The sequence below is a fragment of the Aspergillus foveolatus genome, assembly GCF_047715535.1.
Source record: "Aspergillus foveolatus strain CBS 279.81 unplaced genomic scaffold BDW70scaffold_34, whole genome shotgun sequence".
Classification (NCBI taxonomy): Eukaryota; Fungi; Ascomycota; class Eurotiomycetes; order Eurotiales; family Aspergillaceae; genus Aspergillus; species Aspergillus foveolatus.
Window position 1 is genome coordinate 60,481 of NW_027396098.1, and position 121,326 is coordinate 181,806.

The window sequence follows — 121,326 nt, forward strand, 5'->3', positions numbered from 1 at the left end:
TTATCTTTTATCAATCGCTCTGCTTTTCCATGTACAACGCCTTCCAGGAGCCGATGCCCCGTCCATGATTTTCTTGAAAGGACTCTCAAACTCTCACAAGGCACAAGGCTCGATGCATGCGTCACATCCGGTTACACGCCCATCAGAGTGGCACTAACACCGGCACCCCTGGCGTTAAGATCGCAAGGGGAAGATTGGTGACACACTGCGCGGTCAGCACCCGATATCTGAAGCCCGTCTGCACACTGTAGTCACAAATGTGTTTTGCCGTCGGTTGCTTCCATATCTGGCATCTGCTGAGCCGAGCCGAGCCAACATATTTTACGTGTCTAGCCTCTTAGAATCACCCCTGGAGGATAACAGCCGATTTAGCATTTTGTCCACCAATGACTAATGAGCACCTTCAAATTTTTTTAAATCAGTTCTGTTCACCTGCCTGTGTTCTAACCGGCTTCTCTGCGTACGAAACCCGATAGAATTCAACCACTCCGTAACATCGTCAATTACCGGGCGAGCGCTCTTGCAAGCCGTAGGGACCATGACGTCATATATGTGAGCACACGAATGAGCGGGAGCAGGGGCCATTTTCCATTTAGTGAACCATGGACTGCGGACGGGCCTCATTTAACACCCAAACTCGCCACAGCTGGGCACTCGGCACACACTGGTTGCGGCCGGTGTGGTCCTGAGATTCAAGCTTGGCTTCCTGTCTGCGTCAAAGCCACCACAACGGAGTACGGGATCAGGCACATGAGGAGTAACTGAGATAGCGCAGATGCCTGCTGTACTACGTACGAACTCGGTGACTAGGTGTTCAAGCCCTATTCCGTTCCCCATATGTTCTCTTAGCGATATGGATGGAGACTCAATAGTTCATGGTCTCATCAAGTGGGCTAAGGTTGACTGTCATTTGCTGGCGATTCCTGTGTCCACAGCGTGTTTCTAAGCACCGCTGCACCGGGCAGTCATCAGTTCGATCCAAATTACCATAAGATAATCGAGTGCATTACTTGTTTATCGGAACATCAAACTACGTGGTAACCAATTACTAGGTAGGTCGATAGATTAGTGGGGAATAAATAGGTATATAATTGCTATTCCACCTATGTTCAGGTCACTTACCTGGAAGCAGCAACGTCCGCAATGAAATGGTGCACTGATAGGCCTGTTTTATCTTGAGGTTGCAGTAACCATCCCAGTACGTTGCTTGAACCGACGTGCCTTGATAATAAACGTGTTTTACATTGTCCATCTATGATGCGTAACTAAAGAGGAAAGTTTTCTGCAAGTGCTCCCATGCGTCCCGGGTAAGACCCCATTGACCAACCAAGAGTCATCAAAAGGGATAATAAGAATAACAAATAAACGGGTCGTCGGTCATAGATGAAGCCATAAACAATAACACGAAAAGAGACAATCAGGAGAAAGAAGAGGGATCTATACAAAATTGGTACCGTGGCGCCAAACGATTGCCTTCAATGACCAACAACCCGTTATTAAACTGCATGAACAGGGAATACACCATTTTCCAAAGATGCACATGGACGGAGGAATAGCTACTAAAACAAAGGGACGAAGAGGGAGGAGCTCCATGGTAGATCAGAAGAGCAAAGGTTCCTTCCACCTAGAACTCAGACGGACTCAAACTACTTCCGGCGAGAATGGTGGAATGGGCGAATCGATCAGAAGGGAGGGGTGACCATTGTCGAGGGGTCAGCCTTCTCTGTCTGTTCCATGACTTCCTCGCCAGCGATCTCAAGAGAGACAGCGAGACCGACCTTAGCGGATTGCTATAAGTTGATCATCAGTTAGTGGCTGATCACGAAGCAAAAGGTGGGGATGATGCCAGCATTGGCTTCCCCAGAGAGAATGGATAAAGAAATGCAACATACCTTGGCCTGGTCGATTTCACCAGCGAATGTGAGCGCAATGGGCATAGCTATCCGCTTCTCAAGAAGACAGCTGACCTTACCGGCACTGTCGACCTGCGCCCTGAATGTTGAGGCCCGGAAGTCGTACTTGGCGCCGATGGCTGTGGTGCCGTCCTTACTAGGCCCGCCCATCATCATCGCAGCCGCGTTGGGGGCGAACTGGAGGTTCATGTCAACGCCAGCCTCAACACGCTCAGAAATCTTCTTCCAGTAAGAGGCAGTGAAAACGCCCTGAGCCTGTAGCTGGGCACTGGCAATCCAATCATCGCTCTTGTACCGGGCAGAGTAGGAAACAGCAGATTCCGGGCGAGTGTTCAAGCCTTGCCGTTGCCAGATGGCTTCAAATCCGAGAGCCAACTTGGGAGTAACGGACTGGAGATAGCTTCCAACAAAGATACCGGTGAGGCCACCGTCCAAGTACGAAGGGTTGAATGCCTTGAGAGAAAGGGAGAAGTCGTCGCCTGTGTAGTCATTATCAAGTTGGATAAGACCTTGCTCGGCTCCGGGCATGATTTGGACATTGGTCTTGGTGACCAACTTCGGAGTCCACCGATAGTTGTAGAGGGCAGCAAGGCCACCATCGCTGCCGAAGTTACCCTGCATGAAGACCTGTCCACGAATTTCATTACTCAGCATTCTTTGAAACTAGCGCAACGCGGAATTGTTATTGCTTACACTGGAGGTTCCGTACATAGCGGAGAACGCGTACGGAGCCATGTTTCCTGAGCCGCCCATGGAGAAGGCATGCGACACGCGGAACAGGGGAGCCATACTGAACATCTTCGTCAGGTCCGCACGGAGACCTGAGAACATGAAGTTGGACAGCAGGACATCCTTCTGCACCTCCCTACCAACATTTTCCACTGTTCCGGGATTGGGCAGGCCAAGGGCTGCCCTACGCTCGGAGAAAGAAGTGTAGGTATCCAGGAGGGCGGTAACGACGGAGTTGTCCGTTAAAAAGGAAGGAAGTGCTAAATGGTCGGCCATTGTAGCTGATCTAATGTGAGACGAGATGGTGGAAGCAATATTAAGTTAAAAGAGCCGGAGCTGATTGTTTGGTGGTCGTTGAACGCGGCCGGTGTCGGTGGTAGACAGGGAATGAAAGAATTTCAGATCAGCTCCGGAATTGAGCTTGAGAGGTAGCAACTAGGCTCAACGACCTAAAGATACAGGACGGATTTCGCCAAATATTTGTGGAAGGTGAGATGGCGTAAAAAAGAGACACCACAGCAGCGAAGCGATGACTGATGATGTTGGTGACTCCAGGAAACAGCTTCAGGATCGCAGTTCAGCCTTGAAAAAAAGTCATTTGGCTGGCTCTGCTTGGGGTTGCGTCTTGGGTCGCTCTGCGCGGCCGCCGCCGCCTCGGGCTATGTCGGGACGGGACTTCTATTTGGCCGAAAATGATATAATGCAGTGGGATAGCGGTATCTATGATTCGTCTTATTTACCTGCTACCTTTTCTACGGCGTTCAGTTCTCTTGTTTGTTCTGTTAAACCTCAAAGGGCTGTGGCTGTCTGGTCTGTGACTTAACCGGGGGCCGCCTTTCCCGCCAGTCCTCTTCGTTAGAGCCTATCGGCAGGAAGAGTACCTATACCTACGCTGTCTACGAGCTGGGCTATCAGCACTTTCAAGGCTCGGTTGGACCAACGTGCTGTTCTTTTCTTTTCCCACGTTTCGCAACCTCAAATAGGACTTTTTTTTATCTCTCATATTAGAATCCTCGATTGTACTATCCGTACCGCATTTTGCAGGAGTTATTGTCATCAATACTTTCCACGATCTTTACAGCGTTTTGTATAGCTCTGGTGTCGGGCACTCTCCAGCACCATGGATACTCTATTGTAAGCACTGATTCTATGCTCACATGGATATATCGCAAATCACGATGCCCGTTCTTGCGTTCACAAATAAACTTTGAAGCTGCGCGAACTAACTTCAACTAGGACGGCGGACATTGTCGTCAACTCCCCACGGTTCCGGCGAAAGTCGTCAACATTTGTCGATGCCATCCATGACTTGCCGGAGAAGGCAGACCTTGCGCCGGCTCAGTTGTACAGCACTGAGTCAGGTAGGCTCTTCCACTCTGGACGGATTGTCATCATCACCGTAGGCCTCCCTGCAAGGGGCAAGACGTGCGTTGAACCATGTAAGTTTCAAATGTGCATTTCTTCGAAACTGACGGCTAGTTAGTCATATGTCTGTGGCAATGGCACGTTATCTTCGATGGTAGGTTGGTTTGTACAGCTTTCAAGGTTTAGCAGTCACCTGATTTGCGTTGTAGGCTAGGAGTCAAAACCAGGATCTTCCACCTGGGAGACTACCGACGAGCTACTATTCCTCACGGGCAGGACATACCGGATGATTACTTTTTTGTCAACGGTACGTACCAGCTAAGGCGAGTTGTGTGTAATATCTGGGATGGATGTATGGGGACGTCGTCACCATTATCTGTCTGAAGCCTCAGCTACATGCCGAAAACCCAGGCTCGATGATAATGCTTGACCTTCTCTTCATACTTGAATCCACGTACTACATGCAACTGCCATCCTCCTTGTTCCATTTACTTCTCTAGCTAACCACGCATCTAGCATCTGCCTCTTCTGTTCTGCTCAGACAGAAAATCGTGAAACGATGTCGTGAGGATATATATCAGTTCCTGAATGAGGAGAACGGCCAAATTGCCATTTACGATGCTGTGAACCCATCAGCAGCTGGACGGCGGTCCCTAGCAAATGAATTTGCGAAACATGATATCGAGGTCTGTCGAGTATCCCAGACATGAGACAGAATGCTTACCAGAATATCAGACGTTGTTCATTGAGTCATGGTGCGATGACTACCGGATCATTGAGGAAAACGTCCGTAGGGTTAAGATTTCATCGCCGGATGTTAGTGTATCCTGTGGATTTGCATTCGGTTCAATCGACACTAACTGCCGTCAGTATGTGGGTTGGTCATCCGAGGATGCCGTCAAACATTATCTAGCTCGAATATCCGCACGAATCCCTCAGTTCCATACAATGGAAGAGAAAGACCTCAACTATATAAAAGTGTGGACCTTGTAATTGTGATGTATCTGTCAGATACTAACATGAAGCAGATGATAAATGCGGGAGAAAGGCTGATTGTTAACAACAAAAGTTTCGGTTATCTGTCGAACCGGATAGTGTTCTATCTCCTTAACCTTCATATAAAGACCAGACGCACGTATTTTGCTCGGGTGGGTGACCTCTCTATCGAAGCAGACGAAGAGTTGCTGACAGATTGAATCGCCAGGCGGGCGTCTCAGTGGAACCGAATTCCTACAAGGCGGATGGTCCTCTATCCGAACAAGGTCAAGATTACGCCAAGAAGATGACTGAAACTTTGTTGAAGGACAGGGAGTCCGAAAAGCAGGCGATGATCGACCGAGGAGAGACTGATTACGAGCTCAAGCCTTTGACGGTATGGACTTCAACGAGACGTCGTACAGTCGAGACTGCAAAGTATTTGCATGAAAAGGGGTACAAAGTCCGGCAGAGATCACAACTGAGCCAGCTAAACCCTGGTGTCTGCGAACTGAAGTCAGAGAGAAGAATTAGAGAGGAGTATCCAGACGAAGTGGCTAAACATGAGCTTGACCCTTATCATCACAGATACCCCCGGGCCGAAGTGGGTCGATCTCCCTCTCCCCTTCGGACTGAAACTAACTACTGTAGTCATACCACGATCTTGCAGTGCGACTTGAGCCTATAATTTTGGAGCTGGAACGGGAGCAAAATGATCTGCTAATCATCGCCCATGAAAGCGTGCTTAGGGTTTTGTATGGCTATCTCATGGCGTGCAACGCTGCAGATATCCCGTTCCTGGAATTCCCACGTGATGAAATAATAGAGGTAAACCTTAGTCCGACATGTTGAGCTAAATTGATTGACTGCTGTTTAGATAATACCCGAGAGTTACCAGAATGAGGCGCGCAGAATCCAGATTCCTGACCTCCCAGAAGAAATCATTCCCGGTTCGCCCGAAGACATAAAGATTCCGGTACCCTCGAGTGGACTCAACACCCCGTCAGTCCAAGGCATAGGATCGCCGAATGACGGCGTACTAACGCCGCAGGGCGGTATACGGACTCCCCGCGAGCCCGAGAGGATTTCACAGCAGCATGTGGAAGACGTCGTTTAAATTCAGGAGTGGAACCTCCAACATGCAGAGTTTTGTGTCCAACAGCAGAGCGGTTACTGGTTTGAGTGTGAATTGGATTATCCCCCATGCAGCGTAGAGACGAATACTATATTATCCCCTTGCTGAATCTCGTATTTCTCCTCACCCTCTAGTTCCCAGTCTGCATCGTTGATAAGTACCAGGATCCCCGGTCGTCTGCAATGACAGTCAGTTATACCCATTGCTATAATTTTTGCATAGCACATACACATTATCCTCAAGCACAAAAAGTTCCTTTCTCCGATCTTTCATCACATTCTCGACCAGGTACTGGAGCAGATAGGAGATATTCGGCCTAGTGCCATTTTCTAATTGAGCGGGTAAGGCCACTTTATGCTTTCGCTCATTGGCAAAGAGGATTTCGAGCCCTCCGCTATATACCATGCATGTCAACACCCACCGATTCGACGTGACACGGACTGAAGAGGGGAATAGTACATACGTAAACTCGACAGTGAATGTTATAGAGTCTGTGTCATGTTGTGCCATCTCTGATGAATATTTCTTAGCTCTTCTGGGCGTAGCGATGATCCACTAAAGAGTAAGGACGTAGTGTGGAGGCGAAGCAAATCAAACTAGGAGCTGCTTGGGACAATGTTGCTTGTTTACGAGGGTAAAATATAAAAAGCGGAGGTAGGTAACGGAGGAGGGGTTATTGCTGTCTGGCTGGGCCCGGACCTACCTATCTACCGTATCGATAAGCACAAAAAAGTCGGCCGGTTCGGCGAACTCCTCTCCTCGGCAGTCACCCATCAATTACTGGAAGCCTGCTCGCCAGCTTTCATTCACGCTCCCCGGAAGCTTGATTCAGTCGTCTGCCTACCCATGGTCTCATTCACCTCCGAATACATCAGTGTCGGTGGAAACAGGCACCCCGCCGCCGCGGACTGGGATGTTCAGTCCGGCATCCTCGCCTACGGTGCAGATAATAATGTAGCCTTGTGGGATCCTCTCGTACGTGGCTCTGAAGTCTACTACACAAGCATTCTCCCCGCCTAACTTGGTATTCTATGTATGCAGGCAGAATCACATCGGGGAGTTTATTCGGTTCTAGTTGGCCATACCGACAAGGTCAGCGTTGTCAAATTTTATACCTGTCCCACAACGGGGACGAGGTTACTCCTTACTGGATCTGTCGATTGCACCGTACGATTATGGCGTGTCGATCCAATTGACCAAAGGCGATTCGCCCATGCACTTACCTTGACGGATCACGCCGGTTCAGTCAATGCAATAGCTACAAATTCCGGGGTTGATATTATTGCAACTGGCGGGGCAGATGCAACCGTCAAGATATGGAGGATAGTTATTCAAGATTCTGTCAAAGGAGAGCTACTGGAAAGCATACCAATGAAACCGCGCTACTTCCCACTTGCACTGGCACTGGCGCCGCTTCCGACAGACACGCAGGACAGACCTGTTGCATTAGCAGTTGCTGGCACCACTAATATAGTGCAGATATACGCTGCTGAGAATACTGCTGAAACACCGCGGTTTAAGGTATCTGCTACCCTTTCCGGGCATGAGGCATGGGTGCGCTCGCTTGCCTTCACTGTGGACATGCACAGCAAGACAGGGGACCTCTTGCTTGCTTCCGCTAGCCAGGACAAGTACGTTCGGTTGTGGCGCCTGAACCGTGGAGAGGCTGCATCGTCTGGGCCAGTGGGATCAGAGGAAGATACTGTTCTGGGTGGATTCGAGCCAACATTGTCCAACAAAGCCCACCAATTCGAGGCAGCAAGATCCAAATATTCTATGACGTTTGAAGCTCTTTTGTTCGGTAATGAAGATTGGATATACACTGCTGCCTGGAACCCTAACCCAGACCGGCAGCAACTTCTCACTGCTTCCGCAGACAATACTCTGACCATCTGGGAACAGGATCCGTTATCCGGGGTGTGGCTTTCCGTGGAACGGATGGGGGAGCTGAGTGTACAGAAAGGCTCTACTACAGCCACCGGTAGTACTGGTGGATTTTGGATTGGCCTTTGGTCGCCAAATGGCTGCCAAGTAGTCTGCCTCGGACGTACAGGTAGCTGGAGGGCGTGGAGATACCAAGTTGAGTCTGATACCTGGGATCAAACCTTGGGAATTACTGGACATGTGCGATCCGTCAACGGAATCCAATGGGAGCCTTCTGGTGGATATCTTCTATCAACAAGTGCTGATCAAACAACCCGCCTCCATGCACAGTGGCTTCGCGAAGGGCAAAAGTCGTGGCACGAATTCTCGCGACCGCAGATTCATGGTTACGATTTGAACTGCGTTGACACTCTTGGCCCGGACCGCTTCGTATCAGGTGCTGAAGAGAAGCTGTTACGGGTGTTCAAAGAACCTAAACCAATTGCCCAACTGCTGAAGAACCTTTCCGGACTCGCACAGAATACAGAGGGAGAGCTTCCTGACACAGCGCAGATTCCAGTTCTGGGATTGTCCAATCAAGCTGTGGGTGAAGAAGCTCCTATGGAAACAGACACGGCCGAGGCCGAGAGTGCTGGACAAGCGCAGGCATATCAATCAATACTATCTAATTCAACTCAGCCTCCTCTCGAGGACCAACTAGCTCGATATACCCTGTGGCCTGAACACGAAAAACTTTACGGCCATGGGTACGAAATATCCGCCGTGGCCGTGAGTCACGACCGCACACTCATCGCCACTGCATGCAAGGCCAGCTCGATAGATCATGCAGTGGTGCGTTTGTACGACACGTCCGATTGGCACGAGATTCGACCATCACTTGCAGCTCATACCTTGACCATCACCAGTCTCTCCTTTTCAGCTGATGACAAATATCTGCTCAGTGTTGGACGGGATCGGCAGTGGGCAGTTTATCGTCGGAGTGAAACAGACCCATCAACCTTTACACTCATTACGTCCAACCCCAAGGGCCACTCGCGCATGATTCTCGATGCGGATTGGGCCCCTGCCTCAGAGTCTCAGATCCCCATTTTTGCGACAGCGGGTCGAGACAAGTCGATCAAGTTGTGGCAGCTATCAGGGGACCTGGCTGAGTGCAAGGCTACCATTCCCACGAGGAGCTCTGTCACTGCCCTGTCCTTCCTTCCGCATATCTACAGAGGGATGCTATACCTTGCAACGGGAGAGGATGATGGGAAGCTCTCTGTTCATCAGATCAAAGTAGACAGCATCGAACCTAGTCCCTTGGCAAGCCTTGATAGAGACCAGTCACCGTCAAAAGCCATCACAGAGCTATCATGGCGTCCTCTCACAGAACAAAGCGAGGCAAGTGCCGATAAACAAGATTTCGAGCTTGCTGTTGCGAGCGACGACAACTCGATACGTATATATAGCATATCTGACATGGTATCGGAACCATGAGTACTATCTAGATACAGAAACTCATTGAAAAATAATGCACGCATAATATGGCCATTTATGTTGAAGAAACCTACAACCATGTTGACGATCCGCTAGGAATGATGTATCCGGAAAATGAAAACATGCCAGCCCTGACTCACGATTGTTAAAAGTTGAGTAAGGATGGAGGACCTTGAAATGTTGAAACCCCAGGATGCTGATACCGTAACCCCATATATCACAGAAGACTAAGTAAAGTTTTGTTGAATGGTCATGAGATGGCGAGAAACTGATGTGACCTGAACACTAGGCCAAGAGGAGAGAAGAGGCTAGGCCTTTTTCTCATACCCATACCCTCCAATTCCCCCAGCCTCATAAGTCTTTGCCTGGTTGCCACGTGCATTCCGCGGTCCTCTAGCCTGCAAGTCCTCCTTTAACCACTTGAGAACTATCTCTCCGAGTTGGCTGTTTTCCGACGTTTCAGGTGCCTCCTCCTTGAATTTCTCAATAGCGCCCCACTGCCTCACATTGCCGAGATGCATATGCACCAAATGCGTCGGCCAATGCGCCAGATTATCCAAAATATGCGTCGCGTACACAATCGTGCAGGGCCTCGTCTCTGTCTCCCTCTTCAAGAACGAAAGGAAGTTGCTCCGCGACAGCAGGTCCAAGTCGACGGTGATTTCGTCCAGAAGAAGCACCTGCCACGGCCGGAGAAGACCCATGGCTAGCTGGACACGACGGCGCTCTCCGTCCGAGACTGCATGCATGCGCCATCGCAGGTCAATGTCAAGAATTTCAACGAGCTCGTCACGGCGTTCGGGGTAGGCGTTGCCGCCAACGGAGGCGAGAAGGGTGGGGACGTCGATGTCTGTCCGGACGATGCTGTTGAGCACCCATTCTACGCCGAGATAGGTGACGCCCTCGAGACCTTCCTTGAAAGGATCCTTATTTGCAATGGATATTGTGTTGCTGGGCGCTAGCCGTTTTCCCGAGAGAAGGCGCAAGAGGGTGGTCTTACCGGCTCCATTGGCTGAACAGACGGTATTAGTATGATCAACAATCAAGGTATATGGGCTGCGAATGACGTGCCTCCAATCAGTAAAGTTCGGCTCCCTGCTGGCAATTCCAAAGTGACGTCTGTTAAGCCGGATGAGCCGTCTGGAAACTTGTAGGAGAGGTTCTGCACTTGGATGTCTGGCGAGTCGGACATGGTGGCTTTGGATACTGATGAACTCAGATTAATTAGGGACAGCCCAAGTCATGAATAAATCAGTAGAATGTGACTCACATTATTTCTATCTAAATGCACGCGATGTAACTATCAACTGTCCAGATTGAGGTGATTCATAAGGTGGGGTTAGCCAAGGGAAAATATTGAGGGAATCACTTTTTATTTTCCGACTATTTTCCATTCCTACATCATTCACACCTGAGATCAGAAATAAGATTCCTCGAGAATGGGACCGTAGGGGACGCTCTTCCTTGCAGCTTTCTCATGCTCAGAAATCTCTCTTCGCTTTCCCTGCCTAGACGCCCTTCCGCAATGCGTTCCCTCGTAGCCGTTGTCGGCGCCACGGGCACGGGAAAATCAAAGGTAAATGACCCCTTGATTGCCCTTGGCTTTTTGACACAAGCGAGAAACAGACGCTGACAGACACAGATAGCTTGCAGTCGATATTGCTTCTCGGTTTAATGGCGAAGTCATTAATGGCGACGCGATGCAGATGTATCGCGGCCTCCCAATCATAACGAATCAGATCCCCGTCGAAGAACGCCACGGCGTACCGCATCATTTGATAAGCTGTATAGACTTGGAGGAGAATCCATGGCGAATATCGATGTTTCGAAGGGAATGTTTACGCCTGATCAATGATATCCATGCACGAGGGAAACTACCGGTCTTGGTTGGCGGCACCCACTACTATACACAATCAGTGTTGTTTCAACATCAACTAGTGTCGAAAGAGCCGGAATCATCAGACGAAGAGTCCGATTCATGTCCGGCAGAAGATGTTGACTCAGCGGTCAAGTGGCCTATCCTCAATGCAGAGCCGGAGTTGATATTACAGAAATTACGTGAGGTGGACCCAATAATGGCAGACCATTGGCATCCGAAGGACACGCGCAAGATCCGTCGCTCATTGGAAATATATTTTCAGACGGGAAAACCGGCGTCGCAGGTGTATGCTGAGCAGCGGCAGTCGAAACAAGCCAACGCAAACAATGATAATGGATCAGATTGGGGGCAATTGCGCTTTGACACTGCGATATTCTGGGTGCACTCTGAAAAGGCTATTCTGGAAGAGAGGTTGTTCAAGCGTGTGGATGTTATGGTTGAACAAGGATTGTTGTCCGAAGCAAGCCGCATGTCAGACTATCTTCAAGAGCAAAAGGCCCAAGGTATAACTGTTGATCAGACCCGAGGTGTATGGATCTCGATTGGGTTCAAAGAGTTAGCGCCGTATTTCAACGCGCTTAGGGAAGACTCTAGGACCGAGAAAGAGCTAGAAACACTCAAGCAGTCATGCATTGGGTCAGTCAAAATTGCAACTCGTCAGTATGCCATGTCCCAGCTTAAGTGGATTCGCAACAAGCTTTGGACTGGTCTTGCAAAAGGGGGTATGACCGATCGCTTGTATATTCTGGATAGTACGAAAGTCGAAGACTGGACGAAGAACATCACAGAGCCATCCGAGCGCATTGTTGAAGCCCACATTGGGAAAAAGCTGTTACCGGATCCTAAATCTATCTCTGAGCTTGCGAAGACAACTTTTGAAGCTCTGGAGGCCAAATCGTTATCTACCGACCACAGTCCAACACAATGTATTACCTGTGATATCTGTCGGAAGACATTGACAAACAAGGAGCAGTGGCAAATACACATTAACGGAAGCGTCCATAAAAGAGTTCTGAAGAGTCTTGCAAAGAAGCGAGAGCGGGATGCATATCTACGGAAGCGGCAAGAGAATTTAGGGGACACCCTAGAGAAGGTGTCGGAAAGTACCGAAGAGCTGGACTCGGGAGCACGATTCAAGGAAAGTGTTGACAGTGAGAATCTATAGAGGTTTGGTCTTTCAGACTTAGAGTGATTTCGCCGTTGCGTTGCTATTTAGCGGTCAAAGTAGCGGAGGCCACAAGTTGCCTCTGTGTTGTCCAAGCTGATCAGCTAGGGTAGTAGATAGACTATCTCTAAAATGACGCATAGAATTCTAGCCGAGAGAGAGAACATAGCTTGCTCTTGCTTGACGATCTCGTTTCACCAATCGCCAAGACGGTTTCGCCAGCAGTGGAGTCTGAAAAGCAGCACTTAGGGTTCTCGACGTAGGATGTAGGGGGTACTGAAAAGGTTGATATATAAACTCATATTCAGAGAGGTGTTAAGTAAGGTCATGTTGTTGAGCGCCAGGTCAAGAAAGCTTGCGAAAGGATATCGCCAGTGCCGCTTTCTTCGACTTGGTATACCTCAATTACAGAAGACTTCTCTACTTTTCGAAGCCTCCATGTTCCTCCCTCTTTGATTACCGATTTAAGCCCTAATGTATAAGATGAATCAGTATATACTCCAGACAAAATGTGCGGAGACGGAACAACATACACTCCAGAAAAGTAGCGGCGAAGTTGATGCAGATATTCCCGTCCCATGTTCCACGACCTGATTTCCTCACTCTGTTTGGGATGTTGGCTGTCTCGAGTTCTTCCAAGCGTCGTAGAATCCCACCCTGGTCACGGAATCCCACGACTATTTTGGGGACACCGAGGAGGAAGGACTGCGCCCAGAATTTCAGGAGTTTCCGCTCGAATTTGACCATGTCCCAATCCTTTCTGATTTCGGCAGAGGTCTTGAGCTCCACCCAGTTAATTGAGTCTTCCTTGCGCTCCGGTTTACTGTCCCAAACTGCCGGATTGCGGTCAAAGACGTTCTCTCTTTAGCCATTTGAGAAATGGGGAGATAACTTACTGGCATCGACTTCTCCCCCGAGGACGAGTTTCGTCCGTCCGATACCAGTGCGCACAACTGAGCAGTATTGCGCATTATTATTCACAACAAGGTTCTCCCGGCCTTCAATCTCTTCCCTGGTTGCTTCATCCCATGTCTTGTCGAGAACAGATATGGTTTCGAACTTGTAGCCTATGAGGTGTTATGGAACGCGGCACTGTTGTTGAGAACGAACATGGCAACAAACCCCAATAAGCCATCAGGTCTTGAGAGGCCATCCCGGGTGGCATTCTTTGTTGCCGCTGGAGCTGTTTCTGCTTGTTCTTGTAGGCATTATTTTCCTCAATGAATCTAAGCAAGGAATACGAGTCAGATTATGATTTGCTGGCTCTGTGAAGTATGAGAACATACGCACATAGTTCCCTAAGAGAACAGTCAGTTTTGGGTTAAGTTTTGGGCACTAGGCTGAGCTTACCTGGAAGCAAGTTGCGTTCATCTCAAACCTATACGCATAACATTAGCGAGGAGCAGTATTCAGAACTACCATACACACCCATTCATATCGTCAAACGGCGCAGTGAGAATCTGTTTGCCACATTATCAGCTTGAAATTGCCATTTAGTAATAAAGAAGCTGCAGCATATAGCAGCGTATATCGACCTTGGTCATCATCCCCCGCCAGGTGATGATATCGGCTTCGCATCGCTTTCCAGTCTCTTTTTCCATAGCGGCAATGGTATCTAGCAACGCATCTATATGTTCATCCGCTGTATCGTCCAGCTTCTGAAAGGTGTCGAAGCCGCGATTCAGATCCGCCGGCAGCTGCGGCGGGTAGTAGTATCGCAGGGATGTGTCTCCAAGATGAAATTTGTGTTGATCATCATAGGAGAAACACGCAATTTCCTGTGCTTAGGCCGTCAGGAACTTCCAAATCATGGGTCGGAATTTACTTATAGAACCTACCCTTGGCCGCCGAATGGCAGTATTAGATCCATAGAAGCGGCCGATGGGCTGAATGTCGAAAGTCTCCCGATTCATCATTCCTTGTACTGATATTTCTTTTGGTGATTTGGATTGGGTAGTAATATGTCAGCCCATGTAGTTCTTTGTTACGCACATGTTTTTGGTGGTTGAACGGGATGATGTCGAAGTGTTTGTATTAATCTTAGCGGCCCTTCTGGAAGGCCCGAATCAATCGTCGCTCTCGCAGTGTCCCCACCAAAAGCTGTCCAGCGCAACACCTTCACTTCTCCAGGAACCCGGCCATTTCCGTTGCTCTCCCACTGAACATAAACTAATCACATAGTCAGGGCCACTTTTCATTTGTCGCTACCTATTTCCAACCTCCGTTATATGCGGACTTATAACCAGACGCAATGACCTCACGGATTGACAAGACAATTGCTCGACAGCGAGAGAAGTGAGTTGAGGCTGCCTCCGAGGGTCCTGAAACGTTAGGAAAAACGTACATCTAACGCGCGCTCGTATTTCTTCAGGATCGCATCCGGAGCTTATTACGAAGCTCACCAACAACTACGGGTCATTGCCGCACGGTACATTAAACAGAACAATTATGATGCTGCGGCGGAGATATTGGCTGGCGGCGCTACTGCCCTCCTTAGGGCTGGATCGCAACAAGGAGCTTCAGCCAGCGGAGGTGATCTAGCTATTATGTTGGTGACTGAAGTATATGTCAAAGCAGGCTGGGAAATTGTAGGGAGTGATGATGATGCGGAGGGGCGTGCTCGTAAAAGTGAGTTCGAAGCTGTTTCACACAGTAGATTAGTCTCCGTTACGTTCCAGAATGTACAATGCTAACGGCGTGCGATCCGCAGAGCGTTTGATTGAACTTCTACGTGAATTTCCGTCAGAGGAGCCTACACGAAAGAGGTTTATCCAGGAAGCGATTGGGTGGAGTGGAAGGTTCGGGTCAGTGGAGCGAGGAGACCCCGAGTTACACCATGCTGTTGGATCTGTATACGCGGAAGGTATGGCGGGCATCGCGCCTTGAAAGATGGGAAATGGAATTCTCTAATAATGAATCCAGACCAAGAGCCCTATGAAGCTGAAAAACATCTTGTGCTGGGCACCTCCGAGTCAGCTGAGACGTTGGCGAAACTTGAGTACGAGTGGTATACGAGCGACGAGCCGCATACAGCAGGCATTTATGCAGCACGCGCAGTAATCCCTTTTCTACTGATTGGCAACCTGCGCAGTGCCAACAAGGCGTTCTTGATCTTCACGTCCCGCCTCAGCTCCGCAAACCCGAGCCTTGGAGTGCAAGATGTCAGCAGTGCTACCTCTGACGTTCGAGTTTTCCCTGCGCTTCCATTATTGAACTTTCTCAACATGCTGCTGCTCGCCATTCAGCGAGGAACAGCGGATCTGTTCAAGCAATTAACCGCGCACTATGCTACGCAGATCAAAGAGGCCGGGATCCTCGATGATGCACTTCTCCAAATCGGCGAGCAGTACTTCGGTATCAATATCCCTAGGCAGGGAAACCCGCTGTTGGATATGATGGGCAGCATGTTGTTTGGAGGTGGACAGGATGGCGGTAGAAGGTCGGCTTCAGGAAGGGGTCAGTCAAGAAAAGTCGAGGCACCGCCATCAAACATGGAACTTGACTAGGTAGCCCCTTGCACGGTGAATACAGTTAGGGCATGAGCAGTATCCATGTGGTAAATGGGTTGTCATGTGCCGTTGACACATATTGTCGCTATACACGCGTATCGGCTTCGGGCTCGTACATCCAGTTGTCTTCATCCAGTGCAGCGACTTTATTTCTAAGACTCTGGTAAATGAGATTCAGAATTTCTGTCAATGTCAGCACCATGGCATCGGGCCTCTCGCAAAACGTGCAGAGAAAGCTCACCGTGTGGTTCACTACTCGTTTGTCTGTTCCGGTTCCTGTACATGATTTCCATAAGACCCGCTTCAAACTCTATATTCCAAGAATTAGATTTGCCGGTCTGTCCCGTAAACAAACACCTTGACATACTCTCTTTCTGTCTTCCGCTCATCCTGCCCTGTCCCGTAGGTTCAGCTCCGGTAGCAGCCGTAGAGTCCCCGCCAGTGCCTTCAGTTTCAATGCCTTCCATCTCGTCCTCGTCTTCGCCCACAATGGGCGGCAAGACGGGTATATCCAGCGAAAAGCTGCCATTTTTGTCTTTCACAACAATCTCACCGTCATCCATGAGACCGACAGAGCTGGACGAGTTTGACTCGGGCACATTGGACTGCAATAATTGAGAGGAAAGCCCTGACGTCCGGGTATTCGGTGCAGGGTTCGAAATTGGGCGACTGCTAAGGTGGTTCTGGAAAAGGTTCCGGCGAACCGACGTTGTTCCCATTGTGATGGACAATATGTTCAAGGAACGAATAGTACTGCGAAGGATGTAACCATTTGTGGGTAAAGATAAGGCGCAAGTTAGGTGACTTTTTCTAGTTGGTCGCCGATATCATAGTTGAAAGGGTATTGTCGCGTCCAGACAATACATGAATGTGGTAAAGCGAGGGCAAGGTCTTAGCCTTCTAAAAATGCGGCTTAACGCTGCCTTTATATAACGGTGGTTGAGGTATGCAGAGCACAGGTGCTGTAGGAAAGCCAGTATAGATGCAAACGAAGCAAACATGGTGGCCAAAAGCGGTAAAATAGCTACGCGTCTGCGGGCTGAACTCGCGTCTTCCACATTGTGAGCTCTGTTCTACTTGTCCTGACCGTACATATAAGAATAGCATTGGCTTAGCGAATTGCAACCATGACTCAGGCCGAATCTTCAGCTAGTGCTGCTCGCAATGCCCTGAAGACTAATACTGCTGGGGCTCCCCCAGACTATGAGCTGCCTTGGTACGCTGCACTATGGAAGCACCAGAGCTTCGAGAGTTGACAACCTACTTTAGGGTCGAAAAATACCGTCCAGTATTTCTTGACGACGTTGTCGGCAACACGGAAACGGTAGAGCGCTTAAAGATCATCGCCAAAGATGGAAATATGCCTCATGTGATTATTTCAGGCATGCCTGGTATAGGAAAGACAACCTCAATTCTCTGCCTGGCACGGCAGTTGCTAGGTGACTCTTATAAAGAGGCTGTTTTGGAATTGAACGCTAGTGATGAGAGAGGTATATTCGCCCCTGAGTTTAGCAATAATAGTGTTTTGACTCGTCGGTTTATCAAGGTATCGACGTGGTGCGGAATCGTATCAAAGGGTTTGCTCAGAAGAAAGTAACGCTGCCTCCTGGTCGTCACAAGATTGTTATACTTGATGAAGCTGATAGGTACGTGTACGCACATGTGTTCTAGACTTACCACTTACGGGGTTTCTAGTATGACATCAGGTGCTCAGCAGGCGTTGCGGCGGACGATGGAAATCTACTCCTCTACGACACGATTCGCATTTGCGTGCAACCAATCAAACAAGATCATTGAACCGCTACAATCCCGATGTGCTATCCTTCGATACGCCAGATTAACTGATGCACAGATCGTAAAACGATTGAAGCAGGTTTGCGACGCAGAACAGGTCAAATACACAGAGGATGGACTTGCAGCACTTGTTTTCAGCGCTGAGGGAGATATGCGCCAGGCTCTCAACAATTTACAGAGTACCTGGTCTGGTTTCGGTTTGGTCAGCGGGGATAACGTCTTCCGTGTGGTTGATAGCCCTCATCCAATCAAAGTTCAGGCGATGATCAAAGCGTGCTGGGAGGGAAAGGTGGATTCTGCTCTGGAAACACTAAATGAGCTATGGTATAAGAGCCTTTCCAGCGGTCACTCTAAAATAGCTAATCCTCTTCTCAGGGACCTTGGGTACTCCGCTCATGACATTATTAGCACTATGTTCAAGGTGACGAAGACGATTCCAACGCTTTCCGAACATTCGAAACTGGAGTTTATCCGCGAGATTGGCTTCACGCATATGAGGATCCTCGACGGTGTGCAAAGTCTACTGCAATTGAGTGGACTAATAGCGAAAATCAGTAAAGTGAATATGAAGCCACAACTATTCGAGCCCCCACAGTCATGAAGCGATGATTGTTTGGCACAGTGTTGCGGGAGTCAATGGCGGCTAATGAAGTGATTTGATAATAGAAGCTATCTTCGTGAGATACTATATACATTTTCTGAAAAAATAGCCTCGCGCTGAGGAGCCATCACCTAAAGCCACCAATCTCGGACTAGAAGCCTTGATATCATAGATTCTTCATTGAGTATTTGCAAACATCCAAATCACTTTCCGGGCAATCACACTGCGTAATCCCCTGAGTCGTGGCCTTCTCACTATATTCTTCCGTACCGGAGTTGTCAACAAAAGAAGACTATCGGAAGTTTCGTATGATGGTTGCTTAATGCTGACTATTTCAGCACTGACGAAGGAGAAGCGGGCATTCTAGCACCAGCAGGAGGTTTGTTCTTGCTCTTAAAGTCATCGCACATCTGCTCCATAGTCACCCACTCCACGCCCTCGTGTTTATTGATGTGTTCGATGATCCTAACCCTGTTAGTGTACCAGAACCTCTTAGTGAATATCTTTAAGCAATGACCAACCTCTCATGCATAAGAAGAACATGCGGACGACCGGAAACATCCGGATGAATGGTCATAGGAAAGACAAACTCATCATACTCACGATAGAAGTAATCGAAATGATCCTAAGAGGCGAAAGGTCAACATCAAATCCTCAAAGAGCAGGGGAAAAGAAAACAGAGATGAACAAACCTTCCAAATATCCTCCACATCTCTCGGATTTACCCAACCATGACTATTCGGCGCCTTCTTGATAAACATCATCGGTGGCAAGTCATCAAGGTACCAATTTCCCGGTATCTCCACTAGCCCTGTCTCCTTACCCCTCTCCAAAGGCTTCATCCAAGTCTCCGGCTTCTGGCTATAATTGATCTTCGTCCAGCTATCGCCCGTACGGAGCCAGTACATCTGACAATCATGATGCAGCATGGAATGGTCATACTCGATCCCATAGTCGAGCAGCAACTCCGTCATCTCCTGGGATGTCTCCCACCACGGGGCAACGGTGCCGCGCGGTGGTTTCCCGCAGAAGTCCGTAATCATGCGGTAGGTCTTGTCGAGGATGATTTTTTGCTGCTCAATTGTCATGTCTGTTGGGTTCTCGTGGCTGTACCCGTGCAAGCCGATTTCGTGGCCCGCGTCGCGGACCATGGCGCATTCTTCGGGGAAGGTTTCGAGTGAGTGACCAGGGATGAACCAGGTGGCTTTGATGCCGTATTTCTCAAAAAGCTTAAGAAGACGCGGGGTTCCCACGTGGCCGGCGAAGAGGCCTGCGATTGTGAGATAAATGGAATAGGATTATTGCATTACGTGCATTCATACCTCGACTGATATCACTGGCGCTGTCTTCGCCGCCATATGAGCCTAGCCAGCCGGAGACGGCATCGATATCGACACCGTAGGATACGAGAACTCGCTTCTTTCCCATATTGTCACTTGCTTCGTTTAGGTGGTGGTGTAGGTAATAAGACTTTATGTCTTCATCCTGACGCTGTCCTTCTGAGCTTCTTAACTGACCAAGGGTGGGGTTTGCTTCAAAAGCCGATAAAAGGTTGCAGGTACTGTAGGAATCAGTTACGCAATGATAAGCCGGGCAGCCGCGGGGTAAACTCGAGTTGGAGCAACTTCTGTGCCTGCAATTTGACCAATGCGCCGTTGGACTGAAAATCGGCAGTTTGGGATACCATGGAGGACTCCTTGAAAGTTATCGGTGGAGTGTTCCCCGCTGGCTTATCGCGGCGTGAGGGGTTGGCTTCCTTATCGTTATCTTGCAGTACAATGAACCAAGGGCTGGTCATAGACTCGAGTTTTGTATCATATATCATAATTGTGGCCCTAATTTTTATACACAATGCCTGAATTTCAGCCACTGCAGCAGTATGACTATACTGGACCACAGAATATATGGGATGTTCGGTGCGTAAAGAGCTTACCGCTCACGACCCATACAGCAACAGGAAGGGCCTCAGAAGTGGGGATATATGGGCCTAGAGATGGGGTAGGGGACCAGAGAGGTTCATTTCTCTTCCGATCAGAAAGTGACTAACTCCGCCAAATCCGCTCAATCACTGTAGCAGCCCCCAGTAAGCTCTCCTCCTCTAGCCGTTTCCCAATTACCTGCAGGTTAACGGGTTGACCCTCCATACCCTCGGCGTCATAAAGACTCCAATTCCATGCATCAAGGTCATTTCTCGGCCGATAGTCTGGCAGAAGTACATCCTTATCTGCCCTAACTTCATCCACAGGGAAAGTGATGGCTGGGTAATCAAGGAGATTCCAGATCTTGGTATACCCAACCCAGCGCACGCTCCGGTGAGGCACGGCAACATGTGGCATTGTCGGGCTAAGTAGGACATCAACAGGTTTCTCAGTCGGCGAGCGAGCTGCATTCCACTCGTCCAGGTATTTCTTTTGCAGATTATTCCTCTCCGTATTCATCTGCCAGTACTCGTAGACTGAAATGGGTTCTCCGCGATTCACCAATGCTTCGACGTGGGGGATGAAGGGCTCTCCGGCCACAGCGACATCGCGGCGCACATCCTCTCCTCCATCAACGGTATAGTATCGATCCATCAGACTTATGCATCTGAGGTGGTCGGATGTATTCCAGGTGACAAGTTCGTGGCCGTTTGCTTCGAGCTTGGCTGCAAGTTCTCGCATCGCACGTTCGATGGGAGGATGTATCTTTACCACCCCATCGTCGAGGATCAAACCTATTACCAGTGGCCGGGACTGTATGTCCTGGAAGACGCTTTCATTCCATGGCAGGTTTGCGCATCTTGGATCTAGATCCCAGGGGCGAGAACTGGTTAGAAGCCGGGTTATATAGCATATCGAGTTGATATCGCGGGCCATTGGGCCAACGGACGAGGGAACGTGCTCCTGACCCTCCGTGGAGACAGGGACGCCGCGATAGGGCAGCCTGCCGCTCTACTCTATTGTTAGTTGCAGTTACAATTGGCGTGCTTCCGCGAAACGGTAGACGTACGCTAGGTTTGAATCCATACAATCCCAGAATGCTTTGCGGGATTCGAATACTACCGCCGATGTCTGTGCCAAACCCTAAGATAGAGCCATGCAATGCAAGCAGCGCAGCCTCGCCGCCAGTAGAGCCACCAGGTGTGAGCGCAGGATCACGAGGATTGGTTGTCAAACCCCATAGTGGATTTTCTGTTTCCGCCCACTGGTTGCCGTCAGACTTGTGAGACAGTATATCGCCAACTGAAGAGACAAACCATGATGCTTTGCGGTAGGTTCGTTTTGGCCAGGATAATGGCCCCCATTTTCTTGAGCATCTGAACCAAAATTGCGTCCTCGGATGCGGGAGAGAATGACCGGCCAACATAGCCGATAGTCGAGTCATAGCCCTTGACGTTGAACTGATCCTTGACTGTAACTGGAACACCGTGGAGGGGTCCTATCAGCCTTCCTGTTGCTTTGAACACCCTGTCCAGTTCTCGAGCTTGGGCCAAGGCGTCATTGAATATGACTTCCGTGATGCAATTTGTCTGAAATCATCGAGTCAGCTGAGACCAGATAAACTCCGGCATCCTGGTCTTGACTTACAAGTTGGTGAGCTACAGTAGCCCTGGAACCGATCAGCACCGATAGAATCGACAATGACCGTCTAACAAACTTACCTTCTGATATACGCGAAAGTGACTTGCTCAGCAGTAAAGCGGCCTTTCTGGAGCTGCTCTACCAGGGCCGGAATATTGTCAATGTTTGTTATCTCCTGAACCAGCGGGTCATCTTCAAGACAAGAGCGATCCGAAACAGAGCGGACCCGAGGCGGCCGGTTGTCAATGTCAGAGACAAAATACGGATTGAGTGCCTGGTCGCGCAGAGCACGTTTCTTTGCGACTGTCTGCTCCCATGGTTGAAGGCTGCCCATCCTCGTATTGGAGTTAGATAATGAAGAGTAAGTTGGAGCACTTCAACCTAGAAGCCTTTCATTTCTTGTCGTTCTTATGTATCTAAGGAAGTTTGTCCATCTGCGAATCATGTCTCGAGCGATTTTGCGCGTTCTAGGGCGACCATATTGGAGTCATCCTGGTGCGTCCCCGACTAATGTCGGGGGTGGAGCTGGGTTGGAGTTGGAGTCATTTGGGTCGTTCTCCATGATAAGTACCTGATTAGTTGACTAATGGCGCTACTGCAGGTTGTGCTGCAAAAGTGGCGGTCATATCAGATCCCGATATTTGAGGGCTGTATAGTATTATGATTAAGATGTAGTAAAGACATTTCTTTCATAGGCGTAAATAACCTCACGTCTTGTTTCCGCCTCTATTAGTTTTAACTGCCGCGGGCACATTCATAGAATCATGACTCCTGCTCACCTCAACCCCGGCCAACTCTATAATACAAATGTCTCGTGCCGGAGGAGACAGACGAGAACCCCATCCAAACTCCAACATGCGGTGAGTCGTTGATATTCGTTGATCGGGTACTAAGGCAAGGGCGACCTGTGATCAAAATGGATGTAAGAAGTATGATTATAACCGATAATCCGTAGCGTAACCTGAACGGTCGACCAAAGCGAATAAAGAAAGGGCTAAATTGTTCATGATCATCGTGAATGCCAAAGGCTCCATCCTTGAAACGCCTTCTTACCGTCCCGCTTGTAGATGCGCCAGAAATAAACCGGGACCCCAGCGACAATGAATGCTACTACAATGAGAGTTTGTAGTGGTTCGGAGATGACGGCACGACTGAGCAAGAAAAGACTGACACAGCAGAATATAATCGGCGTCGAAATCCAGGTCTTATAGGGCCGCTCTAGCTGCGGTTCCCGAACGCGAAGCACGATGAGACCCAGCACGGTGAGAAAATAGAACGTGTATCCTGCAACGCCGTAGAAGGTGACAAGGGTGCTGAACTCGCCAACGATGACATAAAGCAAAGTAAGGATGCCATTCAGCGCCATCGCGTTAATGGGTGTGTAGCCAATCCATGTCCCATTGCCGAAGACCCGACGGACTAACTTGCTCATCCACGACTGGCGTTGAAGCCGGTTCATGCTGCTGGACGAGCCTTGCGTCCAGAGGTTGCCGAACAGTGACGGAAGATAACCTTCCTTACCAGCTGCGTAGACTAGGCGTCCGCTCGTGAAAATAGTCGCATTCAAAGCACCGAAACAGCTTGCAGAAACTATAAGCGCAAAGATCAGGGCACCTATACTACCAAATACCTTGTCACCGAACTGGACGGCAATGGTGTTGGTAGCTTCAATGGTGGAATGAGGCAGGACGAAGAAGTAGGAGACATTGGCCAAGAGATAAGAAACAATCACCAGGGGCATTGCAGTATGAATCACGCGCGGGAGGTCTCGATTTGGGTTTTTGAATTCACCCGTCACGTAGTTTGTCTGCACTGTGTCAGTGGGCCGATCTGAAAGTTGTATTGGCGATACCCACATTGTCCCAGCCATCGAATGCCCACAGACCTGCATACAATGCCATAGCCCAACCTGAAATATCCATGTTCGTGCCCTCAAACCAGCTGATTTTCCATTCCTGATTGGCCTGCCCCTTCGCTGACAGGCCGGTGGCGGCAACAATAATCCCAATAATTGCGACACCGATCAACGCGACAAATTTGAATATCATGAATAAATCTCCAATCCGTGCAGCTAACCGAGTAGAGAGACAGTTGAGGCAAATAACTACAAGAAGTCCACCAAAGGCAACTCCTTTGTTGATCCAAGGGCTGATCTGTTCGACTTCGGCACCTAATATCGCTCGAACCACATATTCTCCGAAGATGATCGAGATAATGGCTGCACTGCCAGGCTTGAGCACTAAGACAGCGCACCACGTAAAGAGGAATCCCGCCAACTCTCCGAATATTTTGGACAGATAAGCCTGGGCACCTCCATTTAGAGGGATAGCGCCTCCCAGCTCAGCATAACTTGCCGCTCCGGTCCAAGCCAATAATCCGGCAACGAGCCAGGCAATCAGTGCACCACCAGGTGATCCCGCATTGGCGTTGACTTGGCTGGGTGATGAGAAGATTCCCGAGCCGATCACTAGTCCCACGACCAGGGATAATCCATTGATATAGGTCAACGTCTTATTCCGCTCTAACGAACCATCAAGACCACCACCATCTCTATCGATTTGAGTTGGAGCCCCCAACGGAGAGTAGCCATCGGCAGTCTGGGACAGAGGAAACAGATTCCTCCCAAAATCGAATGCGGAAGAGATCGAGTATGACCGATCAGGTCGCGGTCGTGACGACAAATGGGTCATATGTGGATTGGAGTTCGAGAGGGGTTCCTCATCTTCTAGCGATAACTTGCGCGAGGACGAAATGCCTGAAGGGGAAGATGAGCGAGAGAGGTCGAGGGCGGATTCGGGAGAGGACGAGGCCAAAGAAGCGAGTTCTAGCGAGTCCCTAGCGCCATTTTCAGATCTCAATTCGTGAGCAGTAAAGGTTATACGGGACATGGCGTCGTGTAGATATGTTGGTTGTCGAAAGGAGGTGTTGGTTGGTGGTGGTGGTTGATCGGAGCAGTGACTGTCGCAAGGCTGCCATGCCCTTTGGTAGACAACAGAGAGGAAGATCGTCTCCAGTGTCAGTCAGAACAAAGGGCTGATCCCAGAGCGTTGGATAGCATAAATGAGGGGAGTCCGAAATCCAAAGTAAAAGGGCGACAGGTTAATCTTGCCCTCTGGCTGGCACAAGTAAACGGAGCTCGAGCGCTTGAGGATCGTCGTTCGTGCCCAATTCGGACTAGTGCTTCACCCTTGCAAAAAAGACCAGGGGCGGCTATGTGCGGAGTTTCAGAGACCGCGATATCTTCTACTGTGGAATTTTAGACCGTCCCATGAAGCCCAAAATCCGATTACGGTGCTTCCTCCTTCAAGATGCGTTTTCAGCGCGGTCGTTAGCTCGGACACAGCGACGACATGCCACGGGTTCCTCGTCCTCTCCTCAACCTCTCCAACCGTCCCCGGTTTCCCGTCGGTGGCTGCGGCTGACGTTGGTAACGGTCACAGCCGCGGGAATTGGTGCATACATAAAATGGATGCAGGACGTGAAAACATCCTCTACGACCTTGAACCCAGGTCGGTTCACGCCATACCAATTAGTATCTCGCGAACCTGTCTCATCCACTGGCAGCTTGTTTACGATCAAGCCTCCAAAATCAGATGGAAGCGACCTCGAAGTATATGAAGATGCATGGAATACTGGGGTATGGAGTGTTATGTTCAAGCAACCACAGCTGCAAATCGGCCGTGACTATACTCCTCTGCCGCCAACGTCAGCTAATGAGGACGATGAGTGCTTGCGATTCTTCATTCGCAAAGACCCCTTTGGAGAAGTTTCCCGGTACCTGCACAGCCTGAAGATAGGTGCACATATTGAAGTACGTGGACCTCGAATTGAGTGCGAGATTCCTCCAGATACAGACAGAATTCTGTTTATTGCTGGTGGGACTGGAATTGCACCTGCTCTGCAAGCGGGACATACCCTTCTTCGACGTACGGACCACATCAGAAAACCCACAATACACATTCTTTGGGCAAATCGGCAGCGGCAAGATTGCGCTGGTGGGTATAATGAGACTACGGACACAACTGCTGAAGCGCGAATGTCATGGCTTTCCGGGCTCTTTGGATCTTCAAATTCAGCTACAAGGCCGGCTCCTGCTGAGGGAGCGGATACTGTGGAGCCGTCTCTTATCGTTCGAGAGATCGAGGCTCTCAAAGCGCAGTATCCTGAGCAAGTTACCGTGCAGTATTTCGTTGATGAGGAAAGCAGTTTCATTAGGGAAAAGACCATATTGGACTGCACCAAAACCGCCGTGCCGTCCTACCCCGACAAGAGCAAACGCAATTTGATCTTTGTTTCGGGACCGGAGGGCTTCATCAGCTACATGGCTGGACCTAAGCTCTGGGCGCAAGGCATGGAGCTGCAGGGTCCTCTAAAAGGCATCATAAAGGAGCTTGATCTTCAGGATTGGGCCGTTTGGAAGCTTTGACAGTCGTAGGCCTAATTCAATCCAATTGACCACCCCTCTGTAGTACAGATGTAATGCATTATCAGTTTTAACGATAGAGGGTATCTGCCACCAGATTCAGTGTATTAAACCGATAATGCCGATAACGGAGGCGGCGGCGCCCTTTTTGCCGAGCCATCCTCGAACTTGAGTCTTGAAGACCGGGTTGACCAATGATAATCCGCGCCACCTGATTCGCCAGGAACAAAGGTAGAAGACCGAAACCCGCAAAATAATTCGGACACCCTCAACCATCTTCTCCGCACTCCGCAAGAAGAACAATGACGGTAAGTTGCCCTACGATACTGTCAATCGTGCTGTATGTACTGTACTTCCGGTTTACTGACTCCATGCAGTCACGTTTAGTGTCACAAGGCGGCCTCGGTCGCCGCTGGGCAGTGCTGCGATGCGCGCTGTCAAAGACCTACCAACGACGAACACTCACTTCCACCAGACGCCAATTCCAAGACGTTTTCCAGTCGCAACTTGAAGATCCCACCTCCGCTGCTCTCTTTTCTGCTTTGAACTCTTCAAAAGCCGTACCCCAGACGCTTACCGAAAAGATCGTACAGAAGTACTCTGTGGGATTGCCACAGGGCAAGTTCGTCAAGTCTGGCGACTATGTTACTATCCAACCCCACCGTTGCATGAGTACGTTCAATATCCAGGAGCTAGCTCCAAACTAATGTTGGCCGGAGTTGTGACTAATAAGATGAATTCTAGCACATGACAACAGTTGGCCATGCGCATTGAAGTTTATGTCCATTGGTGCTTCTCGTTTGCATAACCCGGATCAGATTGTGATGACTCTCGACCATGATGTGCAGAATAAGTCTGACAAGAACTTGAAAAAATACCGGCAAATCGAGGAATTCGCCACTCAGCACGGCGTGGAGTTTTACCCCGCTGGTAGAGGTATTGGCCATCAGATCATGATCGAAGAGGGGTTTGCCTGGCCTGGTACTCTTGCAGTCGCGAGTGACTCCCACAGTAACATGTACGGTGGTGTTGGGTGCCTGGGCACTCCCATCGTGAGAACTGACGCGGCTAGTGTTTGGGCGACGGGTAAAACCTGGTGGCAGATTCCCCCTGTGGCGAAGGTGACGTTCAAGGGCGTCTTACCACCAGGTGTGACCGGTAAAGATGTTATTGTCGCCCTTTGTGGTCTGTTCAACAAGGACGATGTTTTAAACCATGCGATTGAATTCACCGGATCTGAGGAGACAATGCGAAGCCTCTCAGTGGATACTCGGTTGACCATCGCCAACATGACAACTGAGTGGGGCGCTTTGTCTGGACTCTTTCCCATTGACAGCGTACTGAAGGGGTGGCTGAGGGGCAAGGCCACGACGGCAGCCATGGGGCTTGCGGACGGCCCTTTCAAGACCCGGGCTGCTGAGCGATTCACGCACCCGCTCCTAGAGCAGCTGTTCGAGAATCCGTTGACTGCTGATAAAGGCGCCAAATACGCCAAGGAGCTGTTTCTGGACCTTTCAAGCCTTTCTCCTTACGTCTCTGGACCCAACTCAGTCAAGGTGGCTACTCCTCTTAAAGAACTTGAGGCCCAGAACATCAAAGTGGACAAAGCATACCTTGTCTCTTGCACAAACTCTAGAGCCTCAGATATTGCTGCCGCTGCGAGGGTTTTCAAGGAGGCTGCCGAAAAGAACGGCGGCAAGATCCCCAAAATCGCCGACGGCGTCAAGTTTTACATTGCGGCTGCGTCAATTCCGGAGCAGTTAGCAGCTGAGGGAAGTGGAGATTGGCAGACATTGCTTGAAGCTGGAGCAACGCAGCTGCCCGCTGGGTGTGGACCCTGCATCGGTATGGGCCAGGGTCTGCTGGAACCTGGCGAAGTCGGTATTAGTGCTTCGAACCGTAACTTCAAGGGTCGTATGGGCAGTACTGAGGCGAAGGCGTATCTGGGAAGCCCGGAGGTCGTCGCTGCCAGCGCGCTGAGCGGAAAACTCAGTGGGCCCGGCTGGTACGAAACCCCTGAAGGCTGGACAGAAGTGATTTGCGGTGAAGGAGACGGCATTCGCGAAGAGGATCGAATGCTCACGAACGAAGAAGCTCTGGAGAAGATAATAGGTCAGCTGGATGACCTTGTGGCTGACGGTGAGAAGCGTTTCGCTTCGGAGACCCCGGCAGTTGAGAAATCCGAACAAGGCCTGACAGAAATTTACCCCGGATTCCCCGAACGTGTCTCTGGAGAACTTGTCTTCTGCGACGCCGATAATGTCAACACAGACGGGATCTACCCTGGAAAGTACACCTATCAAGATGACGTGCCCCCTGAGACTATGGCCCGCGTCTGCATGGAGAACTACGATCCAGAATTCTCGACCATTGCTAAGGAAGGAGATATCCTGGTAAGTGGTTTCAACTTCGGCTGTGGCAGCTCTCGAGAGCAAGCTGCCACTGCTATCCTGGCGAAGAAGATTCCTTTGGTTGTATCAGGCAGCTTTGGAAACATTTTCTCCCGTAACAGTATTAACAATGCTCTGATGGGCCTCGAAGTCCCACGGCTGGTCAATCGCCTCCGTGAGACATTTGGCGACAAGGTTCTCACTCGCCGTACTGGTTGGACTCTGACCTGGGACGTGCGGAAGAGCCAGATCGAGGTTCAGGAAGGCCAGGGTGGGCCCAAGTGGACGCACAAGGTTGGAGAACTACCACCGAACGTCCAGGAGATCATTGCCAAGGGCGGTTTGGAGAAATGGGTTAAGAACGCCATTGGTGCATGATCAATGAGCCTGTTACTGAACGAGGATGGATTTTTTGTATTCTATTATACCCAGCGTCTCCCTTATATGCCCAGGGAAATTCAACTGCATTGACATAACCCGGCGTTAAGTCAAGCTGTTATGCGTTCAGGTGCTTGTGTCTGGCATCTGCTGTTGTTCCGATCTTAGAGCCTTGGCGATGGATATGTATGTACCTATATAAAAGCGACCTTATTGCTCAATTAGACAGATTCTATTGTTCCCATAATTGGGCGGTTTGTCCTCGCGAAACTCCAGCTGAACACAATAGAACTTGGACATTGCACTTGATGGATGCTGCATGGTGGAAGCCCTCTCAGGAAAGGTTCTGGTTCTTCCACAAGGCACATATCGGCTCTCGCAGTCGTATGAGGGTGCTCTGTAAGGGAGGTGTCATAAGGAGACATCAGGGAAGGCTTCATTTACCGATATATTCAACAGACAGATCGTCTCTATACGAAAATACTCCTGAAATGAGTCTGTGCCTAGGCTTCTGGTCTCTTGCATCTACAATTAGTCCTTTGCAAAGAACTGTGCAATCTTATCAAATCCCACGGACTCCTTGATCCAATGCCCGTCATTTTCTGCCGCGCTGAACTCGAGCCACTCAACAGACATGCCCATCGTCTCCTCCACAACCCTCTTTGTCTGTCTTCCCAATTTCACCGGCACGCGAACATCATCAGTCCCGTGCATCAAAAGCACGGGCGTTGATAGAACAGCTGTATCCACTCCATTTAGTCCGGAGCCACCAAAGATTCGCTTGGAGAGAAACTCCAGCACGAGCTTGTCACCATCTTGCCCATCTTCTAGCTCTCTTCCCAAAGCCGCAATCTCCCCAGAAAAGGGCAGCCAACCACACATTCCCAGAAACCCACCCAGCCTACCTCCCAAAGACGCAGGAAGACAAAACAAGGCACATAACCCCGTCGCCATACCTTGGCTAATCCCTCCAAGCAACACTAGCCCCTTCTTACCCTCGAGCAATCCAACCTCTTTCTCCAGAAGCCGTACAATAAACTCAACTGACTTCCTTAGCCCTTCCGTCTTCATTATCCGCTCCTTCTTCTCAGAGCCAAAATCAGCTTCAGGCTCGTTATTCTCAGCATTTAACGGCCCCGCCTCGAACCAAGTACACATCTTCTCCTGGAACATATTACTTTAATACACGCGAGACGTGAGGAACACCCAGCGCCAGGTTGGGAAAGCTGTGACTAGATCAATTCCATGTGAGAGGTACGAAGAGAACATGTCTTCTGGGAACTGAGGGCCGGAGCTTGCGCGGCCGTGGAGGAGGATCGCAGTGTGGGTGTGTGGGTGACCAGGTTGGGGGTGTTTTATGTGAGGTTCTGGAAATGGGGAAGACATTTTATGGTTGAGACCGCGAGCAGAATAAGGCTTTCGATTGGTGAGTCAGGTACTCGATTGATGATGACGATTTGTTTAGATAGATGGAGAGGGTGCCCAAGGAGTGCGGGTTGGCGTTAAGATGACGGCCATCTGAACAACTTCTAGCGAGGCCCTGACAGCGCAGAAGACGGTTTACGCAGGTAACCTACGTTAAAGCCAATAAGCGGGCGAGGACAACATGTCAAGGCGTGGAAGTCCAGGCCATTGTCACGCTATTCCTGTTTGCTTGGATATCGTCGACAAACAAGCATACTCACATCAATTAAAAGCACTAATCATGAGAGGGCCGATACGAGCAGATATGGTCACCCTCATGAGCGGACTGACTTATGCTTTGCCGAAGTAACTAGATCTTATTATGTAACCTTCCCGGCCAATATTGAGGAGGGTTGCAGAAGGATTAAACCCGCAGGGCAACAAGTGTCCATTGTCTCTCTCCCAAGCCTACCCTTGGCCTGCTTGGAGCGCACACAGCTGACAACGGCGCTTTTGTTGATGCTTCCATGCATCCTACTTCCGACCAAGCGCCTCAAAAGACTAGCAAACAGGACGCTGCCCTTGCTGGCCCTCCCATTTCACTCAGGTATGATGGCTCTGCCAGACTTAGATTGGATGGCAGTGACAAAAGCCCTTATCGCCCCGGAAGTTGCGAATACCATAGCCGATCAAGTATCTTAGTCGTGATTGGTGTCACTCAGCACGGTATATGCCTACTTCCCAACGCAGAACTTCTCGAAGACCACGCCCAACACGTCTTCGACATCGCCGCTTTCACCCTTGCCCGTAATTGAGGCAAGGGCATCTGCAGCATAACGCAGGTGCTCAGCGGCCACTACAATATCCACCTCTGATTCAACCGAGTCCGGTCCCGGAGACCCTGAATATGGGCCATCAAGGATATCGCGAGATGAGGTGGGACTAGCTTGAGCTAGGAATTCTTCCAAGCTTTGAAGGCACAACTGCAGGTTAGAGCTTTGACGATGACTAACCCCGAGTGAGTCTTCCCAGTACGATCGATCGTACTGCCCGTTGGCGTCTCCTTCTACTCCGGCTGGGGTGGCCATTTCCTCGAATGTGGAGATTAGGCCCTGCAGGAAGGACGGCCAGGAATTCGTCACTGGCTTTTCGAGTCCATCCGAAGATTCAAGACATGAGATGCCGAAGACGCGCTTCTTCGGTACCTCTGGGAAGATCTGGTTCACTTTCTGGGCTATTTCGTGTGGCACTTGACCGGCCTCGCTCTGATCCAGTGGTGGCAACCGGTCGCATTTATTGATGGCCACAATTATTTGCTTGCCGGCACGCACGCACTCGTTGGCTGCATCTACAACGTCCGGCTCCACGGCAAGTCGGAATGGTGCCCCTTCATCCGATCCTTCCTCCACCGAGATCACCACAACAACGACGTCGGAGGCCAAAGCTCGCGCGCGAGCCCGCCGAATCCCCTCCTTCTCGACACTGCCAATCACCAGAGAGGCACCGCCGGGAGAGTTAGAGCTAGGCTCCGATCGAATACCCGCCATGTCACCCAACTTACAATACCAACCGCCCAGGTCTATTCCCACATCTACAATATCCCTGGTTGTACCTTCCTCTGTACTCACGATAGCAGCCTCTCGACCAACAATCCGGTTCAAGAGCGAGCTCTTACCCGCATTTGGCGCTCCCAGCAGGGCAACCTTTATCCCACTACGCATCAGCTCGCCCTTTGATGCGTTCTGAATGTGCAGCGCGATCTGCTGGCTGAGAGCCCGCACCTGCGTCGAGACGGATAGAATCAGATCGGCCGATGACTCATCAAAATACTGATCCTCGGAGAAATCAATCAATGCTTCAAGCTCCCCGCGTGCGTAAAGTAATTGTTGACGCCATTGCTCGTATCGCTTTGATAACGCGTCACTTGCGCCACGTACAGCCAGGCGCCGCTGCTGTTCTGTATCTGCCGCGAGAGTGTCACCCAGTGCTTCAATTTGCGGGAGATCAAGCCTGTCGTTCATAAATGCCCGCCGGGTGAACTCTCCTGGCTCTGCGTAACGAACCGAATGCTCCTTTCCGCTAGTTTTCGATATGGCTGACAGGACTGATTTTACGATTGCCGGTCCTCCATGAAGATGAAACTCCAGTACATCCTCGCCAGTAACTGTCTTAGGGCCAGGCATATATAGTACTAGCGCTCCAGCATCTAGAATATCTGCTTGGCCACAAGGTTCGTCTGAGGCCGGGTCGTAGACGGTGCGAACGGCTGCTACCCGAGGACGCGGAAGTGGTGCTTTGGGACATAATGCTTGGTAAATCTAGAGCAATATGGCAGATATTAAGATATACTCCTTTTGATTCTTCCGTAGGGAAATGCAGTTCGCCTACCGAGACACAGGCCGGCCCCGAAACCCGGACCACGGCAATGGCAGCGCGACCAGGAGCCGTTGATAGCGCGTAGATAGTGGAATCAACCCCGTAAAGCAATCGAGAGGGCACTGTCGCTGCGAAACATCGACGTTGTGATGTCGATGAAACACTGGTATTCAGGGCATGGCACAATGGATGCGCTCTAGCCCAGGGTTGGTTCCGTGGCAAGCGAACGGGAGTAGCAACCCATCGCAAGTGCCAGAACGGAGATGCCCGCATGCGCGGAGATATATAAAGACAAATGCGAAGAAAGAGAGATTGAATGGATGACCGGAGACTGGGATCATTGATCTTAATGCTGCTTCACCCAAGTGGACAAAATGAACCCAGATCACGTGAGTCCCTTACGGTCGAACTGGAGTCGAGCTCAGCAGGGCCTACTACCCTAATTCAAAACTAGGTCAAGGGCATTACTATACAACTAGAGTTATGACAGATTTATTTTGAACAAACAGTCCACCCATATCGTCACGCCTGCGTGCCGAATAGGAAACTCGTGCTCAATATTGACCAATATAGTCGATAGGCCAGACATCAGAACTGTAAGGAGAAGAAAAGAATATGTACAGGGACGTCATAATTAAGAAATTGAATGCTCGCGGTGGATGCGGTGGAAGATGTACTCTTGAAGAGAAAGGGTAAAACGCAAGTATACGGGAAGATGCAAGATATGTTAATGAGAGACGGCAGGAGGAAAAGGTGATCATGACATCAAACCTGCTCCCGTCACGCTGGATAGCACAAACAACAAAAAGGAGAACGGCGAATGAAGGGTAAGGGGTTGGAGGTAGACGGGTCGAAGATTATAATAACATAATGATGGGTCTCCGAGACGACGTCATGTAGTCTATTCAAACATTATATTAGGGAAACGAAATGGGTAATAGGTGGTGGGTGCGTCGCTTTTTCCTCTGTTTGAGAACAGCTAGCTTGTCGAGGGACGACGTTCATCATCAGGTGTGTCAGAAGCATCAGATGATAAGACAATAGTCGGAGGGTTCAGGGTCGGGTCTTCTCCATTTGGAGGGCTAGAAAGTGACAAATTTTCCGGTTCCGCTGACGCGCCCTGGGTCGAAGTTGGTTCTGTCACAGGGGACAAAGGCGTGGTATCATTGCTGTCCTTGCTTCCACTTGTGGCTCCGTTGCGTCTCCTTAACCGGCGCTTCCTTCGTTCCTCTTCTGCACTTTCTCTACGCCTTCGCGTGCGTTCCGGGTCAGGGCTGTCTCTCAACATATCTTGTAGCATGCTAGCTGCTCGGTCCGCAACATCTTCACTTTGCGAGGCAATTGGTGAGCTGCCACCCTCAGGTTCCTGGATAGTGGGACTCAATAGGCTAGAGTCGGTAGCATTTGTGTCGGTGGCACCGCTGTTCTGTCCGCCATTACCCGGGGCCTCGGCGCCTTCGAGATCTGGGATCTTCTGCCCCGAGGCGACTCGAACTTGGTGCCGCTCCTTTAATCTCGCACGGCGACGACGGTCACGCTGATCTTTGGCTTGAGGGGCAGCAGCACGTAATTTCTCCAGCAGCGAATCCATGGCTCCGCTTGTGGCTGGGGAAACTGGGGCATCTCCTGCCCCGTCTGCGCCATTCGCAAGACCGACATTGATGCGCTTGCGAGCCAAAGATGCTTCAGTGCGCCTTCTAGCTTCCTCCAAGGCGATGTTCTTCTCTTTCGATTTCTATTATCACGATTAGCATTAAAAAAGCAAGAAAACTGGCTTAGCAACATACCTTCCACTCCTGTAAGAACGCGGCCAACTTCGCAAAGAAATCCCGCCGAGCACCATCATCGGTATTGTCTTCGCCATAGAAAACCATAATATCGTCATAGGTCTTGACCATCTCTTCAAGGTAAAGCTGCATCTGCTCCGCTTTTCGCCTAGCATCTTTCATACTGCGTTGAGTAATCTGGCTGACACGGTCTTGTGGATGGAACTTTTTCGGGTCGCTGAGATTGCCCGCATCCAAGCTCGCCTGCACATTCTTGATGTTATCGATATACTTCTTTGCATCAGTCCGCAGCTGGTCGACATTGAGTTTCTGGAGGCCAATAACTCCGCTGATCTGTTCGGTAAAGTCTTCCCATTCAGGGTATTGGTTCCGAACGATACGTTCAACAAGATCTGCAAACGTCGTCTCATTCTTGTCGTCCTTGACCATTCCGAGACGAGCCAAAGAGCTCAGCTTGAAACCCTGCGCTTGCTTATTGGCGTCGTTCATGAAGTTGCCAATGTCTAGGATTAAACCAAGCACGTTCATCAGAGAAACAGAATCTCTCAGAGATTCGCTCACCCGCACTACCTCCCTGAGCTTAGCAGAGATATGCTCGTAATCTGGCTCAAAAGACCGAGTCAAAGCAAGCGCACGCATTCTTGCCTTCCAGTAGTGATTCAACTCAAAGGCAGTATAGAGGTAAATCTGATCTTCACGAGTAAGCTCACTGGGGTCTTGTTCTCGTTCGGTATTGGCAGCATCAGGTCCAGTCCAATCTTTGCTGTATGGCGCCATGAGTTTTGATACGTTTTCCGGTATTGTGCACATTTCATCTCGCTGCAAAAATTCCATGACAACCATGTTGTCCAGAATCTCGGCGTCGCAATGTATAATCCTTCGGACAACCTCTTCAGCCGGAAACTGAGAAAATTTGGACAAGGCAATCTGAAAGTTCTTGGATAAGTCGTTGGAGATGATTTGTTTCTTGTCCTTTCGTTGCTTTGCTGCCACACCACCTCCGAAGATTTTGGTCTCCTTGGCCATGAATAGCCGTTCCACTTCATCCAAAACTCCCCTCTTGGCCAGCTCAACGTACTTCTCCTCCTTCTCCTGAGGAGTTGTGCCGTGAGTTGCCCATACTGTAACTTGCGGAGTGTCGACCTTGTCCCAATGAAGGGCCTTGAGTTTCTTTTTAGGTCTGATAGAGGACATCACAGGTATAGCGTGAGATGGGGCACCTTGGGAAGCCAAGTAGTTTGCTCTCCATCCACCAATAACCGTGCCAGGTGGAGGGGGTGGAGGTGGCACGCCAAATGCACCGCCAGGAGGCGGCGGCGGTGGAGGCGGACCGCCAAAACCACCAGGTGGAGGGGGAGGCGGCGGGGGTCCACCAAACCCACCCGAGGGAGGAGGAGGAGGAGGGGGAGGGGGAGGGGGGCCGCCAAGGCCACCAGGAGGAGGTGGTGGTGGTGGCGGCGGAGGTGGTTGTGCTGCTCCTGCACCTGGGGGTGCTGGAGGCGGGGGCGGTGGGGGAGGCGGAGCTGCTCCGGAGTATCCTGGATGTACGGGAGGAGGGGGAGGAGGAGGCGGCGGCGGAGGAGCCGCAGCGGCTTCGTCCACAGCGTCGGTTTCGTCCGCTCCTTGTTCATCGGCTTTGGTGGCTGCACCTTCTGCTGGCTGTTCAGATTCAGTTGGTTTGCCCTCATCCTTCGCATCATCCGCATCGATCTTTGGAACCTTGGCAGCAATCTCACCGAGAAGGCCAGTTGCTTGTTCTGGGTCCATACGCGGCCGATGAAGATCCACAAGTCGGGCCTTAGCGTAGACAACTTCATCATCAGTTTGGCCTTGCTCCTCGGTGGCAGTATCCTCCATGCCCTGGATGTAGGTTTTCTTGCGGTAAACCGATCCTACTGGGTTCAGGCTGAGATTCAGGCGGGCTTGCTCTTCGAAGACTTCTCTGGGCCCAGCATCGCCATCCATTTGCTCACGGAGCTCACGCAGTCGGTCCGATGGGTCATGCTGGCCCCAAACTTTACCTTCCAACTTGAATTGAGTCTTTGTCCTTTCAAGCTGCTTCTCTAGCCGTGTCAACAGCTTCTCTCTGTCCAGGATGCCTCGCATATGAGCGGGATCTGTCTCGGCCTCTTCGATGTTGGACTTCTTCGCATTTGATGCCGCAATATCTTGAGCGTCGCGAAGCATAAGGTAGAGTTCCCGCGTCTCCAGCTCATTCCGCTGCAACTCTTGAGCACGTAGCCTCTGAACATCAGCAAGCTCAGCCTTGAGCATCTCATTTTGCCTGCTCTGCAGCTCAATTATACCGGTCTGCTCCTCAATCTGCTTCTGCAACTTTTTCACCAGGCCATCCGCGCCCAACTCAACCTGCGCCTTCATCTCATCTCGTTCAGCAAGTGCGGCTTCTGCGATTTGGCGCGCTTCCAGAGATTCGTCGTACGCTCGTCTCGCTTCTGCATCCGTATGTAGTCGATCTAACAAGCTCTGAACAGTGAATGTCAATCCCTGCCGCAGGTCAAGATCCGGTAGCCTCCTATCCATAGCCACATAGCTTAGCATAGCATCCACAAGCTGGTACATTCTGAGACCATCCTCCCCAGAATTCTCCCGGATGAGAAGCAGATGCTGCAGAGCTGAAAGGAAGTAATCGTGGGCTCTCGTTCCATTGATGCGACTCGCGATGGCGTCAGTGATCTGAAGAGGGTCGGTCATGTCCTTAACCTCCCCCTCAATACTATCCTTCGTACTGCTACTCTCGCGTTGCAGTAAATCTTCGTAATCAATGGCCTCATTCTCCCGAAAATGCTCAATCTGTTTATCAATAACTTCATATTGAAAGCCTTCCATCTTCGACAAAAGTCGTTTGATGCCACAAGATATGAACTGTGCTCGGATATGACATCGTAACTGCAGGTCATTCTCGGGTGCATCCACCAACATGTTGATGAGGATCATGGTAGAAACCGCATACTCCATAAGAAGATTCTCCATGCCAATTCCACCACTACGGTACTCCTCGCTCGCACCGACCAAGCTGCCCATCTTGCCACGACCATCAATCGTTACCTCAACAATGCGCATCCAAGCATCGAAACGTCCAGTTTCGCCCTGATGATTTTTGACATGATCCATAGCCTGCAGAACCCTCTCGTGGCCTTGCCCTTCAGCCCAGTGGCAGAGAAATGTAAGGACTTCGCTGACGAGCTTTCTGGTATTCAACCGGGGAGAGAGCAATGAGCTGATGAGGGCCACAATGATCTGTTGATGAGCGAGAGCATCGTCGGCACCATATTTGTTGTTCATCAAAGCTTTCAAACATTTGACTATATCGTATTCACGGTCCAAATCCTTGTCGCCGGATGGAGGTGCAGGGACCGGGCCAGTAACCTTCTTGCGGTTGATCTTTACGAGTACGTTGGTCAAGGCGATTTGACCTTGCGCCTCGACGAAGGCTTTCACCCAGCTGATCGGTTGCGTTCGTAGACTGACACTCAAACTAGCTAGCTGTTTGGAGGTGATGGTGTCGTCCATAACCTTCTTGACATACCACTCCGGACTGCCTTCCTCATCCGCTCTTTCGAGAATTCCGGACGGACCATCATACCCATGCGTCTCTCGAGCTTTTTGTTTCCGTTTCTGCTCCCCTTGCAATTCAGTCAATCGATCTTGATGGACCAATGTCCACTTCTTCGACGCTGGGTATGCCATCATTTGCCGCCTGGCTTGCTCCGGAAGATTTTGCCAACCTCGTTTCTGCATTAACTCTAGAAATAACTGGTCCACGACACGATCATCCCTCGGCCTAGTTAGGTACTGCTCTGTATTTTGCACTCTAGGCTGGGCTGGAGGTATTGCGCCTTGTGCGCTCGATCCACGGCCAGAGTTCATGGCGGCGTAGTAATTACTTCGATCGTTGGAGTGTGAAGGCAAGGTTGTACGAGAAGAACCGTCTGTTGAGATATAACTGGAGCCTCGAGTATTCGATGAAAGTGAGGAATGAATACTAGCTTGGTCAATAGACATGCGCGAGTTTGTCGAAGAATCCACCGTCGACGACGAGTGATGACTGAGCCCTGCATTACCCGCAGAGCTTCCAGGTCTTCCCCATTGCTGGTATCTTGCTCCCTTATCCCCCGTGGCGCTTGAGCTCATTGCTACTCCAGCAGCATGTGGTGGTGGTCGGGGCCCTGTTGGGTGTGAGTATTGTTGGTGATTCCGCATGGCAGATGGATCCCACGCTGGATATTGATGAAAGTCGCCTACACCCTTCGCCAAGTGCCCTGGTGATGGCTCTTTTCGAGGGGATGTCTCAGCCTTGGAAAGGTAGTCAACAGGGATTGGCGATTGGGTATCTGTCGACAAGCTCTCAAACGGAATCGAAGTAATTGGGCCAGCTGATGTGGAAAGAAAGGACGGGTCTATATCAGCGCCGAAATCAACAGACTGAATTGAAGATCGCTTCGAGTATCGTGATGATCGAGAACCGGCAGCACTTGATGGCGGGGCGAGACTCTCCCAGCTCCCATGGGCATCCCACCGATCCTCTACCGGTCTCTCTTTATGTAGTTTTCTTCCAAAGAATGATTTGCCTGCGGATGTTTGTCGCGATTTATCGGATGTCGGCATATTGACGTGCGTCGCTGAGGGGTCCAGGTTCGGAGCGCAGCATGAGCGTTGTCACTAATAGGTTTCCTAATCTCAGTCGAAAATACCCCGAAGGTCCAAAGCTCTGCGCGAAAGTTGTGACATCAAACTTCGAGCGAACGATAATAATAGGTCGTTTGTTTAGAGCCTTTGACTCCTGACTGGATTGCACTAGCCTCGCCGCTCGGACAAAAGACACCGTCTTCCTCCTCTGCTGGACATCAGGAGCAGGAACAAAACAGATGATAACCTTGGACAAGCCTGACCCCCGTAGCTCTTTCTGCTGAAAACCGCAATTCGGGTCGAAAGTATCTTAGATTGTCTAAGGGGGGGGGCGCCGGCGGCGGCTCTTGCCTAGAAGCGGGTACAAATGTTACGTACTTAGTCAGCATTTAATATCTTAGTCAGCATTGGACATGCAGACTGGGCCTGACGATGATCGGACCATTGTCGATACTGAAGTCGTAGTAGCTATGAAGACGAACGGAGGTTGGTAAATGGGCTCTAAGCTATTATAAAACTGTGCCGGCCCGTAAGGATTACGAATCCATAAGTCAACATGGGCGCAGCGAGTCTGGCGAAGGTGCGCATGAATTACTCTCCTGAGATATAACCAAGATTCCCTTCATTTACTAACATTCTTGTCAGACGCTCTTCATTCCGGCCGTGATATCTCTAGCCCTATATGTCCTCATTTCCTTCATAATCCTTCCTTTCTTCCGCCGCTACCACCAACGATACTCGCAATACCTTCCTCTAGAAACCATCACAGCGCATACATCTTCACTTTGGGAGCGCATAGCAGACGCAATCATGCGTCGTTTTCTTCCCTCTTCCTGGCGACAACAAGCACATATCTCTGATCCGAACGATAATATCAGCATTCTGGACGAGGAGGGGGAGATAATGGTCGGCATGAATATGGACTCTGCGCATCGGGAGGCTTTAGAAAGACGACGAAATACGGTTGCTGAAGATGAGGGAAGGTTAAGCCGGGAACTTGAAGAGGGATTTATGGATGATAGCGACGAGGAGGCCAATCAGGACAACTGGACAAGCAGGCATCGGTAAAGCTTTGGTCTTAGCACGGCCCATTTTCTCTTCAATACTGTTATTCAACCTCGATCGTATGTGCTTTTTCTTTCATATAAATGGGCCAGGCTTGCTGTGTGCGAATATCATTGTTCCCTCCTATATCATGAAGATCTATTCGCTATATAATTGCTTGAGGGAATTTGCCGCCACGCTTTCTTATATATTACCATATCTCGAATGGACCGGATGTACAAAGTATAGGCGGGTGGTTTGTGAAACAATACTACCCAATAATTGACTTGTGAATAGAGGTTTTCTAATTTTGAAGTGACTTATTTCATTTCATTTCAGGTATCATAACTAATAAAGAAATGCGCCACCCTCAATGGGGTTGTAGACCAGGAAAATGCGCCATATAAGTATTATCATCAACTCATAGCAACTGACGCTCTTCATTTCTTCTCACGCTGACCATAGGCCTTGGTAGCATAGTCACCACCGTGAACGATCAGGTCTTGAGGCTGGTAGTCAAAGCGGCCGGAGAAGTAGCTCTCCAGAATGGCCTTGGTGCCGTTGGCGTAACGGATTTGGGCGTCAATGGAGGTGCCAGACATGTGGGGAACAGTGGCGTTACCACCGCCCCAAGGGTGCTCGGCGTAGCGGAGTGGGTGCTCCTTGGGAGCGGGCTGGGGGAACCAGACGTCACCACCGTAGCCGCGGAGGTGGCCGGACTTGAGAGCCTCAGCAACATCCTCCTTAACAACAATAGCGCCACGAGCAGTGTTGACGAGCCATGAACCTTTGTGATACATTAACATCGCAATAACCAGGTATCAAAGAGCAGACTTACCAGGCTTCATCTTAGAAATGAGCTCCTTGTTGAAGAGACCACGGGTCTTCTCGTGCAGAGGGCAGTTAATGGTAACAACATCACACTGAGAGACCATCTCCTCAAGAGAGTCCACGCGGCGAGCGCCAATCTCCTTCTCGACCTCAGGTCGCAGGGGCTGGTAGTCATAGTAGAGGAGCTCCTTGCAGTCGAAGGGCTTGAGACGGCGGAGCACACGCTCACCGATACGGCCAACACCAACGGTTCCGACAACCTTGTTCTCAAGGTCGAACTCGTTCTTAGCAACAGCGGCGACATTCCAGTCACCGTTACGGATCTGGTCGTGGGCGGGGACGAAGTTGCGGACGAGGAGGAGGATGGTCATGACAACGTGCTCAGCGACGGAGACAACGTTGGAACCAGTGACCTCAGCAACGGTAATACCACCGTTGGTCTTGTTGGCAGCGTCCAGGTCGACATGGTCGGAGCCAATACCGGCAGTGATGGCAAGCTTGAGGTTCTTAGCCTTGGCCAGACGCTCAGCTGTGAGGTATCCAGGGTGGAAGCTGTGGTTATGAAGGTTAACGGGCTGAGAACTGGCGAGGTATTAGAGGGAGCTACTCACGGGGTGGTGATGATAACTTCGGCGTCAACAAGCTCCTTATCGAAAGTCGAGTTCTCGCCGTCCTTGTCGGAGGTGGTCACAAGAGTGTGACCCTGCTCCTCAATCCACTTTCTGATGCCGAGCTCGTTCTCAGTGGTTCCGAGGAGACCAGGCTGGTCTTTGGCGTGAGAGCCACCCTAATGCTTCGTTAGTTCGCTGTGAAGGGAGTAATAAGCCAGGGGAAAACTCACGTCATAAAGAACCATAAGAACCTTGCCCTGAAGGGATGAAGAACTTGTCAGCGTGCGTCCAGAAGGAAGACCAGTCGACGCGCCGAGACGCCTGTCGAGTCTGGGTCTGATCGAGGCATTGGATGATAGGAGTGAGGAGAGCGGCCGTCCCAGTTGACGGGGAAAAGAACGGATAAGTACCATTTTGAATGTGTAAGAAGCAAATTGCTAGAAGAAAAAGGTTGTTGAGGTGAATAGAAAGACGGATCTCTAGAACGGGGTCAGCCAGCTGCTTTAATTTGATTTTGTACGGTCGTTGTCGAGGTAGCTCTCATCCATGAACCTAAACGGACAGCACGGAAGAGCGGGGGTGGTGACGGCATGATGTGGTGAATACATCACTGGAAAACATGCGCAAGATATAGACGAGGGGGCTGATATCTTACCAAATCCGGTTACAGGATACTGTCAGGGCGGAAGATGGTTGATAGTGAATGAGGAAGGAAACTCAGAATAGACAGGGAATATAAGCCATTATATAGAGGCTGGTTCGCTTCTGTAGAGCGGTTTCGCAACCTCCTTTCCCCTCCCTCCCTCCATGGCCAGTCAACCCACCCGGAAAGAGATCCGTGAGCGGAGTTCCACTGAACGCATAGAGCAATGCATCGATAGAAGGCTGTCAAAGCTCGATCCGTGCAACCACCTGGGAAAGGGTGGGGAACATTGTCCACGCATTATTGGAGGGCCTCCGCACCTGCAAGCGGTTACGCATACCTGGTGAGGGGATCACCAGCCTCTTCGGCCATTTGGATGGAGACCGACCAGGGAGCCTCGTCTTGAGGCCTTCTAGCTTCAGCCGAAAAAGGTAGGACGTTTACACCCCTGTCAGCTCTGCTGCCTCAGGTTGGCTTGCAACTGGCCGACATACATTGTCGCTGGCTGTCAGTATGATCTGCAACACACGGTCTTCTCCGCATGAGGGGTAAGCTTCCACCCCTCCCCCTCACTTGACCCTCAGCAAAAAAGTCCCAGCTCAGAGCGTGGAATTGACAAAAAGGAGATAAGTAATAATAAATCTTTGTAAATGTAGAAGCACTCGATAGAAATCTACAGATTAATTGGTACAGCCTGTTTGTAGTATATTTGGCCCCTAATGTTCGCGATCAAGCCTGGCAAAAAACAAATAATATGGCTGAAAGAGTAGTTTGGAATTTCAATTAGCACTGGTCTTGAGTCTGGACATCAAGAAAATCGGCACAGTAAGTTTCCAAGGAAGTTGCTACTATCATGCCATGATACAGGTCGTTGGCCACTGCGCAGCCCGCACAATAATAATGACGTTTCGGAGCCCGCTGAGAGGGGTCCCGATATCAAGGATTGGGGAATAAATTGCGTCAATCCCACTGCGCTCAAATTCTAGAGATGGAAATTGAGAGATGGAGTCAAGTATCGACCATCGTCCCAACGACCGAGTCAACTCCGTCGAAGCTGTACTATCACCGAGTCAATTTCTCCAATGTTTGCCTCACCATCTGCCCGGAGGTTGTATGCATGAGGGGTTGACTCCATTTGACTCCACCAACCGCATTCTCCAACACCCAGTTCAAATCCAGCCCCAAATCAGCCCAAAGGTCGAGGCCTTTACCCCAATCATACGTTCCAGGGTGAAACGCGGACGTTTATACATGCCGCAACACTGCGATACCATACCGGAGAAAATATGTGGGCTTGATTCGCAAGGTACTCTATCCTATATTATGACAAATCTAATATACACAAGTCGATGAAGCGACCGACATACCGTTCAAAAGACAATGTTCACCAATTTTCCGCCCTTGACTACAATCACCCTTCTCCGCTTCTCCCAGTCGTTCCTTTCCCGTAACCAGAGACGTCCTTCTTCGGTTTCCAAAATTCGACTGATGACATAGTCCTGCTCTGCCGTGGCACCTTCCGGAGTTGTCGGTGAGAGCATTCTTGGAATAGTGACGGTGAATCGCAGCTTGCCATTAATCTGGACCGCCACAACCTGTCCTCCGCGCGCAGCTAGAATATCAGCTTGTTCTGTGGTTAAGGGAGCGGCTGGCCACGGGCAATCAAAGACTGTCAGAGCTTTAGGTTCGGATTCCGGCTGCTCTGTGACAATGGAAGAATGGAGGATTTCCCAGCACTCCGACGCCAATGCCGGAGCCACAGGAGCCAAAAGCCGGAGAAGGGAAGAAACGGTGAGATGGAGGATATATGGTGAAGTGGGGGTAGATGATATGAGAGAGTTGGTGAGTTTCGTCAAGTCAGAGATGACAGTGTTGAGAGCATAGGGATTTTTCTCGAGACAGCTCGTGACGGAACAAACGGCTCGGTGAGTGGTGAGAATAGCGTCGGCATCTTTATCACTCAAGCTTTGCAACGGTTCCAGGCTCGCAGCGTTGACAGAAGCTTTTTCTAGATCGGCACGGTCCACCTTGTACGTGGATGAAGCCAGAGTTTGCTCTGCGTCCACAACAAGCTTCCACAGTCGGCTAAACCAGCGTTCGATACCAACGATCTTCGTCTCGTCCCACTCGAGGATCTCGCTCACAGGCGCCGAGAAGAGCACATGGGCGCGCGTGGCATCGGCACCATACTTTGAGACGCACGTCGTTGGGTCAACACCATTGTGTTTGCTTTTCGACATTTTCTCAAACGATACAGACGGCGTTTCGCATGTCTTTTTGATAACAGGTTTCTCTGGAATAGAAAAGTCGAGTTCGGAGGGAAGCAGAAACCGGCCCGTAGATGGCTCCGTGTACGTTTTACCATGAACCATGCCCTGGGTAAGGAGAACTTTGAAGGGCTCTGGTGGCGCGGCTAACTCTCCCGTGCGAGCGATTTCCGGGAAAAGGTCCGACTGGACGAGGAATTTGTAGATGAAGCGAGAGTAGAGCAGATGCAAAATTGCGTGCTCGACACCCCCAACGTAAACATCGACCGGCCGAGCCACAGAGGGAGAGAAAGGCCGCTGTTTGTTTGCAGAGTCCAAGAAGCGGAGGTAGTACCAAGAGGAATCGACGAAGGTGTCCATGGTGTCTGTGTCGCGCCTTGCTTTGCTTCCACAACTCGGGCACTTGGTTGTAATCCATTCCTGATCAGACTCCAGGGGGCTTCCCCTTTTTTCTCTCAGCCAGTCTCCCTTAAGCTCGGGCAGCTTGACCGGAAGGTCGCTCAAAGGAACAGGCTGAGGACCGCAATTGTCGCAGTGAATTATGGGAATCGGAGTGCCCCAGTAACGCTGGCGGCTGATCAACCAATCCCGTAGCCTCCATTGCTCGACAAAGTCGGCATGGTCAGTCGCTCTAAGGTCGTTCGTAATCATTTTCCCAGCCTCGCGAGAATGGAGACCGTGATATTTCCCACATTTTGTCGTGAGGAAGCCTTCGTGGGTGAAAGGCCGTGCCTCGTTGATTGGGATATCACTATTTGCATCGGTACTGGTTGCGAAGTCCTTCTCCGGGCTCAGAACGACAGGAATTGATTTGGGATCCGCGTTTTCCCTGAAGAACAAAAAGTCTCTAGAGTCATGTCCGGGCACTCCCATTACCGCGCCCTCGCCATAATCGCTGAGGACGTACGGCGCCACATACACCGGCAGCGGGCGATTGATATGGTTGGTGTCCTTGTCAATCACGCGCAGAGGATTCGTAACACTGAGATGCGGCAGCTTATACCCGACTTTTGAGTCTGTCGGAAGCATTGCTGCCTCATTCAAGAAGTTTTGCAAAGCCGCATCCGTCTTGGCTGCCTCCAAAACGAGAGGATGATCCAACGCGAGCGCGAGGTACTCTGCCCCATAAAGTGTTTCCGGCCGAGTCGTAAACACGTTTATATGCTTGTCCCCGCTGCCCTCGCTGCCCTCAATGACAAGGGGAAATTTGATCTTCGCGCCGTACGATTTCCCCAGCCAGTTCCGCTGTTGGGTAAGCACTCGCTCGGGCCAACTACCGGTAAGAGAGTCGAGATCCCCCAGTAACTGGTCCTTGAACTCAGTGATACGGAAAAACCACTGTCTAAGCTTCTTCTTCTCGACTTTGGCTCCGGATCGCCATGAGCAACCGTTGGCGTCGACCTGTTCGTTCGCCAGCACCGTCTTATCGACCGGATCGTAGTTGACCATCGCATCCGCCTGATACGCAAGGCCTTTCTCATATAGCATCAAGAATATCCGTTGCGTATGTTCGTAGAATTCCGGCGAGCAAGTCGCAAACTCCTATCAACTCATGAGCGATCGTATTTACGGAGATTTCCAGGCTAAGCCATACCCGCTCCCAATTGAACGAAGTCGAAATGCTCCGCAACTGTTCCTTCATCTTAGAAATATTCTCCGTCGTCCAGCCCGCAGGGGAAACTCCATGCTGGATCGCTGCGTTCTCTGCCGGCAACCCGAATGCATCCCAGCCCATTGGGTGCAGAACATCGTGCCCGCGCATTCGATAAAACCGCGCCAGCACATCCGATATCGTATACACTCGTAGGTGTCCCATATGTAATGTCCCAGACGGATAGGGAAACATTGAAAGTATGTAAGATTTGGGTTTCTCACCAGCCGCTCCCGCAGTGGTATCCGCAACGACGCCAACGGGCGCCCGAATTGACCCATGCTCTTGCCATATTGCCTGCCATTTCTTATCTAGAGCCGGCAGATCAAGATTCCTAGATTTAGAAGTCGCGGTTGTGCTCACGGTAGCGTAGGAGAAGCCCGAGGGCGATCGTGGAGGTACTGTGATTGTATTGCATGTCCGAGGGACGAGCGCAGCCCGGACAGGGCTCGATCGGAAACGGAAAAGACGTTGCATGATTTAGAGTGTTCATGCTGTCCAATACTAGAAATATGATGCCATTGCTCATAGGACGGGGTATGAGGATCCGATAGACAGAAATAACAGCCAGTTGTTTCGCCAGTCCGCAATTGATGTTTAGAGTTGAGGTCACCGGGCTTATAGGAGCCTAGGCCATATTCGGTTTAGCGCCGAATCAACATTGGAAGTGGTTTTCGACGATAACATGGATCTTTTTTTAAGTCCAGATAAAATCATCCACTCAGAAAAGTCTAAACTTTGAACTAACCTGGATTAGAACACATAGAAAAACATTTTGTCTCAGATTGAGCTTTTTTCTCGATCAACAATAGGTTACCTCATCTATCGCACTAAGTTTATACGTACACCTTTGAGATATAGAATCTGTATATATATATACGCTTAGCCAATGTTGAACCAAGCTTATCCCAACAAGCCCATGTAGTCTAACCCCAATGCGATTACTGGAAGAAGTTCTATAGCCGCAAGATGGTTCCGTCATGGTCTATCCCACCCCTGAAATGATCTGACAGCACTCTGCCCCCGAGGATAGTTTCTTCCACAACGCCCTCAACGTGTTTGGGTTCGATGCGGCCATACCAAATCCCTTTACCGGCCAGCGGATGGGCCACAGACGAGTCTCCGTACTTCATGCTTTTTGGGATATAAACGATGACGTTCCCAGCATATTTGTGTCCGCCGATATGACTGATTAGCCCGATATGAGCACGATCTGGGCAATCAAAATTGCCGCTGTCAGGACCAGCTGGGGTATATATACCCTTGGACTCCAAGATCTTTCTGAACTGCTCTTCCAATATTGGCGCCATAACTCCGCATCGCATATCACGGCCTCCGTGACCGCATATCAGGATAACCGTGGAATGCTCTATATCCACAGCGTCGGGGAACTCTGATGCCAGCTCTGGCTTTCGGAGCAACTCGCTATGTCGCGGCTCGGGAAGAGTCTCTGTCATAGGACTGAGTTGGGTGGGAAGTAGGAATGCTTTTACAAAAGTTGAGAGGTTGGTGGTCGTTTTCGGCGAGTCTGAGACATTAACCGGTATTGAAGGGAAGTACTTGAAGCTAGGAAACAAGAAGGCCGAGGCAGTGTCTGGAGAGCAAGAGTCCGTGGAGGAAGGGGGTAAAGAGGAATTTGTGACCATAACGTTGTTGAAAGGCTATATAATCAGCCAGAGAGGTCAGCCGGCGCATTAAGGTGGCGGCATAAGGGACACCGAGACACGACTTACATCTGCATATGGACCGCCACGACCCATCAACTTCTTCAAACCCCTCACAAACTCTCCCCAGCCTTGTTCCTTCCCGTCATCCTCAATTCGACTTGTCCAATCTCTTTGCCCTGTACAGACGACAATCTGCTGAGCGTAAGCCGCCATTGTCCCGTTCAGCGGGTGGTCATGGTCCAGCGGCAGCCCTTCCGGCACGGACGGCGTCGGTGGACACGAGCATTTCGGTTCAGGACAGCTTTTAGTAACAGGAAAGGGCGTCGGGATTTCCAGAGGAATTCGTCGCTCCCTGAAAAGGCAATTGGAGCTTGACAGATTTCGTATTGCGGCTGTTGTTCGCGAGTTGGTCCCGATCTGTCGGGTGGCAGGTGATCGCCAGCCCGGAATCAGTAGTCTCATACTCGAATGAGGCAAGTATGCACCAGAATCTTTGATAGTATATTTTGTATAACTGCGACTCGCAAGGGAGAAGTCTCAAATCGCCTATTGAGAAATGATGTAAGAAAAGTTGTTCTCCGGAAACACCGAGGCCGAGTCGGAGATAAGAGAGCGATAAGCTACAAATTTATGCGGAGAAAGTACTCCAACGAATGAGCGTAGATATATTAATCCTACGTCTATGGGCATATTATCTAGGAATAGTCTTGCATCAAGATTGGCGGCCTGTCATGGAATGGCATGTTAGACGGTGAAACCCGTCAAGATGCAACAGACTGGCAGGGTTCAAGGAGTCAAAGATAGCTCCCCAAGGAAAACATTTGTTTGCTATTCATCAGGAACTTGTAAACTCTGCCAAAGCGTGCGGAGACTCTGTCAACGACCATAACGAGTACCCAAAACCAATAGCCCCTCCAACGAGGAGCGCATAATACGCGACAGTCCAACCAATACCAAGGTGGCCATAAGAGTACTCTAGGCTTCTGTCAGAATCCTCTTTTCCTCTATTGAAAGTAGGCCTTATTGGAACTGCAGCCTCGACCCTTCCCCACAGGCGAGGAAGTCCACACCAGTTGCAGAACATGTGAATCAGGATGACGGCGAAGAGAGATCCCGTTCGCAGATAGACAAAAGTGGCGTACCAGCCAAAAACTGTTGTATACGCGAACTGAAAAACGGAGCGAAGCACGGCTGCGGTAGCCGAAGTATCCGGATGGGTCAATCGGAACTCATAGAAATGATGCACGTGTGCGACTCCGAAGTACAAGGGGGCCACCCAAACAACGCGTCCTGGATTGATTCTGGCGAGTAGGTGGAGAGGTATTATGGCCGATCTGAACATGACCTCCTCTGTGACGGGACCCTGAATGGCACCGTTAATCAGATGTGCTAGATGGACTAGCGACAGTCTTACCGCGATATAGTTTCGCCATCCAATCCAACCACCTAACGTTTCAGAGATTCGATCTCTCTTAAACCATTCCCTCCATTCGCCCTCGGCAACTCCACGCTCGAAAAGGGGCCCAGTAAATAGAATGGTAGTCAAGAGCAAGCTACGGAAGATGTCCGTAAAGCTAATGGGCCACCAGCCCATGAGCTTGAGAGCATGGGTGAAGGACGAGTCGTCTTTGGCAACAATCACCCAGAGTACAGCCACGCTGCAGATGAGACATGACAGCGTTACAGCCCGAATCCTGGCTCTGATCACAGATGGAGCATCGCGACTCAGAGTAGCGGACGGCCGCATAGACGGCGAGACATAGAACGGGAGCACGTAAATCAGGGTCAAACAGACCTAGTCGCGTAGATCAGTCATTGCTCCAGAGTGCGATTATTGCTGTCTCGGGAGGGTATTCAGCAAATAATGAGCACCGTGCTCCGCGCTCCGCTCGCGGGTCACCTGTCTCATTCAAAAGAAGGGAGGGCGGTGCCAAATTACGGAAGCGCTGAGAAACGCTCAGACCAAGAGAACATACCGAGATGCCAGCGGCTGCCTGGACCGAAATAGCCGGCTCATCTAGACCTGACAGTTAGTAAACGTGGAATGGGATGGTTTGGCCAGAGAAAAAAAGGCAACTTACCGTCTTGTTTTGAGTACAGAGCTTTTAGACGAGTGAGGAGGCCGCTAACTGGGGCCATCCTCAACAGACTCCCAGTAGCTGGTGCTCAGGAGAGGGTATAATAATAGGGGGCGGGGACACCAAACAGATATGGAACAGTGTTCACTATTCAGTAAGATTGACGGCATTCGAAGAGTGAAAATAAAGGAGAAGTAGAGGTTCCAGGCAGTGTTGGGGACAGCCAGACCCTCAACGATATCTAGATTCTAGACTACCTCTCATTATTGACGAGGTGAGAAGCAGCAGAATCAGGGAAAGGGGATTCAAGTGATGCCTGAAACTTAAGGCTTACATGCACAGCCATTCCCAATGATCTAATCTCCCCCGACCCCAGAGTAGTCCAGAGGTTCCGTTCGCCAACGAGCAATACGAGCTTAACCGCGACATTAACATCTACTGCACCGCCGCGTGGCCGCGTGGCCGCTGATATCGACCATATCGGCCTTGTCAATTTCATGCTTTTCAGTAGCATATATAAAGCATAAAACTCTTAAGGTTCAGCCAGTGCCGGTACTAGCCCATCGTCTACACCGGAACGCCTTTCATATTTTAATTTATTGGTATTGAATGCAATAACATCCAAGTGACAGGCGCAATTAAGTCGAAGCACTCCATCTTCCAATGAGTTGGCAGTCCTTAGGGTGATCCTTCTGGGTTGTGATGCTTACTCAATTGGCCGACTCCTCATAATTTTTCGATCTTTATGTGTACCTACCCCTGGCGCTGGGCTATTATTGGATCGTCAGGGCGAATTTCCCACTCGTGACGCCAATGGTGGTTCAGAGAAACGAGTCCGGTTAGCGCCGTCAGCCACGACGAAGTGGACCGGCTCTGTTTTCGGCCTTCCTGTTCCTGGACGTCCTCCACTACTTGTCTGACTTCTCAGGTCACCTTATTTGGCTTTTCGGCTTCCTCGTGGAAAAAATCTCCCGCGGTAGCCAAGCTTGGTAATGTGACAAGTTTGTCCAACATACAGAAAGTGGGATGTGCAGGTCTCCGTGTCTGAATGCTATTCCTCCAACGCAGAGTCGCTTATGCACGCCGTATGTACGATTGAGGGGATACTCTGTACCTTGCATTTCCCGCTTTCTTTCCCTCCCACCACTGGCCAACTCATCCATGAGAAAACCTTGGGGCGTTTGATCTGAGCAGTCAACCCGCACTTTCCGGCTTTTTCTATGTTCGTCTTCCATGATCGAAGGCAGATTCTAGCCCAGCTTAAGATAATAATGGCTTTATTGGCCTAGCCGCAGGCCAAATGAACTTGAGTTCGTCAAGGGGCTCTAATTTTATCGGAGGGGGAAATGAACGGCACGGCTGCAATCGAGATCATGTACGAACGACCATTATGGTCTTCTTCTGGCATAGAACCCGACAACTCCGGCGGCCGCCTAGCTGAAAACCGGAAACCCCGTCTTCCGAATCTATGAAGAATCACAAACATTATTCTCAGACAGGAACGATCTTCGGTCGTCGATACCGGACGACGAAGAGGAACCGCCGCAATTAAACTCGAACCCACCGGCAGAATTGAACATCTTTCTAAAAACACAGCGACTCGGGTGCTTCCTTTTTCTTGTTTTGTCTGCCAATAAAGCGCGATTTCAAACGGCGCTCCAGACTCTTATGCATGGCTCCTGGGCCCTTTCGAGTCTAGTTCGTGGGCTGTTCACCGCCACTGGGCGACTAAAATCCAGGGCTGAAGGGGGGAAAGGTTCTTAAGAGATAACTGCGGGTATCTCGCTGTTTCAGATTGCGTTCCGTTTCTTTCTCAGCCTTCCAGTCGTTCTGTCGTTTGTCGCTCCTTTAGAAACAGTTCCCCAGCGGTGCTTCCAGCTCTCCGGTTAGACGCTCTTTTACGTACCGTTATTGCATCATTTGCTTCCATTCGTTCGGAAATTGCCTGTATCAGGGTTCAGTGCTACTGCTGCTGCTAGTATTCCTGTCACTCCATCAGCCGGATCTTCGCTCTTTTCTTCCCATAACCGTTGGGTTCCGTCCGCTCTTCACTTCGCATCGAACTGTGCCGTTAATGTCGAGGCATTCCTTACTACAGCGTCAAGAATTTTCAGTGACCACAACAAAACAACGCAGCAACAGGTCGATCGTCTAGAAAATTTAGCTATATTCGCTGTCCTTTGCCGTTTTTTTTTTTCTTTTAAATCGCTTCAGATTCCGCATTAAGAAGTGCTTCGATTCTCGCCCATCGCTTTTATTACATCACCTCCAGGATAATAATTCTGCGGAGGCATTCGGTACCTTCTTACCATTATCCCTTGTTTATACACTTCCCGCTTTGAGGTCGCATTCCTGGGCCGGTTTTATACTTCCACAGCCATATCCTGATAATGAATTAATCGTGACTGCAACAACATGCGTTCAGGCAATCCCTCTCCCCAAAGGAGAGCGCTTCATGAACGCACGCCATCCCAAACGAACGAGTGCTCTCCGCCAGTATCCGTGCGAACTGTCAGTGATAGATACCCCGAGCAGGAGGAACGTGATGTTTATTCAACAACTCCGTACCCGACCAAGCCGGAGCAAATCCTTCCTCCACGGCCCGGGAAAGGCCATGAATTCGTTCCGGACTCCCGCTTTCACATCGAGGAAGGGCCGAGTACATCTATCGAGACATACTCTACGGATATCAGCGGCATCGCCGACAGCAGCCTGATCAATCCCTCAATCGTTGATTGGGACATCTCCTCGACTTTCGACGCCGGAAACACGCCACCACAATTGTGGGAGGATGATCCCAGCTCAAGCAAAACTTCCTTCCCAGATTCGGAGCTGCTCGATCACGAACGAACCGGCGCCCGGCAGATCGATGCCTCAAGTGCCGCCGCGTATTCAGATGAGGAACCGACTCTTCCTCAAAGCGCGCCAACGATCAAGGCTGTTCCTCCTGATTCTGTTTCTCGCCAACCTTCTGGCTCAATGGTTGTCTCGTCTAGTAATACAAGCCCGAATATTATCCCCATAGGACCGCCCTCCAGCCCCAACTACGTCTCTCTGGACACTTCGAGCCTCAATTTCGTCCGCATTGGAGCCTCTTCTAATCCGGATTCTGGCTCGCGCTCAAATTCGGTATCCTCGCTGAACTCGTTGGGAACTGTCATTCGATATGCAGATGCGGCTCCTTGGACCCATGGTTCCTCGTCCGAGCTAGGGCCGTCGCGCTCCCAGTCGTTTCGCTCCAGTCCCCCACACCAGGTTTCTTCCAGGGAGTCAAACTCGACCAGGCCCAGCGTTAGGGCTAGGAGCCATTCTCGTTCCGTCACTTCGTCTTCGGGTAGCGCCCCGCGCTCTGACATACGACAAGCTGTGGTAGATAGCGGCATGTTTATCCAGTATCCGATAATCAGGGTCCCTTCATCAACCGGCTCAAGAATTGAAAACACGTCCAATTCGGCAGGCTCGGAGGACAATATACATGAACCGACAGTAGATTATTCCTCGGATCGATTCAGATCACATCTCTCGACTGTGACGTCGCGATGGTCGGCCGAGGAAAATTCTGGCTTTGCTTCTCCTTCGAACAGTAACTCGAGAACCGTATCACAAGAGCTTTCACTGCCGCCCGCGGCACTGACACGCCAAAGGCTTACCTCATCCTCCGTTTGGATGGTGAACGAGTCGGAGGATGACGAATTTTTGGACAGTGTTGCTAGTTTACCACCGCGTCCCACCAACCCTGGTGTTCCCAACAGCCAATCTTCAAGCTCAAGGAGCAGCAGCGTGCGGAGCAACCAGCGTCCTGGCACAAGCTCTAGCTTTATCTCAAGCGCTCTTCCCACATGGGCCAAGTTCTATTATACGGTGGCGGAAGACGCCGGGAACTCTACACTCGCCCTGGTGGAGGAAAGTAGTAGTCGCCCGGCTCCAGCGCGACCTCCGACTTCCAACTCGAGTTATATCCAACGGATTGCCAGCGTCGTCACGCGAGCCAGAACCTCCACCAATGAGTCTCGTGGTAGTGTCAAACAACAACAACCCATAGCTGACCTCCGGGACCCCCGAAGCCATTGGGCGAAAGACTCCGAAGTTTCTGTCTCAAGAACCACATCGACTCTTCACCGGCTACGACATAGCTGGTCGCCCCACCTGTTTCCTGATAGACGTGTTGTTGCGCCAAAAACGAGCATTTGGCGTGCACCTTCTCTTGACTCTCGGACTGAACCGATCCTTGGGCGGCGAAACATCCAAGTCTGGTCCTTTTGCTTGGGATTCATCTGTCCTCTTAGTACGCATCACCTCTTCCAATGATAACTCGCTCCTTTCTCACCTAGCTTTTTTTATTTAGCATGGCTCATTGCCTCCTTTCTTCCACTGCCGAGAAAACCGGAAATGATAACGGAGGAAAACCAGGGACCTGACCTTGAAGCAACGCTCAAGATGCTACTCTACGACCTTGAGCGGAGGCGGTATCTGAATGCTCGATGGTGGAGAAATCTCAATCGTTGGATGAACCCTTTGGGTTTAGTGATTATTGCTATCGTTGTATGTGCCGCCACCCGATGGTCCCTGATCCCAACTAATATTCCTAGATCACACTGGCTGTTGTAGGAACAACAGTAGGCTTTTAAGGAACCTATGTCTTCCTTATCTCTTGTGCCATTCATCGGCGTTCTTCCGGCAGGTTCTTTCTTGCTTCCTCCACTGGCATCACTTGTTCTTTCTACCGGTTCATTCTTTTAGTCCGCAGCGCGACTGCCCCGTTGGCGACTTGGACTACTCACCTTACATTTCGATTTCCACCCTTTTATCTTCACATTAATCTTCGTCTTCACCTTCTTATCTTCTCCCGACTGTTTTTGCGCTTCTGGTCCAAAAGAATCCTCGACACGACTGCACGACGTGATGCACATAATGTTTATACATATTCCCTTCATTCAGCCCGGCGTTGTTCTTGCTTCAGCTTACCCTTTCTCCGTTGCACTATACCGATGGCGGGTCATCATTCGGCGTGGAGTAAAGGGCAATCATCCTGACCGCGGGTGGTTTTTTTTTTTTTTTTTTCTTTTTTCTTTTTTCAGGACGACAGATACGGACGCTTATACTGGTTGGTTTCACTTTTACTGGCTATATTACATCAGCTAGGAGTTCTTGCATTGTCTTCTTATATTTTTCATACACCATTTATGTCTCGATGTATAAACACTTGGTGTTTTGGATCTGGGGTTGTGGTGGATGTTATAGCTAGATACAATTATACATTCTATCTGACTCGTAGCGTTGTGTTTGATAAACTCTTAGTATTCTCCTGTGACCAAGTGATTAGACGAGTATGAGTGATTATACCGTGTAGTTAACTAATGATGGCTTCATAGCTGACCCTATATATGCGTCAGGTTGTCCTCGGAAAGTTCGTTAACAAGAGATGCTGGTAGGGATTGATTAAAGCAACATAAGATTGAGGTAAAAAATTTATTTATAGGTTGTCGGTGATGGCATTAATCGTCTATCTAAAAATACTATAACTCAAGATACCTCATGGTAATCCACCAGCCGGCATCATCTTCGAACAAAGGGCTGAACCCGTCAAATATTGACCAGATATCCTACCTGAAAAACAACGCCAGCCAAGTAAGGGCGGCACTTATCCGAGCGTACGGCCAATTTTGTTCTCGATGGCAGCCTTGAGTTCTTCGCCTGTAGGCATCGTGACCACGCTGCCCTTTCTGCGTCTGGACTCGATTTCAGATCGGATCTCCTGCACTACATCATCAAATTCCTTGATTGCATCGTCAGGAAGACCAAGTGTTGGTTCTTGAACGCTTTCTGTGCTTGGTGAGCGCACGGCCTTGGGACGATCAGCGCGGGACTTCAATTTCTTGATGAGGAAGCCCTTTGCTGGCGAAGAGAAGAAAGCAAGAGACGCAGCAACGGCAATGATACCGTAGTAATAGACGCTTCCCCAGACGTAAATAGAATCGGAAAACGATAGGTAAATGAACGGTAGGACAACGAAAGACATGACAGCCTGGGTTACAAGCCAACTAACGACGTCATAATAAGGCTTGTAGGGTCCAGGTGTGGTTCCATCCGTAGACAGGAAGAAGGGACGAACATAACGCCGGAAGTCTAGGTGGAGTGAGCAATATGGACAAAAGGGAAGACAAGCAAGTTGATATACTTACTCTTGGCCACAGTTTGGATGAAGGAACCTAGAACAAATGAGAAGTAATACCCAGGATAAAAGCCGTGCCAGAAGGCACTAGTTGTAAATGTAGCCATGCTGGCGCGGAACCCTGGTTTCTTCCCTTTGGGAGTGACGCGCAAGTAGACATAATTCCGCAGCCAGTGATTGGTGTTCTTATTCCAGTTTCCCAAGTAAGCGTGGGAGTTTTGGGCAGTTTCGAGTTTCCAGGGATCGATATTCTGCAGTCTGTTCCAAAATACTTTACCCGTCTTGGGATCAAAGCCGTTATATCCCATTCCCGACAAGATACATGCGCCTTCGGTGAGGGACCACACGCCATAATATTTGGCGCGGGTGGTGAATCCCAGCGCGTGAACAATCCAGACTCGTCGAAGGAAGGAATAGTCCCGGAAACTGGGTTCCAATAAAGCCTCTTTGTTGTAAATCGAGCTCAGTTGGAGAAAAACCACAATCCATACCAGACCTATCACTGCCTTCTTGGCAGCAGGAGTTCCACTCCGGGGAATTTTTCGCTTCTTTCGGGTTGGTGGCACTTTGGACGGGTCAGTGCCTGGGGGTACTTCAAAAAGTGTGGTGTCGATCCATCGACGATAGGCAACATAGTCAAACGCGGGACCGCCAAACAGGCCCGGGAAGAATAGCACGTAGCCGGCGTAGTCCAGAATCGAAGGAAATGTGGTTATCGCAGCATATTTCTGTGGATCAGACAGCTGGTTCTGAGGCAACCGGCCATCATGCACGTTCCAACAGAAAGCAGAGAGCTTCATGACAAGGACCATCTGGGCCCCTGTGATATCGACAACCTGTGGATCATTCAGGATTTGGCGACTGATATGGTTGATTGACATATGTCCCATGAGAAAGATGAAGCCAATCCAAGGCATCATTGAGCCGTCTATATAGTAGGCGATAGCGTATATGCCCGCAGAGCTATAGATAAGTGTTCGCAGTCCATCCCACAGGTCAAATAATCCGACGAGGTAGAAGAGAGATACTGCAATGTTGAAAGCATTTTTCTTCCATGGCTGAGCATCTGGAATTCTTTTCAGAAGCGCTGCCAAAGGGTATGAAAGGAGGAATGAGGCTATGAGCTTTACTATAAAAACGCCGGTGTTAGCTGGACTAGTCGAGCGGATTATAGAGAAGGGGCCTTCAAAGAGACGTACACTCATCAACAGAAGCTCCAGTTATCTCAGCAGGATAACTAAACACTAGAAGCAAGCGAGGAAACTGTTAGTTGACTCGATCTGAAGCTCCAACTTTGACTGCACCAAGACCAACCGCATGATGCCAAAAAAAAAAGAGAGACCTACAAGTGTCGATGCCTGGAAGCATGGTAGTTGCTGTCCGAGCGGGAGTAGTTTACAGGAATGGCAGCATGTAGGAGAAGAAACATAGAAAAGAACAATAGTGTTTGGAAGAGTCGAGAGAAATGAAGACGTCGAGAGGTCGGACAGCTGAGGGTTGAGGCAGCATGACGGAATCACAGGGCCGACCACCAGGCTCCACTTGGCGCTCCGCTATCGTTCTCACTCCGAGCTCCTCATGGTCAAGCTTCCTCCTTTCCGCGGTGATCTCGTCAAGCTACATTGTTGCTCTCTACTTACTCACTTTTCGACCTTCCATTCGCCATGGACGTCGTCGCTGCGGTGTCCGGGTACATCTCAAAGATGGTTACCGCGGGTGATCCATCGGCGGCTGGCTCCTCCACATCCAAGATGAAGATACTACTCCTTGACAGTGAGACAGTGGGACACTCGCATATTCCTCTCTGGTCAGCCGCAACGAGCTAGGATGCTAATTGGTGAACCCCGATAGGTACCAATCGTCTCGACCGCGATCACTCAATCCGCCCTGCTGAATCATGAAGTATACCTGATCGATCGACTGGACAACAATGCCCGAGAGAGAATGAGACATCTACGGTGTCTTTGCTTCGTCCGACCCTCTGCAACGTCCATTCAGCTCCTAATAGATGAACTGCGCGAACCTAAGTACGGCGAATACTATATCTACCTAAGCAACATCATCCGTAAATCTTCCCTCGAGCGTCTGGCAGAAGCGGATGTCCACGAAGTGGTGCGGGTCGTCCAGGAACATTTCGCGGACTTTCTCGTGATCAACCCGGACCTTTGTTCCTTAAATCTAGGTTATCCGAACCAGCGGCTCTGGGCCAACTCCCCAGATGTATGGAATGCGGATGCACTACAAAGAAGCACGGAGGGTGTGATTGCAACGCTGCTTTCTCTCAAAAAGAACCCGCTCATTCGTTACGAGAAAAACAGTTTATTGGCCAAGAAGTTAGCTACAGAGGTTCGCTATCAAATAACACAGGAGGAGCAGCTTTTCAACTTCCGCAAAACCGATACCCCTCCGATTCTACTTATCCTTGATCGCCGCGATGATCCTATTACCCCCCTTCTCACACAATGGACATACCAAGCGATGGTGCATGAGTTAATAGGCATCCATAATGGGCGTGTCGACCTTCGAGACGTGCCAGAAATCCGTCCCGAGCTACGGGAAATTGTTCTTTCGCAGGACCAAGACCCTTTCTTTAAGAAGAATATGTTTCAGAACTTTGGAGATCTTGGGCAGAATATCAAAGAATACGTGGAGCAGTATCAGGTGAAGACTAAGAACACTATGAACATCGAGTCTATTGCCGATATGAAGCGTTTCGTTGAAGACTATCCCGAATTTCGCAAACTTTCAGGCAATGTGAGCAAACACGTCACACTGGTCGGGGAACTCAGTCGGCGAGTGGGTGAGGAAAACCTTCTCGATGTGAGCGAGTTGGAACAAAGTCTGGCTTGCAATGACAACCATAACAGCGACCTAAAGGTATGGCACTCTCACTCTTAATCTGTTTTCAAATCCTAACGTCTTATAGACTCTGCAAAGGATCATTCAATTACCTACAGTGCCTCCTGAGAATAAATTGCGACTAGTGGCTTTATATGCTATCAGATACGAGAAACAACCGTCCAATGCTCTTCCGGTCCTTCTTGATCTTCTCGTAACGGCGGGAGGTGTTCCTGCTCACCGAGTCGACATCATACCAAAACTACTGGCCTACCACCACTCCCTCCAAGCTCCACCTATTGCCGGCGGATTCTCTGACCTCTTTGAGTCCACATCGTTGTTTTCTGGTGCTCGCGACAGATTCAAAGGCTTAAAAGGCGTCGAGAATGTCTATACACAGCATTCGCCGCGCTTGGAAGCGACCCTTCAGAATCTGATCAAAGGCAAACTCAAAGAGCTTCAATACCCCTTCCTCGAAGGCGGCGGTCATGTTCGGGACAAACCACAAGATATTATCATCTTCATAATTGGCGGAACGACATACGAGGAGGCAAAGATGGTAACCCAGGTCAACGCCAGCTCACCGGGAATACGGGTAGTTTTAGCCAGCACGTCTGTCCACAACAGTAAGAGTTTCCTTGAAGAGGTCGATGATGCTGTGAGCGGATGGCCTGAGAGTGTACCCTCCACTGCCGCTGGACGGCTTCGGAGGAATATTGGGCGATAGATTTCCAATTATGTTTCTCATTCTCTATATGTGCTCTTTTTTTCGGTGTGCTGGCGTTCAAATGACTGCATTTTGAGTAAGGGAGATGTATATCCAAAAGAGTCGAGATTCCGGAAACGATAGCTCTATTCACGAATAAGATATATAAACAGACTGTCAAGATGTATTCGTTTGAGCTCGAATTTTTCATTGCAAGTCATGCAAAAGTAGAGGAATTGATGTGAGGACGCCGACGCCCCGGAACCCCAATGCGGAGAAGCGGAGATCGCAACTGAACCTAAACAGCGTCTCCAAGGAATCTGCCCTCTGTCTTCCCACAAGTTCTCCATGGAATTTCACAACTCCCCGCAGAGGGCGGCAACAGCTCTGTCGCCCTCTACAGCTGTTAACAATCGAGAACCGAAGCTCCAGCTTCCTTCGACAACTGACCCTCCAGGCCCGCAAAACCCGCCGAAACCGCTTGTCTGGCTGGTACGTCACTCCAAGTATCGCAAGGGTTTACATGCTTAATCCGTCTATTACCGCGAATTAGATCTTTGGCGCAACTGGCCATATGGGCCGCTCCCTTGTGAAAACCGCCCTTTCGCGCGACGACCTGGTCGCAGCCGTCGGCCGCACATTCGAAACCAGCCCGCAAGCAATGAAGAAGCTCGAGGACGAGCACGAAAATTGCCTCGGCCTCCTCTGCGACGTGCGCGCCCGAGAGACAGTTCAGCAGGTAATTGACCGCACAATTGAGCGCTTCGGTCGCATCGATATCATTGCCAACTGCGCCGGGTATGGTGTCATCGGCGCCTGCGAAGACCAAGACGAATATGATATCCGCGACCAATTTGAAACAAATTTCACAGGGACACTCAACATGATCCAGCTGTCGCTTCCTCATTTCCGTGAACGCCGCTCGGGCCGATATCTTATTTTCAGCTCAACCTCTGGCGCGCTCGGCGTGCCGGGACTGGGCCCGTACTGTGCTTCAAAGTATGCTGTTGAGGGGCTCATGGAGAGTATGCTTTACGAAGTCGACAGCTTCAACATCAAGACTACGCTTGTGGAACCGGGCCATATGCGCCGCGATGACGTGGGGGATCTTGTCTCTGCCGAACCGTTCCCTAGTACGGACAGCGTGCATAACCTCTCTTCTCCATTACCGCTATATGGCCACTTCCTCGTAAAGCCGCCTAGTGAACCATATAACACGCCCACGGCGCCCGCGGCCCACGCAAAGCGGATGCTCATGTGGCTGGGTGATAAACAACCCGCCAGCGCGGTCAAAGCGGCACATTTGGTTTGGCAACTAGGTCATTGCTCTTATCCACCCCTGAGACTTATTCTGGGAACCTATGCAGTTGAGAGCATTCGGGACCGACTCAAATGCATCATCGAGGAGATTGAGGATTGGAAGTATCTTAGTTTCCCGTCCATGGATCAGCCGGCTGGCTCCGCTGGACAGGGGAAGGATAAGCCTACGCCGAACATGCAGGAGCAGGAAGAGGAGGGAAGAACGTGATCTATGGAAAGTCGATGGTATTTCGATTACAGCAATATGTCCGCTTTCTCAGAGACCGGACTGAACTTGGGTCTGAGGCCATTCTGTCTTGGTTAGAGCTCCGCGATTCACTCCCGAGGCTTCCCAATCCTCCGAAGCACACTTTCTGAGCTGGCTGCCAGCGATCGATGCTCGTTAACCTTGAGGCTGACAGTACCTTCAGTTAGGCAAAAGGCAACCACGCCTGGCTAATATCTGCTCTCCAGCAAAAGCCATCTCAGAATGTGCAGAAGAATATATGCGGAGAAATCGATGGGTTCAGAGGTCAATAACATTCGTTATAATGACATATAATATACGACATGTCTGAGATATGTACAGTGACTGGTATCGATCAAGTAAATCTATTTATATAGAGTAGACAATTAATTAGATGCATGACCAGGAGAACACAGAGCAGCCGACCAGGAACAACCAAAACCATCTCCTTCCCAAACACCCGCTGCACTCGCAGGACCAGAAAGCTGACATAAATACACATACAATGACCGGGAGTTAGACGGTACGTGTCCGCTGAGCTCTCGACTCAACTTCACGACCCTCGAAATTGAGGGGGAAAAAATGGTATAAAGGAGCTTGCCGTCTATATTTTGGCCGTTAATCATGAGCAGTCATAACACACATTTCTCTGGCATGCCAGATCCGTCGTTTCTTCGCCATGTCCGCGCCAAAAGTGTCCGTGATAAACCCTTCCTCGTACGGGATGGGTGTAGACGCATCATCCGAGGTGATTTTGTTCCCCTCAGTTTCAGAAGGCAGACGTAGCAGTCGTAGTTCCTCGACTGTGGCGCCGAATTCGTACTCACCTCGGCAGAGGATCGTGACGCCGACGGTAGTACTAGTGCTTTCGCCGCTGTTTAGCACAGGAAGGACCTGTTGCAGCATCCCTGTCCAAGCAAGACGTCTGGGGAGGTCAAGCGCAACGTTGCTTGGCTGGTTGCGAAGGCTGGGCTGGAGTCGCAGAAGGGGGTGAATGGGTCTGGAGGAGCGGTTGTGGACAGTAACGGTAAGATCCAACATCTCGTCGGTTCCAACTCTGTATCTTGATTTTCCAGTTTGGATGACGGAGTCGGGCACGCCATTTCCGGCGCTCCCGGAGAATGAAGGCTTCAATGAGAAGCTCGTCTCCACGTCCTCTAGCCTGAATGCGTCCACCATGCGCGCAGTGAAGCGCATGTTTCTTAAATCAATCGTCCCTTCACGATTGCCCAGAGCCTCCTTCCATGATCCGCTGACTCTCTTGAGAAGTTCTTCACGATACCAGAATGCCTCCCGCGCCGCCGCTTCAGCATCAAACGTGAGCTTATGCGCGCTGACAACAAACTGTCTTTTTGATCCCGTTTTCAGAGAGGGAATTGATGCATGAGGATTCTGGATGTAAACCCGCGGTACAACGAGAACGAAACGAGATGTTTGTCCGGGTTGAAGAATATCACGGAGAGTGTATCGACCGGCTCCGTCAGTAAGCGCGGCAGCCCTGTCGGGGGACTCATGGGGCACGTCCGTAACGTATAAGGCCACCGAGAGCGGATTGGGCCAAGCGTTCCGAAGGTCAAGGAGGAGTATGCAGTGGTCGGAGCCATATGTTCCTCGCGCAAGATTGGAGAGCACTGTTGAGAAGTGATCGCCGCTGGCGGAATCTGAAGAATCAAGCGTCGCGCTGGCGGAATTCGGGTCGTTCGACCATGCAAAATCGCTACTGAAAGGTAATATGTCACAACGGGCAATCTCCAAACTTGCGTTTACCGTTGCGGTAAGCGGAATAAAGAGCTGTCTAGTATAAAAGGTGTCAGGTAGTGCCTCATGAGAGACTCCAATGCTGCAATAGTCGATCTGCACGGTAGCTTCCTGAAGCCCAGGGTTTCCAATAACATCGACAATGAACGTTGCGCACTGTCCTGCTGGGATGGAGTAATCACTAGGGTTCAATCCTTCTCTGTGCCATTGCAGGGCCGGCCTTGTGAGTTTCAAGGCCAACTCGTACACTTCAATTGGCAGCAAGTCCTTATTACTCAGCGCTGTCTGTATTTGCGTTGTCGTCGAGTCCTGGAAAGTGAACAAGATAAAATCAAGGTCGCAAGATGATGCATTACGCAATGTGATGGTGAAAGATGACCTCTCCCCCTCGAGAACCATAACTGCAGATTGGGACAACGACAATGACTCGACCACGAGCGATGGCTGCGGCCGAATAACCTTCACCTCACAGGAGAACGTTTCAGGTCCTTTCTTTGTGCTTGTTTTTCCATCCTTAGAGAATGTCGAGCTCCAGGATAAAGGACGATCAACAGAAGGCTTTTTAGCAGCTAACCCAGTGCGTTTGAACTTGGCTTCTATATCGGGCTTCCAGAAATCTTTAAATATAGGAAAGCTTCGCTCTCTGCAGTATCGAACTTTAACAGAGCAACCGGTTACCTTCAATGAGCCCTCTTCTTGTGCGATACCGTATACTGTGACGTCTTGAAGACACAGTGGTGGAAGCAGTATATACTCCGCCACAGCATCCAGGGGTACCCCTTCGCTCTCAAGGCGTATCCGTTCGATCTCGACTTCAAATTCATAGGGGTTCTGAAGACTGACTTGGAAAGCTGCCTGCTCTCCAGCAACCATGAGAAGCTCTGAAGCTTTATTCGCTGATTTCGTGAACGGGTTGTACAAAAAGGGATCCTTTTTGGACTTCTCACTCGTCGCAGTGACAGCATCGAGCTCTGACTTAGATCGACGAACAGGTCTCTTAGGATCTGATAAAGATAACAACTCAACCCCCCGAACCAAGAAGTCGTCCCAGTATTCGGCTTCAAGGCCTGCCACACCAAGCCGGTTGGCAGCACCAACAGTTCGCTTGATATTGTTCAGTAGGCGGATCTGCTCATCAGGTTGCAGGCAAGGTGCGGTGTAGGAAGATTTAGAGAGCATAAGATCCCCACGAATCGTCTGGAGGAGCTCGACAGTAAACCGCAGGACACCACCAAAATCTGGGAGCGCTTCACATGAGTTGATACACATCTTGAGAACATCAATTTTGAGATTCAGATCACCGTAGCGATCCAGCACAATGTGCCGAAAGGCCCGTTCGGTGATTGCTGTGATTGAGTCCAGGCTCTGGGAATTATTGTCGCCAGCCGACGTTCGCTTCCCCAGTTCAATTTGAGATGAAGACTGCACGCCGTATATCTCTCCTATCGTAGCGAGAAGCGAACGCATGCTACGGTCCATATTCCCCGGACCTACATCAAGGGCATTTATGTCGAAAGCAGTATCACTGAGAGATGATAGGCCCGCTGCGGGATGAATGCCCACTTCTGCAGCCCCAATTTTGCGGGCCGTTACTAGAGCTGGAACCAGGATAGAAAGTAGCTCCCTCAGAACAAACGCCTTTTTCCGTGGCAAGTCAAGCGCGTTCAAGACAGAGACAACGCCTATGAGGATTGGTATGGCATCTGTCGCAGGCAAATCCGAGCCAGCAGAAAACGGCAACGCACGGAACAGGAAGTTTGCAATTTCGTTCTTCCGAAGAATTGTCAGACCAAGAGGGCGCTCCGGCCGAATGAGAGCTTCTAGCGGCTCATTCATTACAATATGCTTCAAAGCATTGTCATCCAAGGCTCCGTCGCGGATGCGTGTGGCTACTAATAACCTTGATAGACGGATAACCGTCTCAGAGAAGACGAGCTGGGGAAGAGGCTCATCTGTAATATTGGCTGCCCGGGTATATAAATTCAAAATATTGTTTGCCAGGTCCGGTAGAAGGTTTGAAAGATTTTGGAGAGAAATGATTCGATTCCCGGCAGATTGACTCGAGGTTGGGTCGAAAGCGATTGCTGCCGAGGCCTTAGAAGATTTGTCCGCAACAGGATAACAGATTGGAGGAACCTATGGACAGGAAGTTTTTAGCACTTAAACAATCACCAGTGGAAAACCATAACAAACCTGAAAGTCCATGCCAGCCCAGGCGAACATCAGTAAACAGAGGAGAATTGACTCGAGGGCTTTGGCATGCCACACATAATCGCTACTTGCTCTAGCGTTAGATGCGGCCTCAACTAGTTCCTTCAGTGCATCCGGCCACCGGCCTGATTGAAGAAAAAGTGTCCCTATCACCACACCCGAGCGACCCTTTATTCGATTTTTTGTTCGATCTGTTGCGCTCAAGCCGCTCACTGACAAGCGATCCCTACTGTGCTCTTTGGATGATGGCAGTGAACCCGGTTTCCCTAGGGTGGTGCTGGACCGACTAGCCAGCTGTATGGAACGAGTAATCTCGTCGAATGTTGTCGGCGTCTCATGATCTTCAGGTGCCGGCGAACTCTGGGTCGAGCCTTGAGCAGTCTCCGAAGTGCCGTTTGTGTTTGCAAGCGCAGGCATTGTCATCCTATGAAACAGCTTGTCTGTCGGACGCCGGCGCAAATCTGGTCCGCGATGTGGCCCCCAAGATGAGGCTTTCGGGGAATCAATGGTCGGGATACTCTGGATTGTCTTTGCAAATTCGTCCATTTCAGAGAGGACAAGAGACGTGATATCGCACAGTACAGTCTTCATCGTAGTAGCTTTGGAAACCTGCGGGGGCGGAATCCATAGTATGTTATCCGGGCCATTAGAGACCTTGCTGACCCCTTCGTAGTCAAATATGAGGAGCTGATGTACCAGCGCCCTTGGATTCTTTTCTTTTAATAGGTCGAGTTCCTGTTCAAGTTGTTCGAGTCCATTTGGCTTCGATGGCTTGTCGGTACCTGATTCGGGACCCGTCTGGGTTGTATCGCCGGTGAGCTCCGTCCCATCAGCAATCGCAAGAACCACCAGTGGCTCTCTGAATATTTCAAATGGATACAGTTCTAGGTGCGATATAGGGGGCATGGAGAACGAAAGGTCATATAGGATAATGCCCGTCGGAAACGCTAGCGGAGAGAACATGTCTATATTCGGAGAATTGCAAATCAGCGAAGCGGTCCTTTGCAATATCATAACTACAGACAATCCAAAAGGCATTCTTCCGTCTTTGAGTAACTCACTTCGATTGGGCCGCGCATCGGGGCTGATATCCCCCAAACGGACGACATTTTCGGCTTGCAGTCTCGCGGCAAAGCTGAGGAAACGAGAACGCTTGATCCTGCCCACAGGAAGTATTAAAGCTCTGAGGCGCGCTGGCGCGATGGGAGAGAGGGGGTCAACGCCCATCGTGACACCTGAATGGAGACGATACAGAGCCAGTCGCGCGTAATGTATGGGGACTGCTGCCAGGCGGGTGTATACAAGTCCTAGGAATTAGAAGTCATGCCAACTGACAGGATGAGGGACACTAAGTCATAAGCTGAAATACCGCAATTGATGCCAGCGGTGCCTTGGTCACATTGACCATCGGTCCATGGCAGTTATGAAAAATAATTCCGAGCTAGTTCCAGGAGTAGATGCTGCAAAACAGCACCAGCTGTGACCCCAGAGTACACACGTGATCGTTCGCGGACTCACTCAGTTCCCGTGCTGGTCTGAGTATAGCCTCAGGCCGAAAAGGCCACTTGGAGCTCCGTCCCTCCGGCTTGGAATATGTATCTGTCCTGATTGCTCGCTCTGAGTTTTGTTCCTCTTCTATACTTCAAGGCACGGGTTGCACTCAAATCAAACTCATATCAAGACCCCGGGCTTTTACTTCCCTTTCTTTCAATTTCTTACGGTGTTATCATCTTGGTTGATCTGTGTCAGGCCTGCGCGGCCTATCTCCGACAATGGCCGCGATCTTTGGCAATGGGGGACAGGGAGGACAGTTCCCTTTAGAGCAATGGTTTTATGAAATGCCCCCCGTCACACGTTTCTGGACTGCCGCTACAGTGGTAACCTCAGTCTTGATCCATTGTCGAATTTTGACTCCGCTGCAATTGTTCTATTCTTTCCGCGCAGTGTACGTGAAGTCGCAAGTAAGTAGATACGTCACTGCGGTCTACAGAGGTGCAAGTGGCTAACAACGGGGCAGTATTGGCGTCTAGTAACCACGTTCCTATACTTTGGACCGCTTAACCTAGACCTCCTATTCCATGTCTTCTTTCTTCAGCGGTATTCAAGACTTCTTGAGGAATCATCTGGCCGATCCCCCGCTCATTTCGCCTGGTTACTCTTTTACGCTATGGTGTCGCTCCTCATTATATCTCCCTTTCTCTCCTTGCCCTTTCTGGGAACTTCATTGTCCTCGAGTCTGGTCTATATATGGAGCCGTCGAAACCCAGAAACAAGGCTCAGCTTCCTCGGCGTATTAGTGTTCACAGCGCCGTATTTGCCGTGGGTTCTGATGGCGTTCAGTCTTGTTGTGCATGGGGTCATTCCCAAGGATGAGATTTGTGGGGTGGTAGTGGGCCATATTTGGTACTTCTTCAATGACGTTTATCCGTCTCTCCATGGTGGCCATCGTCCGTTTGACCCTCCTGCTTGGTGGGTGCGGTTATTCGATCCCCGGGCAAGAATAGAGACGCGAGGTACGGATACTGCTAATGTTAATCAAGAATTCGCAGCCGCAGCGGCGCCAGAGGTCCGATGATTTCTTACGATTACCGGGATCATTATCCTCTGGAAACAATTTATCTTGTGGATGAACGTCTTAAATGATTCCTCACGCGAAGAGTCAAAGAAGTCGCGCATGTTGAAACTATCTTTGAACTATTCTCTTATCTACTAGAGAATACTTTCACCACAGCCAGGCGACGTTATACTTCGCGGGGAAATCTGTCACTGCTCAATTCTTTTGCTAAGGTGCCAGTTTGCAGTCACCTAGAAGAGATACCATCGAATCTCCGTCTGGGAATGCTTTGAGTCGGGCTGCGACGAAAACGTGCCAGTCGTCAGAGATGCTGTCAGCCCAAAGAGCCGGAGGTCGCTTGTGGGGAGGTGGAGAGTGTCTGGGGTAGTGGTATCAGGCAGGGTACGAGGGAGGTACTTTGCACTATCCTAAACATGATTTTGCAGTTACATTTTCCGGTGGAGGGTAAATTGAAACTTAAGGTTCGGGAGAATGGAAATTGACTCCAAAGCATATAATCCTCGCATATCTACTCTTATTGCAGTCCGTCCGGTTGTTCTCCCTAAGAACATGCGATTATTAATCCCATACTCGTTTCTCAAGCATCAGATAATTTGGAAAAAGGAATCAATATATGCCATCCCACACTAGAAGCTATTCATATGAACTTACAGTCCCTGGCTATGTCCGCCATCTCCGCGATTAGGCGTCCCTAACAGCATATTACTATAGTAACACCGCTTGCGCGCCAGTCAAGTCAGAGAAGTAGACCGTGCTCATTACCTCCACATGAATAGTTAGTGTCATGCTTGGAGAGAAACCAGAACACGCCGGCCGAATTGCGGAGGACCACTCAAGTGGCACTGGTATAGACCACCTACGATGATGTAGTGAGTATGTGGGGTATACCGTAGAATACAACCGAGTTCCAGAAAACGTGGTCGGCCTTCTGGAGTTGGGACCCTGTAATAATAGGCCTCAATTATCGAGAGGTTGGAACTGGGTCAGAAGTGAAGTGTGGGAGACGGAAAAATCAGATGGCAAATATCATGTACCTACGTCATTAGCCAGGCAACCGTTATCATTATCATGCCACTGCCACTGCATGATTTGGAGTTTTCATTGCGAGCACTGGGTGGTTCCATTCACGGCATAACGGCGCTGCCAATTAGGAGCTCTACCGAGACTCAATAGAATAGGTTATGGCGGTTCCAAATCGATCATGGCAGTGCATGCGCCATGCAGCATAACGCGCGTCTTCCAGCTCGGCTGTGATCACAGCTCTGACGATAGCTCAAGCCTACAACTGGAGCCATTGGAACTGTGAACTAGGTAGGCATCGATGCTTACTTACGAGTCTTACATTAGTTAGTTGGTTAGCAGTTGACTTATGCGCAGTCTCAATGGGGAACGGGGAAATATAGCTCGTCTTGCGGGCGTCCGACGCCGCCCCAGGCGTCCTGTAAATAAATGCGCCGTGATTGTACGTAGTGTTAGACATTGGAGTTGGCATTGGAGTGGCCATGGAGGTGGTCGTCTAGGCGCCAGAATAACCAATTGCCTCGACGGGTGATTCTGTAGCATGGCCGCTTCACACAACCTCCACCTCAACTTGACCCAGGATTGACAACGTCAACGTCTCATAAAACTCCAGGTGGTTGTTAAATGTGACAGTCGGCCGCTTGGCGAATTGGCTGTGGCGCCAATTAAACCCCGACTCTTTTACTCGTGGGATGTTGATGCGAGACTTGACGAGCTGGCTCAATAAGTCCAACCCACCATTTCAATCCGATTTCCACAAATGTCTCCCAAAAATATGGCCCTTGCCTAGTTATATCTGTGATTATCAGATAATAGGCATCCACCGGTGCCTGAGTGCAGCCGGAGTAACTCCGCTTAAGTAACTGTATACGAGTACGAGCGAGCCGGGGCCATGATTCTCCGGTCCAAGAACGAGGGATCACCTCCCCAACAAAATCCGTGCAAGAAAGATGTAACGAATTAGGTTCGAAAGACCCATGATCAGACATACTAGTACACAGTAATGTGACGCTAACTGAGTAGACCTTTTGCTGGTTTGCGCGCATGCACATTTAGGGTTCATTCTCTTGTGCAAATGTTGATTTCTCGGTCTGAGAGTATGGAGAGAAATTGGTAATGATAGAGTAGGACTGAAACGCCCTCGAAATACATCCAATCCAGCCGCATGTTACAGCCTCGGCACTTCTTTCATTAAACATCTTAGATCTCTTGATACTGCAACTGAGGTTTATGCATTCAGATTTTATAACACCAATAGAGTTTCCTTGGTTAATAAACTCTGTATACGGGAGACCTTCCCTTCCAGATTTTCATGTGATGAAAATAGATCTCATGCATGTTATTGTGGAATCTTTCTTTTTTGGAGTCTCGGGAGGTTGGAGAAAAAGGGCCCGCCTATCCTTTCCTGGAGGAGACGCAGTTGACGAACAGCCACGGAGTGGAGAAATAATTACTTGACAAGTTGCGAGGCTGGAATATATCAATCTAGGCCGAATTAGCTGATAGGCAGAAACCGTCAGTCTTAGCGCTCAGCCGAAGCTCTGATAGGCGACCGGCCGAGTGGTGGCTCAGCGATAGGCGGCCCACACTGCACGCCAGACACGGATACGGAGAAGGGCTGCGCATAGAGCTCGTAAAATGGACCAAAACTCGTCAAGCTGCCAACTTCTGACGGGCGTAGACTCAAGGCTCAGATTTCAGGTCAGAAAAACAGGGAATATCGTCCGACTCCGAGACGGCGATTGATGCTTATGCTGTGTCTCTGTCTGACAGTTGGACCGGGGATGCAACCAGTGGAAGCTACATTAACTTGGGGCAGTGTGGCGGAGGCTCAGCCCCAAGCTCGTCCAGACGATCCAGGAATCTAGTACAAGGGTCGCCTTCCATAGGACCACACAGGACCGTAGTGCACCACGCGTCCCCCTGAACGATTGGCGCCGCCGTAAGTCAGTCGCTCGACCATGGGCCGTAGTTGCTCCGTTATTGCTTTCGCCGCCCACAACCAACGGCAGTGCTCCAGATTTCCTCCTGGAGTGCTTCAACCACCCTTTTTGATGTCCCCAAGACGTCGTTCGCTCCTTCTTTTTAACCTTCTTTCAATTAACCTAAAAATTAAACCGCTCCAATCCTTCCCTATTATTTACTCTCATTTTTCCCGCCTTTTTCCTCTTCAGGCCCTTCCTTCCCCAACTGCTACGTTGCTACAAGAAGATCCCTTCCCCAATCATCATCTATTTTTCTCGTCCATCTTTCCATTCAAGTAATTCTTCGGGTTGCGCCTAATTTAATCCCGTGTGGGAGTATCAGCTCTGCTATATTACCATTTCCTCACCCTCGAGCTAGTGAGCTTGGGTTTTCCACTCCTTTCAAGCTAATTTACTTGAGGAAACACGGTCAGGCGGAACTCAAATCGTTGGCGGCGGACTCCTTTCCCGACGACAATTGCATTTTCCCCTGGCTATCCTCGACAATTGCTCTTCGACTTCGTCCCCGTGGTTGAGTACGGGTTCTACTGCGACGCCCAGTGTTCTGGTACTTGTGAAAAACGGTCGTCGGTGAAACTGGTCGTCCTAATAACTCCCGTCGCTCTTCGCCGAGGCAGCCTTCCTCTCGATCAGCCATCTGACTCGAGAACTTCCCATTGTCACGAATTACACGAATTGAATCCGCATTATTGTTGTTCGCTAGCATCAACCGTCTATTTACATAATCTTGTCGAAAAGGAGGTGTTGACCTCCCATAGTATTCATCATGCGGCGCGGTCTTTTGGTCTTCCTAGTCGTCAACCTCCTCATCGTTACGTTCCTCATTCGCAGCGTATCTACACTTCTGTCATTGTTGCTGGAGGATGCTTCGGCCGATGCAATTCACCGCGCGGAGCTTCCGTCGCCAAACTCGAGTTTGATTGAACAGCGGCCCCAGAAGATTCCCAAGATCATCCACCAAACATACAAGAATGAGTCTATTCCTGAAGTGTGGCAGGAAGCCCAGCAAAGTTGCATCGACTTACACCCAGATTACGAGTACATTGTACGTTTTTCCCTTTGTTTTTTGTTTGTGAAAGAGCGATGCTGATAACCACAGCTTTGGACAAATGAAAAATCTCGCGACTTTATTGCAGCCGAATACCCCTGGTTTCTCGACACCTTTGACAACTACAAGTATCCCATCCAGCGTGCGGATTCGATCCGCTACTTCGTCTTAGCTCACTACGGTGGCACGTATATTGATCTTGACGATGTGAGAATTTCTTATCCATTGAAAACGACGAACAATTGCTAAAATTGACAAGGGTTGCAACCGCCGCTTAGATCCTCTCCTGTCATACCCTGCGTGGGTTCGTCGCACCGCTCCCACAGGTATCTCTAACGACGCCATGGGATCTGTTCCTCAACACCCGTTCTTTCTCCGCGTGATAGAAATGCTGCAATCGTACGACCGTAGCTGGCTTCTCCCGTACATCACAGTCATGTACTCGACCGGTCCGCTTTTCTTGTCCGTGATCTGGAAAGAATACATGGCAGAGAGTCCCGCCGAAGCGGCGCGTGTCCGTATACTCATGCAGGACGAGTACAACCGGTTCTCCTGGAGTTTCTTCACCCATCACGTGGGCAACAGCTGGCACGGAAAGGATGCCAGGTTGATCTTCTGGATGGGACAGCACTGGATGCTCCTGACCGTTGCCGGATTTGTACTTGCCGGCGCAGTTGGATTGTGTTTGTGGTGGGCTTACGGACGGTTACTTCTCCTCGGTGCCAAGTACCGCTATCGGTATAGCAAGCTCCCAATCCCAGGTCTTCGCTTACCGTCCCCGTCGCGTCGCTCGCGTGGCATGATGCCCATTTTACTCCGCCGGGTTAGTTTCAAAGACGAAGAATCAGGCCCTACCGAAACTTCTTACGAATACGTCAGCCGACGCGACTGAGCGCCTGCTATTTTTGTCTCAATTGCTTGTCTCTAATACACGGCCTTTCAGCGGGTTGTATTTTGCTTTTATTGTGAATGACTCGACCATCGTGAGGACGGACCACAAGATGTCCCAGGGATTGTTTTTCTTTTTCAGCGCATGTATGGAGTTTTGGGATCCTGTTTGGCCGAGCGCTTATTAGAGCTTTGGTTCATTGTACATGTTTTGGCAAGATGTGTTGTGATCTGTATACGGTGTGATTTGCCAGGCAGCGCAGTCCGCCCACTATCTGCCTTTCTCTCTTGGATGTCTTGATTTACTAGACTTTTCTTCGCGTGAGCGTCTTCGCTTCTTGTGCCCCCTTTATACCTTATGCTTTTTAACCGACAGAAAGGTTTATATAGACTTGCCCCGCTTGGTGGATGTGCTGTCAGCGTTTCAATTGCCTGGAGCTCGCTGAGCCGCCGACAGATAATAATAATGTCAAGATTTTAGATTCTGCAGCCCCCGATCCCAGTAGACCCTTGATTTGGACCCTGAATGGTCCGTGAATGAGAGGAGTAAAGTTTCAGGCACCGTTTCAGGCGAGCGGCCTTGTGCCGACGCATGTTTCAGAAGACGCCCACAGTGACCAGTCAGGGCTCTGCATCTCCACGTTTTTATAGAACAATGGAGCTGTCAGCTTACAGGATCAGCATTCTCGCCGTCTGGGTGGCTTGTTCGCCTGCGCCTTGTTGGCCTGCGGCTCCATACCAACCCAACTCTTTGGCATGTTGAAAGGAATCCTCCTGACCTATTTCGTTACAATCATCTTCAGCTGGAGCGGGAGTCCTTTGTTCTAAAGTCCTATAAAGCCCCCTCACCTAGCTTCTACTCCTGCAATCCAGCATCTATCAGTTTCTCTCCAGCTTCTTCATATTCTACTTGCAAGAAATATCCCTACCGACTACAAATACCGCCACCATGAAATTCAACACACTCATCCTCCCCTTCCTGGCAGCAACCCTAGCAGCTGCCTCCCCCTGCCAGCCAGCTCCACCGTCAAACTCCCCATCAACAACCGTAACACCGGCCCAAATCCTCGCGATAGCACCGAAGTCTCAATCTTGCGCCAACGCTACCGACTTTGTGTCCGAGTGTGCTACCGCATCCCAGGCTGCGCCTGCTCTTTCCGCAGCCTTCAAGAAGTATGGCCTTACAAACAAGGCGGAACAGGCTGCTGTACTGGGCATCATTGCCTTTGAGAGCGGCGAGTTTCGCTACAATAAAAATCATTTCCCATCGCCAGGGGTGGAGGGAAAAGGGAGTACGTATACCTCTAAGGCCTGATTTTTCGGGGAAATGCTAATGAGTATGTGTACAGCTCGCAACATGCAATCCGTCGACTTCAACAAGAAATACGCGGCCTCTATTCCAGAAATAGCTGACCGTTTCGAAGAAATCCAGGATCAGCCGGGTCCGGTTCTGGACCTCCTACTGGAAGACCCAGTGAGGGACTTTGGTTCGGGGGTTTGGTTTCTGACTACGCAGTGTGAGGAGAGCGTGAGGGAGGGGCTTCGCAACAATGGAGAGCAAGGCTGGGAAGGGTTTATTATTGACTGCGTGGGGACAGATGCGAACGACGAGCGGAAGGGATACTGGACTAGTGCTCTTAAGGCTTTGGGGGCTTAGATCCATAAATGGATATCCTGAATCCTGCAGATGCGGCTGAGGTGGGGCCGATGGCACGCCTGATTTGTTTCCCTCGTGGTGTTTACTTTTGTTGTATTAGACGTGTACAAAATATCGGTGTTCATGCTGCGTCTTGAGTGGCATGTCATGGCATGGCATGGAGTAGTATAGTATGTTGTATATATTTTTCAATTAGAGCACACCTTTGGTGCTGACCACATCACCCGCACCAACTTCGCCCTCAACCCTCCGCGCACAAGCCGCTCTAATAGCAACAGCCAGCGCCTTGAACGCGCTCTCCGCCCGGTGATGGTCATTGTCGCCGTAGGTGCAGCCAATGTGAAGGGTAACACCAGCCGCCTGCGCAAAGCTCTGCAGACCGTGCGTAATCATCTCCGTGCTGAGGTCGCCGATCTTTTCGCGTTTGAAGCCAATGTTGATGACTGCCCATGGCCGGCTAGAGAGATCAATGACTGCCCACGAGAGAGCCTCATCCAGAGGGGCATCGCCGCGGCCGAATCGCGCGAGGGATTGCCGGGCTCCTAGGGCGGTAGTGAATGCGGTACCAAGAGCGAGAAAAGTGTCTTCAGTTGTGTGGTGATCGTCGACTGCGCACAACCATTAGTCCACTCACTTCTTCAATCGCAAATCCGGGGATAAAAAAAGCGCACTGTATAAGTCTCCCTTAGCCCTGATGGCCAAGCTCCACCCCGAGTGCTTCGCAAGTGCGTGCAGCATGTGGTCTAGGAACCCAATTCCCGTGCTGATAGTGATTTGTTGCGTCGGCGTGAACTGGGTTGCGTGTGCGGCATCTTTATTGGGGACGATGCCCTTCTTGGCGGCTTCGGCTTCAAGAGGGTCGGAAGGTGCGGGAAAGTGAGAGGAGGGTTCATAAGGAGGGAGAACGCCGCCATCTAGAGAGAGAGAGACTTGGATCTTGGTCTCGTTGGTGTCTCGCGAGAGCGATGCTGTGCGGGCGGGAAGGGGCATTGTAGTGGGTAGTAGGGCGCGACCAAGTTGTTTAACTTTGTTGTTTCTTGTATTCAGAGTGATCAATCTTTTGGGCTGTTGTAGTTTGTATAATGAGCCCAATTCAGTACGTTCTTGAAGTTGCTGAATAATAAAAGTGATGCTGTTGATTGCTCTGGATTTTTCAACAGACTTGTCCCGCGTATTGGTATTACCGGAATTTGGAGCAATGTTGATCCCGGCTGCGTCATCACTATTGCCCGGGATTTGGAGCGGCGTCCAATTTATACGCCGCAATCTTTGGGGAAAAGAATGATAGCTTGGGACTTTGTGATCTTAGGCTATCACAATGCCTCCCCCTTCCTCGCAAAGAGCGGATGTTGAGCCGCCAGAAGAGATCACGTCTGAGGCCGTTCGTGGGTTCTTAGCGGGTGCTTTTCGGGTATGCCTCCAGGGAATTTTTTTGATAACCTCGCGCAGCCTTGCCTTCTGCTTCTTATCCGGATGTTCGAGGGAAGAGTCGTACTGACAGCCAAGAGTAGTTCGGTTCGGTTTCTATTCTCGCACATATGATCATGATTCTCCCTCATCCTTTCAAATTCTCGCCCACCACATCAGGTCCTCCGCAGCATATGCAGGAACATGGCCAGCCGTCCGGCCCATCACCCTTTTCCAAAGATTACATTCGGTCGAGGCTGTTCTACCGCCCACTGGAGGGTTTTTCAGAGTGGCTCTCCCCCACATCTAAGATCTACAGGGGGTTGACACCGCAATTCAAGGTGTTTCTTCAGATCGCAGCCATGACTCTGGGTGGATGTATTTGGGCTGAACACAGGGTCAATGCCTATATAAACAGCATTCGAAAATTGAAGCGCGCGGAGCGCTTGCAGGCGCAACGAGAGGCCCGGTTTCAGGAATAAACTTGGCTTGTTGTCTGAGCAAAAGCCATACTGAAACTACGGTCATATTTCTTCAGGTGCAGCAGAGTTTTGCTAGGCTTGTTTCATGTTTGCTGGGTCGAGAACATGAGACTCCTTGGCAGCATAGTGGATCTCTCGCGTCTGGGACTGTACAATATCCTTTTCAATACTTCGTATAGGAGTACGCTTATATTTACTGCGCATAGCTGTAGCTAGCTGCTTCCAAACAGTCCCAGCTTCTCGGTAACCGCGGGAGCGGAGGGTCTAGCTCCAGATCAAAGAATGAGAGATTGACCCGACCTCGGCCTATTAAGGCCGTCATCTCCGAATCAAATCGTGGCGTCGATGCCCAGATCAGGGGTTAGGAATCTCAAAACTGCAGTTGATTACATGCCGCCAGCTTTAGGAGTTCTGGGCTCTGAACTGGTAAGCCGCAGTGAGCTCAGGGTCCGGACAGTAGTTCGTCGATCTTTAATTAACGGGATCCAGAAGCTGGACGGCAGGCTAGAGCCGACGTTAATCCGATTCATTGACCGTCCACCTATCAATATTAAGGTGGTTGGGTGTCAGAAAGAAAGCAAGCACTGTTGTCATGTTGTCAGAGAACAGAAAATGTATAACCACAGCCATACCTGGGTACAAGCCATCGGGTTCCCTTAGAACGCGCGTCGCCCGGACGAGTATTGGCTGAGCTTGTCTCAGTCGCAGACTTGCAGTCGCGCTCCTGAAAATGAGGCGATTCAGGTAGCTTGAAAGTGGATCTCTGCGCAGCCTATGCAGCAACTAGCTGAAGACTAAAGGACTGGAGGTCGACATTCTGGAACGACGGCGTCGAATCACTCCAGCTTGTGCATGTATGCTGAGAATGTAGACGTGGAGTTAAGAACTTGAGATATTGAAGTCAATGAAATGTCGGGCCAGGAGCAAGAGAATCCTGACGTAGGTATTGCTTCATTTGTAGCAATGCCGAATATCAATGCCAATCACCGCTTTCAAGAGGACGATCTACAATGGCATTACAGAGTGTTATTGAAATCAACTCCAGGTCGGCCGGAGTTGCGCGTGGGTCGACATCAGACGCGGTGGATGCTCGTATCCGCATTCGGGAATACTCATTACTGCATTTGCATTGATCGTGACCACATCGCCTGTTCCGGCCTGGAGTTTGACCTTTTTGCCTCCAGAAGTTCTTGCTGACGAGATATTGCCTTGCCAGCTTTGCTTGCAGGTCATAATTTCGGCGTGCTAGCCCTCTGGTTGACGATTGACGATTGACAATTGACATCATCAACGATCGGGGGATCTTGGGTCAGGTCGTCAGGACCCAGGAACTGATTCTTTCATTTTATCGAAACCACGGAACAAGCAGGAGGAACACAAATCACACTCGCTTTTTAGTGTACGTACTCGAGAACTACGGAACAGATCTCTGGGCTGCCCCCAACTTCTAACCCTCTTGCTGTTTTCATCTCTGTTACCACTCTTCAGCTGCTCCTTGTTGCCCCATCCGGTGTTTACCCAGGCACAACTACACTATTAGACCGTTGCAACCTCACGCTGGAGACTCTCCTTTTTCTTATTTTATAAGGTCTACCTTGCTGTTTCTCCCTCTGCTGGGGCAGCTTCGAGTACTGTCTCTAATTGGGCGGTTGTTCCAGATTCTTGAACTGCTGGAGCTGGGGACTCCTGGTAGCCTTCTCGCCTCTTCTTCGTCCAATTGAACTCTTCCAGAGCTTTCTCTTTTTCTACTATATTATTAACGCCTGTTTTCCACCATTATAGCGGCCTTTAAGTCTGACGGCTTGTCTGATCGGTCATCCATGGCTCCGTGAAGGCTGCTGTATGTTCCACCTCCCCCTCTTCCAAGGTTCTCTTTCTCGCTCCCCGATTTGCTTTGTCTCTTCCTTTCTCCACCTTTCCTATTTCTATCCCCTTAGTCTGTCTTGCATAATGTCCATTCATTGCGTGCTGCTTATTATACATTGACAACTGACCTCCTTGCTGCTCTTTCCGCCCATTAGTGAGTGCGACACCACACAGCCTCGATGTGACGACTGCTCCTCACGCAATTCGACTCCCGCACCTAGCCCTTCGACTACCCTTTGTCTCTCCTCTTCTTCAAGCCCGTGCTCTTCCCCCGTAATGGCGCAGAGTTTGGGAAAGAGAGAGCGAAGAAAGAGCTTGGGTTCGTTTGGCCCGCTGTCGACGACCTCGAATCCCGGTCCGATTCCGCTAGACCGTTCCACTATTCACGAGACGAATGTGCTGAGGAAAAAGCAGCGGCGCAATTCTGGGTTCTTTGGGGGCCGGAACCCCAGCCCAGTGAGAGCGTCTACTGGATACCGCGATCCGGGGACAGTAGCCCCAGTCCGGGTGGCCACTTCGCCGGCCCTCGATGGCCCGCGGGCGCGCCGAAAGTCGCTTCAAAAGAGACGGAACTCAGTGTTCGGCTCTCTTCGGTCGCTCCATTCGCTCGACGATGATGATCCGAACCGGCGTTCTCTTGACAGCGAGGATGGGCATGGGGTTGGGTCGATTATCCTTCATCATGGCGAAATCCAGATAACAGGCGGGGTATGGAGGAAGAAGAGTCAGTATCTTGTTTTAACAGATACGCATATCGTCCGGTTCAAGAACCTGAACAAAGCGCTGGAAACGTTCCCATCAATCCCCCCGTCAATGGCTCGATCAGGCAGCAACCGACAGTCAATCGCCTCGATCAGCTCCCTACAGGATCCGCAGCTTTCTGCCGTGGGCGATGCGTCAGTTGGCATTCCCCTGAACAGTATTGTTGCCGTCTACATGCTCGACGACGGGAAACCTTCATCTTCGATTGAGGTAGCATATATGGACGAGCGGACACAGAAAACCACCTTCATTCAGATGCAAACTCCGGATATTCAGGAGCTGAACCTTTGGATGGTAGGAATTCGATCCGCGGCTGAAATGAGTCGCAGTAACACCCCTATGCCATATGACCCAAGGGCGTTGGACTGCGTGATCAGGATATTAGAACACGAGCGCGACTACGATCCAGAGATCTTTCGAATGTTTCGGGTCATTCAAATGGCTTCTAGCAAGTCCCCGGCGCGGGCGTCGTCGGACGAGCTCACTAAGCTGTCTCCAACTGGATGCTATCTTGCCCTTGGGATGCACAAGCTACATCTAGTTTCACTGCAAAAGCTATCCAGCCGTGGTTCTACTGCGTCATTAACTGACCTCGATAGCGCAACGTCGTTTGGCCTCATGAACCTGACGAGTTTATCCATGGAGTGGGGCGATGATAGCTTGCATTTGACTTTTCGAGTTCCTCTTCAGAAGTCTTGCTCGATTTTCGTAGCGTCAGTTCACTCGTTGGAGATTGCGTACTGGATCAGGCAACAGACCGAGTTTCTACGTCCGTTGTGGCTTAAGCAACCGTACGACTTCATTGTGCCACGCGATCTGAATAACGAAAACAACTTTCCCCCAGTGTGTCTGGACGAAGATTATGGCTGTTTCGACCGTACATTGGTTGCCCACTGCGCCAGCTACGGTATCGACACCTCCAACATTCGATATACTATTGATACTCAGTGTGATGATGCTCCCTGCTTCAGACTGCTACGCCCAGCTTCGCCACAACGGAGCAAGTATACAGCCTTGGAATTGATCGCCCTCATGCGAACATTGAGGTATAACGAGTCATTTCGGTCAATATCTTTCAGCGGAGTCAGCTTGGATGCGATCCAAGGCGTGCGAGACCTCAACGGAATCGATAAAGACGCGTTATTAACACGTGCAAATGCCCAAATCCACATCCCTGGACAGGAGAACCTCTCAGTACTTTCGCAAGAAATCCGAGCACTGAGTTTGAAAAGCAAATGGCTTCGCCGGCTAGACTTTTCATATACTCTTAGCCGAACACCCAAGTCCGACAATGACAGCCACGACCCAGGTTGTGGGATTCCGGAAGCTATCTTCCCTATTTGTCGGCGAGAGCTCACAAATGTTGACTGGATAGTCTTGAACGGTATCAAACTCGGAGACTCTGATCTTGACTATCTTGTTGATGCCGCGTCCCAGCGGAGTAGTCATTTTCGAGCTCTCGAAGTGGGGAACTGTGGTCTGTCTGTTCATGATATTGACCTGCTTCTTTCGACAACGGTTGCCCAAGTATCGACACTTGAAGCCATCAATATCTCTGGTATACAGGGACGGATAAAGCCAGATATGCTACAACAATATCTGGGTTATTTTGGTCAGGTAAAGAGGCTTGATTTGTCACGCATCGCGAGAACCTCGGGTCCCGAGCCTCTCATTCCGGCTCAAGTCTTGTTCAGCTGGCGGCTCGAAGAGCTCTCCTTGAACCAAACACCAGCAAACAGGGAGACAGTTGATGCTATTGCCACATACCTCGCAAGCGATCGGTCCGAATGTCTACGGGTTATCCGACTCGATCAATGCGGCCTCTCCGGGCAGGATGTGGCTATCTTCCTGCACTCAATGGCGGCTTTACAGCACAGCCGCGACCTCCACCTCCATGTGAATGACAACCGGCTGGACCTTGGCTGCTCGTACCTTTGTGATGCAATCGCTCAAGATAAAACGCCAACTCATTTATCGATGAGGATGATCGATTTCAAGAAGGAGCAACAGTTTCAAGACCTGGTTGAAGCGTTGCGCAAGAATCGCACTCTAAAATACCTTGATATCTCGAAAGCATCTCTTCCTTACGACGCTGGTCCGGAGACGTCCAAGTCACTCCAATTAATGTTTGAAGAGAATGATACTTTGGAGGACCTGGATATCAGCGGGGATAATGCGCATTTGGATGTAGCGCGGTTCGGAATTGGCCTCAATCTAGCTCTAACTGGTCTGAAAAAAAACACCTCCCTGAAAGTCTTGAGAATCGAACACCAGAAACTCGGGCTACAAGGCGCTAATACTCTGGCTTCTGTCTTGGAAAGCAATACCAGTCTACTTGAGGTCTATTGTGAAAACAATGATATCAATCTGCAATCGTTCACAGTACTTGTGAATGGTCTTCAGAATAATCGATCTTTGTTAAGCTTGTCTTGTATGGATTGCGATAGAGCCCGGTCACTTGACAAGGTTCGCCGGGAAATCGCCAATGTCAAACGGGACTTGACGCACTCTCAACCTTCGACCAGTTCTCTACGCCGGTCATTACATGCTGCGATCAACGTCAAGCATATGTCTGTCAACAGTAAACTAGCCAAGCACTCACGTTCTTATGGTCACATCCGTGCTACTGCAAACTCGCTTTCGGCTGTTGAGAGCTTCAAACCACCCATGGATGACCAGGTCGAGGCTATCATGCAGTCGTTGAGTGCAAAATGGGACGCAGAAGTCTCTCGTCTGCGTCGATATCTATTTAGGAATTTCAATCTGGCTAATGGTCTCAGCAAGGACGACACCGACTTCGTCGGCGACGACGCCGAGAGCGATGGACGACCTGCAACCGCTGCAAGTCTTGGGACTATGCTAGAACAGCTCAAGCTCGATGTGGCGCTATCTACAAACGACGTACAGGAACACAGATCTCAAACGCCGCCACAGTCTGCCCCACAAATTAGCGTAGCAGACTCAAGTCCGCACCTGGAAATATTCCAGAGCCTTGATGTAGAAAATGGCCTGGACGATGAACTCCAGAAATCACCGTACCTATCATCAAATTCAGAGGTCGCTTTACAGCCTTTTCCAGACTATGGAGCACCGAATTCTCGTTCTGCACTTCCGGTTCCTACGATGCCATCCGCTGTGAGCAAAACCAGCAGTGTCCGCAGTACTCGGAGTTCAAGCACTGTCTCCACCAGCACTGGAACAGGCACAAGCGCAAGGAGCACTTATGGGGCTGCCTCCTCAACGCTGAGAGGCTTGCTGTCTTCGAGAGAGCGAAAGAAAATGGAGGCCATGAAAGGAACAGTATGCGTTGGAGACAGACCACCGACTTTAGATTGGTCACCACCGCGCTTTGACCTCGGAGAGCTCCGTTAAATCATTCATTATCCGAAGTCCTGATACACCTCGCTCTGAATGGGGGTCTTGAAATTGACCAACGAGCCAATTGATTGACCCTTAAATATCATTGCTGCTACTCACCACTCGGAACTACTCCTCGTTATACCATTTAAAGCTTTGTTTACGCCACCACTCGCTTGGGTTCCTTTGTCCGCTATTGAACATTAGCAGATGCTTAGAAATTCTGCTCCTTACGCTCGATACCCTCACTGATCTCGTTCATTTTACGCACAGCATTGTGCTGCGCTCCCTTGCCTTGACGCTTCCGACCTCATCCTTCTGTCATCAACCTACCCTTGAGGCTAACGATGAATCATCCCCAAAGACAAAGACAAAGATACTTGTCTGTATGTCATACATGTTGCGTTCGTTCTTGAATGCGCGATCTGGCTTGCCTTCCGTGACCATACACACAATCATCTTGAAGCTGTCCAACAGTTCATAACGTTGGCCCTTCATACATCTTAGCACGATTAATCGATAATGATATAGATAACAGCGTTGGGAAGAACCACACGCACTCATCGAAGTCAAAGGTTCTGTTTTCATACTAATGGCATTTTATTGTTTGACAGGGCGGGTTAATTCGTGTATTTGACTGACTGGTTGGGATCTTGTTTACCATATTAGTTGTTACCTACTACTTACTAGCATTTTGGTATCTGCGGGCTGGGTGTACATATATTAGGCAGCAGACTTGTATATATAGTGTCGATTGTCAACATGAATCTGAGCATGGGCTGATTTATTTAATTTAGTATCATTGGCTAATACAACTGTACGAAGTAGAGAAGAGGACTAGCTCAAGTCACAGGGACAATTGCGCCGGAGAACGAAACTTAAAAATATTAAAATGTTAACCATGCATGTCAACCCATAGCACATCTCTAACATCGATTATATTACAGGGTACAACGTATGTACGCTCTAGAATTTGTCTATAGTACAGCATGGTAAAAAGAGAAGACCTCATGCGCAGAGGAACTAAAGCTTTAGACCATCCAAAACAACCACGCCCTTCTCCTTATCAATCTCGTCTTGCTGCTTGCGGTATTCCCGGCCCTTTCTGGCAAACTCCCTTAATGTCTTGATGTACTGTGACTCCGGCTCGTCCGAAACATCCTCTGTGCCCATGAGAGTCCTCTTACGACGGGTAACGCACGCTTCGTAAAGGCTCTGGACCTTTGGGCCTTCTATAGTGCTCATTTCGTATTCGACCGTCCATCTGTCCCCGGGTTTCAAATCATCAACGCGGTTGACTTGCTTGCCGTTATGATAGTTAAGAACAGTGAGGAAAATGGCCGAGACCTCACGCTTTTTGGTCTCCGAAAAGTTCTCTGCGTTGACTGAGGCTTCTTCAGATTGCAACTCTGGCGGTGTATCGGTGGTGGCGTCTGCGGTGTCCTGCACGTTCGACGGAGCCGTAGATGGATCTTGGTCTTCTTGGATAGGTAGATTCAGGATCCGTTGTTGGTAGGCATCAATTTCGGCTTTATTCCTGGTTTGAATGGCGTGAATTTCTTCGTCGGTAACGGGCTCGAAGAATATGTACATGAAGGGGTGAACTGTTTCTCTGGCCTCGAAGTGAAACCGGAGAGACCTTCCCGGGTATTTCTTTGTGGCCTTGTCCAGTATCTTGTTCCAGAGCTGTAGACTCAGGCGGAATTCCGCGTCACCGAGCGCTGTATTCGATGTACCGTGCAGAGTTTCATCCATTTCTGCCAAACTGACGTACTGGAACCCGAAGATCCGTTCAATATTGTGAAATGCCACAAAGATGCCGTCCATGCGGCCAATACGCACTTGAAGTGAATACTTGAGGAAGGCTGAGCGGATCATATCATAATATTCGCGCTCGTAAGACTCGAACCTCCCGAAGCGCGATTTTATCTCATAGCCTAGACCTTCCTCAAAATTGCGTGCATCCATCCGAATGGATACGACAGCACGTGTCTTTAAATCAAACATCCCTGTGCCCGGGAGACGCGGATCATACGCATCGAGCTGCGATCTCATCATGAAGTCTCCCAAAGTAGAGTAGTGGTAAGATTCCGGCGTTTGAGCCTCCTCTTCGGCGGTGATTTTGTTCTTATGAGACCTCCGATAGCGTTCATATTCCTCTTTAGGCAAGGTGAGAAGCTTCTCCATCGACTTGCCCAAATTCATTAAAATGTTGGCAGTGTCGAACCCCTTATCGGCATCTATCGCATAGATACCATCCTGATACCGCAAAAACATGGCCGCAGGTGCACGCATTATACGCGTGAATGTTTTCATCTTGTCTTCGAAGCCTTGGGAGAGCGAATCCGTATTGATAGGGCGCCATGCTGATAACAAATAGTGAAAATGCGACAGAACGCTTGTCATACTTGAGGACGAGCCCATGTATTTCCTCTTGTTCTCTTTCGCTATGTTTCTTAAAGTGTCATCTCTCGAGGATGTGATGTATTCCTTCAAAGCGGCGAAGTCGAACTCGGTTACAGGCATGATGGTTCCCAGGTACGGATCGAAATTATAGACACGGGACCGGGGATCGCGCAGTTGATAAACTCCAGGGCTATAGAGACAAACAAAAGTTGGTTAGTCGTCTGATTCCAGCAACAAGTGCAAGTATTCACTAACTTGAAAAGAACTCTCTGTAGGCCGAATGAAAGCTCCGGCACCGGTTGGGTTTTCACATCCACCACTTTTAAGTTCGTTAGCTTCGAGTCCTTCTGAACCAAGAAACGGGTATCATGTATACGTACCTTCGATAGCAGATGTTGAGGAGTCCAGTTTGCCACGCTCTTGTGTACTGATCGCTTTGCTGAGTATTGTCGGGGGCTTTGGAAACTCTTGCGGGGCTCCAATTTTCTTAGCCTTTTTTGCAAGTTTCTTCTGTATATCTAATTGTTGGACCACGCCTTTCAACTTGGTTTTGATACCCAGTGGTTCGGCGTGCTTATGCTGAGGACGAGTTTCCCGACGTTTTTTAGTCTCCTTGGGGGGCAGCCGGGGTTTTGTTGTCCGCTTTGAGGTCTCTTGACTGTCCGTTCTCTTGGCATTTTGTGCATTGGTGTTTTTCTGAGGCCGTCTCTTTTTCTGCGTTTCCAAAGTCTGAACATACCGAACCGTTAGCATATAAACGCTCTTATAGTGCGGACGCTGGGACGGAGCGCGAATTGATCACAGACCTGGGTTAGCGTCTGAAAAGCCTGGTCCAGTGACTGAGCCGACGTGATCGCTGACGAACTATCGGTCACTCCACGCAGGAGAGCAGTAGCGTAAAAGGTGCGCGCCTGCGCGCGACCTTCGAGGCCTCTTGCTATACACGAAAAACAGACATGTTCACGAATAGGGTCTGACGCAGACCTTAGCGAGGATCGAAACATCCGATCCGAGTTCAGAAATAAGATGTCAAAGGGTCAATTGAAAGGAATAGCTCCGCGCTACAATGTAATGGAATTGGGATGCTGGAGCGCAACTTGGCCATCATTAAATTTCTGGCCGCGCGAGCACCTCACCGCCTTTGCTCTTCTTATCAAAGTATCGTACATAACAATACATAGCATGTAATCTAAGCTCCGAGTCCGGGGAGACGCCGGAGAAAAAGGCCCCGCCGTGCCGCAAATCAAAAAAAGTTGCTTGACAAAGTTGAGGTTGATTTTCTGAATCTACACGACTGATACCCTTGCCGTCTGACAGTCCGTCTCCTGTTAGACTTCTCTCGAGGTAAGATACATGGTTTTCATATCATTGACCGAAACTGGCATCGTCCGAACAATATTTAATGCTGTTATTAATGGAGGGGCACTTTCACACATACCCCTCCATCGAGCGGCACAATTTGCGCCGCTTTTATTGAGTCACGGAAACCCTCTCTAATATTCTTGCATTGGAGTAACAGATTTATCTCGAGAAAATTGCATTCAACAATGGCTCAGGAACGTCTGCGCGTCCTCATCGTCGGCAACGGCGGACGCGAACATGCTCTAGCCTGGAAATTGAGCCAGTCTCCTCGAGTGGACATAGTTTATGTCGCCCCAGGAAATGGTGGTACTGCAGCGGGAACTCACAGCAAGATTGAGAATGCCAATGTCAAGGGGGATGATTATCCGGGACTGGTAGCCTTTGCCCAGAAGAACGGAGTCAACCTCGTGGTTCCTGGTCCGGAGGCTCCTCTGGTAGATGGTATTCAAGGATATTTCCAAGCTGGTTGGTGCGCCTGTTCCTTTTCACTCCAAGAAAAACATCAATAACGGAATATAAAGTGGGCATCCGGTGCTTTGGTCCCTCAAAAGCCGCTGCGCGCATGGAGGGTTCCAAAGCCTTCTCAAAGGACTTCATGAAACGCCATAACATCCCTACCGCCGCCTACGAGAATTTCACAAAATACGAAAAGGCTCGCGAATATCTCGACAGCGTATCGCACAATGTTGTCATCAAAGCCGATGGATTGGCTGGTGGCAAGGGGGTCATCATCCCAACATCAAAGGAAGAGGCTCACCAGGCCCTTCGCGAAATGATGCTCGACCGCCAATTTGGCGATGCAGGAAATGAGGTCGTCATTGAAGAATACCTTGAGGGTGATGAACTTAGTGTCTTGACTTTCAGCGATGGATACAGCATTAAGTCCCTCCCCGCTGCTCAGGATCACAAGCGTATCTTCGACGGAGATCAGGGCCCGAATACGGGAGGGATGGGGTGCTACGCTCCTACTCCTATCTCTTCGAAGCAGGTCCTCGAAGAGATTGATCGCACAATTGTGCAACCCTCTATTGACGGCATGAGAAGAGAAGGTACGTGCTCAAAGGTCAGACTTTCATATCACTAATAATGCTAATGGTTATAATAGGATTCCCGTTCGTTGGTATTCTTTTCACCGGTCTTATGATGACCAAGAACGGCCCTAAGGTTCTCGAGTACAACGTTCGCGGCGGAGACCCAGAAACCCAGACTCTCCTTCCTCTGCTGAGTGATGACACCGATTTGGCTGAGATAATGGTGGCCTGCACAGAACATTGGCTCGACGGTGTTTCGATCAAAATCAAGCCCAACTTCTCGACCACCGTCATCGCCGTCGCTGGTGGATACCCCGGTTCGTACGCCAAGGGCAAAAAGATCACATTGGACCAAACCCCAGAGGGTACCCTTATTTTCCACGCCGGGACAAAGCTTGTTGGAGACGAGCTGCAGACTGCCGGTGGCCGAGTGATCGCAGCCACCGCTACCGCATCTAGCCTTGAAGAAGCACTACGCAAGAGCTATGCCGGTATTGAGACAATTCACTTCGAAGACATCTTCTACCGCAAGGATATTGCCCACCGTGCCTTCCGTCAGCGCGAGGCCCAGCAGTCCCTGACCTATGCCGCGGCTGGAGTTTCCATCGATGCCGGAAACGACCTCGTCAACAAGATTAAGAGCAGTGTCGCGAAGACCAAGCGCCCCGGAACTGACGCCGTCATTGGCGGCTTTGGTGGTCTCTTCTCTCTCGCGGCAGCCAACTCCGCTTATCACCCGGAGTCTCCAACCCTCATCGGAGCTATCGACGGCGTCGGAACCAAACTCAAGATCGCTCACGCCGCAGGCATCCACAACACTGTCGGTGTCGACCTTGTGGCCATGAACGTTAACGACCTCGTTGTCCAGGGCGCTGAGCCACTCTTCTTCCTCGACTGCTACTCCTGCGGCAAGCTCGATGTTGAGACGGCCGCGGCCTTTGTTACCGGTGTTGCGGACGGCTGCATACAAGCTGGGTGCGCCCTCATTGGGGGTGAAACCGCAGAAATGCCTGGCTTGTTTATCGACGACACCTACGACGCCGTCGGTGCCGCCGTTGGTGCAATCAACACCTCCGGCCCCAACGCACGCACCATCCTACCTGACACATCATCCATGAAGGCGGGTGATGTTCTCCTCGCCTTGGCTTCTTCAGGACCCCACTCAAACGGCTACTCTCTTGTCCGCAAGATCGTCGAGCGCACCGGGCTGAGCTACAAGGACCCCGCTCCTTTCGCCATGCCCTCTTCCCTCTCCGAGACAAACGAGCCCCTCACCCTCGGACGCGCCCTCTTAACGCCCACCCGCATCTATGTTAAACCCCTCCTCAAAGCTCTCTCCGCCACTCAGTCATCCATTAAGGGTCTTGCCCACATCACCGGCGGCGGCCTCGTCGACAACGTCCCCCGCATGCTACCCCCAACTCTTACAGCACACATCGATGCTAGGACCTGGGTGCTTCCTCCTGTCTTCTCATGGCTCAAAAAGCATGGCAACGTCTCCGCCCACGAGATGACCCGTGCCTTCAACTGCGGTGTTGGCATGGTTATTGTCGTCGAGAAAGGCTCTGAGGGTGCGGTTAAGGATATTCTCGAGAAAGCAGGCGAGACTGTGTACCAGGTTGGTGAGCTCAAGGTCAAGGTTGAGGGCGAAGAAGAATGCATTGTTTCAGGCCTTGAGACATGGGACGCTTAGACGCTCCGAAGTCGGGCAGGGTTTTGGCGTTTTGAAGGACCTACTATCATACATGTATGGTGGATCAGAAAAGAGAAAAGAACGGCTCATGTTGATATTCATGTTTTATGTGTTTTATGACATTACGTGCGATACAATTAAATCACAATTTTTGATTTCTTAAAGTCATGCGCATATTTACTGCAGACGCTTTCACATTGGGACTACGGATGAAAACCGCTCAATACGGTTTTTGAAATTACGTGACAATACAGTTTATCGAACTGGTTACGCAAGGGTTTAAGAACTCCGATCTCAAGGTCAGATTACTGAGGTCATAAGATCATGGCATTGCTAGGCATGCCCTACCTAGAATAGCGCCTTGCCCAGAGGTGGCATAATGTGTTTCCCAGCACTAAAGCGCGTGTGCCTGACGTGGACGCTCTGTACCTGCATGAATATACTCCTTACAGAATACCAGCTTCGCATAATCATTGTTGTACAAGATTCATCTTGTATGACTAGCATATGCTGTACTAAAATTTATTTTGGTAGACTACTTGGTCATACTATACTGATATCAAGTTCGCTTTAGCACCGCGCTGGGAGACAATGTTGCAAGGTCAAAGGGTTGGAAGGGAGAAACGGGTTAAATGAGAACAAAAGAGCAAAACAAGAACAAGGGTGGTCAAGGCGCACTCATCAGCTCCACAGAATCAACAATCCCTGCAGTCGTTCTCGAAGATGAGATTGCGCAAGCAGAGAAAGAAACAGTCCAAATATGAAACAAACAGATTCAAAGAAGGATTGAACTATATGAGAAGGAAGCTTCCACCGCACTGGCAATAGAACCACGTACAGTATCCGTCGACTTTTCTCGCCTTCGGTTTCCACAAGCTGCCATTCAAGTCTGTCCCTGCGCCAAGCGACAAGCGTCCTCAAACAAGCCATCTCTATTCCACACAGCTAAAATCAAAGTTCCTTTTTCAGGCATTCTTCCTCCTAGTGCGAGAGACAGCCCGCGAGCCACCCCTTGATCTCGTTTGATCTTTTAATACAACAGAAAATACGCGACAACGACCATATACAACGCAAGAGCTGCGAGTATCTTAGACTCAGACCAGAAATATTAAAACAAATTTGCGACTCATACCTTAGAAGCACTTGCGGTGAACGATCGAAGGACCGCTCTCATCGTACTCCTGCTTGGAGATCCACATCTGTTGGAAGGTGGACAGAGAAGCCAAGATGGAACCACCGATCCAGACGGAGTATTTGCGCTCAGGAGGAGCAATGATCTTGACCTTCATGGATGAGGGCGCAAGGGCGGTGATTTCCTTCTGCATACGGTCGGAGATACCGGGGTACATAGTGGTACCGCCAGACTATCAATTCGTTAGTGCCGCCCAGTGCAGTAGAGCGAGGCTAAGAGTGATACATACCATGACGATGTTGCCGTACAGATCCTTACGGACGTCGACATCACACTTCATGATAGAGTTGAAAGTGGTGACGTGGATACCACCGCTTTCCAGACCAAGAACACTGGGCTGGAAGAGAGCCTCAGGAGCACGGAAGCGCTCGTTGCCGATGGTGATAACCTGACCATCAGGCAATTCGTAGGACTTCTCGAGGCTGGAGCTCTGAGAAGCGGTCTGGATCTCCTGCTCAAAGTCAAGGGCGACGTAGCAAAGCTTCTCCTTGATGTCACGGACAATTTCACGCTCAGCGGTAGTGGAGAAGGTGTATCCGCGCTCGGCCAAGATCTTCATCAGGTAGTCCGTCAGGTCACGACCAGCCATGTCGACACGGGAGATGGCGTGGGGAAGAGCGAAACCCTCGTAGATGGGGACGACGTGGGTAACACCATCACCAGAATCAAGGACGATACCGGTGGTACGACCGGAAGCATACAAGGAGAGAACGGCCTGAATAGAGACGTAGAAGGCGGGAGCGTTGAAGGTCTCGAAGACGATCTGAGTCATCTTCTCACGGTTGGACTTGGGATTGATGGGGGCTTCGGTCAAGAGAACGGGGTGCTCCTCAGGAGCGACACGAAGCTCGTTGTAGAATGTGTGGTGCCAAATCTTCTCCATGTCATCCCAGTTCGTGACAACACCGTGCTCAATGGGGTATCTGAGCGTGAGGATACCACGCTTGGACTGTGCCTCATCACCGACGTAGGAGTCCTTCTGACCCATACCGATCATGATACTGTTTCGAACGTCAGCGGCCACATCTGTTGAAGATACACTTAAGGGATATTTACCCATGGTGACGGGGACGACCGACAATGGAGGCTGTGCAGCATAGTTAGCAGCCGGTCTCACACTTGACATGTAATCGCCTGATACAGTAATATGTTCACGCCCTCTATTGAGACCATCGTTGTGCCAAGAGCACGGTGAACACATTTTATCGAGCGGATTCGATGACAGGGGTGACAGGACCACCGGGAAAGGAAAGGGTTGTATATAAGGGAGGAAAGGGTGACTTACGGAAGACGGCACGGGGGGCATCGTCACCGGCGAAACCGGCCTTGCACATACCCGAACTAGGGAACCCCGAGTCAGCATATCAACTAATCCATGTATTCTCGACGCAGAACAGCCATGCTAATCGTTCTGAATAGCTGCTTGCCATAGGTGAACGCCAATGCCCAACCAAGATACCAAGGACGGGTGGGTCGTTGCGACCAGCCGCGAGACCAGGCGAGTGTTCAGGGACAAGCACGGAAGTGAACTGGCATCGCAGTGCCAACAAACACAGTTCAGACATACCCATTGTCAATAACGAGAGCAGCAACTTCCTCTGTAGGCAGCCAAAGAAGAACAAATTAGCGCAAAGTTGACAGCTGAAGGATGTGGAGGGAGGGGAAGGAAGCAAGCGAGGGAAGCAAGGCGTTGCGTGGCAGAAACCTTACCTTCCATTGTGTTTAGGGGTGGATTAGAATCGAACTACGAAGAACAAAGAGAAAAGAAAATGAGAAGGTTGACAAGTAAGGAAGGGAGGAGGAGAGATGATGACAGAGCGAGAATGGGAAGTTGGATGTTGAGAAGTGGAGGAGAGAAGGGGAGAGAGTCGAGGGTTTGTTGGTGGTCGATGGTGGTGGAGGTTGTAGCGGTAGGCGGAGTAGTCAGCAGCAGCTCGACAGCCGCTCGAACTGAACAGAAGGACTGGAAAGGGGCTGGAGGTTCAGGCGCCAAAGGGGTTAGTCTCGTCTAGTCGAATGGTCACCGCCACCGCGTTCCTCAGGGTAAACGATTAAAGTACAGACTACACAAAGACTGCTACGAGATAGATGTCTCTTGCTCAATTGATTCTTTTATACTGGCGACCAAGTGTTGCCTCTCAGGCAGAATGATTGCGGGCTGAGGTGGCCTCACGAGATGATGAATCCTCGTGGGGCAGAGACCGACGACCAAGGCCGCAATGATGGTTCAGCCCGGCGTGTCCAGTTTTCAAAGAACAGGGTCTGTCCTCTCATTCGTTCTATTATTATCGCTCTCTGCTTGTAAGCACGATGACGACTCACTTTTTCCTGAAGTCCAACAATGCCTAAAGGGGATCATACTCCAGGCTTCCAGATTTTTATATTCTGTCCTTTAAGAGGAAAAAAAAAGGAAAAGGCCTGTGTCTAAATTAGTTCTCTATAACTACGCTGCGATACTCTGTGGTTGACCTCCTTTTGTACTCAGCCCTTCTAAGCCGTTGTCGAAATCAGGCCTTCTAGGGACCTGGAAATAGGGACGCTTTTTAGTATTTTACCGCCTTTTCGAGGTTGAGGCGAGCCTTCAACGTACGAGGCCATTGTGGCAAGATGGTCAAGCTATAGGGCATCTTAGTGTTAAACCCGGAATGTCTGGTAGGTATCGCAGTAAGATACCAGTTCTGTAGCTCGAATTCCAAGTCCAGCTGATATTAGGTTGCATGTGCTGGGTGTATGACAGCATCGCGGGGCTCGAGCATGGCGGGGTAGTAAAGTCACGGACTGGAAACCACTAAGGACGGAGAGAAGCACAGATATCCAAGGGTTTTAGGTTCACTGCAGCTTATAGTGTACTTCTCTCGGTTTGTCTGGCTTTCAGCGTGGATTATCAGCAGCACTGTGCATAGACTGTTCCTTGCGTGCCCGCCTGGGACTCTGCTTAGCGTAGAACAAGGTGGAAAGTTATCGCTGAAGTGTGAAGCGTCTGGAGCCGACGAGAACCATTTTTTGGTTTCATATTCGCTTCGCCCGCCATCTTTTCGCCTGGCTTGCAGACATTATTTCCACCAATTCATACAATTATTCGCCAGTCTGAACATATTTGGAGAGATATACCTTTCAGGATATACCTTTCAATTCTCACTGCGTATAGCATCTGCTCAATTCCGCGCACAACGCATACACACGAAAACTACACATCATGGACCCGAACATGAACAACCTCCTCAAGTGGGGAATTCAAAACTCAACAGCAACTCAACAGACTTCCAACTCAAATAATAATGCCTCGCAAGCTCCCCGCAGCAACATCACCCCGGAGATGCTCAGCGCGCTCTTCGGCGGTCCGTCCGAAGCCGACCTAATGAAAGCCGCCATGGAAGCCCTGCGCTCGGACGAAGTCGATCTAGAGAACAAGCTGATCGCCTTTGACAACTTCGAACAGCTTATCGAATCCATCGATAATGCGAATAATCTGGAGCCGTTGGGTCTCTGGACGCCGCTCGTTGAGCTTCTGAAGCACGAGGAGCCTGATATGAGGCGCATGGCGGCGTGGTGTATCGGGACAGCGGTGCAGAATAATGAGAAGGCTCAGGACAAGCTTATCGTCATGAACGCCATCCCCACCCTAGTTTCCATGTCTACGCAAGACCCTGTCCCGGCAGTTCGCAAGAAGGCCGTTTACGCCCTTTCCTCCGCCGTCCGCAACTATCAGCCAGGCACGAATGAATTAGTCAAACACCTTCCTGACGGATATGCCAGTGGAAAAGTGGATGCCGGGGACATGGATACCATTGATACGATCATGGATAAACTTAGGGCGCACCCTGTATCGTCGTCGACACCTTCTGCTGCATGAGACGAAAACATAATTCTAATGCCTTATGATTTTTTTGTCTGACGGACGTCACATATATAAAGATGACAGGCAAAGGCTTTTCGCGACGTCACTTCCCGGCATCACTTAGTTACCTACAAATTGATCGAAATTGTCGGGCTTGTGTACGGACGGACTGCCAGTATTAATTGCGCCGTCGTTTGGGTTGTCGCCATAAAGAAGCATACTTACGCATGCAATTTAGTCGACATCCAGCGGAGATACAAGCCTGTGTCGCGGCCGGTAGCGGTTTCCCTGCCTACCTCATGACGATATAAACTGCGCTACGGAGTATATCAACAGATCAGCTTGGGGTTGACATAAACTTGGTGCTATCAACATCATGATTGAAACCGGATATATGGGAAACAGAGTAAATAATGCATCATTATCCGCATACGCCGTCTATCAAATAAACCTATAAGGTAGAACACAGAATTGGTCGCATCAAGCGCAATGAACAAACATTATTCAAGAATCATAGGAAACGTGTCGAGGTAACTAAGGAGATACGCTCATCAGCACTAAACTACTAGTCGCAACTGCTCCCTAAAGCGCAAGGTTATACGTGTAGTCATCTTCGATGTTCTGAGAAATCCAAAGAACAACCGAACTGCTATGGTTAGCAAAAACGTTAAGGCAGCTGTTCACACCCAACTCACCTCAACATAACCAGCCCATTGGCAATGACATTCGCGATTCCAAAGTACAGCGTCGGCAGCGGATAATTCTTGATAAGGTACTTGAGGACCATGACCGTCTAGCAACATCATTAGCAGTCTGCCCGGCACTGAGTCCAGTACAAAAAAAAGCTCAAGAAAGCCTGCAGCGTTGGATAAACATACCACACTCCCCGCCAAACCCCCAGCAAGCAACGCAAACCCAAGAAACAGGACAAAGCGCGCCTTCCACGCAACACCGTTCCCACTGTAACTGAAGCTATCGGCCTGTAACCGCGACTTCTCAATCGAGTTGATGACAAGCATGCCCAGTGCAGAGCAGATTCCGGGGATCCAGTCGACGAACTTGACGTGTACAGTCGAGGCGTTACGATAGCTATGTGAAAAGGCGGCGGCGTCAATAAGGAAAAAAAAGCCCAGGGAGAACTATATTATAGCGTCAGTTATGTACAAATGGCCACGCGGTACAGTGAGATGTAGTGCGGGACATGGAAGGGTATCTTACAAGTGCGCCTGATGTGTAGACGCCAGCGTTACGCACTGTCGAGTTGTTGAGCCATTCTGGTTTGGAGAAGCGGAACAAGCGGTTCTCCGAGCCGTCCATCCTGAGGTGTTTGATTGTCGTAGGTTATTCGTAGTTCGATATCGTCAGGATACGGGAAAATGCGACGGTAATGTTCACGATCGTCGTCGATTGTATGCTTGATTCGACTCGGAGGCTGGATGACGGTGCAGCTATTCGGCCCGGAAAATCTCATTCCGGAGTATACAATGAAGCACCGCAAACTTGGAGTTCACAGCGTGACTGTCAAGATCCCTTTAACCTATGTTCCAGTGTGAATTTTCAATTAGTCAAGCTTATTCAAGATATTGGTGGTCTTCTGTCAGATATATATTTCTAAACTCCTCCGTATGCAAATAGCCTATATACTTCGTGATATCGTAGCCTCGTGACCTGGTCCAGCCAGTTCAGTGATCCTCCTCGCAAAATAGCTTCAAAAATCCATCAATACATATCATTGCCTTTCCTTTTTCGAGGATCGGCGGTGTAAGCCTAGAGACATCATCGCCCACTACCGGCTCTCTCAGGTACTTCCGCAGCGCAAAAGTTGATGCACGGTAAGTTGCGTGATACATGGCTTTGAATTCGTCTTCTTCGCCGGCCGTACTAGAAGCAGGCAAATTCATACTGTCACCAGGGACATGTGTGTCCCTCCCTTCAATGTGTGGAGGAACCACATCATTGTGGGAAAGCGTTTTAAAAGATGCGGGGCGGGCTGTGCGGTTGAATCCGTATAGCCGCATACAAGTCAATATTGTACGAATTATTAAGTTTTTGTTATCGGAGATAATAATCTCTGCGGTTTTTTTCTCTGAAGGAGGCTCTCTGCCTTCGGGGGATAGTGAGTAAGGGGTGGATACGCTCCCCCTCTGAGCAGGGGCTTCTGTCGACAGCCCCGATGCCGATGTAGCCCCCTTGGAAGACAACTGACTTGCACGACCCCAGCTGCTGTTGGGACGAGAAAGCGGTTTGTTCTGGTTTTGATTCGAAGAAATCGACAACGACCTGGACCGATGCGGAGCTATCTTGCTCAGTATTAGTAGGCCAGACTCCTCGGGTTCTCTCTTGATTCTGTAGTTCTGCAGTTGAACTGAAGGTTGCGAAATGCTTTGAGCCATCAACTGGGATACAGCCTCGCCCCCCTTATGCCGCACTCGCTTATGATGCTGCGCCACCGATTCAAAAAGATTTTCCACGCGCTTGCGCTTGGGGCTGAGGGGATGGATATTCGGAAGAAACTGTCCATACTGTTCATGGCCAGTAATCGCTTCAGAGTCTCCACGACCAGGAAGGACTTGGGCTCTGGTGGCCAGCAACTCCGAGATTGGCGTAGCATATATCCTTAATTCTTGTTTAGTAGCGCCGGAGACGGCTCCCTCGCTCTTAGACGAGGACAATATAGGCGGCGTGGGCGGCCGTGCATAGGAGGTGGTTGTTGACAAAATACCGTACACCAACAGGTCGGTGGTTGACGGGCCTGAAGCCCTTGGCCGTGTAGCCCCATTAAGATCCAGAAGAAATCCAACCGGACATTGAATGGTCTGAAATAAGTCTACTTCATCGTCCTCCTCCAACAATGTGTTTGCCAGTAATTTGTGTTTCAGCCATCGTGAGGTTTCCGGATTACTCGTATGGAGCTCAAGGTTCGGACCGACGCGCGCGTAAAAAGGTATAAGAGCTGGATTCACGAAAAATTTAAACCCCAGAGTAGAGCTCTTGAGTATGTCCGACTGCCAACTAGCGGAACGATCGATTAGCTGAAGGTCTGTGTATGGTTAGCTAGCAGCTTTGGAACGGCGCGAAACGCCTTACCTTGAAGTAGCGACTGATCCGCCAGTGCAATGGCACCAGACCAGATATTCATCTTCAATACGATCCGCACCTAGCAGCATACATGCCATAAGCGCTCCATTCATACAGGCTATTGCTGGTGGTAACGTGGTTACCGGCGTATGCATGATCGACACGATGCTGGTCAAACAGGAAAGCGCGGGTTCACGTGACTTATTCATAGATCTACAGATAGAACATGCCAACATGATGAGCGGCTATGAGTCGGCATTTTCACCTATATCATTCGCGTGTTGGCAGAAGACAATAGAAATTATCTTGCAATTTCTATATGTAACGGGAGAGTAGTTAAAGTAAATCAAGCCATCGGGTCGCCGAATAACAGCATGCTCCAAGATAGAACAACATGTAAAGCCCACATCAAGAACTCCTAGCGCACGTTGAAGAAAGCAAATATTCATTGAGACATGGAAAATTCAGTCGGAGCAGGCCCATAATATGACACAAGCATGAGGATCACCTGGCCCAATAATGGCTCATAATCTGGTATTGAAACTTGCACTCGGTCATCAAACAGGTCTCATCAACTCAGAATTCCTCTTGTTCCCGGAAAAACATTGAAAAGCTGATGATTGTTCCGTAAATTAGTAGACCTCCGAGGATGGACATAATCATGGCGGGCACTTGAATTGCACCACTGTGCGCAAGGACGGCTGGGAGCGCTGTAAAGATGAGCACATTAGCCCCGTCCAAATAGCATAGTAGAGGCAAATCAAATCAGAATCGAAAAATGGCAATTTCCTGATCGACAATGTTTCCATCATTTAGGGTAGATCAACTTACCAACACCCATGAGTACCAGGAACCCGGTCAAGAACCGGCCAAAGTCGGCAACGGCACTGCCAGAGCTGTCCATAAAGTCATCAGGGTTCGCGCATCGTGAGCAGATCCAGTTGGGGAGCGGCGCAACAACGTATGTCGCAACAACAGTCAGCGGCAGGAAGTTGTGCCAGAGAGCCGAAGAGAGTATAACAAGGAGAAATCCAATCGCAAGTACCTGTACGTGATCAAACGATGAGCGGCCGGTTTTTAGCGGAACTGGAGCAACGTACGAAGGAGAGAGCGATGATTGTTTTTAGACCAGCCGTCATGACTGCGGAGACGCAGGTGCGTCAAGCTCAAGCTTCAGGCAGCGGGCAGCGGGCAAAGGAAGTTGTTGTAGGGCTCTCTTGTGCGGAAAGCAAGCGACTGGAAGTAACTCCTCAGTAATAGGAGGTATTGGCAAAGCCTCGACCAGTCTACTCAATCATCAGATGGATCAATGTGCTAATGCGGGTGCCGTGAAGCATGGAACTGAGGTTCGACTTAGGCGGCAGCTGAGGCTTGGCAGTCTGAGGCGGCCAGGCTCACCACCACTAACCAGCCGTCGTGGAGCTCCGTTCGGACTCCATGTTTTGCGTCAGTTGCTGTCTGCCTGCTGTCTCGCTTTCGCCCCTCCATCAGCTTCTATATTCCTTTCGTATCTTTTATCTCCTTCACCGCAAGAGCTTGTTTAAAGCTGCCCGCTGAGCTTAATTCCGCCGTCCGAAGCATCCACGATGTTCAGGAACAACTACGACAACGATGCGGTCACCTTGTATGAGCTCCCCGTTCATACTCCAAGAGCATTACACTAACTCTTTCCTTCCTTGAAGCTCTCCGCAAGGCCGGATATTCCAAGTAGAATATGCGCAGGAGGCAGTGAAACAGGGTTCCGTCGTGGTTGGACTGGTCAATAAGACACATGCCGTGCTGGTTGGCCTCAAGGTTCGGCATCCCATCAGCTCCAGTAACCATCACCGCGGACGAAATGAACTACTCCTAACATCGAATTGTGTCTTTAGAGAAACGCCGAAGAGCTCTCCTCATATCAGAAGAAAATCATCGAAGTCGATTCGCACATGGGCGTCGCTATCGCCGGTCTCGCATCAGACGCCCGCGTGCTCTCCAACTACATGAAGCAACAGTGTCTCGGCTCCCGAATGACCTACGGCCGCCCCATGCCTGTGAACCGCATTGTCTCTCAGATCGCCGACCGTGCTCAAACAAACACGCAACAGTATGGAAAGCGGCCATACGGTGTTGGTCTGCTTGTTGCTGGGGTGGATGAAGCTGGTCCTCATCTATTCGAGTTTCAGCCTTCCGGCATGACCCAGGAGATGCTGGCCTGCGCTATTGGAGCACGATCCCAAATGGCGCGGACCTACCTGGAGCGCAACCTAGACAAGCTTCAGGAGTCCAGCCGGGACGAGCTCATCACCCATGGCCTAAGGGCTCTTAAGGAGACTTTGTCTCAGGACAAGGAGTTGACAGTAGACAATACATCTGTCGGTGTGGTGGGTCTTGCGGACACTGGGAAGGTTGAAAGTTTCAAGCTCTACGAGGGACAGCAGCTCCTACCGCTCTTCGAAGCGCTGGACCAGTCAGACGTAAGCGAGACAAAGGATGAAGAGAATATGGAGGTCGATTCGTAAACATGAAATTATGCTCACTTATGCCATAGACATGAAAATGCCTTGCATGGCATGGGAATAATACGACAGAATTTCGTTCATGCCACGCAGTGTCACTCCGTAATCAAGCTTTTTAAACATGCCTAATTGCAAGTTCTACCTGCGCTAATCATCTATACAAGCCCAGAATCGAACGCATCCATTTCCGTCTACTCATCCTCCCATTTCAACTGATATCTTCCCTCGCTAACCTGATACTGCACCAGCTTCGGCCAAACCTCCTCAACCGTCTTGGCCTCCACGAGGATGCTCCCATTCTCCTTAGACACATATCCCTCCCTCACTGAGTTCCTCACCCACTCCAACAAGCCATCCCAGTACCCAGCAACATTCAACAACACAACCCCCAGATGATGAATTCCCAACTGGTTCCACGTCGTCATCTCCATCACCTCCTCAATAGTTCCAAACCCGCCGGCCAGTGCAACAAAGCCACTCCCCGGTCCTCCTCCGCGCACCTTCTCCGCCATAAGCCGTTTCCGCGTGTGCATGTCTGCCACGATCGTTGTGAGGCCATACTCCGACGACGGGACGTTACCGCTCTGCGCCTCACCGACAACGCGCTCGGCTACTTTCCCCGCGCCGCCAGCGGACGCGGAAGACGTCGAGGGTGTTCCGGTAGTAGTATTACCGTTCTGGTTATACCCCGGTTCGATGCTTACTAGGGCGCGGGGAATGATGCCGTGCACAGATTCGGGTCCGGAGAGAGAGACTAATGTGCGTGCAATCTCGCCCATCAGGCCTTTTGTACCACCGCCATAGACGAGTTGGATGTTATTTTCGTGGAAAATCTGGGCCAGGCGTCGGGCGGTTTCCATGTGTGCGGGGTTTGTGCCCTCGACGGAGCCACAGCTGTAAGTGTTTTTATTAGCATTTTCTTTATCCTTCAAGTATTGCTCTTTAGAGTTGAGTCTCTATAGTGAAAGTTGTAAGGATAAAGGATAAGTAGAGATAGAAAAGGACATGGCGGGGGCGGGGTAATGGTTGATTTCCAGACTTACAAGACACAGACGACGGGCCGTTTGGTTTCGGCGGTTCCCATTGTATCTAACTGGCTTCAATTGAGTCGGGGAATTGCGGGAAAAATGAATAGAAAAAAGGGCTCTATATTGTAGGGATTTGGGGGTATATGGACGTTTCTATACCGCTGTGACGTTATAAATGGGGGCGGCGGATCCTCAGGCTTTACTTAGGTAGGTAAGCACAGAGTACAATGAGGTAAAGCATGAGGGGAATCCCCAGAGCATTGCAATAATTATATAGTGACTGCCTATTTACCCAGCTGTGCGGTAATGCATGGCTTTATATCACGAGATATATTTCGCTTACGCTAGGGTGCAGGAAGTCATTGGCGGGTATCACAGAATCGACGTACAGCTCAAGCTAACTCGCCGGTTTGCTCTTTTTCTTTCGCAGCTTGGGCTCCTCTGCAGCACTGCCTTTATCCGATAATCTGCCCGGCGTGTCAACCTTAGCTAGCGGCGTTCCAACTCGGCCTCCCGCGTTTGTGCTTGAAGGTTGTGACTGCTTCGGAGCTGCGCCTCGATCTGCGTCCCCGGCCCTAGACAGGATAAAGGATCCTGGTTCTCCCATCAACGGGCTCTCGTCCATGAACTCGTCTCCATACCGCGCTACAAGGCTAAACGATTCTGCGAGGGATCGCATGTCATGGACTGCTGCGCCAGAACTATTTTGTGATCCATTGAAGGACTGTGACTTATTTGTGGCATCAACGTCGGGCATTGGTGTGTTCTCTTTGCTTGTTTGCGACTGAACGCTCGGGTGACTAATATCTGTTGATTTGGGCGCCGGTGGGAGATATGTGTGCCCGTGCGAGGGAGTGAATTTGGGCAATGTTGATGCAGTTTTGAGCAAATTCGTAAGAGAGGTCACTGCTGAAAGCTTAATGGCCATACAGTATTAGTTCTGCAACAATAGCTGATTGTGAAATGCTCAAGGCAACAAGACATACTATTCTGTTCCCTATCACGCTCGCAGCTGAAGGGGCCATGTAAATGCAGTCCCCGACCACAAAGAACGTGGTCAGAACCACGACCTCGTCCTCAAACCCGGACCGCTTCCGCCTTGTCTGTTTCCGAATCACCCACACGTTGGACGGTTCGTGCACAAATTGGGCGTTCGCGCCTGCAGCAGCCTGCAATGGGTCATAGGCGACCATGAACTCCAGTCCCTGCATAGTCTTCAGTCGGCCCTCAAAGGCTTCCCTTGTTTCAACAAAATGACGGAAAGCTTCATTGTAGTTTGCTTGAATGGCTAACGAGGCATTGTTCGAGGTTGCATCGAAAAAGGGAGACTCGGCGAAGTAGAAGAGGACTATCCACGGAAGACAATTAATCGCATTTATTGAAAGATGATGTTGGAGTGAGGGAGATCCCTACTATTGTTCGAATGGAGGTATCCGCCCATCATCTGGACATGCGACGGAGATCGCCATAAGATCTCCTCCAGCGAGGATGGGTCCTGAGTGCCTGCCATCGGAGTTGCGGTTTCAGTCTTCTAGGCTGCGAATGAGGAGTCAAATAATACAATCTCTTATGGAAGACGTAGTTCTGCAGGAGAGAAGCTCGGTTCGATACCTAGCTCTCCGCGATTATGAGGCCCTGTTTGCACAGTTTGCATCTACATTCTTACCGCAAACAAGTGTAATCAATCGAAAGAAAATAAATAAATAAAGGTTCAGGTATCGCGGAATTCTTATTCTGCGAGGCTTCAGAAAGCCTTGGGTACTGATTCGAGGTTAACATAATAATGCAGACAAACGCCAATTCCCACGCTGAATGTTGAATCCGACCCATCTATCGCGTCTAAAATATATCCATTTCACATCAAATCGTCGACAACTGTTGAAGATCGTTGCCATGCATTATATCCACCAAATTCCAGAAAATATTCATGTTAATAGTAATGCCAGCGCTGTGTTGCCCGTACGCAGCATCATTTCGCGTGCGAAGGCATAAATATGCCGCAGACAGTCTGTAGCTTGGTGAGCATCTCGGCCCATTCACCGTCGGCGCTGCTCAGCATGGTTACCGCGCCTCCAGCACCAATTCGCCACTTTTGAACGTCGTCGTTGTCGTTAGATGATGTGAATGCCGTGCGTATTAGGACAGAAAAGCTTCCTCCTCCTCCAAGGTCGAGAAAGCCCATAACGCCAGAGTAAATCCCGCGCTTCCGGCCCTCGATTGAGGAAAGGTGCATACAGGATCGTTCCTTTGGAGCTCCAGTCATGGACCCTGGTGGTAGACATCGCTGCAATGCCGTGAGTCCATATCCTGACATATTCGACGACTGCAGTCGTGGAAGGCTCTTTGCAGCATATCCAAGTCGATGTGGGTCAACATGACCTTTGACATGAGTGATCATTTGATATACTCGACCGTGATCCTCCACTTTGAGAAGTTTCTCAACATGAACGTTGCCAGCACCGCAGATGCCATAGAGATCGTGCCGTATGAGATCTGCAATCATGAGATTCTCAGCCATCTCTTTGGTTGATCCAAGAATCTCCCGTGCCCTTTCCACTGTCATGCTGTCGGACTTTCGAACAGTTCCTTTCATTGGCTTCATCTCCAATGTCGAGTGTCGGTCCCAGTTGAGAAAGCACTCAGGGCTACTACTCACAATCTTGCTATTTCCAAGTCTCGCAAAGGCACTGAATGCAGCAGGATTGTACATGCGCAGTCGTTTGTATAATTTCCAAGGAAGCTCAATGCGCTCGATGGGAACATCGGGCGATGGTAGAGTGATGGATGTCTCGCAGGTAAGGCACAGCTCGTACGACTCACCAGCCCTCAGTTCGTCCTTGCAAGCTTCAACCTGATTTCGGTAGGCATTCTCGCTTGGAAACTGGATGACTCCCCGGCCCAAAACTGAATCAAGAAACTCGTCGTCGGAGGCAATATTCTTTGATTTTGGCAGAATGTCCATACAACAGAAACGTTCCAGTGTTTTCGAAGCCTGGTCTAACCAGCCAGCTGGTAGATAGTCTGCTTCTCTAGTCGATTGTATAATTACTCGACCAGTCTCATTGTCAACAACAACGCTCCTGTCAGTCCATAGAAGGCTAACATCCGGTGGATCGCCAGCACTGGCGCTCTCCTGAGAGCAATGGGCATCTGCGATGCCTCCACTTTCGTGTTTAGGGTGAGCAAGGCAAGCCAGTCCAAGTTCGTAGGAAAAATAGCCTAGGAACCCTCCCCAGAAGGGAACCTCATTGTTCCCCGATTCGACCTTCTTCATATCCATCAAATACCTTAGAACGTCCCAGAACTGAGAAACGGTCATGGTAGCCTCAAGTCTCATGTCCGGATCTTTCAGTGCGTCGTATCCACTGGAGGAAACGGGTTGGCGTTGCATTGATAGAGAGTGCCGCTGCGAGTAGTACTCGAGCATCCAGCTTCCCGGACTTGGCACAGAAATAATGCTGTATCTGCCATTCGACTGAAACAAAACTGTCGGAACGCCCGGGTCGTTGAATAATTCGCATAGCCCTTCAGCATCCAGCTGACATGTATCAAACGATCTCGAGGCGCAATTAGCGGAAGAGGACGCACTCCAATTCACCATTGTGAAAGCAACATTTGGCAAGCGAGTATCTTCACTTGAAGGTCGAATCATATCTATAGGTAGACTCCCACAGCCATCGCGATGTTGGCTTTTGTTGTATTTGATGGCCATGTCCCACCACTTGCGGAGCAGTTGACTGCATGCTTCTCGGTCAGACTTGCAGGACTCAGGGTGAAACTGCACACCCCAGAAAGGCTTTTCAGTATGTCGAACAGCCATCGGGATCTGCGTGACAGAAGAACAAAGATCGTCTGCTTGGATAGAGAGCCAGGCAAGTACGTCAAGGGCCGGAGTTGGTGAGGCAGCCCCCTCGCATGAACCCGACTCTGCTTGACCATCCAACTTTGCATAAAGCGAGTGATACAAAGTGACTTCGAGATTCTGTAGATTCTCAAATATATCCCTCTCAGTTGTTGTAATTCGGTGAACCTGTCCATGCAGAGGTTCCGGTAATCGCCCAACAGGGATGCCGTAATGAAGACACAAACTCTGGAAACCAAGACAAATACCCAAAACAGGCAGCATATGCGAGCTGTCAATGTTCCAGATATCTGCCATAATACCGACATCCTCGGGGACATTGGGATCTCCTGGTCCTGGTCCAAGAACGACTGCATCGTAGTGTTGAAGAAATTCCAGCATGTTGCCATCGGGCCATTCCGCGTCAATCATCATCACCGTAACTCGAGCCCCAAGAACCTCTTCAATCATAGCTGCCACGTTGTAAGAGAAAGAATCATAAGCATCCACATACAGTATACTTTTCTGACGGACACCCTGGCCCGCTTCCGTGTCCCGGCCAGCTTTCGATGCTGCCCAGTCACCAAGGAGCGGCGCCATTACGGATATCGCGCTGAAGAGTATGCTGAGTTAATCAAACAAAGAGGATGTTGACCAGGTTAGGAGTTGTAAAAGGAGGATAGCGTATATAACGATAATCGACGAAGAGGATCAGGCTCTTCTATATCAGAAAATAGCGGGTCGGCAACACTAAAAGATGACTAGCAGGTGGCACCACCATTTCTTTATATCTGATGTGAGATAGGCATGATAAAGACTAGTCTTAAAATAAATATGTTTTCGAAAATTCTCAGAGAGATTGACAAGAGGATTGGTGTTTGAGGGTGGCGATGCGGCGAATTGAAGATTTCCAGATTTCCGGGGGGAAAAGACGAGCGTAGTGGAGACTCCTAAATATACTACCAGGATTGTCACCGTCGGGAGATCCACGGTTCGACTACCTCAATTTGTTAATTCTCATAGAATAGTATATGCAAACGTCGCAGAAAGTCTATAGTCTACCCTATCTGCCAATTTGACAGGACAAAACATGCTCTTCTAACTACGACGCCGTCATTGCTCAGGAATAGGCCTCTTGGTAGCAGCATTGGCGATCTTGGCTGCAATTCTAGTGAAGTATTGACTCACAAAGCTCTCTCTGCAGCAGAATGTTAGCGTCTGGGCAGTCACAGTCGTTCTGGGAGGCTGCAAAGGTCTCAAACATACGTGTAATAGCTATGCGCAGAACTATGGTCCGCAACGAGGTTATGAGCAAGCTCGTGTGAAAGTGTGACCCACCAATAGACCATAGCTTCAGCCCGGTCTGGATTCGGTTTCCGGAGCAGCGCCTTCTCATGCAGTTGCTGGAAATAGTAGTAATTGCAGAATATACTGCCAGACCGGTTGAACCCGATGGCTTTTGAGCCGGGGTCATAGAATATGCTCACGGTGTCAGGCCGTAGAGTAAAAACATCGGCACAGTCAAGCAATATAGACCCAAACAGATTCAGTCCTGCACTGTTCTTGGTGAGAAACGCAGACCTTTCGACAGATCTGGCAACAAGAATATTGACCCCACACGGAAGTGTGGCAGCAAACTCCAGGTCATGGCCCGGTTTCTCGTCGCAATACGACTTCAATTCATTGATTTGATCAATTTGCGGTCTGGAGAATACACCAGATGAGCCATGAGGACGGCTAGATTGTATGGCGGAATGCAGACTTTTCTGTAATTGAAGGGCAGAGTTAACAGTCACCGGAGCCTCAGGGCGAGGCGGTTTCACTTGTTCAGTCTGGAGTTGTGGAGGAGAATCTCTAGGAGGATCAGATAACGGGGCAGTTTCACCTCGGAAGGGGTTCCATGATGACCGGTTTCCCTCGCTAAAATGCTTCGTAAATGTAGAGAATAGGTTACGCTTCTCCTTGGGAGACTGTGTCGGCGAATCTGGACGAACACTCTTTGACGACGGAGAGTCTGGAAAGACTCCGGGCATTGATGTCGCGTCCTGAGATTCCGCTATTTGATCTCGAGCTTCTTCAGCCAAAGCCAGTTCCTTCTCCTGTAAACGGCGACGTTCTTCCTCCAACTGTTGCTGGCGTCGGGTCTCCGCGATCTGAGCATCGTGTGCCTTTTGCTTTAGAATGCGGTCGACATTCTACAGTTATATCGTTAGCATACCGCTAGAAACCACGGGAGTTAGTGCGTCTTTTCATACGTAGCCACGCCCTCTGAGCTCCAGTAGATCAGTCTTCAAAAGCATCTCCAAGGTTAGAGCCGAATGAAGCTTTGGCCGTGCGAGAATCAACGAGGAAAGCGCTTGACTGATTTCGTAAAAATCATACTTCTCTGGGCATATCCGCATGATACACTCTCTCGATACTTCTGTAACTATTGCCTTTCGCTCCTGTCTGTAGGATATACCACGATTCCGAAGTGACCGTGTGAGTGTGATGGACTGGACAACTTGCACGTTGAGGTTCTTATCAAGCCATCGGCTATCATGCCGGATGCTATCAGCGGGCTGATCATGGAGGAAAAGCCTTGAGCGCTCTTTAATTAGCTTTAATAATTTGACTGCAAGACGTTGATCAGTAGCCGGTGCCCCCCAGTTCGCTCGTTCCTCCACAAGTTGACTGAGCGGTAAGGCACCTAGAGCAACTGTAAAGTATCAGTAGAAGTCGTATGATAACTGGGGCCATTGAAGCATACGATAGAAGTTCTCGAGAATCTCCTCTTGAGGGGCTGGTCTTGTTAGTGATCATTCAGTACCAAATCTAAACTTTGAGAAGTGATTTAGGAGTACTTGCCAGCCAAAACGTGGTCTTTGAAAAGAATAAAGCTCTGATAATCGTCTACCACGATCGTATCTTTTGCCATGGTCAAAGTCCATTCCCGGATACCTCCGTCATCAGCCTCGTCTTCGTCATCAGAATTATCGGCAATTTTCTTGGCCCCGTCTCCAGCCTGTGCGGTTGAAGTGATGTCTTTGCTCGCTAGTAGGAAAGCTGACCTTTTCATTTCTTGCCATAATTCTTTGTTTTTCCTTAGAACAGACATGTCCTCAGCAAGCGTCCGTAAGAGCTTGAGGTACTTTTCTCCGCTTTGAAAGGTTGAGGATATTCGAGCTGGTTCTCTGACTATCATCTGCGCAAGCTCTATCTTGGTCGGCTCCCTTTTCGATCCGACAGCCATCAAGAAAAGGTTTGCTTCTTGGCCAAAGTCCACAAAGTCAAATATATCTTTGTAATCTTCGCCCTCTCCTAGGTAACAAAGCCTTGGCGCCACGCGGTACATTGGGCTGCCTTTGTTGTTCTCTGCATGGACTGGCACTATCTCGGCTCTTCCAACGCGGTCTATATCCCGGGGGGTGAGTTCGGACACTCTTCCAGCAAGATACCGATAGAGTGGCCTCGCTTCTCGTATTGTTGATGGTGGCCTACGGATCAAAATATCAAGGCAATCGGATAACTTTGGGTGTCGTTGAGCGCCCAATTTAGAAGCATGACGGTGGAGATCCTTACGAAGGATGTCATAACCGAACAATGCGGCACCTTCATCTGTAAAGCACTTGCTTGGAGCGCAAACTTTGTAATGTTTCTCAGCGCCAGAATCGTTCATTTGTTCGACTGGAAGAAATTCATCGGTTATCGAACCGCAATCGATGGCGCCATAGCCATTGTTTTCGAACTCAGTAACGTAGTAAGACATGGCTTTTCCGTGCAGTGCCCAGTCGTTGTGCTCGGCCGCTGAAGCCATAATTCGGGTGAGCACAGCACTTTGTGGAAAGGTTCGAAGGCCCAATCTGGCCAGAAATCTACCCTCAGGGCTGCTCGATGTGAACTTTACCGGCCATTCTAGGATTGGAAGCCTCAGGGCTCTAAGCGCGTCATTCGGCTCGTAAAGTTGCTGAACCTTGTAGCGGTTTCCATTTGGTCTTCTTGAACCATCATGGTCAATGATAGGCTCGGCGGTACAAAAATTGGTATCCTTGAGCCGCTTGATGTCACTGGCAGGGATGTCATTGCTGACAGATGCCAGATATCGTATCAAGTCAACGTGGCTCCATTTTCCCTGGCTGGAATTGTTTCCATCAGAAGAACCGGGAGCATTGAGAAGACGCTCAAAAATAACACCAAGCTCGACTGTTTTACGTACGCCAAGAGCAGTCAGCAGTTTCTCTTTTACCCCCTGGAGGCCATGAACCACAGGCAGGTCATCAAAGAGGCGGACGGAAGGGAAGTACGCTTCGCTCGGAAGTTTCATGCCGATCTTGGTAGGAATCACGGTATGCGCCTGCAACTGATCGATCACGTCCTGTTTTGAGGACTGACCCAAAGTTTCCCATTGTTTCGATATCACAGGGAGTACTTGGGCTGCAAAAGATGGGCATTTTGTGATATCTTGAGTTGGGGGAAGGACATCCCGATTGCCGGCATTGCTGACAAGCCAACGCAACCAGGGGACTATCTGCAATTCCTCCCAGCCAAGTGATTCTAGCTCTTTTTTGCTCAGAGACTTAGTGTACTTGAACGGCATCACGGTAGGTGGCAAAGGTAGGTCAGCAGGTATACGCTGAGGGTTCAAGAAGAGCGATACACCAGAGAAAACTATCAAACCAGTGTCGGTATCATTTTCATCGGCAGAAGCCACCGCGACGTTCAATATGCTCCTCGCGGAATATGAATCGAGTTGGCCAGAGACTGTTCTTCGAGCCAACCAAGCAAGGAACTCGGTGATTTGAGAAGAACGTAGCGGACAAGTTTCCAGTTCACGCTTGATATCAGTCACTGTAACTTCAGTCACAAGGCCCAGCAGTGTCAGTTTCTTTACAAACTCTTTTGAGCCTTCCACGAATTCATCTGGCAACACAGGTATTGAGTCTAAGAAAGTTAAGTCTTTGGTGGCTATGCGTGCCTGATGATTGTGGACAACACCGCAGGTAGATAGTACCTCGATGGAAGCGTTCTTATTACAAGTCCAGAAGGCGTCCTCTATTATCTGACCGAGCACGGATAATGGTGTAGACTCACGAAACACGAACTGGTTTGCAGTATGGATAGCCTCAGGAAGGACAGTTGTAATGTCCGCTTTTCGAATCTTTGACAGCTTGGACGGATCTTTCCCAGAGATTATTCTGTTTTTAACTGAAGCCATCTCCGCGGACCATGCAATTCGACAGACTATACCTGCTGCTCTTAGCATCTCCGTGTTCCATTTGCGAATGTATCTCGAGTTGAGGTCAATGCTTTCTCGCTCCACTGTCGGAATGACAGAAGGAGCAGAGATATGAGCGTTGAGACCGGTTGTCTGCTGAGTGGGAAACCCGATAAAGACCCGGCCACCCTTCGAGGGAAGGATGGTAGATAGGAAGTCAGCTTGCGAGGACGATGACGCTAGACTTGTATCATACGAAGGTGTCAGCACTGCAATTGACGTCTTTTTGGGAGGAGGCTTTCTTGTGGCTCGTTCAAGTTCGCTGCCTAGCGATTGGCTGATAGAGGCCTGAATGCTTGCGGTGTTGATGTGCAAAAACACCGTGGCTGTTGAGACCTTTGTCAAGTCTCCTGTGTCATCGACAATTTCTTTCTTCTGAGTATCTGCCACCTTGCTAGACGAACCCTGGGTGAGTCTTGACAGAAAGCTGCGCAGCGAAGATGTAGTATCACGAATACCCTCAACGAGCGTGCTCGAATTTGGATTCCATTCAACGATTTGCATCCAGGCAGCGTCGACCTGCGCGACCTCCCTTGTGACACTCGTGATCTTCATTAACCCTTCCTGAGTCTTTGTCTCGATGTCTCTTGGCAAGGCGAGGGCGATGCCCGGGGCAGCCTTCTTGGCCAAGCGTAGTATGTTCCAGTCATCTAGCCACAGCTCTATACATTCAAGGCTGACAAATGTGAGACTGCTGGATAGAAACTGGCATAGTTGCATCAGCGACGGAATCGGTGAAGTATCGTTCCGATAATCCAAGACGAATGTTGTCTCAGAGTTAGCTTGCTCGTTCAACTGCAGTCGACGAGTAAACAAGGCATTCTCCTTCCAGTAAAATGCCATTGCATCGGAACCTGAGGAGACGAAGGGCTCTTCGCAATCTTCGAAAACCGAATAGAAGCCGACGCCAAAACTGAATACGCGTATAAGATTAGCTAGGTACTCAGCCAGTAAGGTATCACCTGTAGCTAAGACACTCACGCTCCGATCTTCGTCTCGTCCGGATTACCATCGGCAATACGCTTCAAACGAGCCCAGTCCTTCTCGTTAAAGAGGAGTCCGTTATTAGAAATTAGGAGGCGTTTTATCGTATGATGAGATATAGTATGTTTTATCAGGCTTGTCCTGTCGGTAGTGGATGGAAATGGGACCGTTTTCGAAGGCAAAGTCTCAAATTTGATAGTAACTGCGATTGTGACCTTGTCAGTTCGTTTCTGTCCGCTTGGACAAATGCATACCTTGCATAGCGTTTGCATCAGCTGCATTCTGTATCATCTCTCGCAGAACAGTCCTTCGAGATGTCATTAGCGACATTCATCTGAATGCGAGTTAACCAAGCAGATGGATGCTAACTCACCATTGACCCGAATAACGCGCTAATACCTTCGAGATCAGGCCCCTTGTGTCTACGGTGACAGCTTCTTCATCCTCCCCAGATCTCATAGTCCGCGCCTTAAGCGCACTGAAGTCGACTTTCTGGGTCATGGTGCGAATGAAAGACCGCAACCAGAGCTAGATGTACAACGCGAGTAATGGACTCGGAGCGGTCCAACGTCAAGGTAACAAAAGCGGAGGATGGCAACAAAGTGGATACAAATGAAACAAAAGAAAAAAAATGGTACACGCAAGTAAAAAGTGGATCAATTCGTGTCATGTCACAGTTAAGCGTGTTGTGAACTAGGCATTATTTTGTTGTTTGCCTCTCAGGTCTGCGGATGATGCCTCTAGGAGCTGATGCCCGGCCGCTTATCGGAGCCGCATTATCAGCTTATCGCCGGCGGTGTAGCAGCAATTCCCAAGTCGGTCTACCCACGACAATCGATCCGCTTACCTCATCAAGTTTACACGCGTATAGTTAGTCATTTTTGGTATTCAAACTACCATGCTACCAGATGTGTTGATTGTCTCAAGGTTCGGTGAAGCAAGAGGGACGAAAATAATACTTTTCAAGTGCTTGTCACGCTGTGGACATCTTAGCGTAACCAGGGTTCACCCGACCGCCATGGGTAATCCGACAATCCTGTATATAGACAAAAAAGTTCTCATCTGAACAGTGGTATTTAATAATCATAGATGTCGACACTTTGCCTGTACGCTCAGAAAATAGATTCGCAATATGTTTTCATATATTGCCTATAAACTTTATGCACCTTATATGGTAGATTTTGGTAATATTGGTAATTATACTTCTTCAGGGTAGATCAGCCTGTTGACCAGGTAAGGATACCAATGCCTTTTTGAAGTCAACAATAGGAGAATGATTAGTTGAAGTAAATGCAAGACTAAGCCATGGAGATCTTCAGAGGTGGAATCCTCCATGGTCCTAAATATACCTCCGGAGACACATGGATGTAACCAATAACAAGGTCCTGATGAAGTCTATCTGAAAACAGCGGCTGAACCCGGCGGTTCCACTGATTAATATCTCGGGTAAGAATGCCTGAGACCCGGTTGTTAGCCTGAGACTTCCGCACTCTGATATCAAGAACTGGCTGAATCCGGAACATTATACCTTTCATATTTTATCCTTTTAAGGTTTATACTCTGTTTAAATAGATATATTGACATAGGCAAAGACTATACGAGCTTGTCTCAATCCCCTATTTTGTTATACCTTAGATTGCACGAAAGCCCATGGTTGTGGAGTAACTAGGGTTTAGGAGAAGGCTATTTTATTGAAAATACCGGATGCTCGAATTACCCATGGCGGTAGGGTGACTCATTAGTGTTAGCTTGACTGCTGTGCCTGGCCGACTCAACTTGACTGGCACAACCTGCAACCACGAACCCACCTACTTTACGGCCCGAGCGGTTAACTCACCTTGCCCTAAAAAAGCAGGTCAATGGTATTGCATTCTATCACATAGAATCTCCAGCGCCAGGGATTATAATTTCATTTTCCGAACTTCTCGGCCAGGACCCAGAGAGTAAAAACACACGGTTAATGCAGGATCTTGCAAGCGATAATAATCTGTTTGTGTGCGCTTCTTAAGGCGCAGACACCTTCAGGCCACCTAACTCCGAAGTAGACTTTCCTCTATCACTGTAAGGCATCAACTAGGCAGCCATAAGGCCTGCCGGTATCTTTGGTATATGTTATTTTTGGTATATGCTTATCACCCTAGATGCTCGAAGATTGGTTTGGTTTGGTTTGGTTTTATTATTTAACGTCACTCAGCAGATCACCGGGCCCACGTGATCTGCGGCCTCCCAGGGGGAATCTGGACGTGCTACCTAAACAGAACTCCCTAAAACTAGCTAGATACAGGTTTGAAGCAGCAACTATGGACAATATATGTTGGAAATTAGCGGAAGAAGCACCCGGCACTACGCTGGCCAGGTCTTCTGAGGGCGGCAGCCCGTTTTGGCTACCTATAGATGGTGGGGGGCCTGTTCCAGATGTGTAGACTGCTGCGCTATCAAGCGCTCCGGTGGGCCCAGTTCGGGCATATATCCTTAAGAAAGGATGATTCTTGTACGATACGGCTGAATTCTTCAGCCCCGGCAGCTGCCTAGGTGCTCGAAGAGTTGCTCTAGTACTGCGCCAGAGTGGCATGTGATCACGTGATATATCTTCCCCTTTGGCAGGCCCATACTCCGGACTTGTCAGCCATCAATCAGTTTCTCAGAGATCGTGAGATATATTTCGCACTCTCAATAATGTCTAGTCGAATTTGTGGCTTCAGATTATCTTTTTTATCTCGTTAGGACCCTCATCGCTTTGTGACAATTCTTTATGCCTCAGGCAGAAAACAGATGTCACAAGGACGCCGGTCGTCTGACTTGAACTTGTCACTGGTGCACGCAGTGACGGTCAGGCGATTTTTCTTCCTATGAAATGTGCAGTAGACCACTTACACCGGAGTGATAGGCGCTTCTCTCTCTGTAACCTGTCTAGGTGATAGTATCAATTGAAGCTGTTGTGGGGCTTTCCGCATGCGGCTCGTATGGAACAGCCTCAACCTACGCCAACAGGTCTAACAATCCTGAGCTTTCATCCGAAACTAGAAGGATATCAATTCGTGCCAATTCCAGATGCCTCGAGCTCAGAACAGCTGCTAGCACGGCGCATGCGGGGGATCTAAACAAAGAAAGCCATTTCCAGCCTGGATTGCGCTGACCACACTGACCACGCGCGTGCCGTTTGCAACAAGTGGACAGCCATATGTGTCCAGTACTTGAGGGCCAAAATGCCCTCCATCTTCTCTTATCATGTCGAACTCCATCACGCGGTGCAAGTACGCCATTGCCTTTTAAACACTATGTTCCCTCAGAACATGCACACACCAATTTCTGTCAATAGACGCTCCTATCCTCATGAAACTTTGCCAGGAAGATTCACCACGCATTTCACACCGGTCTTTCTTTCGGAGACTTATATCTCGGACCACGACCCAAGCCGATTTTCGCGTACTTCAGAGCTTTATAATGCATAGTGTTCGCCGTGCTGGGATTAAACTAAAGGCCGTCATGACCAAGAATCGCCCACCTCACGCCATAAAAGCGCGTTCTAGGGAGCCCGGTCCACCGAAGCGATGCTACCTACTTGAACTCCCCACAGAATTACTACTGGAGATTATCTCACATTTAACGGTGTTACCGCAGGCCTGTCTTGCGTTGTCATGCAAGAGACTATTCTCAATATCCGCCACCGTTCTAGAATCTAAATCGCTTCGGTTCAGTCGCGATTTTGCTCCGCTTTTTCACCATTATCGCAACGGACATAGCTTTGCTACGACTCGATGGCAGCTGATCAAGTTACTCGAGGATGCCCGTTGGCGAGCCTGTTCAAGATGCCTAAAGCTACACTCGCAATCTGCTTTTCCCCCCCGACAATTGAGGCGCAATGCCGAGACGCGGATGTGCATACTGGGCGCTCTTGCCGGTGTGGTTGACCTATGCCCTTGCAAGAAGCTGACTTTCCGCGACAAGCTGGAGCTCATTGAAATCTTGAAGATACGACAGAAGGCTATGCCACTCCTGACGTCACAATTTGGTGGTGCGGAAGAGCGCTTCTGCTGGCACTCGTGCTCTGTGGAATATGGACCTACTCAAATTCGAGTTGAAATCTACCCTGAGCTGGACGGCGATGACCAGCTGAAGATCAGAACCGAATACCACTTGACAACAGTCGCGGGCCAGCTTGGAGAAGAGAATTATATGACCGCTCGCTTTGGATGTGCACATCGCTCGGTGGACCTATGGCTCTCCGGCGTCTGCCATACCGCGCTTTGCCAGCCAAACGAGAATTACTGCTCTTCGTGCCGACGAATCTCGGTCTGCAGCTCTTGCAACACTCTTCTAAGATGTCCACGAAAACAGCCTCGGATAGATGAAGCAGCCGGCACGGCGACCTACACATTCTGGACCGAGAGATGCCTTGGGGCCCCCTCGCCTATACCGGATGCAATATGGGCTGCGCAGAGAATCCATCCGGCAGAAGCTTTGGTGGATCTGGACAACTGTCGTGAACTGTGTCCGTGGAGACGATTGGAGAGCCATCCTCCTCTTCGCAATGCTCCGTCGTTAGAGATGGACATTCTTGTCCCTGCTTTCCAGGATCAGTCCTTGAATCAGCTATATAGCTCCATTGACACAAACTGAAACTGGTTAATGAGATTAGGGTCCTGCGTGCAGGTTTAGTGCGGGCTTCATAGCGATCGGTGTTGCTTAGGTACTGGGTTCATAAGCCATTATTTCCTTTGAGATATCATTTCCATAGACTTGATTTAGTGCAATAAATCCTTCCGATCTCGTTATTTCTCCTTATTCGCATAAATATCATGTCCGGTTTTGTGTTCACGATCTCTCTCACCAACAATTACTTTTTCGCTTTGTTCATGTTCTCAATAGATGGACACCTGACATACCGCGGCCGTCGATACTTCAGAGTGACTGCCCCACGAGGACAAGCCAGAACGGAAGTATAAATTTTCCGAGGAAGGAAAATGCGGCCATTATGTCTAGTTTCTGGTCCTTCAAGTCTCCATCATCAGAATAATAAGCATCGGTTCGATCAGGTATTTGTCATTTGACAGTCCTAGTCCTTGACATATCCGTTGACGCTTTACCGGATTCGTCGATCGCGCCATTTCTCCGATCCGGAACCAGCAAGGCAAAGGCTTCGCGACCTGCTGGATGAGGGACGTGTACAGACATCCGCAACGACTCGAGAGCCCAAGGCTATCAAGCAAATTTCGCTGCCTTGAATGAGCGCCATTCCAATTCCGGGGCGATGAGCTACCCTCCATCCCATAACGGCCACTATCATAACCGCCATCCCTCCCAGCAAGCCGCCCAACCGCCACTCCTGTATAACAACGTGAACGGCAACGCCAATGCCATTGCGTCGGCGTACCAATATGGCAAACCCGCTGCCTACCGCCAGGCTATGATACCGCCCTACCAACCGTATGGCCAGGTACCCAACCAGCAGCCACAGCAGCCACAGCAGCCACAGCAACCACAACTCCATGTGAATCCCGCGGATATATTCCAGCAGCCGATACTTCCTTCGCCGTCTCCCGCCTCCTTTAGTAACCATCTTTTCCCTCAATATGGCGCGCAATCTGCGGTCCCTGTTGCTGGCAACAACCGCTCGCCGTCATTCACTACTCCCGCTGCAGCTCCGTCGGCGCCAGTACCAGCAGTAACACCAACACCGACCCCACAATATGAGCCTAGTCCTATCAATGCGAGTAATCAAGCTTCCAACAAAATTCCTAAACCCGCCGCGGCCTCGCGGATCCCGTCAGATGCCAATTCCGCTGTAGTGATCCCACCGGTAGTGACTACTCCGCCAGTTCAAGTTCTAATACCGGCCCCGTCGCCAGAGAAGATGCAACGCCCGCCTTCGAAGAAACAAACACAAAAACAGCCGACCCAACAGCCCGCGTCAAAACCTGCGAAACCTGGAATAGACTATCAGGTCCTATTACTGGCCATGGCTGACGAGTACCTCAATACTGCTCACAGCCATGGGACGAATGTTGCATTGTTGAGGGACATGGAGCTGGAGGAATACTACAGGTTGGTTGCGACTGGCCTTGGGTGTCTGGAAGCAGTTCTGAAGGTTTGCTTGCTCTAGCCCGTGGCGCACCGAGAAGGTCTGACATGATGTGTAGAACTGGAGGCTGCAACCTCGTGTCGAAGCCCTGGTCCGGCTGAGATATGCGCGCGTTCTCTTTGAGGAAACGGACAACGACTTGGAGGCTGAGACGGCATTGAGCAAGGGAGTACGTCCAACTTCTGACCCCGCAGCTTTCCATTGACTGACATGCGTCTCCTAGATTGATTTATGCGAGCGAGTGAGTCAGATATAGGGTTCTTGTATGTTATTCGGCATCATACTTATAATCCTTAGAATCGTATGCTCGATCTGAAGTACAGTATGCAGCATCTACTAGCGCGTATGTTGTACAAAACAAACCCGAAGGCCGCTCTGAAGGCCGTGGATGGGATGATCCAGGACGTTGAAGCGTAAGTTAGCCCTGGCCACCAATTAAGCACTGTTTGACAAGTTCAGGTACCGCCACTTTGCATGGGAATACGCCTTCCGCTTTCTTCGAGTGTCGCTTTCCTTATCATCGCATGGTCACCAAGAGTCTACATCAGCGCTACAGCATCTTCATAAGATCTCTATTATGGCAAATCGCAATGGTGACAGAGCCGTTTCTGCCATGTCTGCCATAATCGAAGCTTTGGCACATCTCCAGCAAGGATATAGCTCAGACTCAATTGAACAAGCCCAACGGGCAATAGCAGCCGCACGAAGCCATCAATTTAATGATGAACTATGTCACGTTCCGCAGCTCACAACTCTGGTCCAAATTGTGGATATCTGCTGCAGTCTGCTTGAATATGATGTCAATCAATCCGCCCAGAAACTCAAGATACTACAAGACCTGATGGATGAGCGACTGAACGATTCAAATTGGCGCGTTGATGGCTCATTTTCAATACCTTTGGGTGGCAAGTCAGCGGGGCCTTCTTCGATCGACACAGGGGATATCCTTCAAGTACAGAGCGGTACTTTACTACTCAGTTTCAGTTGGCTACCCCAGCATGACCTCTATGCGCTCTGCTACTTTCTTAGTTCCATCACACTGAGTTGTAAGAACTCACATGATGGGCGTAAGGCTGAAAAGTTTCTCCAGGAAGGTGTACGCATGCTAAAGGGTTCGTTGCCTACCTATAATATAAGTAAGCACTAACAATCCGCAGGAAATTTTCAACAACCGCAGGAAATCACAGAATCTTTGGCTAGTGCCAATAGACGTGTCGAATGGCGCAGGACGCTATTTTGCAATCTACTTATTCAACAAATATTCTTGGCTTCTAGCCGCACAGACTGGGATTTCGCTAATAGAACCCTGAAGGAGCTCCGGCAAGAGGTCCAATCATTCGGCGACAATCTTCCTCATACAATGCGATGCCTGATGCAGTACGCAGCAGGTACCATTGCACAGGCGACGGGCGACTTAGAGACAGCTTTGGCCGTTTTTCAATCCCCTCTATTCTTATTATCCGGTTTCAACAAAACCGCCCGCAATGACCCTCACCGCGACCTCGCCATCCTGGCAACCATCAACATCGTCCTCATCCTCAGCAACCCAGCCCACCCATCTCATTCTCACCTTCCAAACCTCCTCGCCACGCTTGAATCTTTCTGTCGCGCAAGCCCTAACAAGTACATCCAAGCCGCATATTTCTTGCTCTGCGCGACCACAAACACCGAATCGACCATTCAGACTAAACAAAACCTCCAGCAAGCCCTCCAGGCCGCCACCGCAATTAGTAACAGCCAAATCATATGCATGACCTTAACCTTCATGAGCTGGAAATATTTTCGTGGAGTCGTCGGCGAGCAAGCCGAAAAAAGCGCTCGCGCGGGCCGCGCAATGGCGGGAAAGGCCAGCGACCGTCTTTGGGTTAGTGTTACGGACGATATGCTTGCAGAGACTCTAGAAAGGCAGGGAAAAGGCGAAGAGGCGAAGAGTGTCCGAGACGAGGGTTACAGGGTCATGACGAACCTGCCACCGGCATTGAGACGGCCTACCTAGTTTATGTTACGGTTCGGCAGGCATTTCCCGTGTATAACCTCGATCATTGCACGATCTTGTACTGAAATACGCTTCATTTGCCTTCTTTCTTCGGGCATATTCTGCTTTAAGAGGGGGTGCAACTATGCATATGATACCATTTTCTAAAACTCATCCGGCGTTTTATCTACAGGGTCGGTCTTAGTTGGTGCATCAGTTCGGTTGCAATATTGTCGCATGCTGGGTGCAGTTACTTTACGGAGTAATTGGGACAAATTGATAGATTGGGCTTTATTATTCAATGGAAATATGCATCCAATCCACTTTTACAGACTCCAGCACCTTGGTTTCAGACCATCCATGACCGGACATAATCAGTTAGTAATAATAAAATTAACCCCAGGTAACTCGCACCCAAGCTGGATCGAATGAATGCATCCGAACATGCCATAACGCCGTCTGCCCTAATACAGTGCATAAGTACCCTCGACCATGCCACAGCATGTTAAACCCAGGCAACCCGCAATTACTCCTTAACACTGTGCGCCCGCAAGTCATGCACCCACCAGAAAAACGAACTGGAGCTTAGCACAAGGCATGATCATGCTCCCATTTGGTCTGTAAAATGACAAAATCACCAAAAAAGGACAGGTCAAGAATATTGGAAACATTCCAACAGTTGCTTGTTTTGATATACCGCATTTTGTAAGATGCAGTGCTATCATCAACCCTGCCCTGAGTTCATGCTCTCTCAGTTAGGCCACTAGTTCGGCCTTGAGTCATATCCGTTTACTCGGACTGAAACGGAGAAAGGGATATCGACACAACGGAAAGGAGAAGCGCAAAAAAAGAGATTCTTGGTCAAGAGAAGTCAGCCAAGACCACCCCAAGCCCCGCGAATCCTACGCGCAAGCTGGATATCCTTCTGCATTATCGTAACTCGTTTCGCGTGGATGGCGCAAAGATTCGTGTCTTCGAACAGGTGAACCAAAAAGGCTTCAGCGGCTTCCTGGAGCGCCTGGATTGCATGCGACTGCCATCGCAGCTCGGAGCCAACGTCTGCGGGGAGGATGTCGAGAGCAACTTCGCGGACGAGACGCGCAAATGGCAGTTTTCGGAGAAGCAGATCGTAGGAGCGTTGGTATTTGCGGATTTCTTTAAGGGCAACGGTACCAGGTTTGTACCGGTGACGGCGGCCTTTGGGGGTTGGGTCGCCGGCTGTGTAGTGTTAGTTTGGGCTGGTTGAGTAGCAATTGGGTGTTTCTGTGACTTACGTTGGATGCTGGATTGATCGTCTGACGGTGCCGTTGGTGGTCGCTTACCTCCCTTAGATCCCGACACCGATGCTAATGCCTTTGACCCGGATGTTCTGAAGCTCTTAGTCACCTTTGGAGAGGCGCCTGAGGTTGCGGTTGAGGTTGTCTTTGCGGATGTCGCTTTTGAGCTTCCGGTACCTGCGGTAACTGCCGAGGATGGCTTTCGTCCTTTCGGGGGCATGTTGGTGAAGTATGTGTTGTCGCAAAGACGTGGTGAAGGTCGCTGGGCTCAGTAGTGGTTTTGAAAGATCGCGAGTTGAGCCTTAGATTATTTTTCCAAGTGAAGTAGGAAAAGTGAGCTAGGTATGCTGTGAAGGCGGCTGAAGACTATTTCGTCCGATCTGGGTAATCTTGCTGCACTGTGGGCGGTCGCAGGATCGCAAGATACGTAGATGCAGGTTCATAACCAGGACCAGGACCAGAATTACACGCGATTGAGCCTCAGGAGAAGCGACAGACAGTTCACAAATAGAGGTGGCTGGGCCCTGTGAATAGCTTCTCGTAGAGTTGACGTACTCGGCTTAGCGTTTCAACCTACTTTCATTAGTCCGACGCGAGCTCGCGTAGCGCGTCTTTATCGTTCATGGAAGGCAAATTGTACTATAAAGCACTTCAGACGTATCTGGAGCCAATAACAGCTCGCATAGCTCAGTTGGTAGAGCGCGTGACTAGTATAATGTGAATTTCAGAAATCTGAAATGAGTCGTTGGAATCACGAGGTCAGCGGTTCAAGTCCGCTTGTGAGCATTACTTTTTCTTGATGAAACAATTTCTTGTGCATAAATTAAGTGCATAATAATGAGATTCTATACAGTCGAGACTCTTACCTTCGTAACTCCATTGATACCTCGGTAAGTCTCACATTCAGTGTCTTGGCAAAAATGGAATATATCAAGCTTCTGTGGTTCCGCCACCGTTAAACTTTCTTCAAGTATATTCCGGAATTCACTTTCCAGGTATCACCTCTCCCCCAATGCTGGGCTTGCACAATAGCTGATTGGTTGTTTTTTTGGCAGATTAGCCGGCTTGTTTCTTCCCGATGTTACAAGTGTGAAGCCTTGCCATGGCTGATACACAGGCTTCCACTCTTTATAGCTCATTGCCTGTATCAACCCTCGTAGGGCTGGTGATTGCAATGGGACTTCTCTCCTGGGCTCGGCCCAGTGGGCGAGTATCCTTTTTTAGCTCCAAAGAGAACAATCTTTTTCTCAATAGGAGAAATGGGAAAGCCGGTCCCAAGCAGACCACGCTAAAAGAACTCTGCCGCACTGCTACACCAGCAAGA

The 121,326-nt window shown here is 49.9% G+C and overlaps 47 protein-coding genes and 1 non-coding gene across 48 annotated transcripts in view; 21 read left to right on the forward strand and 27 right to left on the reverse strand.

Moving 5' to 3' along the window:
• Positions 1-1,232: 1,232 nt before the first annotated feature.
• On the reverse strand, positions 1,233-3,315 carry tom40 (TOM complex pore protein TOM40). The gene is made up of 3 exons (XM_073737290.1): positions 2,607-3,315; positions 1,893-2,540; positions 1,233-1,790 (listed from the first exon to the last, which is right to left on the reverse strand). The coding sequence occupies exons 1-3, from the start codon at positions 2,916-2,918 to the stop codon at positions 1,683-1,685; spliced, it is 1,068 nt and encodes a 355-aa protein (XP_073594689.1). The 5' UTR covers positions 2,919-3,315; the 3' UTR covers positions 1,233-1,682.
• A 447-nt stretch (positions 3,316-3,762) lies between these two features.
• Positions 3,763-9,480, forward strand: BDW70DRAFT_151241 (Elongator subunit ELP2; the record flags this gene model as incomplete). Its single annotated transcript, XM_073739263.1, has 13 exons — positions 3,763-3,776; positions 3,879-4,067; positions 4,126-4,161; positions 4,217-4,314; positions 4,524-4,693; positions 4,743-4,823; positions 4,878-4,985; positions 5,036-5,155; positions 5,212-5,586; positions 5,634-5,810; positions 5,860-6,037; positions 6,950-7,092; positions 7,159-9,480. The coding sequence occupies 13 exons, from the start codon at positions 3,763-3,765 to the stop codon at positions 9,478-9,480; spliced, it is 4,011 nt and encodes a 1,336-aa protein (XP_073594690.1).
• Positions 9,481-9,788: 308 nt separating this feature from the next.
• BDW70DRAFT_151242 (putative ABC transporter) lies at positions 9,789-10,672 on the reverse strand (the record flags this gene model as incomplete). Its single annotated transcript, XM_073739264.1, has 2 exons — positions 9,789-10,492; positions 10,552-10,672. 2 exons carry the CDS (start codon positions 10,670-10,672, stop codon positions 9,789-9,791), a joined length of 825 nt encoding a protein of 274 aa, XP_073594691.1.
• A 333-nt stretch (positions 10,673-11,005) lies between these two features.
• BDW70DRAFT_151243 (tRNA dimethylallyltransferase) lies at positions 11,006-12,787 on the forward strand (the record flags this gene model as incomplete). The annotated part of the gene is made up of 3 exons (XM_073739265.1): positions 11,006-11,056; positions 11,127-12,452; positions 12,668-12,787. 3 exons carry the CDS (start codon positions 11,006-11,008, stop codon positions 12,785-12,787), a joined length of 1,497 nt encoding a protein of 498 aa, XP_073594692.1.
• On the reverse strand, positions 12,618-14,535 carry BDW70DRAFT_138820 (DXO/RAI1 family decapping nuclease). The gene is made up of 9 exons (XM_073737291.1): positions 14,363-14,535; positions 14,060-14,302; positions 13,953-13,984; positions 13,875-13,902; positions 13,815-13,822; positions 13,647-13,750; positions 13,421-13,591; positions 13,058-13,357; positions 12,618-12,995 (listed from the first exon to the last, which is right to left on the reverse strand). Exons 1-9 carry the CDS (start codon positions 14,438-14,440, stop codon positions 12,850-12,852), a joined length of 1,110 nt encoding a protein of 369 aa, XP_073594693.1. The 5' UTR covers positions 14,441-14,535; the 3' UTR covers positions 12,618-12,849.
• A 108-nt stretch (positions 14,536-14,643) lies between these two features.
• Positions 14,644-16,342, forward strand: BDW70DRAFT_74381 (protein GET4). The gene is made up of 4 exons (XM_073744731.1): positions 14,644-14,819; positions 14,896-15,152; positions 15,235-15,387; positions 15,447-16,342. Exons 1-4 carry the CDS (start codon positions 14,776-14,778, stop codon positions 16,028-16,030), a joined length of 1,038 nt encoding a protein of 345 aa, XP_073594694.1. The 5' UTR covers positions 14,644-14,775; the 3' UTR covers positions 16,031-16,342.
• Positions 16,075-16,952, reverse strand: BDW70DRAFT_74387 (uncharacterized protein). Its single transcript, XM_073744732.1, has 3 exons — positions 16,401-16,952; positions 16,275-16,343; positions 16,075-16,216 (listed from the first exon to the last, which is right to left on the reverse strand). The coding sequence occupies exons 1-3, from the start codon at positions 16,750-16,752 to the stop codon at positions 16,119-16,121; spliced, it is 519 nt and encodes a 172-aa protein (XP_073594695.1). The 5' UTR covers positions 16,753-16,952; the 3' UTR covers positions 16,075-16,118.
• Positions 16,953-17,125: 173 nt separating this feature from the next.
• On the forward strand, positions 17,126-18,572 carry BDW70DRAFT_74399 (replication factor C subunit 4). Its single transcript, XM_073744733.1, has 5 exons — positions 17,126-17,249; positions 17,303-17,523; positions 17,580-17,679; positions 17,729-18,151; positions 18,203-18,572. Exons 1-5 carry the CDS (start codon positions 17,161-17,163, stop codon positions 18,426-18,428), a joined length of 1,059 nt encoding a protein of 352 aa, XP_073594696.1. The 5' UTR covers positions 17,126-17,160; the 3' UTR covers positions 18,429-18,572.
• Positions 18,573-18,592: 20 nt separating this feature from the next.
• Positions 18,593-20,073, reverse strand: BDW70DRAFT_74405 (polysaccharide deacetylase family protein). Its single transcript, XM_073744734.1, has 4 exons — positions 19,751-20,073; positions 19,121-19,698; positions 18,950-19,053; positions 18,593-18,893 (listed from the first exon to the last, which is right to left on the reverse strand). Exons 1-4 carry the CDS (start codon positions 19,854-19,856, stop codon positions 18,758-18,760), a joined length of 924 nt encoding a protein of 307 aa, XP_073594697.1. The 5' UTR covers positions 19,857-20,073; the 3' UTR covers positions 18,593-18,757.
• Positions 20,074-20,470: 397 nt separating this feature from the next.
• Positions 20,471-24,876, reverse strand: BDW70DRAFT_151248 (amidase signature domain-containing protein; the record flags this gene model as incomplete). The annotated part of the gene is made up of 7 exons (XM_073739266.1): positions 20,471-21,358; positions 21,417-21,611; positions 21,664-21,936; positions 21,995-22,016; positions 22,069-22,314; positions 23,032-23,795; positions 23,845-24,876. The coding sequence occupies 7 exons, from the start codon at positions 24,874-24,876 to the stop codon at positions 20,471-20,473; spliced, it is 3,420 nt and encodes a 1,139-aa protein (XP_073594698.1).
• Positions 24,877-25,256: 380 nt separating this feature from the next.
• BDW70DRAFT_151249 (homoaconitase LysF) lies at positions 25,257-29,179 on the forward strand (the record flags this gene model as incomplete). The annotated part of the gene is made up of 3 exons (XM_073739267.1): positions 25,257-26,399; positions 26,789-27,083; positions 27,156-29,179. The coding sequence occupies 3 exons, from the start codon at positions 25,257-25,259 to the stop codon at positions 29,177-29,179; spliced, it is 3,462 nt and encodes a 1,153-aa protein (XP_073594699.1).
• A 504-nt stretch (positions 29,180-29,683) lies between these two features.
• On the reverse strand, positions 29,684-30,903 carry BDW70DRAFT_138832 (uncharacterized protein). Its single transcript, XM_073737292.1, has one exon. The coding sequence runs from the start codon at positions 30,350-30,352 to the stop codon at positions 29,711-29,713; it is 642 nt and encodes a 213-aa protein (XP_073594700.1). The 5' UTR covers positions 30,353-30,903; the 3' UTR covers positions 29,684-29,710.
• BDW70DRAFT_138834 (tRNA modification GTPase) lies at positions 30,893-33,277 on the reverse strand. The gene is made up of 2 exons (XM_073737293.1): positions 32,972-33,277; positions 30,893-32,901 (listed from the first exon to the last, which is right to left on the reverse strand). The coding sequence occupies exons 1-2, from the start codon at positions 33,230-33,232 to the stop codon at positions 31,318-31,320; spliced, it is 1,845 nt and encodes a 614-aa protein (XP_073594701.1). The 5' UTR covers positions 33,233-33,277; the 3' UTR covers positions 30,893-31,317.
• Positions 33,278-33,938: 661 nt separating this feature from the next.
• BDW70DRAFT_161188 (formin sepA) lies at positions 33,939-39,372 on the reverse strand (the record flags this gene model as incomplete). Its single annotated transcript, XM_073740952.1, has 2 exons — positions 33,939-34,694; positions 34,747-39,372. The coding sequence occupies 2 exons, from the start codon at positions 39,370-39,372 to the stop codon at positions 33,939-33,941; spliced, it is 5,382 nt and encodes a 1,793-aa protein (XP_073594702.1).
• Positions 39,373-39,861: 489 nt separating this feature from the next.
• On the forward strand, positions 39,862-40,743 carry BDW70DRAFT_138840 (uncharacterized protein). Its single transcript, XM_073737294.1, has 2 exons — positions 39,862-39,973; positions 40,039-40,743. The coding sequence occupies exons 1-2, from the start codon at positions 39,950-39,952 to the stop codon at positions 40,459-40,461; spliced, it is 447 nt and encodes a 148-aa protein (XP_073594703.1). The 5' UTR covers positions 39,862-39,949; the 3' UTR covers positions 40,462-40,743.
• A 2-nt stretch (positions 40,744-40,745) lies between these two features.
• fdh (formate dehydrogenase (NAD+) FDH1) lies at positions 40,746-42,382 on the reverse strand. The gene is made up of 4 exons (XM_073737295.1): positions 42,110-42,382; positions 41,880-42,055; positions 41,276-41,820; positions 40,746-41,224 (listed from the first exon to the last, which is right to left on the reverse strand). Exons 1-4 carry the CDS (start codon positions 42,290-42,292, stop codon positions 40,878-40,880), a joined length of 1,251 nt encoding a protein of 416 aa, XP_073594704.1. The 5' UTR covers positions 42,293-42,382; the 3' UTR covers positions 40,746-40,877.
• A 1,430-nt stretch (positions 42,383-43,812) lies between these two features.
• Positions 43,813-46,990, reverse strand: BDW70DRAFT_138846 (leucine--tRNA ligase NAM2). The gene is made up of 2 exons (XM_073737296.1): positions 46,384-46,990; positions 43,813-46,331 (listed from the first exon to the last, which is right to left on the reverse strand). Exons 1-2 carry the CDS (start codon positions 46,915-46,917, stop codon positions 43,893-43,895), a joined length of 2,973 nt encoding a protein of 990 aa, XP_073594705.1. The 5' UTR covers positions 46,918-46,990; the 3' UTR covers positions 43,813-43,892.
• Positions 46,991-47,260: 270 nt separating this feature from the next.
• BDW70DRAFT_138847 (sucrase/ferredoxin-like domain-containing protein) lies at positions 47,261-48,642 on the reverse strand. The gene is made up of 2 exons (XM_073737297.1): positions 48,174-48,642; positions 47,261-48,101 (listed from the first exon to the last, which is right to left on the reverse strand). The coding sequence occupies exons 1-2, from the start codon at positions 48,567-48,569 to the stop codon at positions 47,397-47,399; spliced, it is 1,101 nt and encodes a 366-aa protein (XP_073594706.1). The 5' UTR covers positions 48,570-48,642; the 3' UTR covers positions 47,261-47,396.
• Positions 48,643-48,773: 131 nt separating this feature from the next.
• Positions 48,774-50,421, reverse strand: BDW70DRAFT_138848 (CAAX prenyl protease RCE1). Its single transcript, XM_073737298.1, has 4 exons — positions 50,189-50,421; positions 50,084-50,124; positions 49,522-49,902; positions 48,774-49,470 (listed from the first exon to the last, which is right to left on the reverse strand). Exons 1-4 carry the CDS (start codon positions 50,244-50,246, stop codon positions 48,943-48,945), a joined length of 1,008 nt encoding a protein of 335 aa, XP_073594707.1. The 5' UTR covers positions 50,247-50,421; the 3' UTR covers positions 48,774-48,942.
• Positions 50,422-52,010: 1,589 nt separating this feature from the next.
• Positions 52,011-54,950, forward strand: BDW70DRAFT_74488 (putative serine-rich protein). The gene is made up of 3 exons (XM_073744735.1): positions 52,011-54,470; positions 54,531-54,727; positions 54,775-54,950. Exons 1-3 carry the CDS (start codon positions 52,601-52,603, stop codon positions 54,811-54,813), a joined length of 2,106 nt encoding a protein of 701 aa, XP_073594708.1. The 5' UTR covers positions 52,011-52,600; the 3' UTR covers positions 54,814-54,950.
• A 690-nt stretch (positions 54,951-55,640) lies between these two features.
• On the reverse strand, positions 55,641-57,837 carry BDW70DRAFT_74495 (lysophospholipid acyltransferase). The gene is made up of 4 exons (XM_073744736.1): positions 57,704-57,837; positions 57,557-57,601; positions 56,368-57,486; positions 55,641-56,311 (listed from the first exon to the last, which is right to left on the reverse strand). The coding sequence occupies exons 1-4, from the start codon at positions 57,723-57,725 to the stop codon at positions 55,827-55,829; spliced, it is 1,671 nt and encodes a 556-aa protein (XP_073594709.1). The 5' UTR covers positions 57,726-57,837; the 3' UTR covers positions 55,641-55,826.
• Positions 57,838-58,021: 184 nt separating this feature from the next.
• BDW70DRAFT_151257 (Sec1-like protein) lies at positions 58,022-61,429 on the forward strand (the record flags this gene model as incomplete). The annotated part of the gene is made up of 4 exons (XM_073739268.1): positions 58,022-58,138; positions 58,209-59,234; positions 59,284-59,853; positions 60,455-61,429. The coding sequence occupies 4 exons, from the start codon at positions 58,022-58,024 to the stop codon at positions 61,427-61,429; spliced, it is 2,688 nt and encodes an 895-aa protein (XP_073594710.1).
• A 308-nt stretch (positions 61,430-61,737) lies between these two features.
• On the reverse strand, positions 61,738-66,848 carry BDW70DRAFT_169111 (TRAPPII-specific subunit TRS120). The gene is made up of 3 exons (XM_073742611.1): positions 66,478-66,848; positions 65,399-66,381; positions 61,738-65,341 (listed from the first exon to the last, which is right to left on the reverse strand). Exons 1-3 carry the CDS (start codon positions 66,641-66,643, stop codon positions 62,066-62,068), a joined length of 4,425 nt encoding a protein of 1,474 aa, XP_073594711.1. The 5' UTR covers positions 66,644-66,848; the 3' UTR covers positions 61,738-62,065.
• A 132-nt stretch (positions 66,849-66,980) lies between these two features.
• Positions 66,981-68,148, forward strand: derA (putative ER-associated proteolytic system protein Der1). Its single transcript, XM_073744737.1, has 2 exons — positions 66,981-67,377; positions 67,434-68,148. The coding sequence occupies exons 1-2, from the start codon at positions 67,189-67,191 to the stop codon at positions 67,989-67,991; spliced, it is 747 nt and encodes a 248-aa protein (XP_073594712.1). The 5' UTR covers positions 66,981-67,188; the 3' UTR covers positions 67,992-68,148.
• Positions 68,149-71,020: 2,872 nt separating this feature from the next.
• BDW70DRAFT_138859 (glycosyltransferase family 32 protein) lies at positions 71,021-73,421 on the forward strand. The gene is made up of 3 exons (XM_073737299.1): positions 71,021-72,041; positions 72,096-72,251; positions 72,304-73,421. Exons 1-3 carry the CDS (start codon positions 71,763-71,765, stop codon positions 72,934-72,936), a joined length of 1,068 nt encoding a protein of 355 aa, XP_073594713.1. The 5' UTR covers positions 71,021-71,762; the 3' UTR covers positions 72,937-73,421.
• A 212-nt stretch (positions 73,422-73,633) lies between these two features.
• On the forward strand, positions 73,634-74,744 carry BDW70DRAFT_74548 (uncharacterized protein). Its single transcript, XM_073744739.1, has 2 exons — positions 73,634-74,224; positions 74,282-74,744. The coding sequence occupies exons 1-2, from the start codon at positions 73,882-73,884 to the stop codon at positions 74,587-74,589; spliced, it is 651 nt and encodes a 216-aa protein (XP_073594714.1). The 5' UTR covers positions 73,634-73,881; the 3' UTR covers positions 74,590-74,744.
• Positions 74,686-75,677, reverse strand: his3 (imidazoleglycerol-phosphate dehydratase HIS3). The gene is made up of 2 exons (XM_073744738.1): positions 75,261-75,677; positions 74,686-75,197 (listed from the first exon to the last, which is right to left on the reverse strand). The coding sequence occupies exons 1-2, from the start codon at positions 75,577-75,579 to the stop codon at positions 74,782-74,784; spliced, it is 735 nt and encodes a 244-aa protein (XP_073594715.1). The 5' UTR covers positions 75,580-75,677; the 3' UTR covers positions 74,686-74,781.
• A 188-nt stretch (positions 75,678-75,865) lies between these two features.
• On the forward strand, positions 75,866-76,651 carry BDW70DRAFT_74551 (uncharacterized protein). Its single transcript, XM_073744740.1, has 2 exons — positions 75,866-76,000; positions 76,101-76,651. The coding sequence occupies exons 1-2, from the start codon at positions 75,908-75,910 to the stop codon at positions 76,476-76,478; spliced, it is 471 nt and encodes a 156-aa protein (XP_073594716.1). The 5' UTR covers positions 75,866-75,907; the 3' UTR covers positions 76,479-76,651.
• A 1,642-nt stretch (positions 76,652-78,293) lies between these two features.
• On the forward strand, positions 78,294-83,223 carry BDW70DRAFT_138863 (uncharacterized protein). Its single transcript, XM_073737300.1, has 2 exons — positions 78,294-82,965; positions 83,024-83,223. The coding sequence occupies exon 1, from the start codon at positions 78,621-78,623 to the stop codon at positions 82,476-82,478; it is 3,858 nt and encodes a 1,285-aa protein (XP_073594717.1). The 5' UTR covers positions 78,294-78,620; the 3' UTR covers positions 82,479-82,965; positions 83,024-83,223.
• Positions 83,224-83,329: 106 nt separating this feature from the next.
• BDW70DRAFT_138865 (Pet127 family protein) lies at positions 83,330-85,916 on the reverse strand. The gene is made up of 4 exons (XM_073737301.1): positions 85,676-85,916; positions 85,250-85,598; positions 85,125-85,188; positions 83,330-85,059 (listed from the first exon to the last, which is right to left on the reverse strand). Exons 1-4 carry the CDS (start codon positions 85,871-85,873, stop codon positions 83,487-83,489), a joined length of 2,184 nt encoding a protein of 727 aa, XP_073594718.1. The 5' UTR covers positions 85,874-85,916; the 3' UTR covers positions 83,330-83,486.
• A 234-nt stretch (positions 85,917-86,150) lies between these two features.
• On the forward strand, positions 86,151-89,093 carry ade1 (bifunctional aminoimidazole ribotide synthase/glycinamide ribotide synthase). Its single transcript, XM_073744741.1, has 4 exons — positions 86,151-86,213; positions 86,389-86,696; positions 86,753-87,280; positions 87,337-89,093. The coding sequence occupies exons 2-4, from the start codon at positions 86,417-86,419 to the stop codon at positions 88,953-88,955; spliced, it is 2,427 nt and encodes an 808-aa protein (XP_073594719.1). The 5' UTR covers positions 86,151-86,213; positions 86,389-86,416; the 3' UTR covers positions 88,956-89,093.
• Positions 89,094-89,582: 489 nt separating this feature from the next.
• BDW70DRAFT_74626 (uncharacterized protein) lies at positions 89,583-90,131 on the reverse strand. The gene is made up of 2 exons (XM_073744743.1): positions 90,088-90,131; positions 89,583-90,032 (listed from the first exon to the last, which is right to left on the reverse strand). The coding sequence occupies exon 2, from the start codon at positions 89,883-89,885 to the stop codon at positions 89,637-89,639; it is 249 nt and encodes an 82-aa protein (XP_073594720.1). The 5' UTR covers positions 89,886-90,032; positions 90,088-90,131; the 3' UTR covers positions 89,583-89,636.
• On the reverse strand, positions 89,782-92,209 carry act1 (actin). The gene is made up of 7 exons (XM_073744742.1): positions 91,858-92,209; positions 91,715-91,745; positions 91,433-91,488; positions 91,204-91,234; positions 90,377-91,148; positions 90,088-90,319; positions 89,782-90,032 (listed from the first exon to the last, which is right to left on the reverse strand). Exons 1-6 carry the CDS (start codon positions 91,862-91,864, stop codon positions 90,089-90,091), a joined length of 1,128 nt encoding a protein of 375 aa, XP_073594721.1. The 5' UTR covers positions 91,865-92,209; the 3' UTR covers positions 89,782-90,032; position 90,088.
• Positions 91,467-92,209, forward strand: BDW70DRAFT_138870 (uncharacterized protein). Its single transcript, XM_073737302.1, has 2 exons — positions 91,467-91,745; positions 91,858-92,209. The coding sequence occupies exon 2, from the start codon at positions 91,917-91,919 to the stop codon at positions 92,157-92,159; it is 243 nt and encodes an 80-aa protein (XP_073594722.1). The 5' UTR covers positions 91,467-91,745; positions 91,858-91,916; the 3' UTR covers positions 92,160-92,209.
• A 14-nt stretch (positions 92,210-92,223) lies between these two features.
• Positions 92,224-92,610, forward strand: BDW70DRAFT_138871 (uncharacterized protein). The gene has a single exon (XM_073737303.1). It carries the CDS (start codon positions 92,367-92,369, stop codon positions 92,541-92,543), a length of 177 nt encoding a protein of 58 aa, XP_073594723.1. The 5' UTR covers positions 92,224-92,366; the 3' UTR covers positions 92,544-92,610.
• A 413-nt stretch (positions 92,611-93,023) lies between these two features.
• Positions 93,024-94,338, forward strand: fes1 (Hsp70 nucleotide exchange factor FES1). Its single transcript, XM_073744744.1, has one exon. The coding sequence runs from the start codon at positions 93,344-93,346 to the stop codon at positions 93,998-94,000; it is 657 nt and encodes a 218-aa protein (XP_073594724.1). The 5' UTR covers positions 93,024-93,343; the 3' UTR covers positions 94,001-94,338.
• Positions 94,339-94,567: 229 nt separating this feature from the next.
• Positions 94,568-95,302, reverse strand: BDW70DRAFT_151267 (UPF0220 family protein; the record flags this gene model as incomplete). The annotated part of the gene is made up of 4 exons (XM_073739269.1): positions 94,568-94,634; positions 94,681-94,778; positions 94,864-95,124; positions 95,204-95,302. The coding sequence occupies 4 exons, from the start codon at positions 95,300-95,302 to the stop codon at positions 94,568-94,570; spliced, it is 525 nt and encodes a 174-aa protein (XP_073594725.1).
• A 365-nt stretch (positions 95,303-95,667) lies between these two features.
• Positions 95,668-97,124, reverse strand: BDW70DRAFT_151268 (uncharacterized protein; the record flags this gene model as incomplete). Its single annotated transcript, XM_073739270.1, has 2 exons — positions 95,668-97,025; positions 97,073-97,124. The coding sequence occupies 2 exons, from the start codon at positions 97,122-97,124 to the stop codon at positions 95,668-95,670; spliced, it is 1,410 nt and encodes a 469-aa protein (XP_073594726.1).
• Positions 97,125-97,361: 237 nt separating this feature from the next.
• BDW70DRAFT_138874 (Vps55 family protein) lies at positions 97,362-98,379 on the reverse strand. The gene is made up of 3 exons (XM_073737304.1): positions 98,164-98,379; positions 97,895-98,108; positions 97,362-97,773 (listed from the first exon to the last, which is right to left on the reverse strand). Exons 1-3 carry the CDS (start codon positions 98,200-98,202, stop codon positions 97,640-97,642), a joined length of 387 nt encoding a protein of 128 aa, XP_073594727.1. The 5' UTR covers positions 98,203-98,379; the 3' UTR covers positions 97,362-97,639.
• Positions 98,380-98,513: 134 nt separating this feature from the next.
• Positions 98,514-99,658, forward strand: pre5 (proteasome core particle subunit alpha 6). Its single transcript, XM_073744745.1, has 3 exons — positions 98,514-98,687; positions 98,746-98,857; positions 98,935-99,658. The coding sequence occupies exons 1-3, from the start codon at positions 98,650-98,652 to the stop codon at positions 99,562-99,564; spliced, it is 780 nt and encodes a 259-aa protein (XP_073594728.1). The 5' UTR covers positions 98,514-98,649; the 3' UTR covers positions 99,565-99,658.
• A 40-nt stretch (positions 99,659-99,698) lies between these two features.
• BDW70DRAFT_138877 (LOG family protein) lies at positions 99,699-100,839 on the reverse strand (the record flags this gene model as incomplete). The annotated part of the gene is made up of 2 exons (XM_073737305.1): positions 100,605-100,839; positions 99,699-100,455 (listed from the first exon to the last, which is right to left on the reverse strand). Coding segments are annotated over exons 1-2 (740 nt in total), but the record flags the coding sequence as incomplete, so codon positions are not given.
• A 36-nt stretch (positions 100,840-100,875) lies between these two features.
• med6 (mediator complex subunit MED6) lies at positions 100,876-102,262 on the reverse strand. The gene is made up of 3 exons (XM_073737306.1): positions 102,003-102,262; positions 101,576-101,937; positions 100,876-101,505 (listed from the first exon to the last, which is right to left on the reverse strand). Exons 1-3 carry the CDS (start codon positions 102,097-102,099, stop codon positions 100,987-100,989), a joined length of 978 nt encoding a protein of 325 aa, XP_073594730.1. The 5' UTR covers positions 102,100-102,262; the 3' UTR covers positions 100,876-100,986.
• Positions 102,263-102,298: 36 nt separating this feature from the next.
• Positions 102,299-105,314, reverse strand: pabA (aminodeoxychorismate synthase pabA). The gene has a single exon (XM_073737307.1). It carries the CDS (start codon positions 105,028-105,030, stop codon positions 102,559-102,561), a length of 2,472 nt encoding a protein of 823 aa, XP_073594731.1. The 5' UTR covers positions 105,031-105,314; the 3' UTR covers positions 102,299-102,558.
• Positions 105,315-105,468: 154 nt separating this feature from the next.
• BDW70DRAFT_138881 (histidine kinase-like ATPase domain-containing protein) lies at positions 105,469-111,375 on the reverse strand. Its single transcript, XM_073737308.1, has 8 exons — positions 111,042-111,375; positions 110,923-110,975; positions 110,666-110,870; positions 107,278-110,597; positions 107,180-107,212; positions 106,686-107,128; positions 105,697-106,625; positions 105,469-105,628 (listed from the first exon to the last, which is right to left on the reverse strand). The coding sequence occupies exons 1-8, from the start codon at positions 111,167-111,169 to the stop codon at positions 105,544-105,546; spliced, it is 5,196 nt and encodes a 1,731-aa protein (XP_073594732.1). The 5' UTR covers positions 111,170-111,375; the 3' UTR covers positions 105,469-105,543.
• Positions 111,376-114,112: 2,737 nt separating this feature from the next.
• BDW70DRAFT_151272 (uncharacterized protein) lies at positions 114,113-118,746 on the forward strand (the record flags this gene model as incomplete). The annotated part of the gene is made up of 7 exons (XM_073739271.1): positions 114,113-115,160; positions 115,876-116,756; positions 116,809-116,919; positions 116,974-116,991; positions 117,048-117,163; positions 117,210-117,862; positions 117,908-118,746. 7 exons carry the CDS (start codon positions 114,113-114,115, stop codon positions 118,744-118,746), a joined length of 3,666 nt encoding a protein of 1,221 aa, XP_073594733.1.
• A 693-nt stretch (positions 118,747-119,439) lies between these two features.
• On the reverse strand, positions 119,440-120,631 carry BDW70DRAFT_74717 (histone H3 family protein). The gene is made up of 2 exons (XM_073744746.1): positions 120,000-120,631; positions 119,440-119,943 (listed from the first exon to the last, which is right to left on the reverse strand). The coding sequence occupies exons 1-2, from the start codon at positions 120,220-120,222 to the stop codon at positions 119,597-119,599; spliced, it is 570 nt and encodes a 189-aa protein (XP_073594734.1). The 5' UTR covers positions 120,223-120,631; the 3' UTR covers positions 119,440-119,596.
• Positions 120,632-120,678: 47 nt separating this feature from the next.
• Positions 120,679-120,788, forward strand: BDW70DRAFT_t126. Its single transcript has one exon. It is a non-coding gene; the product is annotated as a tRNA-Thr (tRNA).
• Positions 120,789-121,176: 388 nt separating this feature from the next.
• The window catches only part of BDW70DRAFT_151274 (putative hydrolase, alpha/beta fold family), a gene marked incomplete at both ends in the record, with an annotated part of 1,626 nt that continues 1,476 nt past the window's right edge, over positions 121,177-121,326 (forward strand). The window contains one exon of the mRNA XM_073739272.1: positions 121,177-121,326. This exon is cut by the window's right edge and continues 555 nt beyond it. Within this exon, the coding sequence (XP_073594735.1) occupies positions 121,177-121,326 (150 nt within the window).

Bases quoted from the DNA above. Each gene is read 5' to 3' on its own strand.
- tom40 (XM_073737290.1), bottom strand. From the start codon at position 2,918: ATGGCCGACCATTTAGCACTTCCTTCCTTTTTAACGGACAACTCCGTC. The intron at 2,541-2,606 runs GTAAGCAATAAC...ATTCGTGGACAG, and splicing joins CTATGTACGGAACCTCCAGT to GTCTTCATGCAGGGTAACTT. The intron at 1,791-1,892 runs GTATGTTGCATT...ATCAACTTATAG, and splicing joins GTGAAATCGACCAGGCCAAG to CAATCCGCTAAGGTCGGTCT.
- BDW70DRAFT_138820 (XM_073737291.1), bottom strand. From the start codon at position 14,440: ATGATGAATCGGGAGACTTTCGACATTCAGCCCATCGGCCGCTTCTAT. The intron at 13,903-13,952 runs GTGTGTATGGTA...TTATGCGTATAG, and splicing joins CCGTTTGACGATATGAATGG to GTTTGAGATGAACGCAACTT. The intron at 13,358-13,420 runs GTAAGTTATCTC...GCAATCCGGCAG, and splicing joins CGGGGGAGAAGTCGATGCCA to TTTGGGACAGTAAACCGGAG.
- BDW70DRAFT_74381 (XM_073744731.1), top strand. From the start codon at position 14,776: ATGACCTCACGGATTGACAAGACAATTGCTCGACAGCGAGAGAA. The intron at 14,820-14,895 runs GTGAGTTGAGGC...GTATTTCTTCAG, and splicing joins ATTGCTCGACAGCGAGAGAA to GATCGCATCCGGAGCTTATT. The intron at 15,153-15,234 runs GTGAGTTCGAAG...TGCGATCCGCAG, and splicing joins GGAGGGGCGTGCTCGTAAAA to AGCGTTTGATTGAACTTCTA.
- BDW70DRAFT_74387 (XM_073744732.1), bottom strand. From the start codon at position 16,752: ATGGGAACAACGTCGGTTCGCCGGAACCTTTTCCAGAACCACCTTAGC. The intron at 16,344-16,400 runs GTATGTCAAGGT...CTTGGAATATAG, and splicing joins GAGCGGAAGACAGAAAGAGA to AGTTTGAAGCGGGTCTTATG. The intron at 16,217-16,274 runs GTGAGCTTTCTC...TGACATTGACAG, and splicing joins AACGAGTAGTGAACCACACG to AAATTCTGAATCTCATTTAC.
- BDW70DRAFT_74399 (XM_073744733.1), top strand. From the start codon at position 17,161: ATGACTCAGGCCGAATCTTCAGCTAGTGCTGCTCGCAATGCCCTGAAG. The intron at 17,680-17,728 runs GTACGTGTACGC...CGGGGTTTCTAG, and splicing joins ATACTTGATGAAGCTGATAG to TATGACATCAGGTGCTCAGC. The intron at 18,152-18,202 runs GTATAAGAGCCT...TCCTCTTCTCAG, and splicing joins GAAACACTAAATGAGCTATG to GGACCTTGGGTACTCCGCTC.
- BDW70DRAFT_74405 (XM_073744734.1), bottom strand. From the start codon at position 19,856: ATGGGAAAGAAGCGAGTTCTCGTATCCTACGGTGTCGATATCGATGCC. The intron at 19,699-19,750 runs GTATGAATGCAC...TCACAATCGCAG, and splicing joins CGCCAGTGATATCAGTCGAG to GCCTCTTCGCCGGCCACGTG. The intron at 19,054-19,120 runs GTTTGTTCATCT...TTCGCCTCTTAG, and splicing joins ATGTGGAGGATATTTGGAAG to GATCATTTCGATTACTTCTA.
- BDW70DRAFT_138832 (XM_073737292.1), bottom strand. From the start codon at position 30,352: ATGTTCCAGGAGAAGATGTGTACTTGGTTCGAGGCGGGGCCGTTAAAT.
- BDW70DRAFT_138834 (XM_073737293.1), bottom strand. From the start codon at position 33,232: ATGCGGGCATCTCCGTTCTGGCACTTGCGATGGGTTGCTACTCCCGTT. The intron at 32,902-32,971 runs GTAGGCGAACTG...ATATTGCTCTAG, and splicing joins CGGGGCCGGCCTGTGTCTCG to ATTTACCAAGCATTATGTCC.
- BDW70DRAFT_138840 (XM_073737294.1), top strand. From the start codon at position 39,950: ATGGGCGCAGCGAGTCTGGCGAAG. The intron at 39,974-40,038 runs GTGCGCATGAAT...CATTCTTGTCAG, and splicing joins GCGCAGCGAGTCTGGCGAAG to ACGCTCTTCATTCCGGCCGT.
- fdh (XM_073737295.1), bottom strand. From the start codon at position 42,292: ATGGTACTTATCCGTTCTTTTCCCCGTCAACTGGGACGGCCGCTCTCC. The intron at 42,056-42,109 runs GTGAGTTTTCCC...ACGAAGCATTAG, and splicing joins TTCTTATGGTTCTTTATGAC to GGTGGCTCTCACGCCAAAGA. The intron at 41,821-41,879 runs GTGAGTAGCTCC...TCATAACCACAG, and splicing joins GAAGTTATCATCACCACCCC to CTTCCACCCTGGATACCTCA.
- BDW70DRAFT_138846 (XM_073737296.1), bottom strand. From the start codon at position 46,917: ATGCAACGTCTTTTCCGTTTCCGATCGAGCCCTGTCCGGGCTGCGCTC. The intron at 46,332-46,383 runs GTATGGCTTAGC...ATGAGTTGATAG, and splicing joins CTTCGTTCAATTGGGAGCGG to GAGTTTGCGACTTGCTCGCC.
- BDW70DRAFT_138847 (XM_073737297.1), bottom strand. From the start codon at position 48,569: ATGAGACTACTGATTCCGGGCTGGCGATCACCTGCCACCCGACAGATC. The intron at 48,102-48,173 runs GTAAGTCGTGTC...CTGATTATATAG, and splicing joins GTGGCGGTCCATATGCAGAT to CCTTTCAACAACGTTATGGT.
- BDW70DRAFT_138848 (XM_073737298.1), bottom strand. From the start codon at position 50,246: ATGGCCCCAGTTAGCGGCCTCCTCACTCGTCTAAAAGCTCTGTACTCA. The intron at 50,125-50,188 runs GTAAGTTGCCTT...TGTCAGGTCTAG, and splicing joins TCTGTACTCAAAACAAGACG to ATGAGCCGGCTATTTCGGTC. The intron at 49,471-49,521 runs GTAAGACTGTCG...GGTGCCATTCAG, and splicing joins GATGGCGAAACTATATCGCG to GGTCCCGTCACAGAGGAGGT.
- BDW70DRAFT_74488 (XM_073744735.1), top strand. From the start codon at position 52,601: ATGCGTTCAGGCAATCCCTCTCCCCAAAGGAGAGCGCTTCATGAACGC. The intron at 54,471-54,530 runs GTACGCATCACC...TTTTTTATTTAG, and splicing joins GGGATTCATCTGTCCTCTTA to CATGGCTCATTGCCTCCTTT. The intron at 54,728-54,774 runs GTATGTGCCGCC...TAATATTCCTAG, and splicing joins TAGTGATTATTGCTATCGTT to ATCACACTGGCTGTTGTAGG.
- BDW70DRAFT_74495 (XM_073744736.1), bottom strand. From the start codon at position 57,725: ATGCTTCCAGGCATCGACACTT. The intron at 57,602-57,703 runs GTAGGTCTCTCT...GCTTGCTTCTAG, and splicing joins GCTTCCAGGCATCGACACTT to TGTTTAGTTATCCTGCTGAG. The intron at 57,487-57,556 runs GTACGTCTCTTT...GCGTTTTTATAG, and splicing joins TGGAGCTTCTGTTGATGAGT to TAAAGCTCATAGCCTCATTC.
- BDW70DRAFT_169111 (XM_073742611.1), bottom strand. From the start codon at position 66,643: ATGGGCGTTGACCCCCTCTCTCCCATCGCGCCAGCGCGCCTCAGAGCT. The intron at 66,382-66,477 runs GTGAGTTACTCA...CTCCGAATATAG, and splicing joins CGATGCGCGGCCCAATCGAA to ACATGTTCTCTCCGCTAGCG. The intron at 65,342-65,398 runs GTTTGTTATGGT...TCCTGTCCATAG, and splicing joins GGGCTGGCATGGACTTTCAG to GTTCCTCCAATCTGTTATCC.
- derA (XM_073744737.1), top strand. From the start codon at position 67,189: ATGGCCGCGATCTTTGGCAATGGGGGACAGGGAGGACAGTTCCCTTTA. The intron at 67,378-67,433 runs GTAAGTAGATAC...ACAACGGGGCAG, and splicing joins CAGTGTACGTGAAGTCGCAA to TATTGGCGTCTAGTAACCAC.
- BDW70DRAFT_138859 (XM_073737299.1), top strand. From the start codon at position 71,763: ATGCGGCGCGGTCTTTTGGTCTTCCTAGTCGTCAACCTCCTCATCGTT. The intron at 72,042-72,095 runs GTACGTTTTTCC...TGATAACCACAG, and splicing joins ACCCAGATTACGAGTACATT to CTTTGGACAAATGAAAAATC. The intron at 72,252-72,303 runs GTGAGAATTTCT...AAAATTGACAAG, and splicing joins CGTATATTGATCTTGACGAT to GGTTGCAACCGCCGCTTAGA.
- BDW70DRAFT_74548 (XM_073744739.1), top strand. From the start codon at position 73,882: ATGAAATTCAACACACTCATCCTCCCCTTCCTGGCAGCAACCCTAGCA. The intron at 74,225-74,281 runs GTACGTATACCT...GTATGTGTACAG, and splicing joins AGGGGTGGAGGGAAAAGGGA to CTCGCAACATGCAATCCGTC.
- his3 (XM_073744738.1), bottom strand. From the start codon at position 75,579: ATGCCCCTTCCCGCCCGCACAGCATCGCTCTCGCGAGACACCAACGAG. The intron at 75,198-75,260 runs GTGCGCTTTTTT...GGTTGTGCGCAG, and splicing joins GGCTAAGGGAGACTTATACA to TCGACGATCACCACACAACT.
- BDW70DRAFT_74551 (XM_073744740.1), top strand. From the start codon at position 75,908: ATGCCTCCCCCTTCCTCGCAAAGAGCGGATGTTGAGCCGCCAGAAGAG. The intron at 76,001-76,100 runs GTATGCCTCCAG...AGCCAAGAGTAG, and splicing joins TCTTAGCGGGTGCTTTTCGG to TTCGGTTCGGTTTCTATTCT.
- BDW70DRAFT_138863 (XM_073737300.1), top strand. From the start codon at position 78,621: ATGGCGCAGAGTTTGGGAAAGAGAGAGCGAAGAAAGAGCTTGGGTTCG.
- BDW70DRAFT_138865 (XM_073737301.1), bottom strand. From the start codon at position 85,873: ATGTTTCGATCCTCGCTAAGGTCTGCGTCAGACCCTATTCGTGAACAT. The intron at 85,189-85,249 runs GTACGTATACAT...CGAACTTAAAAG, and splicing joins CTCAACATCTGCTATCGAAG to TGGTGGATGTGAAAACCCAA. The intron at 85,060-85,124 runs GTTAGTGAATAC...TTGTCTCTATAG, and splicing joins CTACAGAGAGTTCTTTTCAA to CCCTGGAGTTTATCAACTGC.
- ade1 (XM_073744741.1), top strand. From the start codon at position 86,417: ATGGCTCAGGAACGTCTGCGCGTCCTCATCGTCGGCAACGGCGGACGC. The intron at 86,697-86,752 runs GTTGGTGCGCCT...CGGAATATAAAG, and splicing joins TCAAGGATATTTCCAAGCTG to TGGGCATCCGGTGCTTTGGT. The intron at 87,281-87,336 runs GTACGTGCTCAA...TGGTTATAATAG, and splicing joins TGACGGCATGAGAAGAGAAG to GATTCCCGTTCGTTGGTATT.
- BDW70DRAFT_74626 (XM_073744743.1), bottom strand. From the start codon at position 89,885: ATGGCTTGTTTGAGGACGCTTGTCGCTTGGCGCAGGGACAGACTTGAA.
- act1 (XM_073744742.1), bottom strand. The intron at 91,489-91,714 runs GTATGTCTGAAC...GGGGTTCCCTAG, and splicing joins GCTCTCGTTATTGACAATGG to TTCGGGTATGTGCAAGGCCG. The intron at 91,235-91,432 runs GTAAGTCACCCT...TATGCTGCACAG, and splicing joins TGCCCCCCGTGCCGTCTTCC to CCTCCATTGTCGGTCGTCCC.
- BDW70DRAFT_138870 (XM_073737302.1), top strand. From the start codon at position 91,917: ATGAGAAGGTTGACAAGTAAGGAAGGGAGGAGGAGAGATGATGACAGA.
- BDW70DRAFT_138871 (XM_073737303.1), top strand. From the start codon at position 92,367: ATGATGGTTCAGCCCGGCGTGTCCAGTTTTCAAAGAACAGGGTCTGTC.
- fes1 (XM_073744744.1), top strand. From the start codon at position 93,344: ATGGACCCGAACATGAACAACCTCCTCAAGTGGGGAATTCAAAACTCA.
- BDW70DRAFT_138874 (XM_073737304.1), bottom strand. From the start codon at position 98,202: ATGACGGCTGGTCTAAAAACAATCATCGCTCTCTCCTTC. The intron at 98,109-98,163 runs GTACGTTGCTCC...GATCACGTACAG, and splicing joins CAATCATCGCTCTCTCCTTC to GTACTTGCGATTGGATTTCT. The intron at 97,774-97,894 runs GTAAGTTGATCT...TCATCTTTACAG, and splicing joins CCTGGTACTCATGGGTGTTG to CGCTCCCAGCCGTCCTTGCG.
- pre5 (XM_073744745.1), top strand. From the start codon at position 98,650: ATGTTCAGGAACAACTACGACAACGATGCGGTCACCTT. The intron at 98,688-98,745 runs GTATGAGCTCCC...CCTTCCTTGAAG, and splicing joins GACAACGATGCGGTCACCTT to CTCTCCGCAAGGCCGGATAT. The intron at 98,858-98,934 runs GTTCGGCATCCC...TTGTGTCTTTAG, and splicing joins CCGTGCTGGTTGGCCTCAAG to AGAAACGCCGAAGAGCTCTC.
- med6 (XM_073737306.1), bottom strand. From the start codon at position 102,099: ATGGCAGGCACTCAGGACCCATCCTCGCTGGAGGAGATCTTATGGCGA. The intron at 101,938-102,002 runs GTAGGGATCTCC...TTCCGTGGATAG, and splicing joins ATACCTCCATTCGAACAATA to TCCTCTTCTACTTCGCCGAG. The intron at 101,506-101,575 runs GTATGTCTTGTT...ATGGCCATTAAG, and splicing joins GCGTGATAGGGAACAGAATA to CTTTCAGCAGTGACCTCTCT.
- pabA (XM_073737307.1), bottom strand. From the start codon at position 105,030: ATGGCGCCGCTCCTTGGTGACTGGGCAGCATCGAAAGCTGGCCGGGAC.
- BDW70DRAFT_138881 (XM_073737308.1), bottom strand. From the start codon at position 111,169: ATGACCCAGAAAGTCGACTTCAGTGCGCTTAAGGCGCGGACTATGAGA. The intron at 110,871-110,922 runs GTATGCATTTGT...TCACAATCGCAG, and splicing joins TGATGCAAACGCTATGCAAG to TTACTATCAAATTTGAGACT. The intron at 105,629-105,696 runs GTATGTTTGAGA...ATTCTGCTGCAG, and splicing joins TCTGCGCATAGCTATTACAC to AGAGAGCTTTGTGAGTCAAT.
- BDW70DRAFT_74717 (XM_073744746.1), bottom strand. From the start codon at position 120,222: ATGCCCCCGAAAGGACGAAAGCCATCCTCGGCAGTTACCGCAGGTACC. The intron at 119,944-119,999 runs GTAAGTCACAGA...AACACTACACAG, and splicing joins CGATCAATCCAGCATCCAAC to CCGGCGACCCAACCCCCAAA.